Raw genomic sequence first — 144,179 nt, 5'->3', positions numbered from 1 at the left:
TTGAGGCAATTGGATTTCATCCAGAAGGTCACTTCTGTCATGCATGTTGTGAACTTGGTCCTGGTTTGGGGTGTTTGGTCAGAGAGGACAGTATTAGCTGTGTGTCAGCGTAAAAGGATGTCTAAGTTGTTAGCTTGTATGACGTTGGCCAGCGGCGTCAAACAGATGTTGAAGAGTGTTGGGCTGAGTGAGGAGCCCATGTGAGACTCCCCATTAAGATATCATGATTCAGAGTTTTGTGCTTTAGGTTTAAGAAAATCCATTGAAAGGTCGCCACTTCAGAAGCAAGCATCCCTGGCAGTCAATTTTTTATGGATTCTCTTAAAGCATAGGGAACGTCATTTAAAGATAGCTGCATAGGCACATACACACAGCAGCTAGCTAGCAACAAAAAAAAACACGAATAACAGCAAAGTCAACAGGTTTCATAGGTGAAATCTATTCGTTTTTCTTCAGATTTTGTTGAGGGGGCCAATTAGCCCAGTGAAAATTGGATGTTATGGTATATTTATTCTAAAATGTGGAGATTCCACCTTTGAGCACTCAATTTCAACATACTATTTATTCACCACAATTGTTGCAAAATGTATCTCTTCTTTATTTTCCTCTCATTGAAAGTATTCTAGCTGCTGGAGGTAGCTTAACTAGTTAACATGGAGAAAAAAAATGTAATTAACAGAATTAAATGCACACATCTCTTCACCAACTCACATCGGCCGTTCAGCAGTTTTGTATTCTGAAATGTGCCTTGGAGTTATAGCTGTTTATATACCACTATTTTGCATTGTGTCAAATTATTCCTCACTATAGTTTGTTTCGTTTTGTAATGGGCATTGTCTTTTCTCTGCTATGAAGAGTGTTTGAGGGTGATACTATGATTGATAGGTGAATACTAAGAAGTAAATGGCCCACCATATAAAAAGGGGCATTGCATGGTGTTGGCAATCCCATGTATAAGAGCATTCATTAGTTATAATGGATTAACTCCAAAATGCCAACATCTACAGCAGGCATTTACCTATACAAGGGGTATGACTGATCCCTCTCTTTATTGTGGAACCCTCCATAATAAAAGTTATGTGCTGCATGAGTGAGCATAGGCGTACATTATTGTACTTACACCCCTTTACAAGTGAATACAAAATAAATATATGTTGCTGCCTAGGACAGACTCTGAAAAGATCATCCTTTGAAATATTCTCCCACTGCCACCCTTGTTGGAGTTCAAATGGCCTGCAAACAAAAGATGACCCATAGCATTCCATCCATGTGGACAGTAGAAGTATATAGAAACGTGATTGAATATTTATTTTACATAACACCTGCTTGCATAGAGCAGGTAATAGCACCCCGGGTGTTGTTTTTGATTAATTAGGACCTCTACACTTTACATTTGCTTTGTGACTTCGTTTTTAATGTTCATATTTGTATGCTGAACTGTTCCTAGCCGATGAATGCAGGCAGGACTTTATTTAATCATTTAATCAGTTTGGACAGGACACGCTGGCAGTTTTCCCACGGAGTGTGAGTGTATCTCTTTCTCACTACCGTCCTTCTATAACTTTGCTAAAATGATTGCCCTGAATTATTTAATTGGGCTGCTCAGCACTACACCTTGCAGGTGTTGGTGCCGCTCTCTAGACTTTGGAGCCTCTGTGCCCGATTCTCTTACTTCGTAGCCCTCATTGCAGGGTTCAATATGATAAATACACGGACCTCTTTGGTCTTAGTATTGGTTGTAACTTCTTTTTCCTCTCGTTTGTATTACAAATAGTGTTTTATTTTAATCCTAGGTGTCGTTCCCCTATCACAGTCCTGAGGAAGACCCCCGTGTAAGGTGTTAATTGACCTATAATAAATCTTGGGGTCAAAACGTCGACACTCTTTCCTTTGAGCAAGCCCCCAGAAAAAAACAGAGATTGCTCGACTGTGTTTCATTTTGTGTGGTCTGGCTATTGAAAACCATGAACAATGAACAATCCATGTACTATTGGCGAAATAATTCTGCCATAAATAATTGTTTTGTCATTTGAACTTGGCATTATTTGCTTGCACGATTTCCATATTCCCTTCACACTCTTCTATCCTCTCGAAAATCACCCCCACACCCCCCTTTATCTCTTTTCCCCTGTCCTTTTGGGCACTTTTTGTTTATGAATTGAATTTTGATATGTATATGTATTCATTTAACAAAGCAGTGTGATTAAATAACACTGGCTACTCATCATCTGTATGTACTTGTGTTAATTTGGTGTGATTAGATGTTTTATGTATTGTCTGGCTAAATACTGTTTACTTGGATCACTCTATATTGTACTGTATGTTGTCATCACAGAGTTGTGAAGAATATCTAAGACAATGTGGCCCTTACATTAAATTAAATGACTAAAAGCTATCATTGCAGATTTTGGGGGAGGTTCCAATACAATGTAGTCCTCAGTCAAATTTGATCATATTCCCAAATCTCTCAAAGGTCAGTCAGCAGATTTGAATAGAATGTTGCAAGGGTAGTAAAAATTGATAAAGGGATGTTTAAAACTTACCTATTCAAAAATGCCTCATCTTGGTGACTAAATCTAATTAGAGCAAGGACAAAATCATAATGTCATAAATTGTCCTAGAACTCTGATCTACAGAATAAAACACAGTACAAATCCCATCTTTATAATAGAAATTAAAAGTTCTTCAAACCTTGTCCACAATATCAATATTTGCTTTTCACAGAAAATACACTCAATCCACTTTGAACTTCTTTTCAAAACTAGGAGCCCGTGGGTGCTAGTGGTACACCACCGCCATACTCCTGCTGCACCAAAGCCATGCTCGGGGTGCCTGCCAGATTAGGAGTGGGCTGTTTTTGGCATTCCCTAAGCGATGCCTCAAAAAATGGGCACCGCAATGTGATTGTCAAAAACAGTTCCTGCACGGCATAGACTTTAAAGTCCATGCCGTGCAGGAACTGGGGTGCATGCATAGCCCCCTGCTTGCATCCACATAGTGTGAGGCCCTGTAGGTCCCCCTTTGTTTTCTCTGCCACAGTTTTGATGATGGTGAAACTGCCATGAAAATCGTGGCGGAGAAGAAACTCGTAATATGCTTGACCACTGCGCCACTGCCAGGGAACAGCAGTTCCACTATGGAGGCTGTCCCAGTGAGGTCCTACCACCCCAGTCACAGTGGGATGGTTGGACCACCAGTGCGTCAGTGGCTGGACCGCCATTGCAGTGCCACCACAAGTCTCATAATTAGTGCCTAGGTTTTCTTTAACACATGGGATCCCTAAAAGAACCGCCCTGCCACCAAATAGTCTGTGTTTCAGAAACCTACCTTCAAACATTCTTGAAATTTATTCACTAATCCAGTCCATCTCCATACTCCAGATTTTGAAAAAACAAAAATTGTCTTCAAGATATATCCTCTCTCCTTCTCAAAAAGGTCAATTCCACTCTTGATGTAGGCATCTTTCCTATATCTCTAAAACACAGGCAAATTACCATGCTTCTCAAAAATTTCAATTTGGATCCAAACAACTTTCAGACTTTTGAGACGAGTGACTAAACTGCCATCCCTGATTAAACAAATCGAGAAAGCTTTTGCAACCTAACGACAAAGTAAAACAAAAAAGGGAAACCCAGTATGCCATTAGGAACCTGTTTACTATATATATGCACAACAATGGTTCTCTGTGGTCTCATTTACACATAATTCAATACAATTATGAGCAAAGAAAATGTGAGCCAACACAATTAACGTGGCTAAAATAATTTGCAGAACAAACCTATAAACACAAATATTTAAGAACCAAAGAATGTAGTTGAATGCAAGAAGTGCTCAGCGTTCCAAGTTATCAAACAGTGAAGAACGAAGAAAGGTGAATATGAGTGTCTAAATACAGTCCAACGATTAACGTCACTCAATTCAATCTGCATCTGTCATTGTAAATTACCCATCTACATTTCTCAACCCTGAATATAGACAAAACAGAGGTTCTCCCCCGTAGCTCGCTCTATCTTCCTCCTTTTATTCTTGAGTCAGTGTTTAGTTGGCAATCAAAATACATTAAAAACTTAGGAATTTGGTTCTGCAACAATGTTTTTGACTCAGTTGCTTATAATGAACAACAAACCATTATTAAAATCTAGGATTTTTTATCATCATACTCTCCAAAAACATTTCTTGGTGGGGCAGATTGGATACACTGTCTTTCCAGCATGCTCCCCATTTGCTTTTCTCAGCTATTCTTGTCTTTGCTCAACAAAATAGTCTCCAAATTCCTATGGTGCAACAAAAGAGCCAGAATATCATTGAAGAAACTCAAGATTATCGAGATGGCGATGTACATTTCCAAACTGTTTTAACCACCAGAAAGTATGTATCGCTACACAGGGAGCCTGTTGGTTCTCTGATGACCAAACAAAGCAACACCCATGGTTTCAGATCAGATAGGACCACCGCTTCCCTTTCCTTTCCCTGCAATTTTAGACATGAACCAATATAATGTAATCCATTCTAAGCAGATTATACTAGACACATCCAAAGCACTTAAACTTGTACATAAATCTTGTCCCATACACAAATCTGATCTAGTATTTGTATGGTATAATAATAAAATGATTATTATTTCATCATCTGTGGGACCATATTGTAAAAAGAAAGTTATATAGTTGTTAAAGACTTGTATGAGATTTCCAAGCCCTTGACCTTTGGCTACTTAAAGGCCAACCACTCACTATCTTCTGAGAAATTGGGTTGTTGGTTGAAGGGGATATGATTCTCCCTTCTTCAACAATAGCCACAATCCTTTTCAGGTTGCACCACAAAAAGTCACTAAACTTACTTGTGCTTAACCTGTGCTTAATCCTCTGGTAGCTTGGCATAAAAGCATTCAGGCTTAACTTAGAGGAAATGTGCAAGACGGGGCATCTGAAGCTTAAAGATCCTGTTGGGTGTCGTGGATGGCTGTGCTAGAGATTTACGTTTGTGGTCACCGTGGACTGTCAATGGTGTAGTGTGAAGTCCAGACCTCATGATGCCGGTCATCACTGGGGATCACTGTAGTGCGAAGAGTTGGGTGCACCAGAGCTTTGCATTGGTGGTCGGCGTGGACTGCAAGATATTGGTGCAAATGGACCCATTCACAAAGAACCCAAAACTTTATAATGTATCCTTTTCTTCAAAAAGGAGGTGAACTGATGCCACACCAGGGGGTCAGTTGCAGGAAAGCCTCTGGATGTTGTTGTAAATTGTAAAATTGTAAAATTATAAATTGATACTTGTATAGCGCACTACTCACCCACAAGGGTCTCAAGGCGCTTGTACGAATACCTCTGTGGAACCCATCCTGGCTTTCCCTGTGAGGCGTCCACTTCTGGGCACCCCCAAGGTGGAGGCCAGGCATCCTTAGCGTTGTGGGGGCCGTTGTGGAGATTAAGCAATCTATTGCCCAGAGTTGCAGAGTGTGACTCCATGATTGGAATAGGCACCGAGGCGAGAATTATCAGGTCCGTGGAATTTTGAACCCAAGACCCGCCGAGGCGGGGAATTGAACCCTGGTCCCGGGCCAGACCTCTGCATCAGAGTCTGCCGCTCTAACCATTGAGCCACACTTCTCCACTATTGTGTCCCAGTAGCACAGAACAGGAGGCCTGCGATCTAACCCTTGGAGTCACTCAGGTACCTCGGATAAAGGAGGAGGACCAGCAGTGCAGGCCTCAAGCAGTAGGGTGGTCCTTCTTCTGTGGTGCCCACAGGTCCAACAGTATACTGAAGAGGGTGTTTAGAGGTCCCACTTTTATACCAGATGCTTTGAAGTGGGAGAAACCTCAGAAATGTTCCCCACACAGAAGTGTTTGAAATTTCTTCCTTCCTTGCTCTGGTCCCAAGCTGTTTGGAGTCGCACTGGGCTTGTGTAAAATTCTTTGCGTGTGTGCTGAGGCAGTCTCTTTGAGGTGCAAGTATGACAGGTGACAGATCCACCCCTCTTATCAAGCCAGGATGGCCACTGCTGCCAACACCTAGTCCATCTATTCTGTGACTCTCTCAGAGGAACACACAAAGGCCAACTACATCTAGTCATGTGACCCAGGAACTGCTACAGGCACCAAATGGATAAGAAAAGATAATGCCAACTTTCTAAAGTGGCATTTTCAGAATTGTGACTTAAAATCCGACTTTAACATTAAAGAGGATTTTATATTACAGTTCCTTAAATTCCAAACATGATATTTCTACCAGTTCCCAAACAAACGTTATCACTTATTAAATATAATAGGGTAACCCAAGATGTAGGCCTTTGCAATAGTGAAAAACAAATTTGAGAGATTTTCACTGCCAGGACACATAAACCTTGACAGTACATGTTCACTTTTTAAATACAATGCACCCTGTTCTATGGGCATTTAGGGTCTCTAGGGGTGACATATGTAATAAAAAAGAAGGTTTAGGCCTGGCAAAAAGTTTATTTTGCCAGGTCGAAATGGCAGTTTGAAAACTACACACAGAGGCTGCAATGGCAGGCCTGAGACATGTTTATTTAAGTTCACTTCTGTAGGTGGCACAATATGTACTGCAGGCCCACTAACATCATTTAACTTAGAGGCTCTGGGTACCTGTAGTACCATTTACTAGGGACCTATAAGTAAATTAAATGTGCCAAGTGCACGTAAGACAATTTTACCAAGCACTTTAGCCTTGGTTAGCAGAGGTAAAGTGTGCAGAGCCATGAAGCCAACAAAAACAATTTGAGCACAACAGGATGGCTGACGGCAAATGATATGGGGGACTATCATTCATCTGGTGCAGGGCCCCATGTTGATAGTTGGGTCATGGGCAGCTGCTCACACTGCCCATGTCTAGCTCCAGCCCTGAAGAGTGGATAAAAAGAAAAGGCTAAAAGTGAAGGGGAAAAAGAGAGCGACAAAGGGCGTTGTTATTTTCTATGTCACTACCAGTGTAATTGAGGGTAATTGATTTGATACTTTCACTCTCATTAGCATAGGAGGCATTCTCATAGTACAAGAGACATTCTTCTAAACTCACTGTCACAATGACACTGTGCAGCTGCGGTTATTGTAGCTTTGAACACTTAAAGAAAGCCATGGTGGTTGTGTGTCTAGTGGTCTAGTCTGCTAGTGTTCATTTGCTTCATGTTACAGATTCAGTTTATGTTCTAGTCTTTTTCCTCTGCTTTTCGAAGTAGGTTGTTGTAATGCTTTTTCAGTGCTGTTTAGTAAAAATGCTTTCATGTTAGCACAGAATGCTTCCTTGACTCTCCTTTTTTTAGGTCGGGCCTAGTGGCAGCACACATGCACTACTCCCTCTCTGAGATTGCTGTAGTAGAGTATGGGAGAGAGGCTTCGCCCACTCACCGTCCATATTTTTCCATTGGCTTGTGTCATTGTCTTTCGTAAATGCTGCCTTCAAATTAGTTTATAGGCTTGTTAATCCCTCCTTAATATGGTCTTGTCTTCATTTGTAACCTCTCATGGCTAGTGGCCTCTTTACTTCGATTGCTACAGAGGACCCGTTATTTAGTCTGTAAGCTCTATTTACTTTATTGAGTTTCTCTTACTGCAGGCCGGACATGCACTGCTTCAGCAGAAACTGCTTGTGTTTTTGAAAGCAGCACAGCCGCCTGTAACACGGGCGCCTGCTTTCAATCCCTTTAACCTGGCATTATCTCATGTGGGTTTCAACCACCCAAGTAAAATGGATTTTGAAATGATTCGCGAATTAAAGTGATGTGAAATCCAGGTAGCACATAATCCTGTGATAATGGGCTGAAGCTCACAACAGCACATATGTGTTACATGTCATCTGTACTATAGCCACCTGACAGGTTGTTTGCTAAAGCCTCTTTATTAACAACAACAGCACCGCCAATACCACCACCGCCACCAATGCCAACTCCTCCACCAATGCCACCACCAACAATACCACCACCATCAATACCACCAAAACCAATACCACCACCAATACATCTACTAATATCACTACCACCACCAATACCACCACCACGAATATCACCAATACCACCATCACCAATCCCACCAATACCACCACCACCATACCACCACCACCAATGCCATCAATACCACCACCAAAACCACCAATACCACCACCACCAATACCACCACTAGCAATACCACCACCACCAATACCAGTACCACCACCACCACCACCAATACCACCTCCAATATCATTACCACCAATACCATTACCGCCACCACCAATACCGCCACCAATACCCACACCACCAATACCACAAATGCCACCACCAATACCACCACCACCACCCATACCACCACCATCAGTACTACCAATACCAGCACCACCAATTCCAGCCCCACCAATTCCACCATCACCAATACCACCACCACCACCAATACTACCACCACCACCAATACTACGACCATCACCAATACCAATACCCCCACCACAGATACCAATACCACCACCAATACCACTACCACCACCTCAGCACCTCTCGCTCACTAGTAATAGCAGGGGCAGTGTACGAAGCCGGAGCTGCAGCCGAGACCATACCTCCCTCCCTCCCTCCATGCGTGCCATATAACACAGCCCACCCTGAACCAGGAGGTGAAGCCAGGGCCCTACTACAGCTGGAGTGTTTTTTATTAGCCAAAAATAGCAATGACTTTACGCAATGCCGCACTGCACACTCAAAATAAGGAGAGGGCAGGAAATAGCCCCCTCCCGCTCTTCCTCCTGAGCTGTGACAGTGTAATCACAGACCGAAAGGTGTTGGAGCGCTTTGTTAGTGTTTAAAGCTCAGATCAAATGTAACTCTCACATCACACTTTGTGTCTGTGTAATTTATACCACTTATACATCTTCACAGCACTATTTATAAAAACTTTGAAGACGCCACTGCCCGGTCTCTTCCTCTGATATTTACAATCTAACAAGGGGTCGAGAAGGCCCTTTATTGCAATGCAATAGTTTTTGCATTTGCGAGAGCTTAAGCTATTAATATTGTAAATGACAATGCCTTTTATTTGTTTTAAAACCCAAAACATAAATAAAAGGCATTGTCATTTACAATGCCAATAGCTCAAACTCATGGGACTGCGATATCTATTGCATTGCAAATACTTGTTTGTATTGTGGTTACAACCTGACTTAAGGGTTTCTCAATGGGAATTGGAAGCAGTATTGGAGTTCCCTTACTCTTTTGGTAATACAAACCTTAGTTTTCATATGTGTAAGTCCAATAAGTTGAGTTCGTGTGAATCAAGACTACAAATGTAAGAGCAGAAAGCAAGAGCTGTTTCGAGACGATCATTGGACTAGTGCCTGTGGTTTCTGGGGTCACTTAACATAAGGTGATTGAACTCATCCATGGGTGCCAAGAGGCCCTCTGTTCTATACAATTCATTAAGACACTCCGGATTTTACCTATCATCACTCTGCATGTATTGTCTCAAAACTGCTAGCATGCAAAGTTCAATTTATCCATTTATGTATGTTTGTATATAGGTTTATATAGCTGAAAGACATCAAAGTTCTTCACATTGGTATAATGGACACAGTAAAATTGAGGTGTGACGGGGCTGTCAATGGTGCAAGAGGCATGGGGGGAGGAGATGTCACAGTACACAACAGGTGATGAAGTCGGAATGGCGGGAGGCTGGAGGCGGTCAGCATGTGGCAAGAGGGATTGGCAGGGGCTAGCCAAGGGCAGGATGGATATGGGTGAACTATAAAAAGAGCAGCCGCTGGGGGTGCCCGTCTGCCATTGGCAGCATGGACCTGGGGTGGATCAGTAGAAAGGGAGTGTCAAAGCAGAAATGAAAATCTAGACTGTGGAGGGTAATCCTGGACCAAACTACAAGCCCTATAATATGACATACGTAAAGGCGGGACTCTATAGAACTGTCACACATAATAAGAGGCCACATTTTAACGATGCTGATCAGGGACATCTTAAGGATTTGCGGGCCCTTGGCCAAATATATTTTGGGGCCCCTGTTTGGAACAGCTTTGAATTTCTGATCTGATTTTAACTCTTTCATGCCCTCTGTGTCCAGGTCACTGACAGTCCACAGACACACAAGTCCAAATTCTTAATGCGTTTACATCTAATATACAGGGATGGTGAAGTGTTTTCAATATTGTAACACAGCAGAAGCTGCATAATATTACTGCAAATAATCTCTGTGACATCCTCCCATTTCTCATTTGTGAGATCCTGTTTTGATATAAAAAAACTTTTTTATGGATGTTGCTTGAAACATAAACACATTTTTCTGCAAATAATCTGTAAATAGATTCTCACACCTCCCCCACATAAAAAATAAACGAAAGGGAAATGGTATTTAAAACGTCCTGTTTAAAAATTATTCAAGGTCATCAGGGCAAGACTCTCTGCTACCAGGGAGCCCTTAAAAGCTGAAGCCCTGGGCTAGAGCCCACTTTCCCATGCCGTAAAACATATTTCAAATAAGAAACTAATGAAGCACCTGTTATTTATTACCTAACATACTAGGATTTATTGTTTCTAACTTGCTGTTCAATACGCCAATAATGTATTCAGTGTGCTCTGTAAGTATTGGCTTTGGCACCAAAACAGTGCCTTCTGACTCCTTTGTGTAAATGAGTCTAGTAGAAGCAGCAGCATTCATCAATGTTCCATGTCAGGTGTGGGTGTCATCTTTATTTGCTTTCTGCCAATTGTGGTGGGGAGTGATTGCAGGACTAGAAGTGCCATTAGGCATAGAAAACAACATGAACAGGTGAACACCTGAAAGTAGATGGGGTTATAAGAAAGACGCAACAATACACGTATTGGTATTAGAAACTGGTGATAAGAAAGGAATGCATCTGTTTGTGTTTTCTTGCAGTTAGGAACTACAGGACTAGAGGAGCAGTACCAGGGTGCGTGTGTACCATGCAGCTTTCACTAGAAAAGTGAACCTTCGCAAATGTTAAGATCAGCACTGCATTGAGGACACTGGGGGGAAATGGGCACTTAAGTGTATATAAAGCACTGCAGCACCTGGTGGAATGTGTGTCTTTCCCAACCCCTCGAGTGTCTTTGTTTCCCAGCTCATTGCTTCCCTAGTCCGAGAATGTTAAATGTAATCAGTACAGGGTGACCAACTGGCATGGGTGCAAATTCAGGACGGAGGGTGTAAAAATTCAGGACAAAGGGTCAAAATTCAGGACAAAAAATAAAAATTCAGTCCAAAAAGGTAGGGTTTACAGACACATCAGAGGAGGTTATGCTATAGTAAGTAAATAAGTAGACAACCAACATAAGTACAAGTCAAAATAAGTTTATATTAGCTTGAGATAATCCGGCACTTCACGTTTTTTTTTCAGTATGCGTGCAGCTTTGAGCAACTGTGCATGTCATTTTGTGGTATTTCACATGATCATAATCTATTTATATTGTTACTGCCCTAGGATGTCTTGTCTGATATTTTGTTTACTGTTCATGGCCCTGAGTAGGCATGTTTGGTGAGAGAAGTGCTCAGGAAGATCTAGACATTGTTATTAGTAAACTAGAAACACTGATTCCAATAAAATTAAATCCCTCCGTTCATAGACGATGGCCTCCTACCAACCATCCCACAATCAGCTGTTGAAGTGTTTTTACCTCATGGCCTGGGACATTGCACAGGCTACAAGAATGCAAGCTATGCCCCTGATAAGGCTGGCTTTAGTGCAAGTGCCAGATGGTGTGAGAATATTTGTTGTGCCCCACCCACCCAAAGATCAACTTCTCCAAGGATTCAAACAATAATACCCTCCAATGGTGCCCCTCATCTCTACATAAGTAAAAGGAACAAATAATTAACCGAATGCTGAATAATGAAAACATTCACCCCCCAGTCACAAAGATCTGGGTTTAATCCATCAATCTTTTGTTCACCACGCTACCCGAGTTTGGACGCAGCCATATGCAAATCAATCGTGACCCTGCTCCTTATTGGAACCGTCCAGCCCGAACTGCCAAGCCAGGTCCTCCTGGAGCAGAAACAAGCATCCTGGGACTGGTTTCGGGGTATCACCCCTCATCATCCAGGCTAGCTTGAATCCTCCCTCTCACATATTCTTGCAGGATCATCATGATACATATGGCATTTTATCCAGTACCTGAAATAAATCATTTAAAAATGATAAAAAATCAATACAAGAAATAAGGTATCTAACCTCCCTGTCTGAAATAAGACCGCGTTGTTGCCACACTGTAAGTTTTGATTCTATAAGTGTAGCAATTATTTTAAGCGGATTAGTAGACAATTTAATGCTCGCTAGTCCCGTAATTGTCTATCAATTTCCTCTATATAGTCATTCTCTTGCATTAGCACAATGTTCCCTCTGCTTCTTTCAAAATCAAATTAGAATTGGTAGATAGTGCTTTTAGAGCTAGATGGTCTTTGTTGGACTTGGCCTTCTCCCCTGAAATTTTTCGCTTTTGACACCCTTGACTAGGATGTCTCCCCCATGGTAGTAAACCTGTATAGGCCATGTGTGGTAGGAGTTACCCTGTTTTAAAAATGTAATGTCATGTAAGGGTGTGAGCACTTGTAAATTTCTCCATATTAGAACTGCACCTGACTAAAAGGTATTGTGTGTAAAAGGGATGCCATGGCCATGGGTTTTGCCACCGGACTGCCATAGGTCAGCAGTCTAGATAATATTACCCAGCCACCCCTAGCTTTTGGAGGGAAAGCCTGGCACCCAGGGTGCTCACCCCCTCCCCTTGAGCCAGTTTAGGCCAGCTTTGCCAACATTCTAGAAGGTTCTGGCACTGCCTGGGAGGAGGGTATAAGTAAGGGGGATGTGCCACCAGAGAGTCAGTCAGCGCTGGGACAAGAGAGAGAGGGGACCTGCTGCGAGGTGCCACCGCCACATGGGCCTGTGAGCTGGGCCCTGCACCCCTGAAATCCCCCTACTCTGCTGTCCCCTGGGCCCCTAACAAGGGAGGGCCCCTACCCAGGTCCCTGACACTGTGGGGACCGGGAATTATGCCAGCGCTGCGAGGAAGAAGCGCCCAGGAGGTGAGGAGTGGGACTGTCTACCCCCCTTTGAGAAGCTGTGGCCCCTCTGAAGCACCGTATGGGGAAGATTGTGCCCCCAAAAGAACTGTTGCTGGCTGAGGTGCTGTGAGGCCCTGTGGAGGCGCTGGGCCCTGGGACTGTTGTGGCCCCCTAGTGCTGTAAATCCTGCCTGTCAAGCGCTATAATCTGGAAGCTCTATAATTGAGCAGCGCGTTGTGAATAGCGCCGGGTGGCCTGAAGGAACTGAGAGGGTAATAGCGCCGGGGAGCCTACCCCTCGTTTTGGCGCGCTTTCCGAAATATAAGTACTTAATAAAAGGGAGCCTACCCCTGATGGTTGTCGTCATCACGGCCACGGCCCGGTGCGTTGGCAAGCAGCCCCCCTGCTGCTGTGGTTGCTGTTGCGGCGGCCCCCGGTGCCGGGGGAGGGCCGCCGAGGTGTGGAGGGGGCCGTGCTAGGCCCTGAAGCTGCTCTCACCCTCATCACATGACTCGGGAGGGAGAACGCGTCATCAGCCGCGCCCCCGAGGGTCGCGCCGCGATTGGTAGCGTGGCGGGCAGCCTGAAGAGGCCAGAAGAAGCTTCGGCGTAGTTGCGGGGCTCCTGTGGTGAAGAGGGAGCCCTGATTGGGCCGGAAGAGAGAAGCCTGCAGCCTTGAAGTTCTGGGCCGGGCGAAGCTGAAGCCGGCCGGAGTACTGCCCCGCCTGGCCGTGCTCCCGCGAGGAGGGGCAGCCCATGAGGAAGCCCCTGGTCCCCGTGGGAGAGAGAAGGACCCGGGTGAGGAGCTAAGCTGTGGTGGGCTCCCACGAGGGAGAGGGAAGCCCCGCTGTGCCACCGCTATGGACTGAGAGGGAGGACGATGGGTGGTGACTCTGCCCAAGGAGTGCTTAGCCCTGGCCTGATGAAAAGGTGGACGGTTGAGAAAATGTTCTACATCTGATGAAATGCTTTACATTGACCGAAATGTCATTTCCTCATGTAATTCACTGCTTATTCCTGCTGAAGGAAGTGTTTTTCCCTGGCAAAAGTAGATTTATTCCGGCCTGGTATGTTCCGGTTACCTGTCCAGGTGCGATGCGCTTCTGCGCCTGGTGTTTCTTGTAGGCGGATTATCCTACTAAGGTGTGCCGAATGTTAAATGCATTGGGGCTGTTGTGATATAACCTCAGAGATGACGGAGTAGACCAGTTGGTGCCCTTTATTGCAGGTGTGCCCCGAGGCTGGCCTGACATGCTGTTCCAGGCCCCAAGTCACATTCCCTGTTAAGAAGCAAGCCTTGCTGATTTGTTACAGGTGCTCCTGTCTAGTATGTGCTAAGATGCCCTAATGTTTTCCCTTACAGGGGTCGGGATGGAGTAATGCAGGTTATGTATGTATGCTAATGTTGGCTCTTACAATTTCAGCCTACCACTAAGGATGAGAGCCTGAGTAGGCCCGCCAAATTGGCCCCAGGTTCAATGTTAATTGAGTGACATTTTTATATTTCAGATGGACTTACAGATTCAGCCCCTACTTCCCATGTAAATAATCCCCCCTTGATACACTTGGCTCTGGTGCCAGTTGGCGCCATGTTATGATACCACTGTTTTGCATTTTTGCCTTGCAGGTTGGAGATACTAAACTTCTTAATTTTCCAACTCAAACTGGTGTCCTGCCTCTTTTGTGGTGTGCCTGGTGTGTCGTCCATGGGTACTGCGTGAATGCTTCACATGTCCTCCGAAGTTTGGCCTTCCCGCTTGGTTCCATGCTACCCCCTTGGAGATTTGGGTAACCCCATTTCTTACAGTCTTCTTTAGTAAGGTTATATTTGTATGGCCTATGAGTGCTTCACAGATTGTCCTCCAAGATGTGGAGGTCCTCTGTCACAGCTCTGTGAAACGCATCTATCATATTGTCCGATTGAAGGTTAGGGACAAATCTAGACTTTTCCTTCAAACCACTGTTGTTAGAAATGGGATTTCGGGTTGGCTGAGACTTGCGCCAAAGCCAGGCAGAAATCACCACTCTAGTCAGGGTAAGGTGGAAACACACACTGTTGGTAACCCCTGCTCACCCCCTTAGTAGCTTGGCGCGAGCAGACAGGCTTATCCTCAAGGCAATGTGTAAAGTATTTGCATCAACACTCACAGCAACCCAGTGAACACCGCAAATGGACATTACACCAGTGATTATAAAAATATAAATATCTTTATATAGCTTAGGTTAAATCACAAACGCCTAAAAATGCACATACATAAATTACCCCTTCCTCAGTAATGGTCTTTTGAAAAACGTTCACTTTGGCAATGTTCTTTTAGTATTCTTACGCCTCTTCAATCAGTTCCTTGTTATGTTTCTAGCCAAAAGAAAGGCTCACTTCAGTAATGCTCCCTGTGCTCACCCAGTTCCTCTTGGTAATGCTCTTTGTGCTCACACAGTTCAATTCAAACTTGGGGAACAGATGCCACAAATCAACCCCGGGCTGAACAGGCACACGGGAGCCGTGATACTACAAATTTGGGTTGCCAGCATGGGGAAAATCACTTCCCCACAAGGTACCTGACTAAGCAGTAATCGCTGGTACGATTCCTTCCCTTTGCAACTGGTGTTCCCTTCTCACCGCTGCCCCCGCTGTCTCCTGCACGCCTGCCGAACTACAGTAGCGCCACCTCTGAGCAATTTCCTCCGGGGCCGGCTGGTTATGCTGATGCGGCCGATGACCTGACTTGCAGGGCCGAGCACCTTGCGTTGATCTCTGGCTCTCTTCTTCGCTGCACGAGCGTGAGGTCGCCCCGGTTGCTAGGGGATGCCTCGCGCTCCAAACAACGTGACGCAGCTCTTCCTGGACAAGCCCCTCAATTGCTAGGAGACGCTTGGAGTGGGAACCAATCCCAGCGCGTCTTGCTCATGAGGATTCCCCTGACTCCGGGTCACTGGGAGGCTCGCACCGCGGGAACCAATCCCAGCGCGGCCTTGGTGGTGATGCTGCGGAGCCGGAACCAATCCCTGCACAGCCTTAGAGTGACGTGGGGATTCCCAGCCAATGACGCTCCCGGGCCGGCAGTGGTGATTTATTCAGGCTGGCGGCAGTGATCGGGATGTTTGGTAATTCGGGGCAGAGCAGTCCCCGCGCAGGCTGTTGTGTGTAGGCTGGGTCATTTTACACGGTACAAACACGCTCCGATGAGGTCATGCTTGAGGCAATGCAAAACCTCGCGGCAGGAGTCAGCTGTGTGCCGATGCGCATGCCGAGTTGACCCAATGGCAGGATTCCGCTGTGTGCCGATGAGCACACTGAGTCCACCCCACGGCTGGCAGTGATTAGCAAAGCAAACGTTGTGAGTAGAGACGTGCACACTGAGCTCTAGACAATGGTATTCTTGGGGACTTTTGTAGCCCTGTGTCCCAGAAACAGGAGGCCAGCTCTTCTCAGGCCCTTGGAGACTCTTAGGACACAGCACACATCAAAGTCCTATCTTTTGAAGCAGGGGGGGGACACAGCACACAGCAAAGTCATTTGGCCTCATCCTCAGTAGAATCAGTGAACTGTAGGCCAGCCCCAGCCCCAGAACACACAGCAAGGGCAGTACTTCTTCTCAGTTTCTTCCGGTGATCTTCTTGGGCAGAGGTTCTTCCTTGGTTCCAAAGTAGTCTAAATTACAGGGGTTTCAGGTCTTACTATTATACCCCAAAAGTCTTTGTTCTTCATGTGTGAGGGGTCCAGGATCCACTTCCAACCAGTTCTGGGTGCCCTCTGCCAGGGCAGGTCTCCTTCCTTTGTGAGTGTGGGCCAGGGCTATTAGACGCACCGCAAGAGGTGGAGCCAGCATTGTGGAAGGCAGGCACAGTCCTATTCAGGCCCAGGTGCAACTCCTCCCACCACTCGAAGTGTAGATAGGTCTATTCAGCCTAGGGCTGACCCCCCAGCCTCCTGCAGCCACCCCAGCCCCTGTCACTCACAACCCAGACATTCAATACACAAACAGACAGAGGCACACACTAAGGTTGAACAGGAAAAAAGCCACTTTCTAAAAGTGCTATTTTCAAACACGGAACTTAAAACCCATGTTTCCTAAAAGATGTGTTATCAAAATCTGAGTTCAGGGATACCAGACTTCAGCTTCCCATCTTGCTCCTATAGGGAGATATGCAGTTACACATGGGACAGAGCATTCCCCATTCTATCCTATGGGCAAGATGGCCGTTCAATAGTGAAAAACTAAATTGGCAGTATTTCACTATCAGGACATGTCACCCACACTAGTACATGTCCTACCTTTCACATACACTGCACCCTCAAAAACTAAGGCCCTTAGTTAGTACTCTTTCATCACATTTGGTAAGATCATAGGTGGATACATTCACAATATTGACATAGTTAGAAGAGGCAACAGTAGTGCCATCGGTATTTAGTTCAGTGTGAGACATCTGGCTCAGTTCTTTGCATTGCGGGACAGGGACCTTGAGATGGTGGCTTCTTCCGTCCTGCCTGTTGTGCCTCCCACCCCTTCTTGTTTTTTTGCGGGGGCCCGGTTGTAGGTATGTCTTGAACCCTTGCGGAAGCGGTTTATCTCCTCCAAAAAAGAGGACATTGTAGGGTCTGAAGTAGCACCTGGGACAATTTAGTTCTGGTTCGGTCATGACACTGTTTTCACTTCCGACACTGGAGAGATCAGATTCACTGGTGGATGCAGTGATTATTGGGAGGTTATTTGCCGTATTTTTCTCAACCTGTCGTGGTCTCTCTTCATCAAATTTTTGGGCTATTGTAATGTAAATCCAGTGGTTCACTGAGCACGGGACGCACGTCTGGGCATGCCCTTCTAACTTAGGGTGACAAAAGGAAAAGGAACAAATGATGGACGGAATGCTCAACAATGCAAACATTCACCCACAGTGACAAAGATCTGAGTTTAATCCATCGTTCTTTAGCTTTCTTGCCGTATGTGGGAAGGTATGCCAAGACACAAAACCTTCTATTTTTTTCTACTTCCAATTCCAGAGCTGCCTACTTTGAAATTGCAGATCCACGTTCGAGTCTCGGTGTTGGCTCAACCTCCTGTGATTTTGGGAAAATCCCAGAATCTCCCCTGCCTAAAATGAATGTGACCTTGTGTAAATTAACTGCCTGGCACTCATGTAAAGTGATGCAAGAGGGAGAGTGCTGTACTGTTCCTATGTAGAATAGAGGAAGGTTTAGCTGGCATGACCAAAGGTGTAAAAGTGGCACCTTGGGGCATCCATTATGTTGGATGTATTTGCCTCACACACCCCGAGGGATGTCATGCTTCATCATCGGCGTTTGCTCCTCGTCGGGGAGGCGGTGCAATCCCCGACGGGCTCACCTCAAGAGGGGCTCTTTGGCGGAGATCTTTTATCCAACAGCCTTATGGTGAAGTGGGGGTGTGTGGGCAGGATGGTGTATGGTGATAAGATGAGAGCTAAAATGTAGCTGGGGGTACCGGAATTTACTTTATTCTGGGGGTCCCCTGGCTACAGTTAAAACGTGGAACTAGCTTACTAGGTGTCAACACAGTTAGGTTGAGTGACGCTAGTGAAGTCTAGAGGTCATAAGTGGTCGACATGTTTCTCGCAGTGGGACAAGTTACCCGCGATTCTTCAGGACCATATAACAAGTGAAGAGAGTGTAAAAAGAGAGGGGAACATGCTCATGTCATGTATGTAGTGTGTGTTACCTCTGTGGGGTATCCTATGCCTAGACATAGAGAAAAGGAACAACACTGATTAGTACATTTTGCAAAAGTCAATAATGAGTATCATGTCAATGCCAGAAGGTGGGGAATAAGTGGCATGCTGGCGATATTGTGAACTATTGAGCACAACAACTGCATGCCTGAAGACATTGAGTGAGCAACGTGCATGTGCCGGGCACACTCAAAGACTGTGTGAAAAGGGAGAAAGTGGTGTATCAGGGTGATGTTTAAAAACAGTGATTAAAACAGCAAAAATTAGGAGGGATGTAATACCCATTCAGACTTAATTCATATTGTAGGCACCCTTGAAAACAAGTGAGTGCTGTATAACATTGCTTATGGCGAGAACCAGACAGGAAATCATGCTCCAAGTCAAAAGCACACACTGGTATCTGACAAGCGCTGTACAAGCAAAGGATGCACTCCCTACTCACCATTAGGTTGGGGACTACATGCCACATGAGGGTCGGCGGGAAAAGATATCAGGGAGGGCCCTTAGTTGAGGCTAGAGAAAAATATTAATAAGTAAATAAAGCGGTGGCGCCGCTGTAACAGAAGCGCTATTTAGTTTGCACCGCCTCGTTCAGTTAATGCTAATGCGGAGACTGTGCTCGTCCCGCTCATTGATTTCACTCACCTCATCCTGCCTGTATCCTTGTTGCGTGACCTACCCGTCCCCGCCGAGCTCGAGTAGATGAAAGAGCTCGGCGGGCGGGATCATTTAAACAAACGCGGCGACCGGCGTGTGTTACGCGTCATCGCCCAGGGGTAGGATCACGTGATAACCGCCGAGAAGGTGGCGGCCATTTTGTAATGGTCATGTACTGTTGTGGCGCTAATAGAGAGTAAGCATCTATTGGCTCATGTAGTCTCTTAACAGTAAAAGAACGCTGGTTATTCGTGAGAAATATGATGAAAACAGACACACTTTGCAGAGCTGGTGTACTATATACTATATGTGTGTTAAAAGGAGCCAATGGTTCTTAGACTGGTTTAGATCATGGTGGCCATGATATAATAGGCAGAAGGTGGCTGATGGAGACAATTGCACAAGACCCCAAGAGTTATAGTTAACACATAGGTGAATCTTGGAGGATGAGATCATATGTTCTCCTAAGGTGTATTGCCCATAAGGGATGGTGTTAACAAGGGGAGCGTCAGGTAAACAATATACGGTACACTTTTTGTCAGGTGTTTGACTCAGGTATATCTGTGGTAATAGACTGATATTAAAGTGAATGCCAGGGAATTTCTTCATTGAGGCCATATTTGTCAGAGGACAAACGGTGTACCCATCTCTGCTCTTTACGGAACAGGGCGTTTTTAGGGCAGTTAGGGCTAGATTCTAGTACCACCCATTTCATAGAGTCTTCATTGTGGTTGGAGTCCACAAAATGTTTGCACATTTTCGTATGGGTTTTCTTGCAGCGAAAATTGCTGCGGTGTTCGGTAATGCGGACTTTGATAGCCCGGGTAGTCATACCGATGTATTGCAGGCCACATGGGCAGGTTATCATGTATATGCAATTGGATGTGTTGCAATTGGTGTGGTGTCTGAGCTCCCAATTAAAGGTCTCAGAAAGCTGGATGGTTTTAAGTGTCAGGGTGTATTTACAGACCCCACACATACCACAGGGGTAGTGGCCTGTCACAGGAGGTAGATGCCATAGGGTTTGTTGGGTTTCTTTTCTAACCACCTTCGGCCTGGTGCTGATTAGAATGTCCTTTAAGTTCTGGGATCTTTTGAAGGCGAATCTCGGTTCTTCTAGTGTCAAGTCGCCTGTGTTCAGAATGCCCCAGTGATGTTTGATCGTATTCCTGATCTGGTTGGAGAGTGGGGTAAAGGTGGTTACGCAGGTGATTGGTTGATTTTCGGCCGGTACTCTTTCCTGTCGTTCCAGGAGGGCGTCTCTGTTGTTATTCCTGGCCCGTTTTCTAGCTGGGTGAACCAACTGAACCCTTACCTAAACTTCACCATGGCCTCTTCACCAAACGAGATCTCTTTCCTTGATTTAACAATAAAACTAGAAACAGGGTCCATCAGCACAACTATGTACAGGAAACCCACTGACAGGAACAGCCTCCTACAATACAAGAGCCACCACCCAAGGGCCTTACGTAACAACTTGCCCTTTGGCCAATTCCTACGGATTAGACGCAATTGTAGTGCCATAACTGACTACAAGAAGGAGTCCACAGTCCTATCGAGGAACTTACTAGATAGAGGTTACCCCAAAAGTGAGGTTTTTAAAGCTAGAAAACGGGCCAGGAATAACAACAGAGACGCCCTCCTGGAACGACAGGAAAGAGTACCGGCCGAAAATCAACCAATCACCTGCGTAACCACCTTTACCCCACTCTCCAACCAGATCAGGAATACGATCAAACATCACTGGGGCATTCTGAACACAGGCGACTTGACACTAGAAGAACCGAGATTCGCCTTCAAAAGATCCCAGAACTTAAAGGACATTCTAATCAGCACCAGGCCAAAGGTGGTTAGAAAAGAAACCCAACAAACCCTATGGCATCTACCTCCTGTGACAGGCCACTACCCCTGTGGTATGTGTGGGGTCTGTAAATACACCCTGACACTTAAAACCATCCAGCTTTCTGAGACCTTTAATTGGGAGCTCAGACACCACACCAATTGCAACACATCCAATTGCATATACATGATAACCTGCCCATGTGGCCTGCAATACATCGGTATGACTACCCGGGCTATCAAAGTCCGCATTACCGAACACCGCAGCAATTTTCGCTGCAAGAAAACCCATACGAAAATGTGCAAACATTTTGTGGACTCCAACCACAATGAAGACTCTATGAAATGGGTGGTACTAGAATCTAGCCCTAACTGCCCTAAAAACGCCCTGTTCCGTAAAGAGCAGAGATGGGTACACCGTTTGTCCTCTGACAAATATGGCCTCAATGAAGAAATTCCCTGGCATTCACTTTAATATTAGTCTATTACCACAGATATACCTGAGTCAAACACCTGACAAAAAGTGTACCGTATATTGTTTACCTGACGCTCCCCTTGTTAACACCATCCCTTATGGGCAATACACCTTAGGAGAACATATGATCTCATCCTCCAAGATTCACCTATGTGTTAACTATAACTCTTGGGGTCTTGTGCAATTGTCTCCATCAGCCACCTTCTGCCTATTATATCATGGCCACCATGATCTTAACCAGTCCAAGAACCATTGGCTCCTTTTAACACACATATAGTATATAGTACACCAGCTCTGCAAAGTGTGTCTGTTTTCATCATATTTCTCACGAATAACCAGCGTTCTTTTACTGTTAAGAGACTACATGAGCCAATAGATGCTTACTCTCTATTAGCGCCACAACAGTACATGACCATTACAAAATGGCCGCCACCTTCTCGGCGGTTATCACGTGATCCTACCCCTGGGCGATGACGCGTAACACACGCCGGTCGCCGCGTTTGTTTAAATGATCCCGCACGCCGAGCTCTTTCATCTACTCGAGCTCGGCGGGGACGGGTAGGTCACGCAACAAGGATACAGGCAGGATGAGGTGAGTGAAATCAACGAGCGGGACGAGCACAGTCTCCGCATTAGCATTAACTGAACAAGGCGGTGCAAACTAAATAGCGCTTCTGTTACAGCGGCGCCACCGCTTTATTTACTTATTAATATTTTTCTCTAGCCTCAACTAAGGGCCCTCCCTGATATCTTTTCCCGCCGACCCTCAGGTGGCATGTAGTCCCCAACCTAATGGTGAGTAGGGAGTGCATCCTTTGCTTGTACCGCGCTTGTCAGATACCAGTGTGTGCTTTTGACTTGGAGCATGATTTCCTGTCTGGTTCTCGCCATAAGCAATGTTATACAGCACTCACTTGTTTTCAAGGGTGCCTACAATATGAATTAAGTCTGAATGGGTATTACATCCCTCCTAATTTTTGCTGTTTTAATCACTGTTTTTAAACATCACCCTGATACACCACTTTCTCCCTTTTCACACAGTCTTTGAGTGTGCCCGGCACATGCACGTTGCTCACTCAATGTCTTCAGGCATGCAGTTGTTGTGCTCAATAGTTCACAATATCGCCAGCATGCCACTTATTCCCCACCTTCTGGCATTGACATGATACTCATTATTGACTTTTGCAAAATGTACTAATCAGTGTTGTTCCTTTTCTCTATGTCTAGGCATAGGATACCCCACAGAGGTAACACACACTACATACATGACATGAGCATGTTCCCCTCTCTTTTTACACTCTCTTCACTTGTTATATGGTCCTGAAGAATCGCGGGTAACTTGTCCCACTGCGAGAAACATGTCGACCACTTATGACCTCTAGTCTTCACTAGCGTCACTCAACCTAACTGTGTTGACACCTAGTAAGCTAGTTCCACGTTTTAACTGTAGCCAGGGGACCCCCAGAATAAAGTAAATTCCGGTACCCCCAGCTACATTTTAGCTCTCATCTTATCACCATACACCATCCTGCCCACACACCCCCACTTCACCATAAGGCTGTTGGATAAAAGATCTCCGCCAAAGAGCCCCTCTTGAGGTGAGCCCGTCGGGGATTGCACCGCCTCCCCGACGAGGAGCAAACGCCGATGATGAAGCATGACATCCCTCGGGGTGTGTGAGGCAAATACATCCAACATAATGGATGCCCCAAGGTGCCACTTTTACACCTTTGGTCATGCCAGCTAAACCTTCCTCTATTCTACATAGGAACAGTACAGCACTCTCCCTCTTGCATTCCTTGTACTAGATACGGACACAAGCTGTTACTGGACCTTCCACCACCCTGAGTGGTAATTGGTGTCCGTTGATCAAATGATCAATCTTCCTCCCTCTTTCTTGATAAATACTTCAGCACGGTGCCACACTGTGGGAGTTCCAGTCTGGCGGGTTAGTTTTTCAAATCCCCCACCATCCAAGCCCAAACCATTGTACTGGGCTACACTGTGTCCACACCTGACTTAGGTTTAGGACAATCTTCCCCCCTTCCCCCTTCTTCCTTCCCTGCCTTCTGTGAAGGACCCTTCTCACCAGGACCACTCCCCCTGGCCACACCACCATGGAGGGCCATGGTCTGAGTTTTGGCGAGGAGGATGCAGCAGCAATTATGAGGACACCCTCCCTGTTTGGTATTAACATCGAACCTGCAACAGGTAGTAATACAACCGAGTGGCAATCCCTATCCGACCTCAAACGAGAATGGATAAGGGTAACTATCCACGGGACCATGATGGCAGAATATTTTAAAGCCAAGATTGCACCTAATGGCCTAATTGTGAAAAATTTCCCCAGAATCTTTTGGGAGGATGGACAATTTAAAATCGAATGGTCGCAAGTGACATGGAAGTGCACCCACGACCTCCTCATCCTCATCGTCAATACAGCCAAACGTTTAGCAGATGCTCTTCTAGTTAAGATCCAAGCAGCAGAGGCTGCCTTGAAGACCGCAGTACAAAACCCGGGCTTTAAAACAAAACTGGCTGAACTTAATAAAGAAATGGCGGAACATCAAGAATATCTAATGGAGCAGAAGGTAGCTAAACTTCAAAAAGATATAAAGAAGTTTTCAAAGGAAAAGGTCTATCCCTATCTAAGGGATGACTACACCCCCCCTGGCACGAGCTACAATTCTGACTCGAGCACGACCTCATCTAGGAGGGGTTCCAACAGTGGATCAGATAGTAGCGGGGAAAACAATCCTGCTCAGGTGCCACCTAGGGCCAAAAGAGGCAGGGGACGAGGACAATATAACTTCCCGAACTACCCCAACCAGGGGCAACCAGTTGGTCCCCCTTTCTGGCAATACCCACAATTCCCCCACTTTCAACCACCCTTTGTCCAACAATATCCTCCACTCTACAACCCCCCCCCCCCAAACCCTACACACCCTCCTTTTTTAGGCAGAGGTTGGGGCAGAGGGCGAGGGCGAAAAAGAGGGAACGGGCCAGAGAAGAGGGTACAATGGAAGGATACACACCCCCAAGGAATGAACACCAGGAGTACCAACCGATCAGGACCAAAATAAGCCTGGTGGTCAATCTATCTGACCGGCTCCTCACAGAGAGAGAGGAGGATGTACTGCAAAAAGGTCTAGGCTTTGTTCCTACCCCCAGGATTGATTCGTTCCAACAAACCAGGGAACTCAAATCATTCTTCAGGAAAATACGGCTCAAAACCTTCTTTGAAGGCAAGCCTTGTGAACCAACGACAGACTCAGGGTTACACAATCCTTCAACCTTCACACCCCATAATGGAATGGTCCCAAATGAAGTGTTGAGTTTTGAGCAAGCCGTCCTAAAAGACATCAACAAACTTGAGCGAAGATCCCCACACTCCAATATCTCCAAGAATGAGTTGGATATATTGAGATCACTAGCAGAAGACCCATTGTTAACCATCAAACAAGCAGACAAATGGGGCGCCACGGTCCTAATGAATACTGTGGATTATGAGCTAGAATGCAATAGACAACTGAATGACCAAAGATACTACACACCCATTCCGAATGACCCTACCAGACGCTTACAGACCACGATCTCTAGCTTGGTCACCAATGCAGAATGTGAGCAATGGATCACCAGAAAGGAGGCAGATTTTCTAATGAAAAAGGACCCGAGGGTACCATATTTTTATATACTGCCCAAGATCCATAAAGCCACCAGACCTGTACCAGGGAGACCTATTGTTTCAGGGATAGACTCCGTATTGGAGCCTCTGTCACAATTTTGTGACCATTTTTTACAACCACTTGTGAAGGCCATACCCTCCTACATCCAAGACACCACGTATGTACTACGGATTCTTGACACCATCCAGGACATAGGAGAAATAGATCTCTTGATGACCCTTGACGTAGAAGCCCTCTACACGAACATTCCTCAGAGGGCTACTCTTGAGGTCATCGAGGAAAGACTAAGCCTGGAATCCTGGAACTCAAGCACCCCACAGACCTTTGTCATGGAATGCGCCACACTGGCTCTGACTGAGAATTATTTTGACTACAGAGGCAAGTACTATCACCAGACCCAGGGGACCTCAATGGGCAGTACCTTTGCCCCTTCAGTAGCCTGTCTGTACATGGCGGACTTCGAGGGTACACATATACATCATGAGTCGAATCCTTTCCGAGAAAACATCAAACTTTGGAAACGCTTCATTGATGACATCATAATTCTATGGAAAGGCTCCACAGCCACTCAAGAAGCGTTCCTTGTTTGGGTGAACCAACTGAACCCTTACCTAAACTTCACCATGGCCTCTTCACCAAACGAGATCTCTTTCCTTGATTTAACAATAAAACTAGAAACAGGGTCCATCAGCACAACTATGTACAGGAAACCCACTGACAGGAACAGCCTCCTACACTACAAGAGCCACCACCCAAGGGCCTTACGTAACAACTTGCCCTTTGGCCAATTCCTACGGATTAGACGCAATTGTAGTGCCATAACTGACTACAAGAAGGAGTCCACAGTCCTATCGAGGAACTTACTAGATAGAGGTTACCCCAAAAGTGAGGTTTTTAAAGCTAGAAAACGGGCCAGGAATAACAACAGAGACGCCCTCCTGGAACGACAGGAAAGAGTACCGGCCGAAAATCAACCAATCACCTGCGTAACCACCTTTACCCCACTCTCCAACCAGATCAGGAATACGATCAAACATCACTGGGGCATTCTGAACACAGGCGACTTGACACTAGAAGAACCGAGATTCGCCTTCAAAAGATCCCAGAACTTAAAGGACATTCTAATCAGCACCAGGCCGAAGGTGGTTAGAAAAGAAACCCAACAAACCCTATGGCATCTACCTCCTGTGACAGGCCACTACCCCTGTGGTATGTGTGGGGTCTGTAAATACACCCTGACACTTAAAACCATCCAGCTTTCTGAGACCTTTAATTGGGAGCTCAGACACCACACCAATTGCAACACATCCAATTGCATATACATGATAACCTGCCCATGTGGCCTGCAATACATCGGTATGACTACCCGGGCTATCAAAGTCCGCATTACCGAACACCGCAGCAATTTTCGCTGCAGGAAAACCCATACGAAAATGTGCAAACATTTTGTGGACTCCAACCACAATGAAGACTCTATGAAATGGGTGGTACTAGAATCTAGCCCTAACTGCCCTAAAAACGCCCTGTTCGGGGGCGTGGCCAAGATGGCGGGGTGAGCGGACGCTTCCTCCCGTAGCTCCTCCGGCCCGGCTCAGCTCGAGCCCCGATTTCTGCGCTTCTCTCCCCCGCGGCTGCTTTGCAGGCGAGAGGACTGTGCCGGAGTTCCTGGGACACATTTTGATACTACTCTGACTCCCATCGCCCTGGAGGAAGTGCCCTGAAAGTTTATTCAAAGATCGGACTACGGAGCAGAGCCTGGATCGGACCACGGAGAGGGGCCTGGGAGGCGGAGCGTATTGCAGCGCTGTCCGAGCGCCTCGGCTGGGCCGAGTGCTGAAAGCTGGTGATCCCGAGGGATCGGACCCGACGTGCTCCGCAGAGTGCGGGTGCCCTCCGGCTGGAGCCTACGTGACCAGAGTCACCGCTGCACAGCGGACCCTGGACCCTCGCTGGCGCCCTGCCCCTTCACTACCGATGTCGGTATATGATACGACGTGGACCCCGAACCTGGAGGCGGGAGACGGAGGCGTTTGAACGGCGGCCGATCTGGGTGTACCCGCCGGTACAACTGTGAGACACTGGCTTTGAACTTTCCTGGCCCATTGCAGCCCGAGGGTCGCCGGCGGTCTTGCCGGCCTGGGCCGCCCTCTCGGGTTCCGCCCTGCCGCCATCTTGTCACTGAGGAGCTGGAGCTGGCGACCTTCACCCGCGCCCCTGCCGAACGGGAGCCTACTTTCACCCTGGCTCCTGCACTACCTTCCCTGGGAGTGACCTACTGGAAGACCCTGACTTTGGCTCTGTTTGCCACCCTGGTCGATTCTATGATCGTCTCGCCCCACCTGAGCCGCCATTTTGTCGCCTGTGACGCATCACCCTTGTCCCCGGCGGGGCCTTCATATCTGGTGCCCTCGAGCGACTGGACGCATCTACAGCGGCCAGCCCTGAGCTTTGCCCACTGCTGAGGCCAAGATGACTGGGAGAGGAGGCGCGAAAAGGGGAGACCGCACTCTACCAGACATGCTCAGCAGGGCCCAGCAGCTGCGGGACAGGACACAACCGTCCCCGGGGTCCTCTCGGGCCTCGGCAGACGCCACTGGAGGCGAGCCACCGGTCACGAGGTCCTTCATGGAGGAATTATTCAGCTCCCTCAAAGAGGACTTCCAGACGCTCAAGACCGAGGTGGCCAGTGAGGTCCGAGAAGTACGCAGAGAGGTCGAGGGCCTTGGCGAACGTGTGGACACGGTGGAAACGGCAGCCCAGCGCCGCGATGAGGAGATAGTCCATCTCCAGCAGGACGTTCTCCGCCTACGGGAGCAGTGTGTCGAGCTCCAGGCCCACTCTGAGGACCTCGAGAACAGGTCCAGGCGGAACAATATCCGGGTGCGGGGTGTCCCATCCGCGGATGAGGGGACGGACCTGGTGGCTTATTTGCAGGACTTGTTCCGGGAGATTTTGGGAGAAGACACGGACTTTCCGGTCCGCATAGACAGAGCGCACAGAGTGGGCCGACAGCGCCAGTCATCGGCACCCCCCCTGATATTCTGGCGTTCCTGCCGGATTTCCCTTTGAAGGAGCGCATTATGACAGAGGCCCGCAGGAAGCAGCCTTTAACTTTCAGAGAGCGGCCCGTGGCGCTCTACCAGGACCTGTCCGCCATCACGCTGCAGAAGCGTAGGTCCTTCCGGATCGCTACGGACTTTCTGCGGGAACATGAGACGCCCTACTCCTGGGGTCACCCCTTCCGTCTAATCTTCCGATGGAATGGGGTGTTACATCAGCTGCGCTCCCTCCAGGACGTCTGCGGGGTGTTGGGACTCACAGCCACGGAAGAAGACGGAGCGACGCCCGCATGGAGACGTCCGGAGAGACGGAGCCGGCGAAGATCGAGGAGGCGACAATCGCCGGCGACTGCGAGCCGCCCTGACTCCCCTACCATCAGGGCGGATATGGCGGAGGCCCTGAGAACGGCGGCCAGGACCTTGCTTGAATCCAACGGCGTGGCCATGACGGCCTAACTTCACTCCGGGGGGAGAGATTCTTAGCCTCTACGATGCTGGGTTGGGGCTGGGGGTTGGGAGGGGACGGTTGGAGGTGAGTGGCTGAACGTCCACTTGTTTGATTTCTGCAGCCTTGCCTGTTCGGGCTGGACTGAGACAATGGGGTGTTTTTCTTTTTCTATGGTTTTGGCTAGTTGCCATGGGATGGTTCTGGGAGGGCTTAGGAGTTGGTTTGTTGTTGGTGGGGTCCCGTCCGATACTGCCCATGCACACGAGAGGCCGGTTCTGGCCTTCCCTGCGCCCCTGCCCCGCGCGCCCCCTCCGCTGATCCCTCGCTTGCTGCATAGCGCTTCGATCCCCTGGGAGCGATGCCGTCCCTGAAGGTGGTGACCCTTAATGTTAAGGGTCTGAACAACCCTGTGAAGCGTAGGGCGATCCTTTCCCTGTTAGAGGGGATGCAAGCGGACATCTGCCTTTTGCAGGAAACTCATTTACTTTCCAAAGATTGTCACAGGTTGCGCTCTGCCAAGTTCCCCACCCAATTCTTCTCTTCGGCGACGACCAAGACTGCGGGTGTAGCCATTCTTTTAGCCAGCTCCTTCAGGGGCGAGGTATTTGTACAAATATGCCGAGCAGAAGGGGAGGCTCCTAGTGTATCGCATGCGGCTTGGGGGTATCGCCTTCATGGTTGGCTCCGTTTACAGCCCGAATGACCATCAGGATCGTTTCCTGGAATCAGTGTTGGTGGACGTCACTGCCTCGCCTGATCGCCATGTTGTCTTGGGGGGAGACCTAAATATGGTCTTCGACTCAGCTATGGATAGGTCTGCCCAACGCTTCCCGCAGACGGGGGAGCTTTCCCGAGCGGTGCAGGACCGGATTGTGGAGATGGATCTGCATGACCTCTGGCGCACTATGCACCCCACCGGTAGGGACTATTCATACTTCTCCCACGCGCACCGCACTTATTCGCGGTTGGACTACCTCTTGGTGAGCGGACCGCTTCGCTCGGCCGCCACGGCGGCAGACATCGGGGTTTTATCCCTGTCCGATCATGCACCGGTTTCCGGAGTCTTTGCTTGGCCGGCAGCCCCCCCCTCCAGAGGGATGTGGCGGCTTCGGGATACTCTTCTGCATAGGAAGTCGGTGGTGAAGCGAGTGGAGGAGGTCATTCAGGAGTATCTGGTCCACAATAGCAACTCCGACACATCTCTAGCGACGCAGTGGGCAGCCTTGAAGGCGGTCCTCAGGGGGGAATTTATTTCCATTTCCTCGGCGGAGAACAGAGAGCGGCAATGTAAGAGGGACGAACTGACGGCGCGAGTCAGAGAACTTGAGCAGGTTCACCGCCGAACGGGGGCTCCTCGAGTTTGGAGGCAGCTGAAAGCAGCGAGGAAACTCCTCTCTGCGCTAGATCTGGATCGGGCTGAATATGCAGCGTTGCGTCTGAAGCATGCCTTTTATACGGGCGGAGACAGATGCGGTAAGCTCCTGGCCCATCGGCTCAGGGCTGCGCAGCAACGCAATGTGGTGAAGGAGCTAGTGGGTGCAGATGGGGTTCCGGTTTCCGGTGACGCGGATGTGGCGGATTCCTTCCGCAGCTTTTACGAGGCGCTATACGCCGCGGAACCCTCCCCACCGGGAGAAGCTGAGGCCTATCTGGAGTCTATGACCCTCCCGGCTCTGGAGCCCGCCCAGGCGGACCACCTGGAGAGGGACATCCATGTGGAGGAAGTCATCTCCGCTATCGCACGATTGAAGCACGGTAAGGCCCCGGGCCCGGATGGCTACACGGCCTTGTTCTACAAGACCTTCTGCCCCACTGTGGCGCCTATCCTGGCTCGCCTGTTCAACTCCTTCTCTGAGCCGGGGGCTATCCCGCCGGACCTTCTTTCCGTGACGGTGTCGGTTATTCCGAAACCCGGGAAGGATCGGACCCTGTGCGGTTCATATCGGCCTATTTCGCTTCTGAATGTGGACCTTAAGCTCTACACAGGGATCCTGGCGGCCAGACTGGGACTGCACCTACCAGGCCTGGTGGAGGCGGACCAGGCTGGTTTTGTGCCCGGTAGGCAGACAGTAGACAACACCAAGAGGGTGACGCACGTGTTAGAAAAGGCCTCACGCGTCCCAGGGGAACGGATGTTACTGTCGGTCGATGCGGAGAAGGCCTTTGATAGGGTTCATTGGCCGTACCTTGAGCTGGTTCTCGGGAAACTGGGGATCGGCGAGAAGTTCCGCACCATGGTCTTCAATTGTTATAAGAGACCGTCAGCATCGGTGCGAGTCAACGGACACAGCTCTAGTAGTTTTGCCATTGAGCGTGGTACGAGACAGGGCTGCCCCCTCTCACCGCTCTTGTTCGCCCTCTATATGGAGCCGTTCGCCCAGAGGATTCGCGACAATCCGGACGCTGTTGGGGTTAAGATGGGTCAATATACCCATACTGTTAGCCTATATGCGGACGATGTCCTGCTGACCCTGGATGACCCCAGGCGGTCACTCCCTGCTTGCGTCCAGGAACTGAACGCCTTTGCACGTGTGGCCGGCTTTAAAATGAACATGTCCAAATCGGCTGCCCTGGATGTGTCGCTCTCCGCGGACACCAGGCGAGACCTCCAGCGTCTTTTCCCTATGCAGTGGTCCTCTTCCACGGTGCCGTACCTGGGGATCCTGCTTGCTCCTTCGCTGCCTGAAATGGTCAAAGCCAACTATTCTTCCCTTAGCAAGAAGATTAAGGAGGAACTCGGCCGATGGGGCAAGGGCCTGCTCTCGTGGCTGGGCAGTATCGCAGCGGTGAAGATGACGGTACTGCCTCAGATCTTGTATCTTTTTCGCGCTCTACCTCTCCAGCCCCCTGTGGGTTGGATACAGCAAGCGCAGGCTGACATCTCCCGTTTCGTGTGGCAGGGCCGCAAGCCTCGGATGAAGAGGGTTCTTTCCACGCTTGCCCCGGAGGCGGGGGGTCTCGGTGTTCCGGACCTCCGGAAGTATTTTCAAGCGGCGCAACTCCGGTACTTGGTGGAATGGAGCAGGTGGGAATCGGACAAGCACTGGCTCTTTCAAGATCAGGCGGTTGCAGGTCGCACCCTTCAAGAGGTTCCATTCCTGAGGCGCGCACATCGCCCGGCTAATCTCTACGCCTCCTTTGTCACCCGGGCTCCACTGCGAGTGTGGGATGCGGTTTGTGAGCTCCGCGAGCTAACTACTTTCCCATCGCCGTTTACACCCATAGTTGGTAACCCAGACTTTACTCCGGGCCTAGAACCGGGAGCTTTTTCTCACTGGGTGAGTGCGGGTTGCAGGGTGCTCTTTCAGATTTACGGGCCGGAGGGCGTGCTCCCTTTCCAACAACTCCGACAGGAATTTGGTCTGACGGAGGTGGACAGACTGCGTTATATGCAGGTCCGTCACTGGGCTCTCCAACCCCAAGTGCGCGACGTCGCAGCCCGTCAAATCACACCTTACGAGCGGTGGCTGGTGACCCGGACCTCGGATGCCAAGCTTATCACCGATCTGTACAAATTTCTCCAACCCCCGCCGTTTCATTACCACAACCCGGGGAGAGAGCGCTGGCACAGGGAGTTGGGCAGAACCCTGAGCCACAAGGAGTGGGACAAGATCGCATATCGGGCGAGGCACTCTGCGTACCACACTGGACTGACGGAGACCTTTACCAAGGTGTCCACCTACTGGTATTACACCCCGGAGAGGCTCTACGAGATGCACAAACTCACCGACAAGGGTTGCTGGCGAGGCTGCGGACAGGAGGGTACTCTATCGCACATTCTCTGGGGGTGCCCGGTACTGTCTGCTTATTGGAAGGAGGTCTTAGATGAGGTGGACAGGCACTTTGAGGTTGAACTCCCGCGCTTCCCGGCATACGTCCTGCTAGGCCTTCCCAACGATTTGATGTACCAGCTGAAGTCCCGCAGGGGTAGGCAGATTGCTATTGCGCTAGGCTCAGCGGTTCAAAATATCCTTGTACACTGGCGCACCCCCACTGCCCCCTCTATCACTGGCTGGTTGCATAGACTCTGGCAGGTACTGGGTATGGAGAAGATGTCGCTCACTGTGGCTGGGAGTGTAGACCAGTTCGAGGAGCTCTGGCACCCTTACTTGGCACTGCTGTCCACGGAATTTCGCAAGCTCACATGTCCGAGGTACCTACGCCTTCTTAGGCTGACGCCGCCGGCGGCTCTAGCGGATTAGGCGGGATGGGATCAGGGGGACTGGGAGTTGAGGGTAGGCGGCTTGGGGTGAATGTTTCTATAACGGGCTATTGGACGGGGATGTTCGGGTATTGTTTTCTTCTTTTTCCTTTTCTGGGGACGGGGGGCTTGGAGGGACTGTGTTGTTTTCGCTGTGTTGTGGGACGCTACTCGTGCTTAGCCTTGATTGGGAGGTCGGGGACTATTGGAGGGTTACTCGCACTGCCTTATTGCCTTACAGCATATGCCTTTTTCCCCTCCGGGACTACCGACCTCCCCGCTTTCCACCAGAATTGCTGCAACATGTCTCGTTTTGTACTGTATGTAAACTTAACCTCCTACTTCCCTTCCCCATGTTTTTTATGTTTAATAAAATGCTTTAAACCTAAAAACGCCCTGTTCCGTAAAGAGCAGAGATGGGTACACCGTTTGTCCTCTGACAAATATGGCCTCAATGAAGAAATTCCCTGGCATTCACTTTAATATCAGTCTATTACCACAGATATACCTGAGTCAAACACCTGACAAAAAGTGTACCGTATATTGTTTACCTGACGCTCCCCATGTTAACACCATCCCTTATGGGCAATACACCTTAGGAGAACATATGATCTCATCCTCCAAGATTCACCTATGTGTTAACTATAACTCTTGGGGTATTGTGCAATTGTCTCCATCAGCCACCTTCTGCCTATTATATCATGGCCACCATGATCTTAACCAGTCTAAGAACCATTGGCTCCTTTTAACACACATATAGTATATAGTACACCAGCTCTGCAAAGTGTGTCTGTTTTCATCATATTTCTCACGAATAACCAGCGTTCTTTTACTGTTAAGAGACTACATGAGCCAATAGATGCTTACTCTCTATTAGCGCCACAACAGTACATGACCATTACAAAATGGCCGCCACCTTCTCGGCGGTTATCACGTGATCCTACCCCTGGGCGATGACGCGTAACACTCGCCGCGTTTGTTTAAATGATCCCGCCCGCCGAGCTCTTTCATCTACTCGAGCTCGGCGGGGACGGGTAGGTCACGCAACAAGGATACAGGCAGGATGAGGTGAGTGAAATCAACGAGCAGGACGAGCACAGTCTCCGCATTAGCATTAACTGAACGAGGCGGTGCAAACTAAATAGCGCTTCTGTTACAGCGGCGCCACCGCTTTATTTACTTATTAATATTTTTCTCTAGCCTCAACTAAGGGCCCTCCCTGATATCTTTTCCCGCCGACCCTCATGTGGCATGTAGTCCCCAACCTAATGGTGAGTAGGGAGTGCATCCTTTGCTTGTACAGCGCTTGTCAGATACCAGTGTGTGCTTTTGACTTGGAGCATGATTTCCTGTCTGGTTCTCGCCATAAGCAATGTTATACAGCACTCACTTGTTTTCAAGGGTGCCTACAATATGAATTAAGTCTGAATGGGTATTACATCCCTCCTAATTTTTTCTGTTTTAATCACTGTTTTTAAACATCACCCTGATACACCACTTTCTCCCTTTTCACACAGTCTTTGAGTGTGCCCGGCACATGCACGTTGCTCACTCAATGTCTTCAGGCATGCAGTTGTTGTGCTCAATAGTTCACAATATCGCCAGCATGCCACTTATTCCCCACCTTCTGGCATTGACATGATACTCATTATTGACTTTTGCAAAATGTACTAATCAGTGTTGTTCCTTTTCTCTATGTCTAGGCATAGGATACCCCACAGAGGTAACACACACTACATACATGACATGAGCATGTTCCCCTCTCTTTTTACACTCTCTTCACTTGTTATATGGTCCTGAAGAATCGCGGGTAACTTGTCCCACTGCGAGAAACATGTCAACCACTTATGACCTCTAGTCTTCACTAGCGTCACTCAACCTAACTGTGTTGACACCTAGTAAGCTAGTTCCACGTTTTAACTGTAGCCAGGGGACCCCCAGAATAAAGTAAATTCCGGTACCCCCAGCTACATTTTAGCTCTCATCTTATCACCATACACCATCCTGCCCACACACCCCCACTTCACCATAAGGCTGTTGGATAAAAGATCTCCGCCAAAGAGCCCCTCTTGAGGTGAGCCCGTCGGGGATTGCACCGCCTCCCCGACGAGGAGCAAACGCCGATGATGAAGCATGACATCCCTCGGGGTGTGTGAGGCAAATACATCCAACATAATGGATGCCCCAAGGTGCCACTTTTACACCTTTGGTCATGCCAGCTAAACCTTCCTCTATTCTACATAGGAACAGTACAGCACTCTCCCTCTTGCATTCCTTGTACTAGATACGGACACAAGCTGTTACTGGACCTTCCACCACCCTGAGTGGTAATTGGTGTCCGTTGATCAAATGATCAATCTTCCTCCCTCTTTCTTGATAAATACTCATGTAAAGTGCCAGGTCCCGTTCCTTAAACTGAAAATAGGTACTCTCAGGGTTATGGCACGCTTCTGAACTGTTCAGCGCAGAGTAATACCTGGCTATCTGCTGCATTTGCCACTCACCCAAACAGTATTAAGGGCATCACCGGGTTAGCTAGACAGGAAGTGATAATTCTTTTTTTAGCCTTAAGAGTGCCACTTATGAATATGCCTTGTGAATTTATTTATTTTGATTGAGCTCTAATCCGCATATAGTTGTCTGGGTATCAGGTGATTATCGATATCCAGAAAGTTTTCTGATTTCTTTATATTTTCTCATAGCAGTATAACGCACACAATGATTTGTTAATACACGTTCAAGTGTATCACAACTCATTTGACTTTGTGTTTTTGGAGTGAACTGGCATATCTAAAATTAAAACACATCATATAAAATTGCTCGTCATTCCCATTAAATGGTAGAAGGGAGTAAGGTAATAAAAGTGTATGCTGGATACGACCGATACAGCAAACACAGACTTGGATGATAGTCCCCTAGGAAGATACTTATAGTCCATGTTGTTTCTCGTCAGCTGGATGGTTTTGAGCACTCACTGGCCAGTGCCATGCCGTGACAGTAGCCACCCTCCTCCATTTTGGGTAATTCCTGCACACAATTCTCTCTTCTTCATTTTCAGCCAAAGCCCCCTGACTCCGTCCCCGTCCTTGGCCCTGGGGAGGGGCAGGTGGGGCAGGAGGAGCAGAGAGAGCAGAAAGAGTGACACTAGTTTGCACCTTTCTTTCGGTGAAAATGAGATTTCTGATTGGAGCGAACTCCTGCTGGCTTCCTCATTGACCGAGAGACAGTGTGTTTGATTCCACGCCAGTGAGAATGTGAGCGGTGGGAAGGAGAGTCAATTGGAAGCAGAGGACAGGGGAATGGGGGAAGGGGCGGCAGAGGCAGGTGTCCGCGACGAGGGAGCGAGAAAGAAAATATAATTAAGAGAATCAAGATGGAATGGACTAAGACATCTTTGTTAAAATGGTATCTGAGTGAGTTGGTAAGAAGGTGATAGATAGCAAATTACCGACAAATTATAATTTGGAGCTGCTCGACAAGCCACAAAATTCGCGTTCAAAGAGTTCATATTTGAAAATGCCTCAGAATGCAACCATTCCTTTATCCGATTAGCGAAGAGAGAACTGAGCAGGCGTCTAGAAGCACTGTCTGTCGAAGAGCACATTTTGTTTTTTCAAGTTTCCGAGTCATATTTATTTCCTTCATAAAACGCATTGTTATGCAGAAATGTTTCCCGCAAGCCTTGAAGTTGTGATAATTGTATCCGATTGCAGACTTCATAAATCCAATTAAAGAGTGTTGACTCATGCGCAGGGCCGCGCCCCCCGCCGAGAACAAGGTATTGGTTCTAAACCTCAATACAAGGCGTCTGCTGCTTCAAGCAAGGCGCCGGAGTGTAAATAATCGTCGGGGGTGTTTTTTTTCTGAGAGCTGCAGCAGTGAAGAAGTTCAAATAACTTTATGATGCATTACACCGATAGACTTACCTGGGGTGTGAAGGGGACTCACAATGTCGTCATGTCTCACTTACCTTATTTATCAATTATTGTATGCACCACATAAACTGTTCAGATTTGCCACTTTCGGATAAGTCCTCCACCGAAATACGGGGCATATTAACAACAACTAGCGATAATTTTTGTCTCTAACTTGTTTAGAGACAAAAATTATCGCCGCACATCGGCGATTTTTATCGCAGATAAACCTTGCTATTAGCAAGGTTTATCGCAAATGCGATAAAAAACGGCCGCAATGCGTGAATATCGCTGAAAAGTCAGCGATATTCATGCATTATCGAGCAAATGCTCTTAGCCATGTTATCCACCTCCCATTGGATAACATGGCTAAGAACTGCTCAGGGCAGGTGTTAGCTTTTGGAGATATTCGCGCTTAGCGTGAATATCTCCAAAAGTTGGTAATAGGAGATAGCGATGTTAGGGACTGTTTCCAGTCTCTAACATCTTGGCACGCCCACTTTGCATGTCATTAGTGATAAATATCACTGACATGCAAAGCGGGGCCCAAGATGGTCGCTATCTCCTTTTAGCTGTCACTAACTGGTGTTAGCGACAGCTTGATAATAGGGAGATAATTTTAGCTCCACTTTCTTGGCTTTTAAAGCCAAAAAAGCGGAGATAAACCCCCTTGATAATATGCCCCTACGTCTCTTCATTTGAGTGGCTGTGTTTCGGAGCTTTTTGCTTGCCTGACTAGTTGAGGGATAATTAAGGGATAATTGTTGCTACAAAACAATTCTCATTTGAAGTTGAAATTCTGAATCCAAGAGAGATGAGTTTGCACAAGACAATATAATTTGCTGTGTTATTCATGAACGCCATTAGGTTCACACTGATCCCCCATGGACCGATGCCCTTCACATTTGTGGGATTTTTGAATGCGTTGCATACACAGTGGTTAGCCTGAAAACGTACATATTTTGACACTTTTGGCCAATAACTAGTTGCCTCACATTCGAGACCATCACTCAAAGGAATAGATTTGGGAAAGTTTTTGGTGGGTGCTCACGAGGGGCAACGTGATGGCCTATTTACTACGGGGAACAACCTTTACAACAAAGGTTTTACAACGCGGTACTGTTACCACGCAACTTTTACAATGCAAGTCGTTACAATGACTTGCGCTGGGGGGTGCTCCAGGATAGTAAATAGTTTAATTTACTATCCAACTCCTTCCCTACTATCCACGGGGACTGGAGTTGGAATAGTAAATTAAAATATTTACTATCCAGCACCCCTCAACGCAAGTCTTTGTAACGACTTGCGTTGTAAAAGTTGCGTAGTAAAGACACGCATTGTAAAAGTACGCGTTGTAACGTCGTACATCCATTTACTACACCTTATAAAGGCTGCCGAGTGCAGCATAACATTGTGTTGAGCTGATCTGTATGAACAGCTGTCCAACAATTCAGTTTTTATTGACATTAGAACATCCTATTGACTCAGCATTACATGAAATAAATGATATGATTGATTTCACCCACAAATGTTAAGAATAATTATTAAGTTAAAATATCCTAATCCTAAGCTCAGTTTTGCATTGTGGTTCATGCTCTGAAAAGGAAGGACCTATTCGGACAACTCTCAAAGATGATGGGGAGCTCGTCAAAATGTATTTGATATGAGCTACCTTATAATTCAAACAGACAAATCCTATGGGTGCCTTGTCAGATCGCTTCACCATAAGGTACCCTGGTGAGTGTGTGAAGCAATGAAGCCAGGCTCAGAATGCTGATTGATACATTTGTACAAGGAGCAACTCTTGAGAAAGTGTACAGGAATGTGTCCATGATAAATCAACCAATGTAACAATGCAGTATGGAACAAACTAATTCAATGTCCATTAACAGTTTAAGGAAAACAATACAGATTTACTACATGAAATAGAGACAATATCGAGAAAATGGATAAGGATTTCAAAATGCATCACAAAAAGAAAGACAATAAGAATAAAACACTCCATGGCAAATGTCACTGCATTATTCATTAATGGAAAACAAAAAATAATGAAAAGCACCATTGCTAAAAATAACTGCATGGAAATATATCGAAACAAGAAATAGTGAAAATGTCTCCAACAAAGCGAAATAGTAAAACTGTGACCTGAAGAATCAGGAGTAAACCACCCATCCAAAGTCAAACATATGTCCACTGAAAACTGGCCTGGAAACCTTTTGCAGGATCACTAGGTCAGATGTGGACATACTGTTGAAAAACATTTAAGTGGGGCAAAATTAGTTCGCACAACGGTGTATAAAACAGCCACATCCTTGTTTGAAGTAAGGTTTTCTAGCATTAATTTTATCTTGGGATGAATGCAGTTTCTGTTACCACAAACCTTGAAGTCTCCAAAACATGTCTCTTTTGACTCTACCCACTTTTCAAAAAACTTACAAGGGTGTTGCAAACAGAGAAGATTTACTCCACACAGTTTGTTCCAGTGCACTTCAGGATTTCCCCAATCTAGTTAATTGGCAATCCTACCTAGACCAGTATCTTCTTTTGGAACCAAAGGACCCCCTCAGCTACACCATCCAGTGTAAATGTTGACAGAAAGGAAATAATCATTGTACAGTGGAAGCAGGTCTCAATATTGTAGACCATGTTCAGGATTCTAGTTGCATCAGTAGAATTCAAGTGGGAAATGAATGCATGAATCTTACTCAACAGTTCTTTCATTCTTTATTGGGGCTCGAAGGCACTAATGCACTTTGTGGTGCCTTTGAGAATTGCCTACTGGTAATCCTTTCAAATAGATTGAGAGATTTGGAAAGGAAGATACTGACTTGTATGTATTAATTATGTATGTATTTATTTGTAATTATTGTAATGCTTGTGAACATTAGGTCAAGGATCACAGACACACCGCCTTACCCCTATGAATATTAGAATGAATGCATAACCTTGCCTGTGTACCTTGTTATCCATCGGTATTCACAAACATGTGTGTGCAAATGGCATGTGAAGGCATTATACAATAAGTCAAATGACTTACGGATCAACATGGGCAAGACCAAAATTGTCATTTTTGGCAAATACCCCCTCAAAAAAGAAGTTTCATGGTCTCTGGGGGAGCACCGTATCGTCACTGCCCCATAATAATAATAATAATAATAATAAAGGGGCTTATAAAGCGCACTGGTGACGCCATCCCGGCGTGTCCCCGTGCTGTGAAGAGAGTGACGGAGCGGCAGAAAGCAAGGCTTACTGAATGAACAAGTGAGTTTTTAGCAGCTTCCTAAATACAGTTTCGGACTTGGCCTGCCTGATTTCATAGGGCAGAGTGTTCCATTGGTTGGCTGCCAGCACTCTGAAGGATCGGCCACCCATTCTGGCCTTTTTAATGCGGGGAACTTTTAGAAGGTCCATGCCCGTGGAGCGAAGAGCTCTGTTGGGTTGATAGGGGATAGCTAAGTCCTTCAAATATTCAGGAGCTATAGAAGCGGTAATCCTGTAGCAGATTAGGAGTGCCTTAAATAGGATCCTCTTTTTTATAGGAAGCCAGTGAAGGGCAGAGAGAGTGGGTTTAGATGGCGTTCTTTTGGGTAGTTTGAGAACTAACCGGGCTGCAGTATTTTGCAGCACCTGGAGCCGCCTCAGGTTTTTCTCAGTGGTCCCCAGTAGCAGGACATTCGCATAATCTATGCGGGAGGTGACTAAAGCTTGGGTCATGGTCTTTCTAGCCTCCAAGGGCAGAAGGTCCAAGGTGCGATTTAGGGTCTTCATTATTCCAAAGCACTTCCCTGTAACCTTGTTGACATGGCTGTCAAAAGACAGTTTCGGGTCCACCCATACTCCCAGATTCTTTGCCTCCCTGCCAGGGATAGGTGTTGGGCCGAGGCAAGGGGGCCACCAATCCTGAGTCCAGCTGGTATCCTTTCCCCCGATCACTAGGACCTCAGTTTTGGAGCCGTTAAGCTTCAGGCAGTGTTGGTCCATCCAGCCAGCAAGCGCCTGCATGCAGGTTTTGAAGTTGGCCGCTGCTAGCGTGGGTGCCTGAGAGAGGGAAATGAGCAGTTGAGTATCATCGGCATAGGATACCAATTCTATGCCGTATGATTGGACCACCTCTGCTAATGGAGCCATATAGAGGTTGAACAGGGTGGGGCTCAGGGCAGAGCCCTGAGGCACCCCCTGTTGTAAGGCTATGCTGTCAGAAAGAAACAGGCCACTCTGGACCTGAAAACTGCGGTCAGAGAGGAAGGCCCTGAGCCAGCCCCAAGCCGCCTTGGTGACCCCAGCACTGCTCAGACACTGTAGTAAGATGGGATGAGCCACAGTGTCAAACGCAGCGCTGAGGTCCAGCATAATGAGAGCCATAGTGTGCCCTTCATCTGCCCCCATCCGCAGAGTTTCGGTCGCTCGTAGGAGGGCCGTCTCGGTCGAGTAGTTCTTCCGAAAACCCGATTGGGAGCTGTGAAGAGCTTTAGTTGCCTCTAGGTGCTCCATAAGCTGTATATTAGCTAGTTTTTCAGTCACTTTAGCGAGGAAGGGCAGGAGGGAAATGGGTCTTAGGTTCTCTAGAGTGTCCTGACTAACATTTGGTTTCTTTTTTATAGGCAGCACTATCGCCTTCTTCCAGTCACTCGGGAGAGAGGCAGACAAGAACGAGAGTTGAATGATGTGCCTGAAGTGGGGCTCGAGTACTTCCAAACTAGCAGTCAGGACTTTAGGAGGGGCAGGATCTCAGGGAGAGCCCGATTTGACACTTTGGCAAACCTTTACCAATATTTCAGGTAGAGGAACCAGGAAGCTACAACTATCTGGGCACCTGGGTCTCCGAGAATGCCTCTGCAGCCAAACATCTGAAGGAGCTTAAACCTAAAATTGACAAAACCATTCTGTCGCTAAGACGCTTATGCCACCGCTTGGACAGTCCCTCAGCAGAACCAATGTTGACAGTGCTCCGGGCAAAACTGATCCCTACCATTGCTTATGGGCACATAGCCTACCCTGGTGCATTTGACAAAGTGGTCAACGCGGCCCAGGCGAAAGCCTATAAGTTGGTGCTACAGGCCCCTAGATACGCAAGGAACACTAGATTAAGGCTAGAAATAGGCCTTAAGCGACCGGAGCTGGTAATATTGGGGGACCTTTTAAAACTCTATATTAGAGTACTGAAAGCACCAGAACATTCGCTAAAGCACTCCCTAAGATCAATCTTTGATGAGGTGGGCTCCCCCTGGTACTTAAAGGTAGGACAAGCTATTGCAGCATTGAAAATCGAAAGAAAGAGTTTGCCCCTGCACGAAATTCCTTTCTCAGCCTGGGCCCAAGCTGTTAAGCGCCAAGTCCGGATCATCTCCTTTGGACTTGACCTTGCATCTCTTCGGCAAAATCCACTAACTCAGGCCCTGGACAAATCATATATTCCAGGTAAACCCCAACCTTACCTGCAAGATTCAGTATCCACTTACGCGAGAAAGAAAATGTTGTACTTTCGACTTTTGGCCCTCAGGATCATGGACTTCAACCCCAAATGGGCCCGTACGGATGGCACCTTGGCCTGTCGTCTATGCAATTACCGTAGGGAATTCTGGCTACACTTGCTATGCTGCTGCCCAAAGCTGGCCAATGACCGCCATCGCTTGCTGCTTCCGATTTTACGGAACAAGGTCTATAGAACTTGTAGAGAGGCCTCGGACTGGTGCCTCTCAGTCTCCACGACCTGTTTGATAGCCAGAGTTGGGAAATTTATACACCAGGTAAAAATGGCACTCGACTCCCACTTAACGGCATTGTCTGCAAAGTAACCGAAAGCCTTCTGCCCCAGTTATCTAACCTGGGCTGGTATAAAGATCCACGAAGAATCCATCTTTCGTCAACAGCCCTTGGTACATGAATTGACTCTACCGAACTTTCATGTGCCCCCTTTTATCAGCTGGGAAACACTTGTACAACCTATGTATCACTCCTTTTAAAAGAACCCTGTTTTGGACAGCTAATCAGGACTAATATGTTAGTATTTTAACTTAAAGTCACTCTCACCTTTATGTTTGGATGGGACATGAGAGTGGGGGAGTCGGGACGTTCATAAAGCTTTTTATTCTTTTTTTTTTTTTTCATTTTTATACTGTAAAGATTTTAAGTAATCATGCAGTTTATTAATAAAATTGTCAAATTGGCATGTGAAGGGTGGAAGATAGATTATGTCTGTAGAGGAAAACCCACGACTTAGTTCTTCCTCTCTGTTCTTCTTCTTTGTAAAACTTGCTTCCAAAGCATTCTACTGAGAGGCTTTTCCACTTCCAAGATTCTTCTCCGAGGATGAGAACTCAGTCACATAATTGTATATTTGATCTTGTGCAGTGCACTGGACTTAGATTGACACTGTTAGCATATCCAGGTTATGATTCTGCAGGCTTGCCTTGATTGGGACTAAGCCTGCTGAAGCACCTCTGGCCTGCGCTGCAGCTACTACTGCTGCTTTTGCCAAATAAGCCATCTCTGAGTCTTGAAGGTTGCTCACCAAAGTTGAGAGACAGACTACCTAACTAAATACTTTTCCCAACTAGAGATGCCCAAGAACACTCACCAAAGCCCCTCAAACTCGTCACAAAAGATACGAGAGATCAACTGCTACATGTTGCATCAAAAGCGGGGCAATACAATTATAGTTCTCTGGCTTCTACTTCACTCTCCTTATAATATTTAAAGCTATACTTGGTTGGTAACCTTGCTGGTAAGGGCGCTCAATATATTGCCAGGGTATAGTATTAAATAAGCACGCTAGATTCCGAAAGGAGGTTGCCTCATAATACTTAGATCATAACAGATATATGACTGAGATCGAGTTAAGACTACACAAAACTTATTTCATCACACAATATTGTGATAGGCCAATAGAAGTCTTAGATCGAGTAAAGACTACTATAGTCCGTTCATTTGTACGATATATATATATTATGATATGTCAACATAACATAAGGATCTGACTTGGTTATTATTATTTCATGTGCAGCCAGGGGAACTATATTACTTTGGAACATTTGGCTTTTGAGAAGACCCGATTATATATATTTAGTTTCGAGGACAGGATGGCAGTATCATTAATTTAGAAGATGAGAAGAATCTTCTATGACGCTATCTATATTTTTGAGCCCTGACGAAGTCACAGACCATCATATTGGGTCAGACGAAACACGTGTTGGCTGTGATTGATCTGTATGGGATTGTGATACACCAATCAACGAAAACTTTAAAGAATAAAGAAGAATACTACAATCAAATACACACATTGTTGACATTGATTTTGAAATTTGAGTTTGGACATAGTGAAATTCCGGAACAGGATTGGAGGAATGATTACTGCCTAATTTTGACTGAGTCACTTTTGGTCATAACAAGATTGTTTTATACAGGAGCTTTCTGTTACAATTGTGTGGTTATAGATTTATTGTGGGTTCAACCTATTTCAAGTTTACTTTAACTTAGATATTTGGAGCGCAGGTGAGATCACCCATTGCATACCTTATAAAATTTGATGGAGTAATTTCTGGGTGTCAGCAGTGTGGGATAAGGTATTGAAAGGTCTATTTGGAATATGGTCACCATGGGTCGTGGTTACTCTCTAAGCATCATTTCACATTTATATCTAGGACCTGTGTCCAGGCTTCAACATTAATCAAGATATAGTCGAATAGACTGGCCCTATTTCTGCACTTAAAAGGTTCGTTGTCAAGTGTCTCATTCTGGGACAATGTTCTTTCTAGCTTGGTTTTCCCTGTGGAGTTCAAGTCTGCCAGGAGCCATACTGATGTCAGTCTCACATCGTGCTCCATTGTAGGATCTCTTAACCACTCTTTATTCATTTCTCTTTGTTACAATCAGGTTCTTTCCTTCCTTTATTGTATTGCCTGATAGCACGAAAAACTAGACAATCAATATAGTGTGGGATTGTCATGTTTATTAGGAATGTCATAGTTAAAATTGGTGTGAGCTAAATTATGGGTCGAATGAGCTGGTTCAGTGTGTCTACACACATTAACCACAGGATCACATTAATAACCACAATGTAAACTTGATCTATATTATCAGTGATACATTTACATATGCTGTGTGATTTGAATTCCACCTCCGTAATCCCGCCAAATGTTTAACTTTTTTTATATTATGAGAATCTATCAATCTCAGGCAGGGGTTTGCACAGAATATACTAAGCAGCTGTAATCTTTTGAAATGAGACGATACGATGCAAAGGAGAAAGAAAAGAGTTTCCAGTGCTGCAATAGAATTTTTCTCTGGTAGGGATACCTTTCACTGGGCAATACTTGAAGGGATCCATAACATGGCTGCAGTTCATTTTTTAACCATGGCAGGTGTGTCCATGTCAATAGATAATTCACTAGTCGTGCTGTTTGTAGCAACAATCTATTGCTATCTTTTGAATCTGTATGCCTTTTTATGTTGTTTGTTCCAATTTCGTTCTATTTTTAGACCTTTTTAGGTTTCGTCTGAACCAGTGGCGGCTGGTGGATTTTCAAAGTGTTGTGTCGAATTTTTTTGTAGGCGAGTATAATGAGCGAGCCAGAAGTGTAAAAGGAGGGTGTGGGGGTTGGGGAGGAGTGGGTGTGTTCTCTCTTGCAAGAGATTTTTGTAAAAAAATTATTCCAATGGTGGCTTTTATACTACATATTTACTACACATTCTGGTCCAATTAATTAAGGGGGTGGCTCAAACTTTAAGTTAAAAATCTGATCTTAGCATAGTGTACCAGCCGACTATTTTGCTGTCTCTTTCTGTTATTGCATCCCGATATGTATAACATAACAACTGACATTACACCTAAAACAAGCAAGGGACTACCTTCGCCACAGCTACCGTGTCACCAGCCCTACTTCCACCCTAAGGTGAATTTCTTCTAGTCTTACTGCTGACGGCCACAAGGCTTCCAAAAGTCACCCTGATGCTACGATGGACTGTAGACAAAATGTAATAAGACTCCACCCCACTCCCCTTCATCCAAAGATGGCACAGCGCAGCTGCAGGTCTTGATGTCTGCCTAGAGTGGAGGTTAGTTTATATATTTGATGGGTTTCCAATCAAATAAACACTCCTCTCTTTGTGTGCTGCTTGAAGCCAGGAGGAAACCCCCCACCCCAACTGGACTCGCCCGAGCTTTGACACCATTGCCTGAATCTGATAATACTCATTCTGTGCTCTCTGTCCCCACACTGTGCGGAGTTTACCACATCTACAGCCCCTGGCTTGCTCATACATGACACCCCAGTAATTCTCGTTAGAGCTCTGGAAGGGGTGAAACAAGCCGGGTGGGTAAACAAAGACAGCGCAGCGGACTGTGGTGGGCGTCCATGCCAATAGCAAGAGGAGGAAGAGGAAAAGCAAGGTGTACCAGAGCAAGAGGCGGAAGAGGTGCCAGTAGAGGAGAGACAAGAGAGAGCAACACAGAGCAAGTGGGATACAAACAAAAATTCTCCAAGAAACAACTATGATGGATGATGCTACGGCAAACCAAACCACCATTGATCTTTCTCCCAGGCCCATAAGCAATAAAGACAAATTAACCCTGTGCTTAGGCATCTCATTCTGCCCAGCAGTACCCATGAATTATGTTGACAGTAGAATTGATATCTTTAAGTACTGTAGAAAATTGAAATTGAAAAAGTGACACAAATTGAAACTTGGCAAAAGCACATAACATCATCATACAGATCGTCCCACACAGGATGAGGAATTAACTATAGGTGACATTGATACCCTTGTGGCACTACATGAATTACAGGGAAATCCAGAGGGGGTATGTGTCAGCATGGACGCCCACCGTATTTTTGACGAAATGGAAATCAGGCATGACATAGCAGCATGCACCAGCTTTACACCCAAATCAACATTATTATTGACTATGACCGATGACAATATAGACACCTTCCAAGAACAGGTTGGCAGTGAACTACTCGATTTCAGACAAAACAATTGGGTGAAAAAAATGAAAAAGTTTAAGTTTAAACATAACTTAACTTTTGCTCAGAAAAAGGCTATGAGAGATTTGACAGCAGATAACAGTATTGTAATCAGGCCAGCGGACAAATGGGCAATATTGTTATTCTTACCAGGGATATGTATGATGAGGAAGCCTCACGCCAACTACAAGACACTGATACCTATACCACGACTACCAAAGCAGAGTACAACAGTAGCATTACCTGTATTTGGGAAAGTACGTAAATGGGATTATAGGTAACACTATACCCGCAAGACCCATGATCACATACAGAAGGGGACGCAACCTGAGAGACCTTTTAGTGCAAAGCGACCTGAAAGATACCACGACAACAAGGAGAATGGAGTTACAGGGCTTTTTCTCATGTGACCATTGCAAGGCATGTGGCAACAGCCGTTTTATTAAAGAGTTCTGGAACACCAGCACCAAGAGCATGATAAGCGTTAAACAGTTCCTTACTTGTAGAATCACTTTCGTAGTGTATGTACTGGAGTGCCCATGCAAATTGAGATACGTAGGCAGCACCACACACATGGCGAGAAAGAGAATACTTGAACATATGATGGCATCACTAACAGGGACAAACAGTACCCGATTGCACAGCACTTTGAGACACACCACTTTTCAGACAGTGCCAAACTATCATATTATGCAATAGAACAGGTGATGTGAAACAAAAGAGGGGGCAATCGCAGCCTTAGACTCAGACAACGAGAATCCAGGCACATCATAGGGATGGCTACCCTCTATCCCAATGGGCACAACTTGGATGAAGAGATGGCAATACATCTGCAAGAAGACTAGAAGACTCCCTCCTCTCTTCCCTTCCGCCTCCCACCACCCCAACAAAGGACCCCACCCCTCCCCTCTTCCCCCCCTTTTTCCAAACTTTTTTCTTTCCTTTCCTTTCACCCCCTTTTCTTTCTTGTTTCTTCTCCTTCAGCATAACAGTTTTCGTCATTCCATGCAGATACACAAGATGTACTTTACAGGCCTTGTTCCTAGTGGCAGGGCAGCCCAGTGACATTGCCTTATGCATCCTATAGAAAATGTCTGACAATCCATGCTTGATAGTTTAAAAAATGTATTTATTGTTTCAACATTGTATACAGTATATGTTTCTGACTCTCTTCCCTCTTCTTAACATCTTTTGTAGGAGGAAAGGAAGGAACCATGTCTCGTGCCTGTGACAACTGGATCCATACCCTTTTCTTCGTGACACCATTTTGCTGTGACCCACTCTACAGATAAGACCATTTGCACTATATTATTTTCTATTTTCAATTTTACGGTACAGTGTGCACTTAATAGGTGACGTAGAGGGCATTGGATTTTGGCAGGTTGCATCAGTTGCTGAGTTTTACCTCTTCTACATGTGCCACAAGCAATGTTTCACATCAACGTTCATTTTTGCTCTTGGGGAGAACATTCAGATTAATGACTACAATAGGTTGAGCCATGCTACTTGGTAGATTACCAGCCTATTATTCCCACTAATCAGGGGAAGATAGCAGTTTCACTGCATACCAGGGCCTACCAGAACTAGCAGAGCATTCGCTACACAAGACCAGCAAGGTATTCTCACCACAACACTAATTTAGCGACAGAATGTGCAGCAGGGAGCGTCACATCACTATTGACTTACTACATGCACCCACATCACTCAAGGGATAGGGATTCCACTGTTGTACTACTACAATTACCAGCATGCACCAGTGCGGACTCTCATCTGCAAAGCTATACAGATCGCACATCGCACACACTTGCTGTATTTTGTTGTTATCATATACAGGATTGGTAGGATACCGTACCTGCACACTCATGCCACGTTATTCAGTAGCACTTGTGAACTGTTTGTTGACTGTATTAAGATGGTGATCATCTATTAAGTTGTATACATTGAGACTTATGTTTAAGTCCATTGTTTATGTTTACATTACAACAGGAAGAGTATGTAAAAAACTGTAACCTGCCACTCCGTTGTGTGATCAAGACCTCTTGAGGTTAAAACGCGGCACGGCGGGTTTATGATGTGCCTAAACCCCCTTGTTTGACTTTGGTACACTGGTTGGTTTTTTCAAGACATGAGAGCGCGATTGGGACTCCGTTCTGTTATTATATTGATACAACCGGTTTTCTCCACTGGCATCGCGCCACCCCTCCACGGGCCCAGGATCTTTGGAGGGAGTAACTCAGTTGGTGATATATATATATATATATATATATATATATATATATATATATATATATATATATATATATATATATATATATATATATATATATATATTTATATATATATATATATATATATATCACAAAGAAGAGACCAGACTTGGGAGGCCACGCACTTGGTAGGACTCTTTACTCCAATGAGGCAACAAAGCTCGAACACTGTAAAGGCACAAATGTTTGTCTTGCCGGTGAGTTTTTCCTTACGCGTTTCGGGCGTCCCTGCGCCCTTGATCACAGGACTCTGGCAAAGTGGAGGGCAGAATGCCGTTCCTCCAGCTAAGCAGTTTTCTACCCCTCCCAGGGGCGTGGCTGCAGTTTGCATGCTGGTAGTTGGAGTTCTACTGGTAGTATAGTACTTGCATCAAACGGCTGCTTGCTCCACAGTAAATTAGTACATTCACCTTGGTAGGTATTTGATGATTATACAGTTGTGGCAATGTTCGTAATCCCGGAGGCAAGAGGGATCCAGCCAAGCTCCATGATGCGCTGTAAGGTGAGGCGCTGGACACCGCTGTATGCGCGGGGGGGCCTCCCGCGACCCTGGTAGGCCGCCATTAATATCACAAAGAAGAGACCAGACTTGGGAGGCCACGCACTTGGTAGGACTCTTTACTCCAATGAGGCAACAAAGCTCGAACACTGTAAAGGCACAAATGTTTGTCTTGCCGGTGAGTTTTTCCTTACGCGTTTCGGGCGTCCCTGCGCCCTTGATCACAGGACTCTGGCAAAGTGGAGGGCAGAATGCCGTTCCTCCAGCTAATCAGTTTTCTACCCCGCCCAGGGGCGTGGCTGCAGTTTGCATGCTGGTAGTTGGAGTTCTACTGGTAGTATAGTACTTGCATCAAACGGCTGCTTGCTCCACAGTAAATTAGTACATTCACCTTGGTAGGTATTTGATGATTATACAGTTGTGGCAATGTTCGTAATCCCGGAGGCAAGAGGGATCCAGCCAAGCTCCATGATGCGCTGTAAGGTGAGGCGCTGGACACCGCTGTATGCGCGGGGGGGCCTCCCGCGACCCTGGTAGGCCGCCATTAATATCACAAAGAAGAGACCAGACTTGGGAGGCCACGCACTTGGTAGGACTCTTTACTCCAATGAGGCAACAAAGCTCAAACACTGTAAAGGCACAAATGTTTGTCTTGCCGGTGAGTTTTTCCTTACGCGTTTCGGGCGTCCCTGCGCCCTTGATCACAGGACTCTGGCAAAGTGGAGGGCAGAATGCCGTTCCTCCAGCTAATCAGTTTTCTACCCCGCCCAGGGGCGTGGCTGCAGTTTGCATGCTGGTAGTTGGAGTTCTACTGGTAGTATAGTACTTGCATCAAACGGCTGCTTGCTCCACAGTAAATTAGTACATTCACCTTTGGTAGGTATTTGATGATTATACAGTTGTGGCAATGTTCGTAATCCCGGAGGCAAGAGGGATCCAGCCAAGCTCCATGATGCGCTGTAAGGTGAGGCGCTGGACACCGCTGTATGCGCGGGGGGCCTCCCGCGACCCTGGTAGGCCGCCATTAATATCACAAAGAAGAGACCAGACTTGGGAGGCCACGCACTTGGTAGGACTCTTTACTCCAATGAGGCAACAAAGCTCGAACACTGTAAAGGCACAAATGTTTGTCTTGCCGGTGAGTTTTTCCTTACGCGTTTCGGGCGTCCCTGCGCCCTTGATCACAGGACTCTGGCAAAGTGAAGGGCAGAATGCCGTTCCTCCAGCTAATCAGTTTTCTACCCCGCCCAGGGGCGTGGCTGCAGTTTGCATGCTGGTAGTTGGAGTTCTACTGGTAGTATAGTACTTGCATCAAACGGCTGCTTGCTCCACAGTAAATTAGTACATTCACCTTGGTAGGTATTTGATGATTATACAGTTGTGGCAATGTTCGTAATCCCGGAGGCAAGAGGGATCCAGCCAAGCTCCATGATGCGCTGTAAGGTGAGGCGCTGGACACCGCTGTATGCGCGGGGGGGCCTCCCGCGACCCTAGTAGGCCGCCATTAATATCACAAAGAAGAGACCAGACTTGGGAGGCCACGCACTTGGTAGGACTCTTTACTCCTATATATATATTTCTTAGACTCTTCTCGCTTCAACTTTCAAAAGTTGAAGTCACGGCACAGTAAGCAGGTAAGACTTTACAAAAGTTCTTTATTTACACACCATGTGCAAATTAACGTGCATTGAATTGGACGGCCTACGCGTTTTGGCTACTGCTAGCCTTCCACTGGACCATAGAGTCCCTGGAGTTTAGACCATTTTTAAAGTGCTCTAGACTGTCAACCTTGCTTGCAGTTAATGGCATAATAGTGCTCGCCATTTTCTAGGTGTTTTTTAGTTCATTATGTTTATAAAAAACATATACTGAATTAACAGTAAAGTACTCATTGTAAATAGTTTACAGTGTGTGTAATCTACACCTATATATTTACAAACTATATACATTTTCCGTCAGAGGGGAGATGGTATATTCCCAACTGGAGGTTGTCTTGTTACAGTGAAGTACTCGTAATTCATGACCCTCCTTCAATATGATGCCTTTTACAAGTACAATTACACTTGCTCTATACATTATTTACAGTGACTCTCATATCCACAGGATTTCCCTTCTCGTATTGTCATTGCAATTGGCCATGGTGAGATTGTACACTTCAAAGTAAGTATTTACAATTCAATATTCCCAAGGACTTTGCATCTTCAATCTGTGAAGCACATCTATATACAATACAGGTTCCTGGGTCAGAATAGACTCTGTCTTGTAGTCCATCATACTGGCTTCATCATCAGTATGTTATATTTCTCAGTTCATTCTCGGAGTTGTATATAGTAAAAAAGGATTTTCCACTCTCATGGTGAGTCTTCTTCCCAAGATTATCACACTATTTACATTTATTTACATTGATCGATTTCAGAAGGATTTGTAGATAAACAGTTAATCTTTTGGTCAAATGGAAGCTTTACAGATGTTCGAACAGTTCGGCATCAAGGTTGTGTACAAATGGGTGTTCTGTGCCCATTGCCAGGATCATTCTTGATTCAAGTTTGCGTAGTTGTAGCGTCCGATCACCCTCTCTCTCAGATGGTTTACTTAGTTTTATTCCAGCATATTTTAGCAAATTGGGGTTCGATTGATGGTATTTCGCAAAGTTTATGGCCATAGGTTAGCTTGGGTCCTCATTCCTAATTGCTCTTAGGTGTTGGAGGATTCTTAATTTTAGCTCATTGATTGTACTTCCTATGTAGAATTTTCTGCATGGGCACATGAGTCTGTATACCACACATTTTGATTCACATGTTATGTGGTCCCTTATTTTCTCAGTCCGCCCACATTGTAGTTTGTAATCTTTAATATTTGGGCCATGCTCACAGGCCTTGCATTTGGAACATTTCCAGAACCCTGGAGTTGTCAACCATGATGATTTCATTGGGTCTTTCAGCTGTAAATGACTTCTTGTTAAAATGTCACGTAGTGATGAAGTTTTCCTATAAATGATACTCGGGTAGGATGTCAGATTTTCTTTAAGAGTGTCATCAAGAAGTAAGATTTTCCAATTTCTTTTTTTTTGCCTTTTTAAGTTCATCACTCTGGTTATTGTTATCGACAATCAGGCGTGTCACGTTCTTCTTGTTGTCTGGTTCATTCCTCATTCCATCACTCTTGCTATCTTCTGGCAAAAGGAGGTCTGCTCTACTTTTCAGGTTCATCCTTTTCCATGCATTTGTGATCACTTCATCAGGGTAACCTCGTTCCTGAAATCGCTTACTCATCCCCTCAATTTCCTTTTCAAGATCATCTAGTTCTGAGCAATTCCTTTTGGCTCGCAACATTTGTCCATACGGAATGCTCCATTTCAATTTCACTAGGTGCCCACTATTCGCATGAAGGATGCTGTTACACAACGTAGGTTTTCTGTGAATTTTGGTGCACAGGGTTCCTCTTTTCACGAAAACTTCTACGTATAAGAAGATCAAGTTGGTTGCACTGATCAACGAAGTGAAGTGGAGGTTGAGATCATTTCTCTCCAGTGAGTCAATAAATATTTGGAGATCGTTGCTTTTTCCGTCCCAGATGATAAATAGATTGTCAATAAAACGACACCAGAGTTTAATTCTTGATTTGTGCTTTTTTTTCTTCTTCAATCATTCCAGTCTCCCACATGGCTATCAGAAGGTTCGTATATGTGGGCGCACATGATGTCCCCATTGCGGTTCCTTGTTTCTGCAGGTACAAGTTCCCCAGAAACAAAAATGCATTATGTGTTAGACAATAGGTAAGCATTTCTATTAACATTGCTGAATGTTCCAAATAACTGATAGATCTTACTTCCAAAGCTTTTTTAATGGCCTTAATCACATCCTCATGGCGTATTGACCTATAGAGTGATGTTACATCTATACTTGCCATTAAATAATTTGCTTCCCATTTGATTCCTGAGATTTTGTTAAGGAATCCATTGCGTCCCTTAGGAACGAGGATAGTATGGTTACATAATTCATTAGGAAAATGTCAATAAATCTGGATGTTGTTTCAAGTAATGATCCTATTGAGCTCACAATTGGTCTGCCCAGAGGTTTCACAAGGGCTTTGTGTACTTTTGGTAAAAAGTAAATTGTGGCTGTGATGGGATTGTCCGTTTTTAAATAGGAATATTCTTCGAAGTCAATCAGATGATTGTTCTTCCATGCTAACAATGAATATTGGTATTCCTCCTTACATTCTTCCAATGGGTTACTCTTTAGTGGCTCGTAATGATCTCGGTTTTCTAATTGTCTGTTTGCTTTGGCAATATAATCAGTTACATTCTGCACAACAATGTTTCCACACTTATCAGATGACTTTATTATAATTGTGGAATCATTTTTTAACTCTGATATTGCTTGATATTCCTGGGGCGATAGATTGTTCTTATTACCTCTATCCTTTTTCTGGTTGGACGATTTCCCTGAGAATTTTGCTATTTCCTCTATCATTACCTCATGAAAAAGGTCAACTTTATTCCCAGGCGGGAGTTGTGGGCAGAATCTAGATTGCCTTTTCAGACCACTTTCTCCACCCATATTCGTTGGTGTGCCTAGTTGTTTCCAAAATTCAATGTCAGTTTGAAATGAGCTTGTGGTCTCTTTTTGACTTAATGATGGTGTTTCTTTGATTGATGCCAGTGTCATCATACCGGTAATCCTTTTGTACTGTGGGAGAAACTTCCTCAATATGTGTTATGTTAACATGTTTCTTGGCCTTTTTCTCAGTGAAATAATTTCTGAGTTTTACCTTCCGACAGAATTTATACATATCAATTCTTATATTGGGTACATCAATGTTATTGTTTGGGCAGTAAGATAGTCCTTTATTCAATAGTTTCATTTGTATATCTGATAATTTTTTACTCGATAGATTGATCACAAGATTATCAGATATTGTCGATTTCTTTGTCACTATCTTTACTTACCTTGCCTCTCTTTTGCTTTATTCCGCCTTCCGCCCCTTCTGATTGTACTTTTGTTGGCGGTTTCGTTAGAGGTTTTAACTGCCCTCTTCCCCATGTATTTGCTCTTCCTCTTCCTCTCTGTTGCGTGACCATTTGGGCCAACTGCATCTCCCCGCGAAAATCCAATGGCATGTTGGTTATCTCTTCATCATTAGAGCTAATCTCTGGACTGTCCACAACATCTGTATCTTCTGTTCCCGCACTCTTATCCATTACTACATGGCCTCTTAGGGTGTCGTACTTACGAGCGAATGTATAAATTCGCCCATTCGCATAGTCCAGTCTGTCTCTGGTGAACTTATTGGCTTTGCATTTTTCCACCTCCATTTCATGTTTTGCCACTTTTTTCTCCATATTTTCAATGGATTCCTTATTCTCCTCAGTTGCAGGTATATCTGCCAGTTCTAGTTCCAGCGCTTCAATCACGCTTGTTATCTTTTCCAATTTCCGTTCTGCATGTATGATAAGGGTTCTCATCAACTTGAAAGAGCACTCATTAGTGTCTGTTTGCCATAATTTGATGAGGTCTGGGTCCAGGTCGTTGAGGGTGGGCATGATGAGTATCCTAAGGCCCCGTGGGACCCTCTTATACTCTATATATTTCTCCAGAGTTGCTTTTTCCCACCATTTGTTAACTTCCATGATTTCCTGTTGTTGTAATTCTCTTAGTATGGTTAACACTGTTCTGGTGTCTTTCTCAGCTCCCCCCCATTTTCTTTTTGGCCTTTGTGCTTGTCGCAGGGGTGCTGTCATCATTGAGCAGTTCACTTGCCCTTATCTGGCAATTTCTTGATTTGTCTGCCATATTCCGGTTTGCAAGGTTGAACAATTTTTTACTTTTTCAATGAAACGTTTCTTTGCTTGGTGTGTTGTTTTATAAATCTCAATGGCGGGTTGTCAGGCTCCTGCTCCTCAGGTTTGTCAGACTTCCCCCCTTGTATCCTGCTGCTCCTCGAGAGCACTCCATGCTCTTTTGGCTCAAGAAATGCTGCACTGCCCCTTTAAGGATTTACTGGGTTTTGAATTCCTCCTGGAACACTTTCCCCGATGCTTCTCATGGGCTGTCACTCGTGCTGCAGTGCGCATTCCTGATTTTGGACCTAAGCGTGGGATTATTTTATGGTGTTACAATTTCAATAGTGTTCTCATTCTTCCAAGAACTGCTATGCCCTCACGCCTTGGCTACTTTCCGCAAGCGGCTTGTTTGCAGGCGGGGTCAGCCGCCCCTACTCCACTCGCACACCACCTCCGCAGTGTTCACGAGCGATGCAGTGAACGCCCCCTTCCCTAGCCCACGCACTCACCGCTGGGTCTTCGCCACCCGGTCCGTCTGCGATTGTTTCCTCGGCGCTGACGATCAAGCGTCTTCCACAGCGGAGAGTCAGGAATTGCAGCAGAGGTGTCGGTCGCACTTTTACTCTTCTTGGTTTGACTGGAGTTCAATCTCGAGCGCTCCCCCTCGACCTTGAGTGCCTGTGATACACGTCCCAGTCCACGTGTCAATATTTCTTAGACTCTTCTCGCTTCAACCTTCAAAAGTAGAAGTCACGGCACAGCAAGCATGTAAGACTTTTCAAAAGTTCTTTATTTACACACCATGTGCAAATTAACGTGCATTGAATTGGACGGCCTACGCGTTTCGGCTACTGCTAGCCTTCCACTGGACCATAGAGTCCCTGGCCTCTAGACCATTTTTAAAGTGCTCAGTGCGGTAAAAAAAACTTTTCCATTTCCATTATAAGTCTAGACTGTCAACCTTGCTTGCAGTTATTGGCATATTAGTGCTCGCCATTTTCTAGGTGTTTTTTAGTTCATTATGTTTAAAAAAAACATATACTGAATTCACAGTAAAGTACTCATTGTAAATAGTTTACAGTGTGTGTAATCTACACGTAAATATATACAAACTATATACATTTTCCGTCAGAGGGGAGATGGTATATTCCCAACTGTAGGTTGACTTGTTACAGTAAAGTACTCGTAATTCATGACCCTCTTTCAATATGATGCCTTTTACAAGTACAATTACACTTGCTCTATACATTATTTACAGTGACTCTCATATCCACAGGAATTCTCTTCTCGTATTGTCATTGCAATTGGCCATGGTGAGATTGTACACTTCAAAGTTAGTATTTACAATTCAATATTCCCAATTGGAACTCCGTTCTGTTATTATATTGACACAACCAGTTTTCTACACCGCCATCGCGCCATCCCTCCACGGGCCCAGGATCTTCAGAGGGAGTAACTCAGTTGGTGATAAATACATATATACATATATATATATATATATGAAAATATATATATATTACACCAAAACAAATAGAGAAGAATACCAACAGAGCATAACAACGTACCATGATCTTCTGAACAAGTGGCGCAACAGATTAATGTTGGACCTGAAAGAAATCCAGAGCCTGTGACACCAACTTTTTACCAACTACCAAAGGTGCACAAAGAACTCCAAATACCACCAGGGAGACCTAACGTCTCCTCAATAGGAGTACTCACTGAGAATCTCTCTATTTATATTGACTCCTTTCTATCACAATTTGTTGTGAAGTTGAAATCGTATGTGAGAGATACAAAAGACTTCATAGCACAAGTTGAAACTATTGAATGGGACACTGCATATGTATTATTAACTCTTGACATCACGAGCCTCTATACGTGTATCTGACATGCCCAAGGAATTGAGGCAGTAAAATACTTTCTAGAGAAAAGAGCTGTAAAGTATATGGAACATTGTGTTATGCTAATTGAGTTACTGGAATTCTGCTTGACACACAACATATTTATGTTTCAGAATGATCTCTTTAAGCAGGTCTCTGGAACCGCGATGGGCACCTGCTTCGCCCCCAGCTACGTGAATTTATTCGTAGGCTGGTGGGAGGAGCAGGTGGCCCTCGCAGGCGACAATGCTAAATGGGCAGCATACATAGTTGTGTGGCGTCGTTACATTGATGACCTTTTTCTTGTATGGAGGGGCTCCTTCAAACAGGCAGAAGAATTCATTAATGATCTAAACAGAAATAACTTAAATCTCAAATTCACTTGTGAAATGAGTAGAAATGAGGTACATTACTTAGATTTGAGGGTCTTTGTGAACGAGGGAACGCTGGAAACGGCACTGTACAGGAAGCCCACAGCGGGCAACAGTATATTGCATGCCAAGAGTAGTCATCCCCCTAATTTAATCCGTAGTATACCGTATGGTGAACTAGTTAGACTTCGACAGAACTGCTCAAGAGATTCTGATTTCATAATTGCAGCAAAAGAATCCATGATGAGATTCAAAACTAGAGGTTATGAATCCACCCTTTTAGATAAAACCTTCAACAGAGTTTTAAAAATCCCCAGAAAGGACCTGTTGAATAAGAAAGAGAAAATTGAGCAGCCAGAAATTACCAATAAGTTCAGGATGATAACGACTTTCTCAGATGAGGCCAATCACCTTAGAAAGCTACTCTCCAGAAATTGCATATACTACGAACAGATCCAACAATAGGTAAAGATGTTCCCCCACGACCCTTAATTACTTTTCGCAAATTAAATTCTATCAAAAATAAATTAGTACCGAGTCATCTCATGCCTCCCAAACCAGAAATCAGTGGAACTCTGAAAAACATGAACGGGTTCTTCCCCTGCGGCAAATGCAGAGCTTGCGAGAATAGCAAACGGGTACTATCATATAGAATTCCCGGCCTGCAAACTGCCAAATCCATCAACAAGTTCATTACATGTCTGACCCCATATGTTGTTTGTTGCCTGACCTGTCCATGTGGTCTTAAGTACATCGGCAGTACTATTAACAGTGTGAAAATGCGAATTTTGGAACACCAGTGGGCCATCACTAACAAATACATAACTAATCCAGTGGCCCGGCACTTTGCCAAAGAACATCAAAGTAATAGGAACCTATTACAATATTTTGGCATAGACTATGTCCCTGTCAACCCTAGGGGTGGTGATAGACTGATGAGATTATGCAGGCTGGAGTCACGTTATATTATTGACATGCAAACAAAAAGTCCACAGGGGATAAGTAGTGGAGAAGAACTTATGGTACATTTAGGCAAATGAAGAACAGACAATGAATAGAATCTGATGTACTACTCTTGTGCCGACTTTGATACTCTTTATTTTAACCTACTTTTGATCTTTGTCCTTCTCCTTGCTCTCTCTCTCTCACTGTCTTCTATCAGGAACTGTCACGATTTAAAAAGTTATCATGAATATGCTTAACAAGTAATGTGCTATAATGTTCATTACGGTTATCTAAATTGAAATATGCGCAATGCCAATGCAAGCTGGTGACATGCCGATACACAGCAAGATAGTCTTAGACACCGGCTTTAGTGGCATACATGCCGATACACGGCCATATTGTGAAAGATGTATTTGTTGAGTGAACATGCTTGAGATACATGCTAAATGTCATATCTACATTGATAATTAATCATGGCCGCCACATTTGCAAGCGCGACAATGTGATTTTCTAACCATTTTCGCTGTAAATGGGAATAAGATGATGACGCATTTAAAAGTAGCCGTCTCACATTGTTAGATGTAAACACTGATGAAGGACTTGTGTCCGAAACGCGTGTGTTTCACACTGCTAACAGCGAAATAAAGAAACTTTGCCTTTCACCCACGGAGTGCTGTACTTTGTTCTACGATTGGGGACGGAGTTTGAGCCTTGATATATATATATATATATATAGCAATCTGCATTCTAGACTGAGTGGATGCATAAGTGTCTGAATGCGGATTTAGTAGCAATGAGATTGACTGTCTATGTGACTAATTTAAAGTGTCTCAATAAATATTTGGGATAGTGATTAAACTGTGTGAATACCTGTATCCCTCTATCTTTTGTTGTGTAAACTACTACATAAGTTGGTTACTAGCTATGTGAAAGTCTATATTAGTTAATAATTAGTTTAATGAGTATTTGTCTGAGATAGTGAATATGTGCGGGGTTGGGTGGGAGGTGTGTGACTGTCCAAAGATGTATAAATAGTTGATTTAGTAAGTATATGAGGTTAAGACTGTATGTGGAAACTGTTGTTTGGGTGAGTGAATCTCTTTATGGGTTTGGTGATGAGTAAATATATTTCTCAATGATACATGTCAAACAAAGTAGAAATATAAAAGGCAGTGTATGTGACAGTTGCTGTATATAAATGAGTATACATAAGACTCAGTGATTGTATGAGGGACTGTATTGAAAACTGTATACTTGTAATAGTGATTTTATAACACACTAAGTATGAGTTGCTATCTTTATGAATACATGGTGGTGTTTGTATAAATATGTAGCTTAGTAAATATAAGTATGATCAATTGTTGCATAAGTGAGTAGGATGACTGCATAAGTGAATTCGATGTGTGGTGTGTGTAATGTCGATGTAGGTGTATAAGCATTTTTAATCGTGTTCTATTGATCTTTGTTAGCATGCAGAGTGGGTTTTTAGAAACTTGTATGGTGTGTCAATGGTTTCAAATATGATACTCCATATTTTATAATGAGTGTTGAAAGGTTATCCTAGTGTATGATGAGATGTATCAGATGGTCACATGGATGATTTCATCAGTGATGTCATCAGTAATGTCATGTGAGATGTCATCAGTGATGTCACTGACCATGTCATGAATGATGTAATCTGTGACATCATCAGCAGTGGATTGCAGGCGCGTGAGTTATACTTAGTACAACTAACTATAATGGAGGAATTTCAATGGTTTTGTACGATAACACCCCTAAAACCTATGCTTTTTTCAGTAAATTTCCAAGGTTTTTTAAATGCTTATTCCTAACTATAACATGTCTGAAACCTATGGTTTTTTCAGTGAATTTCAAAGGTTTTTTAAATGCTAATTCCTAACTATAACATGTCTGAAACCTATGGTTTTTTTCAGTGAATTTCAAAGGTTTTTTAAATGACAATGTTTAAATGTATTAATTGTTATATTTATTTGTTTGATACTGATTTACTATTTTTTTTTAAACTATTTATTTTTAGATATTATAATTTTTAAATACATTATAATTACATTATACATTACATTACAAAATATACTTTCTCAGAATGAATTGCTTTAGTTTAAATACTTTGGAAATAGGCAATAGACTTTTAAGTACAGTAGTTACAGTTAACAAAGATACTGGGCACACATTTTGGAATAAACAGTATAGATACAGGGAAAATAATCATAAGAAAATTTGACACCGCTGGTTCAAAGTGAGTTGTTTATGCAGATGGTAATATGTTTAGAAGTGAAAAACAACACCAGCCAACACGTGTTTTGTCATCAGGACAAAGCCTGTAACTCTTCAGGGCTGTAAATCATATAAGTAAAAGGGAAGAAATAAAACAAAAAAATACTTATACAAGTAAATACACAGTCATAATATTTTACATGTTCGTGTCATGTTATGATAGACATTAAAGGTGAAAAAACATATTACACCCTAATAGATAGTGGAAAACTTAGTAACTAAAAGGCCAGATAGTGGTGAAGGTGTGAGGTGGCTGCAACTGCAAAACAACCCTGAATTGCAAATGGTGAGCAGACAAACAGGTCGGGAACAAGTGTATGGGCCTGGAGGCGGTGCATCATTTATCATAGAGAAAAAAAAATACTACAATATCTGTGAGTACATGCGACTATTGATACTGAAATGCCGCTGATTCTAAGGAGTATCTGAGAATAGGAGTGCAGTTTCTTTACCCAAAAATAGCAGACAGTCATTAGAGCTAATGTGAATATAGGCTTATGACAATCGGATGGTAACAAACCTAGTCATACCTCTCTAGACAATGGTGCAGTCAAAGATTGTCTTCTTGTGAGCCAGAGTCAGAATCAAGTATTAATGGTAAGATCCGACATGTTGCTACGTATGCCAACAAGTGTTGGTAACGACCGTTACGAAAGGGTTGCAAACAGGTAGAGCGAAAATATTCTGTACGTGGTATATTTAGTCAAGACGGTAACGCGTTTGTCATAATTAATGAGAAAAAGCAGGCAACGGGGTTCACATATATCATGCATTAGGTGATACCAAGCTCTACATGGTTGGAGGCCAACTAAATAAAACATGATCCTGTCCGGCGCAGAGAAAGATTTGCGTGAAATGAGTGTTTAAAGGAAATCAGTAGAAGATGTACGTGAAACGAGAGTTAAAGGAAATTAATTAAAACATGCAAGCCAAGGTGGTGAGAAACGGCCAATGTTTATGTCAGAAAAAGTTACCTGAAATGGCATGGTGCGCGAATCTGCAAGGGAGAGAGAATGGGACGGGGGGCCATGATAAGTGACCGAGTACATATGATTAACCGGCAAAAGTTGAAAAAGTCAGAGTTACTAGTGAGAAGGAACTCACCGATTTACCAGTGATAATTCCGACCAGGTTGACGGGTAAAAGGAAGGCCGCGGGTGGGGCAGGTATAGAAAACAGGTGGAACACGAGCGGTTAGGGCAGTGTTCGTCCAAGACCTGTGAAGAAAGCAATTGCGAGGGTAAACGTAGGGAGAGGTGGTGCTCTGCGGCCAGCATATGGAGAAAAAGTGAACAAGGGAAATACCTCTGAGTGCCAGGTCCTGGCAGTGCTCTTCTTGCCTTGGAGAGTGGGAGGCCGAGTGCGGGCTGGATAACTGATATATGTAGTGGCGTGGATAGCCAGGTCGTCAACCGGGAGCGGATCGGAGCGATAGATTGGGGCGTGACTGAGACACTAGAATGTAAACTGACTAGGTGCAGGAAATGAGTCAAAGGGCTGATAGCGAGAAAGTATGGGAGATGTGAATCGATGGATAGGGATACAGGGGGCCCCGGGAAGGAAGGAAAGAATGATATGAAATAAAAGAAAACGAGGACACAGGATCATGTTTGTACAGCGGTGAACTTTCCTGAGAGTGATGTACAAGCTTAAATACCGGTGTACTGATTGTAATAACAACTTGCTAGAGGAACATACAAATACAGGATGAATACGTATGAATCCACAAGAGAATTGACAAAGAGTTTGGTAAAAACACAATTGTAGTAAATGAGTGGCACAATGAGTATCACTTGGGATCACATTCAAGGTAGATGCAAACAAAGTAATGGAATATAAACGCATTGCAGAACTGGTGACATGCACATGAGTGACTATCAATTAAATCAGGGCTAATCGTGGAGACAATAAGTGGTATTGTCACATGGGGGCAGTTAACACAGGAAATGGTGGTGCACAATGAGGGACTTAAACATAGTTCAGAAATTACGGTGTACAGATAAGTCATTCACATAAGGATCTATAGAGACAAATGTAAAAGGAGGTATTGTCTGGGCATTGTGAGATGTGTCTACAATAACCAGGAAGAAGTCAGGTGCCCAGGAAGTATTGCAGTTCGTGGTCAATGTTCTGACCGTATTTCACAGTGTGCAAGCGCATGATCCAGGCCGCCTCGAAACGTCGGAGTCTGAGCTCAAAGTTGCCCCCCCTCACATCGGATTTGGCAATTTCTATTCCAAAGAAGGATAATCTTTTGTGGGTTCCCTGAGAGGGACGTTGCCATATGTAGAGCCATAGGATAGCGGGGGTCCTGTTGGTGCATGGCTCTTGCGTGTTCACTGATTCCATCCTTGAGGGCCTTGATGGAGCTGCCCACATATTGGCTGTGGCAGCTGCATTCAAGTATATACCCTACAAATGTATTGTTGCAGTTTATGTTGACATCAATCTCGTAGTTGCGTTTGTGGTGACTAGTGAAAGTTCTGACACCGTTGCGTGCCCATTTACACACCCCACAGCATCCACATTTGTGGAACCCCTTGATGTGTGGGGTGAGCCAGAAGGTGGTCTTGGTGGAATGTGGCACAGTGGGATTTAATCTGGAAGGTAGAGTTCTTCCACGTATACAGGTGATGAGTGGTCTTGGGCTGATGTTAGTGCTGAGAGTTTTGTCTGCTCAGAGGATGTTCTAATGTCTATTGATGCTTTTTCTAATGACTGTGCTCAGGTCATTGTAGTCAATTATTAGTCTGGTTAGCGTGGTGCCTGATTTTGTTTGACTTTTGGGTCAATTTACCGTACTGATCCTTTAGGCTGCTTTGTTGATAATTCTAGAGTTATAGCCTCGTTTGTGAAATCTGTCTTTCATATCATAGATACATTTGGCAAATTCAGTGTCATCACTACAATTTCTGCTTGCTCTATCTAGTTCACCATACAGGACAGCTTCAATTTGGTGAATCGGGTGAGAACTGTCTGCTCATAGTATAGCATTGCTGGATGTCTCCTTGCGGTACAATCTGCTATGAAGAGTATTGTCTTTAACATAAAGTTCCAGATCTAGGAAAGTGATCAGAAGTGTGCTGTAGTTACATGTGAACTTCATGTCCATGTTGTTGGTGTTGAGTTGACCACAGAAAGCTTCTAGTTCTGCCTGTATGCCGGCCCAGAGGAGTAAACAGTCGTCTATATAGCGACCCCAGTAAATAATGGAGTCTATCCAGCGTGCTCCTTGTTTGCCTCAGACCCAAGTTTCTTTCAGCGAACCCATGTAAAGGTTTGCAAATGAAGGAGAGAACCTTGAGCCCATTGCCACTCCTTTCTTTTGCTTGTACCATTTTCTGTCATACATGAAATAGTTATTTTTGAGAATGATGTCCATCATGGATAGTAGCATGTTTGCATGTTGCCACAATGTGGCTTGACTCTTGTCTAGATATTTGGTGACTGCCTCTAGACCTGTGTCAGGTTTGATAGAAGTGTATAGGGACACCACATCGAGAGTTGCCATGATCATTCCCGGTTGCCATTGAATGTCGTTGAGGATGCTGATAATGTGCTTTGTGTCTTGGGTAAATGATAGAAGGTTTTTGACCATAGGGTTAAGAAAGAGGTCCACATATTCAGCCAGTCTCTCAATGGGTCCCCCTATACCTGACACAATAGGTCTTCCAGGGGGGAAGGGAGATGGTTTGTGGATTTTCAGGAGTGTGTATAGCCATGGTGCGGTCGGTCTGTCTACTTTCATATAGAGTACCTCTTCGTCATTTTATAGTCCTGCTGTATGCCAGTCTTTCAGGTGGTTGTTTATCAGATTGGTTAAAGAGTCAGTGGGGTTGTTACCAATGTGTATATTGCATGTGGGATCATTGAGTTGAGATAGGATCTCATTGTGGTAATCTATTCTGTCCATAATGACAACATTTCCGCCTTTGTCTGCCTCTCTTATTATTATGTTGTGATCGGAGGAAAGAGTTCGAAGGGCCATACATTCATTTCTGGTAAGATTGTTCCTGCCCCTGTGTTGATGTTTATCCAGTCTAATTTCATGTTTGTCAATGTCTTCCAGTACCAAGTTTTAAAAGGTGTCAACAGGATTTCCACCTGGTAAAGTGGGAGTCCATCTGGATTTGCATTTGAGATTACTGGCCATCGTGGTGTCACCATCAATCTCTAGTTCGTGTAGAGGTTGTTTGGCCGAGTAAGGTTGGTCATCCATGTCACTGAGTGTCATGAGTAAATGTGTGTCTTTGATCTCTCTTAAGGTTTGTACATTCAGTGGAGAAGTAATGTTGGTATCTCTAATGGTGGTGTTATCTCTGGAGATGTTGCAAAATGTTTCTTGAGTTTTAAACCTCTAATAAATTTAAACAGGTCAATTTTGATTCTGCAGAGGTCACCTCTCTCGCGTGGGTTAAAATTGAGACCCTTACTAAGTAAGGAGATCATTTCTTCACTCAATGATTTGGATGAGAGGTTGACAACCTGTACCTCTTTAGGATCATCGTTTATTTCCTTGTGTCCCCTGATCTTAACTTTTTCTTGTACTCCTCCTTTCCCTGATCTTTTCCCTCTACGGGTTTTCTTTCTAGTGTGTTCTGTTTCTGCTGTGTTCTGTTCTCACGTCTGATTGTTTGGACCTCGCGTAAAAAAATAGAGGTAATGGTGATTCTCTGGGGTTCGGATTCGCTATCACTGGGGAGTGTGTTGAGGGATGACAAGCTTAAGGAAATGGAGGACGTGTCTACTATTTCTGGTATGTTGCTTTGTTTGGTGGTGCAGACTAGTTGGTCGTATTTCCTCGCGAATGTGAACATGCGTCCCTCTTTGTAGTCCGCCTTGTCTCTTTTAAATTGTCTTCTCTTTCTATCTTTAATATCGTTCTGATGTTTGCTCAACACCTCATTCAGAATGATGTCGTTTTTTTCAGTAGCCTCCTTGAGATCTAGATCCTTAATCTCAGTTTCCAATTGTGCAATGTCTGTTTGTAATTTACTCACTTTTCGTTCGGCGTTCTCGATAAGGATATGGATGAGCGTGTTTGAGTTGATTGTTAGTGCCTTTTCCCATTTGCCTAGCAGATCATCGTCCAGGTCATCGAATGTAGGGAAAATCTAAGAGCGCAGTCCCCTTTGGACTCTAATCTAAGATACTGTTTCAGGGTAGCACTATCCCAGCATCTAGCGTTTTCAGTCTTTTTAAGCCTTTCTAATTTAATGAATTTTTCTTTGAGAGATTCTCTACATGGGGGGTTTCCACTTGTTGCAGGAGCTGCTGTTTGGATTCCTTTCTCTAAGTTCTCGAACAGTTCCGATGCCACTTTATCCCTATCCATAACAGGACAAATTATCAACTTAAGTAAGTATCCTCAGTGGCAGCCTGTCCTGCAAGAGTCAGAAGTGGACGCCTGCAAAGGGTTTGAGAGGGAGAAGGACAATGGCGCTCGAGCAGATGAACAGTGACAGTGCAGCAGCACCGTTAAAAAATGTGTCAAATCTACCACTACTCAGTCACTGTTCACTGTGTGAAGTGCAAAAAACTAATATGCTTCGAAGAGCAGTCGGTGTATGCAGTTTGTGCTGCGCAACGCAATCATCGTTGTTAATTTTTTGTTTTCTTTTATTTTTTGGAATGATGAATAATTCCAGACGTTTCCTGTTTCATTCGTTCTTTCTTTTTTTTGTGATTTTTTTGAAAAAAACACCAAAAAAATCAAAATTGTTCAAAATAATAAAAGAAAAATTTAAAAGAAAAAAAGTTCTTATCAGAACTACCTTATCTGGTTAAAGAAAGAACTATAATTGCATTATAATGTGTGAAAGTTTGGTTAAATATATATGTGTAGAGCATGATTGGCTGAAAGAATGTATTAGTAGTGTATGGTGAATTTATAGGTGAAGATTTATGAGGAAGTACTGCAGCGTGACAGTGCAAGCTTTTTAGCTGCATTGCGCTGTGGCACTTCCGAAAGCACAGGGATGTGAGAAATGTACATAAATATGTTGCAACTCTATGCTTCCCTCTGCACTGCTGCACAAAGTGCAGCCATGTGGTGACATCGGCATCCTTGCAACATGGTGCAAGGATGCCTGTGTCATGGGGAGATTGTTTTTTGTGCAGGAAGGGACACTCTCCTGCACAAAAACAATCAGTAAAGGCATTTTCCTCTTTCAATGTATGCTGTGGAATGCAGCATGCATTGAAAGAGAAAAAAATGAGAAGAAATTAAAACAATTCTCCTCGTTGTGCCTTGCTACACTAATGCTAGGATGCCACAGGATTCACACACATCTCCAGATTTATGATTTCTCATAAATCTGGAGATGTGTCTTGTTCTATGAGTGTTCCGTTGGAACATCCACACCAACACTTATGGAACAACCCTTCAATGCAAAGTGCTGTCTATGAAGGGATTGTACTTACAAGGAGAAGAAAAGTTACGCAAGGTGGCTTTTCCTCTCTTTTCAAATATAAAGGAGTGCCTTGTGTCATCACTATGTTACAAAAAGTGTCGTACTGGTGCTGCAGGGTGCTTGTAAATCTGCCCCATAAGTGCTTAGGTATTGGCAGACTGATACAATAAGAACACAGTACTGGTTGGGTGATTGAAGAATTGCATGAGAATGACAGGATGTGTCCTACATTGCATGGGTACTACTTCAGTATTTAATGGAGTGAACCAATACTATGTATCTACTTAGAAATTTGGAGGAATTTTGCACTCTATATTGTATGTGTACTTCTGTTGGTGCCTAAGTCATTTTATAAGAATACTACTAGTAACTGGAATGTTGACAGTGCTGCAAACAGAGTGAACACTTAATTTATAAGTGCTTACATATTGATGGAGTGATAGGTTAAGTAGATACTGGTAGATAAGTGATTAAAGAAGTGCATGGGACAGACTGGACGATTCCTACACTGTATAAGTACTAACTGGATATTTAGAAGAGTGTATCAATAATATCTAGCTAGTTAGTTATAGGTCTGCTTGGATTGTGCACAAAATATTATAGCTGTATTTGTGTTAAGGGCAGGATGATTGTTGGAGTGGACACAGACTCACAGTGCGATTTCAGACAAGCATGACTATTCCCTGGACTTTTGCAGAACTGAGTCAGTAGTCTGGAAGGGGTTAGGGGACCGCATACATTGTGCGCATTTGACTGTACCACTGCTTTTCTGAATGCCTGGCTCATTCTCCAAGAGCATAGACAGTGACTGGGTTCTCAGACTGCTTGTAGTTGACAGCAGGAAATGTTTTTAAGCCCTTATATGTCAACAGAGAGATTATATAAGGATATGCTTCTGACAGGATGATTTTAGGAGTGGACACAGACTCACAGTGTGATTCAAAACAAGCATGACTATTCCCTGGACTTTTGCAAGACTGACTTAGTAGTCTGCAAGGGGGTAGGGGACCGCATACATTTTGCACATTTGACTGTAGCACTGCTTGTCTGAATGCCTTACTCATTCTCCAAGAGCATAGACAGTGACTGGGTTCTCAGACTGCTAATAGTTGACAGCAAGAAAAGTTTATAAGTGCTTATATTTCAGCAGAGAGATTACATAAGAACATGCTTCTGACAGGATGATTTTAGGAGTGGCCACAGACTCACAGTGTGATTCAAGAAAAACATGACTATTCCCTGGACTTTTGCAAGACTGACTCAGTAGTCTGCAAGGGGTTAGGGGACCGCATACATTCTGCACATTTGACTGTAACACTGCTTTTTGAATGCCTTACTCATTCTCCAACAGCATAGACAGTGACTGGGTTCTCAGACTGCAAGTAGTTGACAGCAGGAAAACGTTTTAAGCGCTTATATGTCAGCAGAGACAAGCTTCTGACAGGATGATTTTAGGAGTGAACACAGACTCACAGTGTGATTCAAGACAAGCATGACTATTCCCTGGACATTTGCAGGACTGACTCAGTAGTCTGCAAGGGGTTAGGGGACCACATACATTCTGAACATTTGACTGTAGCACTGCTTGTCTGAATGCCTGACTCATTCTCCAACAGCATAGACAGTGACTGGGTTCTCAGACTGCTAGTAGTTGACAGCAGGAAAAGTTTTTAAGCACTTATATGTCAGCAGAGAGATTAAATAAGGATATGCTTCTGACAGGATGATTTTAGGAGTGGACATAGACTCACAGTGTGATTCGAGACAAGCATGACTATTCCCTGGACTTTTGCAAGACTGACTCAGTAGTCTGCATGGGGTTAGGGGACCGATACATTGTGCACATTTGACTGTACCACTGCTTGTCTGAATGCCTGGCTCATTCTGCAAGTGCATAGCCAGTGACTGGGTTCTCAGTAACCCTGGGCGAAGCACTATGCTACGCTGGCATATTTTGCAAAGTTTGCGCAACTTCGCACTAAGCGAGCTGCACGTAGCACAGTGCGAACACGCGTAGTGCGGCGTAGCGTAGTGCAGCGGTCATTTTTTGCTTGTTCGCGCTCCTCAACGTCATGTTCTTGATCGTGTTCATGCAAAATTACATCCTGGCGAGATTCTCAACGCGGGGAGGTCAGGTTTCTCATTGCGAGTGGTTGCGCATGCTCGCGACCGCTCGCAATGAGAAACTACTTGTTCGCGTTGAGAAAGCTGCAGCTCAAGTAAAAATCTACTCGAGCAGCAGAAAACTACATCTCACACTGTGCAAGATGCTGTTTTCAATGAATGCACAGTACCGGTTGCTTGTCCGCACTGTGCAATCATTGAAAACGTATCTTGCACAGTAAGAACATGCTACTACGCAGCTCGCGTAGTGCTATGTGAAGTTCGCGTTTTGCGAAGTGCACTTCGCGTAGCTTCGCTTAGCGCTTCTTCGCGAACTACGCCCACCCTTAGTTCTCACACTGCTAGTAGTTGACAGCAGTATAAGTTTATAAGCACTTATGTGTCAGCAGAGAGATTAAAAAAGGATATGCTTCTGTCAGGATGATTGTAGGAGTGGACACAGACTCACAGTGTGATTCCAGACAGGCATGACTATTCCCTGGACTTTTGCAAGACTGACTCAGTAGTCTAAAAGGGAAGGGGTTAGGGGAGTGCATACATTGTGCACATTTGACTGTACACAAACATAGTGCATAGAGAATTTTTAAGTACATAGGTATTACTACTCTGAATGAATTAGTATATGGTGCTCAATGGGTGATTGGAGGAGTGTTTCACTACTAACAAGGCAATAACTGCTTAGCAAACAAACTCTTTATAGAATAAAACTGCTGCATAAATCTCTACTGCTACATTACCTTTCTAAGACTACATTTTTATATAACATGTAACTAAATACAAATCAGAAACTCTCACCATATCACTGAAAAACATAAATGAGTATGTTTATACAGAACTCTTTCTACACCACATAAATTCACAATACAAGCTTCAATTTGAAACCAAACACCAAAAATGATGTCACATATTTTAACTATACCTCTGTAGACACTTATAGAAACTACTGTCATCACTAATACCTTAACTCGACATATACATTTCCAATTTCAAATTAACACCTAAAACTATGCACTATAATACCAATGTACATATGCATAGATTAAAACAATCAGTCATAATCAGCAATCCCTATTGCAAAACACACATAATAATACACAAATTGTATATTAGGCAACATTTAAACACATTACAAAAAAATGTAATACATGTTTCTTCATTAGAAAATATATCACTAACTCTAAATTGAATTACATTTTATGATTAAAAACAAAGGAACTACATAGAACACCTCACAAATGAATAACTTACCTTTCAAATTGATTTTTAGATTATGAAGTATCTGAATCACACACCAGACTTTCTTATGCACACAATAAATGTGGTGCACTGCTCTTAGAAAAACCAAAAAATGGCAAACTTTCCCTCTCATTCTGCACACATTTACATGTAAATATCAAATCACATTGCTTCTCAGATTAATTCAAAGTCTAACACACACTTCTATTGGTTACACATATCAACACTAGCCAAACTGACCTCTAACTGAACCAAAATTGGTTCTGGAATTTTTTTGGAGTCGTGCCTGGTCCGTGCACCTTAAGTGATGGAACTGCGGATCCAGACGAGACTTCAAAAGTATGTGACAAATAGTTGTACCATTTGTTTTTTCATAACACACTACTTTAAACTATACCCGTCACTTGGGAAATCTCACTGCAATTACATATTACTGTAAGATTAATAAGAAATACACATTTTAATGCCACACATAACATCCAACCCCACCCCCATTCTGCTTAATGCCTGTTACCATAGTAACAGTTCATGGAACACTCAACTGAACACACAGGACACAGGTTCAGCACACAATGTTGCACATTGAGACAGCAAGTGTGCTTGACTTTCGAAAGACAAGCTTATCTTATCTAATGTACTTTTCAAACAGTTTTTACTAACTAATTAGAAACATGATTTTTAAACACAGAAACATGCACCCTATTTTTCAGTTCGACCCGAACGTCACAGCCCGACGCTTCAGACAATGGATCGACGACTGCGCCAACACCCTCGCTCTGCTTAAGAAGCCCCCCAACACCCACACCAGCAAGGGAGTCAGCTGGTTCACCAAAGACCTCCAGGCCTCCAAGCGAAACTGTAGAAAACTAGAAAAATCCTGGACTCGCGTAAGAACACCGAAAAACTACACAGCCCACAGGAACGCCACCCGCCGTCACCACCACCTCATCAGATATGCCAAAAGGACCGCCTTCAGAGACCGCCTAGACAACATCGCACACAACAGCAAAAAGCTCTTCAGCATCGTAAAGGAACTCTCCAACCCCAGCTCCAACACCAACGACATCCCACCATCACAAGACCTATGCGACTCGCTGGCCACCTTCTTCTATCACAAGATCGCAGACATCCACAACAGCTTCGACGCCGTCACCACCCCGGCAACCACTGATACCCACGCTCCCACGACTATCACCCGCATCAACTGCCTGCCTGCCAGGACCAACATTAATGATGACGACACCATCAAGATCATGAACACCGTCCACTCCGGACCCCCGGAATACCCCTGACCACACCACAACTTCAACAAAGCCAGCAGCACCATCGCACCCCACCTCTGGAAAACCATCAACATCTTCTTCGAGACAGCCACCTTCCCAGAGAGCTGGAAGCACGCAGAGATCAACGCCTTACTCAAGAAACCCAAGGCGGACCCCAAGGACCTCAAAAACATCTGACCCATCTCCCTGGTCCTGGCGAAGGTAATTGAAAAGGCCGTCAACAAACAACTGACCAGCTTCCTCGAAGAGAACAACATCCTGGACACGTCCCAGTCCGGGTTTGGCAGCAACCACAGCACTGAAACTGCCCTCATTGCCGCCACCTATGACATCAGGACCCTGCTCAACAACGGAAAAACCACAGCCCTCATCCTCCTGGACTTGTCAGCCGCTTTTGACACAGTCTGCCACCGCACACTAGGAGCACGCCTACACAACGCCAGAATCCAAGAGAAGGCCCTGGACAGGACAACCTCCTTCCTCTCCGGTAGAACTCAGAGCGTCTGCCCCCCCCCTTCCGCTCTGAAGCAACCAAGATCATCTGCGGGGTACCCCAAGGCTCATCCCTCAGCCCAACGCTTTTCAACTTCTACATGGCAACGCTCACCCACGTCGCCGACGGTACTACCTTAACATCATCTCGTACGCCGACAACATCCACTGAAACTAGGAGGATGTCACCCAGGCCCTCGTCAGCAGTAGATTGGACTACGGCAATGCACTCTATGCAGGAGCTCAGGCCAGACTCCTGAAACAGCTCCAACGCACGCAGAAGACCTCCGCAAGCCTGATCCTCGACATCCCCCGCTGCAGCCACATCACACCCCACCTGAGAGACCTACAGTGGCTCCCCATCAACAAGAGGATAACCTTCAAACTCCTCACCCACACACACAAGGCACTCCCAAATTTTTTTTTGCTTGGAGTCATGCACCCGTCGCATTCACACCAGGGGGCCACACTTGGAGACTCGCATTCAGCACGTTCACACCAGGGGGCGGCGCTAAGTGTCGTGCTGGAGTCGCAACTCCCAATTTTTCCTCAAAAAAGCCTGGCTCCGACCACTCATTTCTATTTGCCCCGGGGACCCCATCCCCTGGGACCTATGCACTTCAATGGGGACCATGGGGGGAGCCCCAATGCCCCCACGGTCCCGCCGGCTCCCTGCGTCCTCCAGGAGCCGGCATTGCTTTTCCACATGGGGAGCTGCTAACATGCAGCTCCCCGTGTGGAAAAGCAATCGGCTTTGGTTTTTGGAAGAGAGAGCAGGTTTACCCGCTCTCTCTTCCAAAAACCAAACCCCATTTTGCTATGACATGGCGGGAGTCGCATGGCCGCATGACCGCACGGCCCCCCTCCCAACATTTACAAAGCTGCGGGGGGTGGTGATCCCCCAATTTTAATAATTAGAGCCCCGGGGAGGTGGCGGTCCCCGGAGCATGTGGGGGGGCTCGAGCCCCCTCACACAGGAATCATTTTTAGAATAAAAGCCCCGGGGGTGGTGATCCCCGGGGCAGCGGGGGCCGTGTGCCCCTGCAAATGTATTAATAAAAGCCCTGGGGGTAGCGGTCCCTGGGGCTTGGAGGGGTTTGGATGCCCCCCATGTTATAAATCAAAGCCCCGGGGGTTAGCGGTCCCCGGGGTTGCAGAAAGCCGTGTGCCCCCCAAATCTTTCTGCAAAGACCCCGGGGAGTGGCCTTCCCTGGGGTAGTGTGGGGGGGATTGAGGCCCCCCCACACTTTTGTTTTTCTGTCCCCGGGACCTGGCCCATCCAGGTGCTTTATTTGAACAAAGCGCGGGAGACCGCGCTTCGTTTTTTTCATTTTCGCGGCTGGATCCGCGCACCCAGCGCGCATATCAGTGTTTTTTTTATTAAAAAAAGCTTTTATTGGCCCTGGAGGTCCTCCTGGACCCCCTAAGCAGGCCTAGGGGGTAAGGGTGTTTCAACCCTGCCCCCTTTTCTTGTTTTGTGCCTTTATTTTACTGTTTTCTTGTGCCTTGCTTCTACCGAGGCACAAGATGGCTGCCAACAGTTCCTGCTTTGGAGTGTTGACAGCCAATTAGAATGCAGCTCGTGATCTGCAGGGTGGGCAGATCCTAATGTGCAGTGTGTGCGGTTCCTGCACGCCTCTAGATATCGATATTTTTTTAATTTTGATTTTCACAGCAACTACTGAACGGATTTACACCATTTAACAAACTTTTCAGCAGTTCGGGCTGTAGCCACGGCTAAAGTTTCCTATGGGAAATTGCATGTCGAAAACACGGTTTTGGACCCCCTTTTTTCTCAGCCCCTGCTTGCCGAATCACCCCAAAAATTTCAAGATAGGAGCGGACCGGAGCTGGCCATAAGTTTTGAAACTTTCGCGAACATTCGTAAATCGGCGCCAAAGTCATTGGGAATAGAATGTTGTGATTTTCCTATGGTTACTAGGTCCTAACTATAACTACCTACTGGCGACCGCCAGTAGGTAATATATATATATATATATATATTAAAGCTCCATTTTACCAGTGATCCCGGGGCACTCGTTGGCGGGTGCTTAAGCGCGCTGGTAGTCGCGAAATGTATGAAGGCTCGGTAATCAGTTTCGATTCTTGAAAGAGATTCAAAGCACTCCGGGTAGGTGGCAAAGATTTTATTTTACCAGCAAAAACAGTGATGCAGACAAACACGTTTCAGACAAAGTCCTTCTTCAGTGTCAACGTTATGCTGCGCGTGGCTCTTTTTGTGTGCGTCCTCACTCAGTGAAGTGAAGACAGACTATACTCTACTATATTTACTTTGTGTTAAGCAGCGCTGGTAAAACGTGGCGGAGAATCAAAACTGATTACCGAGCCTTCATATATATATATATATATATATATATATATATATATATATATATATATATATTATAGATAATAATACAGGAAATCTTTCTGATACTTGACAAAAGTAATTTGTTTTTCCATATACCAATCACAAATCCACTAGTATGAATATATATTTATTTTTTCGGAAAAAAAAACAAAGGTTACAGGACCATTATAGAGAGGCTCTATCGGTCTTTGCAATGAACTTCTTATGACCTCACATATCACATCACTCATGACATCACTGATGACATCATCAAGTGAGTTTAAGTGCTTTTAAGAGTAAACATATATACTAACCTACTACAAAAGTTAGATTAGTATACTAGTTGCACTACTATGGAGTGATACTATCTCTCACATGTGTGATCTGCATGGGTGTGTTACTGTATGTATGTGTGAGTGGCTGTATGAGTGTGTGAGTGCATGCATGAGTGACTGTATAGGTGAGTGAGTGGATATCTGACTAGGTCTGCAGGTGAGTGAGTGGTTGTGTCATTGGTTGCATTGGTATGTGAGTGGGTATGTCAGTGGTTATATGGGTGTGTGAGTAATTGTGTGGGTGTGTGAGTGACTGTATGGGTGTATAAGTAGATAGATGAGTAGCTGTGTGGGTGAGTGAGTGGGTATGTGAGTGAGTGACTATGTTGCTGAGTGAGTGGGTATATCAGTGGGTGTATAGGTGAGTGAGTGGGTGACCCTATGTGTGAGGAAGCAGATATGAGAGTGCTTGGATGAATGCATGAATGGGTATGTACATGGTTGTGTGGGTATGTGAGTGAGCGTGGGAGTGCTTGTATGGGCGAGTGTCTGTGTTCAGAGGTTATATGGGTGAGTGAGTGGTTGTGTGAATGACTGTAGGTAAAGAAGTGGGTGCATGAGTAGACATATTGGTGAGTGTGTGGCTATGTAACTGGCTGTACGGGTGAGTGAGGGGTTGTATGAGTGGCTATATGGGTGAATGAATGGTTGTGTGAGTGGCTGTATGAGTAGGCAAGTGTGTAGGTGAATAAGTGGCTTAATGGAGGAGTAAGTGGATATGTGAGTACTAGTATGGGCATGTGAGTGGTTGTGTGGGTATGTGAGTGAATGTATGAGTGGTTGTATGGGGTATGAGTGGGTGTGTGAGTGGTTCTGTGGATGATGTCATGAGTGATGTAATTTGAGATATCCCAACCAATGTCATCAGTGATGTCACCGACCATGTCATGAGTGATGTAATATGTAAGGTAATAAGCAGTGCATTGTGGGATGTAAGTTATATTTAGCTCAGGTAACTATAACTGCTAAATTTCACTGGTTTTGTACAACAGAAATCTAAGCCTTACTATAATGCTCCTGTAACCTTTTGGTTTTTAGAGTGAATAAAGTTGTTCAAATTCTGTTTCCTAGCTATAACATCCCTGTAACATTTGTTTTTTAAATTAATTTCCAAGGTGACCAGATCTAGGTAATCCTGCAGTGTGGGACTTATTGGAGGTAGTAGTCGGGTTTATTGGCCCTCAAGGACCCTTAGCCTCCAAGAGGACTTCATACCCTAACCAGTAGTGCACCAGTAGGTACATTTGCAGCGGGTAGTGAAAGGGGGTGGAATATCCGATCAGGTCACAGCAATCATGCTGTGTGAGACTTACTGGAGGTATCAGGAGGGGTTCTTGGCCCCCAAGGGCTCTTAGAGCAGCCAAGGGAACTTCCTCTCCCAACAAGTAGTGCACCAGGAGGTATGTTGAAAAGTTGTGGTGAAAGGGAGAGGCGCCTCTGATGACCTCTCAGCAATCCCAATGTGCACAACTTACTGGATGTAACAGGAAGGCTTGTTAGCCCCGAGGATCCCCAGCATGAAAGGTGATTTCATCCCTCAACTAGTGGTGTTTTAGGAGTGGTGGTGAAAGCGGGTTGTGCCTCCGCCAGCTTGCCAGGCTGGCATTTTTTTTAATGTGTTTTATTAAGGAGGGGGGTCAAGCGATGCCCCTTTCCTGGGCTGATTTTATCCCCGGGGACCCCATCCCTCCGAGTCCAGGACTTTTTGAAATAGGGATGGGGCCACGTGCCTCCCAGGCAGATTTTTGCCGCAGTGGTCCCATCTCCTGGGATCCGGACCCTATTTTGGGTGTCCTAGTCCCAGCCAGGGCACCCATTTTTGGGGACCACGGGGAGACTGAATGCCCATGCCATCCGTGCCAACTCCCTGCCTCCTGCGGCAGCTGCAATTGATTTTACACACAGGGAGATGCTGGAAATGCAGCTCCCTGTGTGTGAAAGCAGCAGTGCAGTCCCCCCTTTGTAATTTGTAGGGCCTGCCCTGGGAAGGAGTAGGTCCTCAATAGCCCCCTCTCAATTTTTTATAAAGAAGATAGGTCTGAGGAGGTGGTGGTTTCTGTAACCAGTGGGAGGGCCAGAGAGGCCCCCATACCAATGAATTTCCCAAGAGGAGGTGGCGGGCTCCGGGGCACAGGTGGTCTAAGTGGACCCCCTCAATTTGATTTTGGCATGTGGCTCCGGGGAGGTGGTGGTACCCATGGCCTGGGGGGCAGATAGGCCCCCCTTTTTTTTATAAATAAGCCTCAGGAGGTAGTAGTTCCCTGGGCAATAATTGTCCCCAAGAGGGTACCCGTGCACCCACTCCTTCATTATAAAATTCCCCCAGGACCTGGTCCACCCAGGGGCAGATTACCAATGAAGCATGGGAGCCTACACTGATTTTCCTTTCACATTTTCCTCAGGAGCTGTGGATCCAGTGTAACTCCAGATGATTTTTTAAACTGCTTTTTTGGCCTTCCAGGATTCCTGCGGAACCACCCCAAGAGGCCTAGTGGATCAGTGTATTTCTTCCCCGCCCCTTCTCCTTTTTTTAAAAACTTTTTTTATGGGACTCAGCTCAAGCTGCATCCCAAGATGTCTGCAAACACGTCCTGGTATGAAGTGTTGGCAGGCAATCAGATTTGAGCACGGGGACTGTCGGATCCTCTGAGGATCCTCATGCCTATCTGTAAAAATTGAGATTTTCCTTAATATTTCCAAAACTACTAAATGGATTTATGCCAATTTACAAAAAAAAGGGCTTTTTGGACCAACAGCTAAATTTCTGCCAAATTTAGAGTAATTTAGAGTAATTCCATTCAGAGGTTTGGGCTGTAGCTGTCTAAAGTTACTATTGGAATTAACATTGGAAACACATATTTTGACCCCCTTTTTTTTCATCCCTTGTTTGATGGATTACCCCTAAACTTTCCATGCACAAGAATTGCCGGGGCACTTTTTTGGGAACATTTTGTGAAGATTTATCAAACAACGGCAAAGATATTGGTAAGTCAAAAAATGTTTTTCTATGGAAACTACATCCTAACTAGTAGTACCTACTGGCAACAGCTATATACCCATACAGCTACTCACACAACAATTCAATCACCCATACAGCACCTCACATACCCACTCTCCAACCCATAAAGTCACTTTGACACCAACTTACAGACTGATACAGACATTCGGACAACCTAGTCAATGACCTATACATTCACTGATACACCAAATCCCTCACTTATACAGCCAGTAACACACCTTCTGAAGCATCGATACAGGCACTCATACACCCATTGATTCATAAAAAAACCTTGGTATATATATTAAACAATCATAAACATTTTAAAAACACTCACAGTAACTGGATGATGTCATCAGTGATGTCATCAGTTATGTCATTTGAGATGTCATGAGTGATGTTATCAATGATGTCACTGACCATGTCATGAGTGATGTAATATGTGACATCATCAGCAGTGCATTGCGGGGGCATGAGTTATAGTTAGCTCAGCTATTTAAAATGGCTGTATTTACATATGTCTATGTATTCTCTGATAAAACCAAAGGTCACAGGGACGTTATAGTTAAGCTGAAATTATACTTCTATAAAACCTGAGAGGTGTGTTTATGAATGTTGTACAAATGGTCATGGCCTCTGACAACCTCTCTGCAATCCCACTGTCTGGGCTTACAGGAAGTACCTGATGGGCTAGTTGGCCCCTAAGAACCCTCAGCAGCGATGGGTACTTCATCCCCCAAAGAACAGCGCAAAAAGGAGGCACATTTACAAAGTAATGGAGAAAGGGGTCAGGCCTCCAGCGAGTTGCTGGCTTCCTTTTATTTTTTTATTTTAGGAAGAGAGGCTGTGTGGCCAAAGTTCTCTTGGCCCTTTTGGGCCCAGGGGATCCCATCCCCGGGGCCTGAGCCATGTTTTATTTTAAATAAAAATAAAAACAGGGAGAGGGGTGCGTAGCACCCTACCGAGGCTGATTTCGACCCCAGGGACCACATCCCTGGGACTAGGCCTTTGTTAATTTTTTACAGGGGAGGGGGCTGTGCGGCACCCCTCCCCAGGTCCATTTCAGCGCAGGCACCACATCACCTGGGGCCCAGTCATTTCTTTATCATTAAAATTATTTTAAGGTGACAGGCTGATTTTTGCCCCCAGGACACCATCCCCTGGGGCCCGGCCATTCCATTTTTTTGTTAAAGGTAAAGGTGGCTTGTTAGACCTGTCAGCCCTTTGGGTGGTCCCTCCTTATTTTTCTCCCCTTTTTGCCTATCTGAATTTTTGTCCACTACATTTTTTTGGTGTTGACCCTAGGTCTCTGGGCACTCCATTGTTACTAATTAACAATGAAGCGCAGATGCCCCTCTAAAATGGAGTAAGTGGAGTAGGACATCTACAAAATGGTGGCTTAGTTAAGTTTCTAAGATGGTTGCCCTGTCAGGGGTTACCTCAGAGCTCTGGCCCATAGGATAGTATTGGAGGGATCTAGAACTTTACGTTCCACTCACGTGACCTGGGCCCAGGCTATATAAGGGAGGACACTGGGCGGCCATTTTGAGCATTGTGGGGCTGGCTGGAGTACAGGCTGTGGTGTCAGGGGGATAGGGCACTGAGAGGGTTGACTACTCCTGAGGGTTGCTTCCTTGCTGCTGTCATCGCCCCTCTACCCATAGACCTGGCCCTGCCTAGGTATTAATCAGATTAACCTTGCCCCAGTGTCTCCACGCAAAGGAAGGAGCCGTCACTTTCACTGGATTGTCCCAGAGCAACTGTTTGGGCTTGTGCTGATTAAAAAGTACTGCCCCTTTGACCTGTGGGGGTGAGAGCTGCCCTGAGGGCACTGGATAGCTACAGGTGTAAAGAAGGGACTGTGAGAACTTGCCCCACCTCTCTAGCGACATCGCTCCTGCGGGGTCGTAAATTGCGTATGCCTGCCCCAACTTACCTGTGCTGAGGAGCGCTGGGAAGAGTCACCACCCCTGACCCCCCTTTGGACGATTTTGCTGGGGCTCTGCTGTGGTGTAGAGGTTGCCTAACCTGCGACATCGGGCAGGGAGCTCAGTGAGGCTTTGGTGGGGTAGTGAGACTAGGAGTGCCCTCCTAGGGCAACGTGACTCCCTCCCAGGGTGAGGAACCGGTAATTGATGCGACGCCTGTGCAGCTGCCTCTTGCTGAGGAGATCTTCGCTGAGGGGGCGGCGCAGCATTGAAGCGTCCTTTCACTCGCGCATGCCCAGTGGTGTGCTTGTCAGCTTCGCTGAGGGGCGGCGCGGCATTGAGGCGTCCTTTCCTTCGCGCAGGCCTAGTGGAGGGCTTGTCAGCTTCGCTGAGGGAGCGGCACTGCATTGAAGACACCTCTCTACTGCGCGGCCCAATGGAGGGCTTGACTTCTTCGGGAGGAAGCACGGCTGCTCGGAGGAGAAGAGTGGCTGCCTGTAGAGGTGGCTGAGCAACGGCAGTCTTGACCGGGCATTATAACGGAAGCGTCCTCTCTCCAGCGCAGGCCCAGTGTGTAGGCCGGCCGTGCCTGAGAGGGAGCAGACACTTCACCAGGAGACTGTCTGTGAGTGGGTAGGCTTCCTAAGCTGCCTGTGATGGCTAGAACTGCCCATAAACACTTCAAGACCACAAGTAAGCAGGGATTTGGGGCTGGTATGGGACACAGACCCAGAGAAATCCCTACTGGGACTAGTGATTGGCCTTCTTTCCTGATCCTTGGTGGTAGAGGTTCTGTGAGCCAGGGGAGGGGGTTTAAACCAGAAAAACCACCCTACTGGATTTAGAGTCCTGCCATTCATAGTACTGCTGCTGATCCATTTCTACAGCTAAACAGACACCAGGGGTTTGCAGGTTACCAGAACAGCTGAATGTTTACTCACTGACAATTAATGCACATACTGGTCCCAGGGAGAATATAATTCCGGCTCCTGCTATATTAACGCATATCCCCGCTTTACCATGAAGAGATATGTAATATTGTTTCCTTACTGAAGTAATGCACAATCTTGTTTCACTGTATAGATGCATTTTTCGTGCTGCTTGTCTTATCCAAACTGAAAAGTAGCTATCTGAAAATTGGAGAAAAGGTACTTTAGCTGAATACAATGTTGTGCTATAATTGATGCAGATAATCATATGGAGAAGTGCTGTTGAAAATTACCTTGCTAACGGAGTAAGCTAATTGAAGGAATTTGATAAAGCATTCCATTCATTACTAACAAGGTGTGGTGTCATTTTTCAAGTGGAGGGGCGCTGGGTTACTGAGTGAGTGTGACACAAGTATAACACAATTGCCTTGGAGTTAGGCCTTCCCACTTGTGCCAAGCTACCCTAGGTGGAGCGGTGATCCCGGGTCCAACATATTGGTGGCAGCTAAGCTCATGGAGAAACCGGTATACCTAAGGTAGCTTGGCACAAGTGGGAAGGCTTTTTTTTAAATCGCAGGATGTACGTAGGATCCGTGCATCCTAGCGATATAAAAAAAAAAGAAACGCAGTCTCCAGCGGTAAATATTTTCATTTGCCCCCGGGGGGGCCAAATCCCGGGGGCATTATTAAAAACAAAAGTGTGGGGGGTTCCAATCCCCCCACACTAATTTAATATATGCGGGAGGGCTCATGGGGCTCCCCTCAGCCCCGGGTACCGCCACCCCTGGGGCTTCTAACAAATGGGTGGGGGGGCTCTCAGGCCCCCCCAGCCCCGGGGACCACGACCCCCTGGAGCTTAGTAAAATTGGGTGGGGGGCTCTCAGGTCTCCCATCCCTGGGGACGGCCACCCCCCAGGGCTTCTTAAAAATGTGGGAGGGGGGCTGCGTGGCCCCCCTCCTGGAGCCCTCGATGGCCCTGGGGACCGCCACCCCCAGGGCCGGCTCCTGTAGTGTCCTGGGGTACCCACCCCGAGACATTGCTGTTTGCAATGGCAGGGCGGAAGCCTCGCGGCGCCCGCCCTGCCATTGCAAACTGCTTTGCTAAAATGAAGCAAAGCAGATTGCTTTTCCATATGGGGAGCAGCATGTTAGCTGCTCCCCATATGGAAAAGCAATGCTGGCTCCCGCAGGAGGCGGGGAGCTGGGGGGACCATGGGGGGATTGGGGACTTCCCCACGGTGCCCAACTGTGAGGGCCAGCCCCGGGGGATGGGGTCCCCGGGGCTACCAGTGGCCCAGGTGGGGGGCCACGCTGCCCCATCCCCCGGGGCCTTGAAGTGGCCTGAGGAGAGGGGGCTATGCAGCCCCCTCCATAAAAAGGAGAAAAAGATCAAATTAATTGGCCATGCCCCGGGGATGGGTTCCCTGGGGCCCGGAATTGGCCACGGGAGGGGGGCCACATGGCCCCCTTCCCATAAAAAAATATATATTTCTGGGTCAGGTCCTGGGGAACGGGGTCCCAGGGACCAAATAAAGTAGAAGGAAGGGGGGGCCAAGCAGGCCCCCTTTCAAATTTTTTTTTTAAAGACGCGATCGTCCCAAGGCCCCGCCTCCTCACAAACACACTCTGCAAACGCGCCCTGTGGTGCATTTTAAATTGGGGAATTAATTCCCCTGCAATACTGGGGGTCCCTGGGGGTCAACTATCCCACCAGGTACCTCCAGTAAGCGCCACAGGGCTGCGTTGCAGAGAGGTGCTCCAGGCCATGCCCCTTTTTACACCTCTCTGCAATGCAGACTTGTGGCGCTTACTGGAGGTACCTGGTGGGCTAGTTGGACCCCAGGGACCTCCAGTATTGAAGGGGAATTAATTCCCCAACTTAAAAAGCGACACGGGGTGCGTTTGCACAGTGGTGAAGGGAGGGGGCAGCGCCTGAGTTCACATGTGTGCAAACACGCCCTATAGCGCAGTTTAAGTTGGGGAATTAATTCCTTGTCAATACTGAGGGTCCCTGGAGGCCAGCTAGCCCACCAGGTACCTCTAGTAAGTGCCACAGAGCTGCCTCTAAACACCTCTCTGCAACGCAGCCCCCTGGCGCATACTAGAGGTACCTGGTGGGCTAGTTGGCCCCCAGAGACCTCAGGATCAAGGGCACTTAATCCTGCAACCTAAAACGTGCCACATCGCGTGTTTGCACACATGTCACCTCAGGTCCCGCCCCCTTCCTTCACCATTGTACAAATATTCCTATAAAATTAGCCGAACTACAAATTCCCATTTACTCACCTGTTATCAGGAGAGAACCCAGTGCGGCATCTTTTAGCCCAGCACTGACCCTGAAAAGTAATTCTAAGCATACTTACAGTAACTTGTATTTCCTTCCATAGGAATCCATTGTGTGGTTTTCAGCAGAAAAGTTTCTAAGGGTTGATTTTTGAAACATACAAATATTCCTCCAAAATCAGCCGAACTGAGAATTCCGATTTACTCACCTGTTATCAGGAGAGAACCCAGTGCGGCATCTTTTAGCCCAGCACTGACCCTGAAAAGTAATTCTAAGCGTACTTACACTAACTTGTATTTCCTTCCATAGGAATCCATTTGTGGTTTTCAGCAGAAAAGTTTCTAAGTGTTGATTTTTGAAACGTACAAATATTCCTCTAAAATCAGCTGAACTACAAATTCAGATTTACTCACCTGTTATCAGGAGAGACGTCAGTGCTGCATCTTTGAGCCCAGTACCGATCATGAAAAGTAATTCTAACTGTATGTACCAGTTACTTGAAATTCCTTCCATAGGCTAACATTGATTGGTTTCACTTGGAAATTCTTCTAAGTGTGGAGTTTTTGAACTTTAAAAAATTCCTATAAAATCAGCAGAACTATGAATTCTGATTCACTCACCTGTAGTCAGGAGTGACCTCACTGCTGCTTCTTTGAGCCCAGTACTGATCCTGCAAAGTAATTCTAACCGTACTTGCCAGTAACTTGTATTTCCTTCCATAGGAATCCATTGTCTGATTCTCACCAGAAAAGTTTCTAAGGGGCCTATTAGGATGTCGGGCGGATTGCCACTGCCATGCGGGCAGTGGCGATCCGCCCGACATACTTTGCCGCCCGCCACCCATTTCCCCCGTCATATTAGTATGGCGGGGGGACCGTGGAAGACGGGAAGACCGTCCGCCGCTTTTCCGCCCGGTCGTCTTGGAGCAGGGCGGAAAATGTTTAATATTGTGGCGGTGTCTATTAGACACTGCCATCCATATTATGATGGGCTTTGGGGAATGCCTTTCCCATGCGGAGACTCCCTGCGGTGGCCAGTTGCGGGCCCCCTGGGACTCCGGGATGTGGGGGGTGCATATAGGGGGTACCTATGGTACCCCCCCCTGCATTTCAAAGTGCAACATGGCAGGCACCGTGCGGTGCCTGTCATGTTGTGCTTTGAAATGCACAACGAGCATTTTTACCATTGCGGCAGGCAGTGCTTTCAGCACTGCCCGCTGCAATGGTAAAAACACAGGATGCGCCCACCAGTGTGGCGGGTGCATCCTAATGTCCAAGGCGAGACCGCCGCTCCGATGGCGGGCGGTCCCATTTTGCACGGGGGTGGCGGGCGGGCAAAGTCCACCCGCCATCCTATCATGTCAGGTGCCTGTCATGTTGTGCTTTGAAATGCACAACGTGCATTTTTACCATTGCGGCGGGCCCGCTTTCAGCACTGCCCACCGCAATGGTAAAAATACAGGATGCGCCCGCCAGTGTGGCGGGTGCATCCTAATGTCCAAGGCGGGACCGCCGCTCTGATGGCGGGCAGTCCCGTTTTGCACGGGGATGGCGGGCGGCAAAGTCCGCCCGCCAACCTAATGGACCCCTAAGAGTCTATTTTCACAAACTAAAAATATTCCTTAAAAATTGCCTGTATGACTTAAACGCATTCTTTCGACTGTTTACAGGAGATGCACCCGTGCTGGAACCAGGATCCACCACTGAGTAAGAAAAAGTAACGGTAACACTACTTACCTGATAAGTGAATTTCCTCCCTTAGGATAACATTGGTGATTCTATGAGAAAAAGTTTGTCATCTTTTAAAATACAATAATATTCCTTAAATATCACTACTGTAACCAAAACGATTTTACTCAACTGCTTACAGGTGATGTCTCAGGACTGAATTGAGGATCCATTCCTGTGGTTAGAAAAGTAATCCAAAAAGTAATTAATTGCATTTAACCCTTTTGATGCTGATGACGAGCTCAGCTCGTCATGATGCACGGTTGAGCTGTGCTGATGACGAGCTGAGCTCGTCATGAACAATGGGAAAGTGGAGCCTGCAGCACAGGAGGGGAAAACACCTAGCAGCGAAGGTGTTAACTAGAAATTCACATTGACCTTATTGTTGCATTGTGTTTGAAATGGAGTTGCCCATTGCAACAACTGTAACTACTGTACCTCAAAGTCTATTGCCTATTTGCAAAGTATTTAAACTAAAGTAATTCATTCTGAGAAAGTATATTTTGTAATGTAATGTATAATGAAATTATAATGTAATTTAAAAAATAAAATATCTAAAAACAAACTGTTTAAAAAAATGTAGAAAATCAGTGTAAAAAAAATGACTATAAATACATTTGGAAATAGAAATGCAAATGGATGTGAATTTATAAAGCGCGAATTGCTGCCCAGAGGCTTCCAAGCGCTAAGATAACCAGGTACCTACTGCAGAGGCTAGCTGAGGTTAATGATACAGGTTAAAAAGGAAGGTTTTTAGCTGTTTGCGAAACGCAGAGAGGTTGGGGTTCGCTCTAAGGTGCAGGGGAAGGGAGTTCCAGGTCTTAGATGCATTGTAGGAGAACGTCCTGCCGCCAGTTCTGGTTCTTTTTATCTTTGGGGCCATAGCCAAAAACGTCTGGCTAGACCGGAGGTTTCTACTGGGACAGTAGTGGGTGACTAAGTCACGGGTAATCCTGGGACCTGTGTCCCAGAAGGCCTGATGGGCAATACACATGGCCTTGAAAAGAATTCTCTGGCGCACTGGTAGCCAGTGAAGGCTAACCAGCCCAGCCCTCACTGATTGTCTGCGGGGTAGCTCGAGCAGTAAGCGGGCTGCGCAGCTCTGCACTGTCTGTAGTCAGCGTAGAGTGTACTCTGGGGCACCGAGGTAGAGCACGTTGTTAAAGTCTAGGCGTGACTGAATTAGCCCCTGTATAGCCACCTGTTTGGCTTCGATGGGAATGAGAGGGAAGATTTTCTTTAGAATCCTCATGAGGCCAAAACAGGTGGCTGAGAGTTTTGTGGCCTGGACATTGAACGAGAGGGATCTATCCAGCCAAACCCCGAGACTCTTGATATTGTTTTTAGGGGTTGGAGGGGGGCCTAGACAAGGGGGCCACAGGGAGTTAGAGAGGCAGAGATCGGGGGGACCTAGGAGCATGAGCTCCGTTTTGTCCCCATTCAGTTTGAGGGATGATGAGGACATCCAACTCTTTACTTCTGCTAGGCATTCTCTAAGCCCGTCTGACGCAGGCGTGTTAGCCTCCTGCGCCAGTGAGACAACCAGCTGCGTGTCGTCCGCATAAGAGATGATCTTAACCTCAAATGGGCGGACGACCTCGGCCAGTGGCCTCATATACATGTTGAAGAGTGCGGGGCTTAGGGAAGAGCCCTGGGGGACTCCACACTTTAAAGGTTTGCTGGTGTGCACGGACTCACCTTCGAAGACTCGAAAAGATCTGTCCTCTAGAAAGGACTTAAACCACAGCCAGGCTTTGTCCTTGATCCCAGCGCTAGACATACGGTACAGCAAGGTGTCGTGGCTGACCTTGTCAAATGCCGCGCTGAGGTCAAGGAGGATCACTGCCACTGATCCTCCTTGATGGAGGATTTTTCTGGATTCCTCAGTAACCATAAGGAGGGCGGTCTCGGTCCCGTGTTTAGGTCTAAAGCCCGTCTGGGTGGGGTCTAGTAAATGGTGATCTTCTAAGACGTTTACCAGTTGAAGATTTATATATTTTTCCAGAATCTTACTCACCCATGGGAGCAGGGAGATGGGTCGATAATTACCAAGGTCAGTCGGATCTAAATTGGGATTCTTAAATAATGATCTGACCATAGCCTGCTTCCAGACAGTCGGGACAGTGCCGGAGGTGATGGATGCATTTAATACATCCCTAATAGTGGGCAGAGTGATCTGGGAGGCTGCCATTACAATGTGTGGCGGGCTGGGTCGTCAGGGGATCCGGATTTCACTTTCCGTGCTACAGATTCAAGGGTTGCCAGGTCTAGGGGGGGAAGTGAGTCAGAATGGGTTGGGGCTGAGGGGGGAGGGAAACTGTGACTTGATTGAGTTGGGCTGGAGCAGAGATGTCCCTAGGGGGGAAAGCTGAGTAGATAGTGTTCACTTTTTGATGGAAGAACTCAGCGACATTATTGCAGTGGGTAGTGGATTTTGTGACCTGCAGGCGGGGGGGAGGCTTTGTTAGTTTTTTCATGATTTGAAAAATTTCTTTCGGTTTTGACTTGGCAAGAAGAATTCTATTGGAGAAGTATGTAGCTTGGGCAGCTTTGACCTGTGTTTTATATTCGCTGATTGATTTTCGGTAAAGAGTTTTATTTTCTACTGAGTAGTCCGAACGCTATTGTCTTTCCGTTTTCCTACATTGGCGTTTCTTGTCTCTGAGGGCTTCCGTATACCAAGGGGCAGTTTTGTGAGACGCTTCAGCGTGATTTTTCTTTTTGGGAGTGTGGCATCGAGGGTTTGTGTAATCCAGTCAACATAAGCCTGGTTAGCTAGTCCAGGGTCCTCGTGATCGAGGGGTTGATTGTTGGCGAGTTTAATAGACCAGTCATCAGCTGAGAGGCGGGACCAAGCTCGCATAAACCTAGTAGTGGGTCTAGTAGGCGGGGGTTTAAGCGATGTCCAACTGATGGGAACCAGTGAGTGATCTGTCCATGGCAGTGGAATTGGCGGACCAGCCACAAGGTCTGTACAGTTGCTGGTCCCACAAGTGGCCCTTGACAAGTGTGGAAGTCTTAACATGTTGGATGAGTTGCAGGGCTGCTAGGTCGTCTGCCAAGGTAGTGGCTGTATGATCTAGTAAAGAATCAAAATGAAGATTAAAATCGCCTAGTAAGGTGAAGTTGGATGTTGAGCTGACGCGTTCAGCAACGCTCGAAGGTAGGCACTCATGGAACTGCTTTGAGGGACCAGGGGGGCGATAAATAGGAGTACCTGAGAAGCAACTATTAGGTGAGAGATCGATGTTGAAAGCGAGGCTCTCGCAGCCGGGGATTGTTTCGGAGGTGACTCGGCAGAAAAACTGTTCCTTATGAATAATTGCCAGGCCTCCTCCTCTTCCTTTAGGTCGATCTTGCCGCATGATTTGGAAGCCTGGAGGGAGGGCGTCTACTAGGGCAGGCTCGGACTCGGGGGTGAGCCAGGTTTCCGTCAGGAACAATATGTCTGGCGTATGTTCCTCGATTAAAAGTGCGATTTCGGCCCTGTGTTTCGGCAGGGAGCGGCAGTTCAATAAGAACATACGAAAGTCGTAAGTGAGATCAGCGGGGGGTTTGGGTTTCAGGGAAGACTTGCATTTGGGGCAGGCTTGTGGCATCAGGTCAGCGGGATAGAGGTGCCGAGTGCAAAAGGTGGCGGGGGGCATTTAAAATTTTTTATTTACCAAACCTTTGAAATTCACTGAAAAAACCATAGGTTTCAGATAAGTTATAGTTAGGAATTACCATTTAAAAAAACCTTAGAAATTCACAGAAAAAACACAGATTTTAGGGGTGTTATCGTTAGTTGGACATTTTACTTGTATAAAACCATTGAAATTCCCCCGTTATAGTTAGTTGTACTAACTATAACTCGCGTGCCCTCAATCCACTGCTGATGATGTCACATATTACATCGTTCATGACATGGTCAGTGACAACACTGATGACATCACTGATGACATCTTAAATGACATCACTGATGACATCACTGATGACATCATCCATGTTACAATCTGATACATCTCATCATACACTAGGATAACCTTTCAACACTCATTATAAAATATGAAGTACCATATTTGAAACCATTGACACACCAATACAAGTTTCTAAAAACCCACTCAGTGATTTCTACATCTACACACACATCTAAACACCCACCTATAGATTTGCTCATACATGCTAACAAAGATCAATATTTATTTATTCATATAGTTAGAAAGTCATACTTAGTGTGTTATAAAATCACTTTTACAAGTATACAGTTATCCATACAGTCACTCATACAATCACTGAGTCTTAGGTATACCTATTTATATACAACAACTGTCACATACACTGCCTTTTATATTTCTAGTTTGTTGGATATATATCATTCAGAAATAATTGTACTCATCACTACACCCATAAAGAGATTCACTCACTCAAGCATCTGTTTCCACATACACTCTTAACCTCATATACCTACTAAATAAACTTTTTACACATCTTTCGACAGTCATACACGTCCCATCCAACCACACACACATTCATTCACTATCCCAAAAAAATACTCACTTAACTAATTAATAACTAATATAGACTTTCATATAGCTAGTAACCAATGTATGTAGTTATTTGCACAACAAGAGATAGAGTGATACAGGTATTCACACAGTTTAATCACTATCCCCTATAACGTGTCTGTTGCTGTTGTGCGTGTTTGTGGTCAATAAAAGACTCAAACGACCCCCGTGAGTGCTTTATCTTCATGGGCGAAATACCCGGATATATGAAGAAGTGAAGCAGAAATTGATATGTGGTTGCACCCCCGCATTTGAAGCACCTGCCTGAGAGTGCCCCACTCTGGTGCTGTTGGAGCTAATATATATATATATATATCTTTATATGTATATATAGATATATATATATATATATATATGGAAAGAAAGAGTTGCGGCTAGGTGGGGATGCACTTACAGGTAGGAATCGATGCCAGCGCAAGGGCGCAAGGGCGCGAGCTGCGAACAGAGTCCCTTTCCTGCCAGACTCGTTTCGGGCCAACGCCCTCTTCAGTGGCAGCACATGTGACATGACGGCAAGCTGCAGGCACCAGTAAATACCCTCAGTAATTATGCACAGGTGTAAAACCTGAAGCAATGCTCTCTGGGACTGGTGGTTCCGTAAAACCCAAGTGGGTCGCCCCCGCCATTCGCATGCAAAAAAAGTATTAAAGGGATTGCCAATGTCGCTGCAAGCACCCCGCAAGTAAAGGCACCTTTCTGTACCACAAAAAGCTGCCCAAGTATGGCAGCTGTGGACCCGCAGTTGTAAGCGGTAGTGCAACCCTGCGACCGGGCAGGCCGCAAAAAATGGAAAAAAAGAGTTGCCGCTAGGTGGGGATGCACTTACAGGTAGGAATTGAAGCCAGCGCAAGGGCGATCTGCGAACAGAGTCCCTTTCCTGCCAGACGCGTTTCGGGCCAACGCCCTCTTCAGTGGCAGCACATGTGACATGACGGCAAGCTGCAGGCACCAGTAAATACCCTCAGTAATTATGCACAAGTGTAAAACCTGAAGCAATGCTCTCTGGGACTGGTGGTTCCGTAAAACCCAAGTGGGTCGCCGCCGCCATTCGCATGCAAAAAAAGTATTAAAGGGATTGCCAATGTCCCCGCAAGCACCCCGCAAGTAAAGGCACCTCCTGTACCACAAAAAGCTGCCCAAGTAAGGCAGCCATGGACCCGCAGTTGTAAGCGGTAGTGCAACCCCGCGACCGGGCAGGCCGCAAAAAATGGAAAGAATGAGTTGCCGCTAGGTGGGGATGCACTTACAGGTAGGAATCGATGCCAGCGCAAGGGAGCGAGCTGCGAACAGAGTCCCTTTCCTGCCAGGTGCGTTTCGAGCCAACGCACTCTTCAGTGGCAGCACATGTGACATATATATATTCACTGAAAAAACCATAGGTTAGGGACGTTATAGTTAGCTCGATATTGAACTCGTACAAAACCAGAGAAATTCTAACGTTATAGTTAGTAGAGCTAACTATAACTCGCGCCCCCGCAATGCACTGCTGATGACGTCACATATTACATCACTTATGACATGGTCAGTGACATCACTGATGACATCACTGATGACATCTCAAATGACATCACTGATGTCATCACTGATGACATCATCCAGTGAATGTGTGCTTCTGTAAAGTTTAAATATATTTTACATATATTAAACGCAAGGTGTATTGAAAAATGAGTTGGTGTATGAGTGTGTGGGTGGAGGATTTAATAGGTGTGTAAGTTAGTGATTAAATGTGTCTTACTGAAAGCATGGGTTAGTGACTAAACTGTGTGAATGTCTGTAACGGTCTCTCTGTTGTTGTGTATGCTGTTGCATGGGTTGATTATTAGGTACATGACTGTCTATATGGGTTACTTATTGGCTGCATTAGTATCTGTATGGCTGCCTTAGTGCTTGTGTGTGTGGGTGGGTGGGCGGTGGGTGACTTTCTGCCTATGTGTGTGAGTGGATAATTTATCAGGTGTATGGGTTCAATAGCGCATGTGGAAATAGCTGTATAGGTGAGTGAGTGTGTGCATCAGTGTGTTAGTAAGTGGGTGTATGTCTCACTGGTATATGTGTGAGTAACTACATATGTGAAAGGCCGTATATGTGAGTGTTGGAGTATATAAATGACTATATGTGAGAGTGAGTAATTGTGAGATTGGCAGTATAAATGAATGTGTGCTTGTATCAGGTATTGTATAAGAGAGTAGGTATATGTTAGTATCTGTATGAATAGGTTCGATAGTTAATTTATAACTGTATAAGTGAGTAAATGGCAGTGTTATTGATTCTTTACATGTCTAGTTAGGTGTGTCAATAACTCTGGATGAGTGACAGTGTATGAGTGTTTGTATAGGTGTAGGAGTACATATAATACTGCTGTATTGATGAGTGACTGCATGTATGAGTAACTGTATGGGTGAATGAATGAATGTGTGTGCATACCTAATAATTAGTCAGTGGGTATATAGTAACTGCTATTATTTTTGTCTATGGTTTCGAAAATGATAGTCTGTATTTTAGAGTGGGTGTCTCAAAGGTTATATTAGGGTGTGAGGAGGTGCATCAGATTATCACGTGGATGATGTCATCAGTGATGTCACTGACCATGTCATGGGTTATGTGATATGTGATGTCATCAGCAGTGCTTTGCGGGGGCGTGAGTTATAGTTAGCTCTACTAACTATAACGTTCGAATGTATCAGGTTTTGTACGAGTGAAATGTCCAACTAAATAACGTCCTTGAAACCTATATTTTTTCAGTGAATTTCAAAGGTTTTTTAAATGCAAATTTCTAACTATAACGTCCCTGAAACCTATGGTTTTATCAGTGAATTTCAAAGGTTTTTTAAATACTAATTTCTAATTATAATGTTCATTAAACTTATAGTTTTTTCAGTGATTTTAAATTATCATTCCATTCTCATCCTAGTGAAACAGCCGATATCTCGTTTTCCAGCAATAGCTTCTGCAAAAAAAAAAATAGCCACAAATGAGAGCAACAATGAACGCTAACAATATGCAACGTAGGTGTTCCAGTGCAAAAATAACAAGAGAACACCAGTTCCCGATATTTTCAATGAGCAGCCAAATATGCGGTGCGATCCAACAACAGGCGATAAGCTGCGTTAGTCGTAGGAATGTAACATCTGCCTTTTACTAGTGTAAAGTAGGATGACTACTTACAGTGTGAAAAGGAGTCCAGCCCACAATCACATCTGAAGATCAACACATTTCATAGAGCTACTGATCATCCACCTCTGACCCCCAAGAAGGCCACAAAACCCACTGCCACCACCCTCAGGACCTCCCCCCGACCACCCCCCCACAATACCACTGAGGCAGTGCACAACAAGACAGCGGAATTTCCAATAACAGCATAGCCCCTCCGCCACACAATAGCTGAATGTTGCGAGATGTGGCAACCAAGCATGAGTCATGAGTGATGTCACTGACCATGATGTAATATGTGACGTCATCAGCAGTGCATTGCAGGCGCGCAAGTTATAGTGAGTCCAACTAACTATAACATGGGAATTTCAATGGTTTTATGTCAGTAAAATTTCCAGCTAACTATAACTGGTGTCAAACCTATGGTTTTTTCAGCGAATTTAATAGGTTTTTTAAATGCTAACTCCTAACTATAACTGGTGTGAAACCTATGGTTTTTTCAGTGAATTTCAAAGGTTTTTTAAATGCTAATTCATAACTATAACGATTGTGAAACCCTTGGTTTTTTCACAGAATTTCAAAGGTTTTTTAAAAGCTAATTCCTTTCTATATCGAGATTCTAACCTACGATTTTTTTTAATTTGCTGTTTTGTGTAAGTATTACATTTTTTATTTTTTTTATGATAATATTTTTAAATTTTTTATTTTTTTTAATCATTTTTTCCTGGGGCGCTCTTGGTACGCGCACCGGTAAGCTCTCCGGAAAGCGCACCCAAAGCGCTACTTGCGTTCGTGTAAAAAAATATGAATGAAAAGTAAATAATAACGCAAGACATTTAGTACCATACATATAAAAGCAGTATTTTTGAATAAGGAAATGAAAATGATTTTGCATTTCCGTGAAACTATCAAAACGTCACTTAGGCGTGCTCCGTAAGCGCCCCCGGAAGCGCCTTTGTTCGCTATGCGTATGCGCCCCCAGAAGCGCCTGTGTTCGTGCCGCGTTAGCGCCCCCGGAAGTGCTTCAGTGTGCGCAGCTTAAGCGCGTCAAGTCATGTGACCTTAAAATAACACTTTTCATTGGTTGCTAACAGTTTTTTTTACAAAGAATGAAATCCCCACCCATTTCCTTCACTTCTTCTTTCACTTTTGTGACTGAAAGACCTGCCTTTTTGCTCTCCTTCTTTGATGGATATCTTGGATTATCATGGCTGCCAGACCATCCAGCAGCCAAAAGTCAAAGAACATTTCATCTGGAATTTTTTTTCCATACCTGTTGACCAGAAGAAGGTAAATGCTCCAAAAGTGGAGTGCAGGATCTGTCACACAGTCCTGTCACGGGGTGACCCCACTAAAAAATATTCTTTTGGGAACTCCACAATGATTCGCCATGTGGAGAGGAAGCACCCCCAGAATTTTGCCCGGGAAAGTGTCAGGGCTATGGCACAAGAGGTTCCCAGTGATGGGGCCTCTACATCAACCGGAGGACCAACAACATCGGTGAGGGGGAGATCACAAGAGCTGGTTCCGAACATTCAGCCTGCATTTAACAAAGGCGTCCTTAAATGCAGAGACTGTGATCAGCTACTTTGCTATGGGGAGCAAAGTGTTCTGCTCATGGTTCGAGCATTGGAGAACCATCGCAGCCGTTCCCAGCCCTAATTTATTTATTTATTTTGCTCCTGTTGAGCAGTTTCCATTCCCTGTTTTTGTTTTTATTCTAAAAAAAGAAAAAAGAAGAAAAAAAAAGTTCTTTTCAGAACTACCTCCAATTCTCATCAAAGAGCTATCAGCCAGATTCATGAGGCTAAATTGCGATCGCAATAGCTGCGAAAAAGCTATTGCGATCGCAATTGTTAAAAACGGTATTCAAGAAAAAAATATGCGAATTCGCTAGGACATAATAGCGAATTCGCATTAGAATTCGCAGAATCCCGGTAGTAGCCCAAAAGCGAATCAGGAATTGCGAGAAACCACGGATTCTGCGAATAAATATGCGAAATCGCAATACAATCGCAATCGCTATTCAAGAAAAATCGCAATTTGCGAAAAACCCGAAAATCGCTTTTTGCGAGGCGCAATTTAAGGACAACCCAAAGCAGGTGGTAACCATCAAAGTAAAATAAAAAAATATTTGAAAAACCGTTTCCCAATCAGTAACATGTGCTGGCCTGACCAAACACACTTAAGGAGATGCAGCTGCAGCATTAGGAGTCTCACAATGCCAGGACTCTACATGGTGGTCAGGCGGCGAAGGCTACAGCGAGCTGCACGGAACAGACGTAGGATCCAGGAGAGGATATTCCGCCAGCGGGTCACCCTGCTGGGCCAAACCAGAGAGCAAATATACGCTAAGTACCGCCTGAATGGGCCAATGATCATCAAGCTAATTCAGGACCTTGACCCCCTGATGCAGCACCCAACAAGGCGGACCAATGCCATGCCCACACATGTCCAGGTATTGTGCAGCCTGCACCTTCTGGCCTCCAGAAGCTTCCAGGGGACAGTTGCCGCTGCTGGGGGGATATCCCAGCCCACCATGTCCCGCTGCCTAAGGAGTTTCCTAGATGCAATGCTGACCCAGCTACACCACCACATAAAATTTCCCACCAGCCAACAGGACTTGGATGAGACCAAGCATCAAATCTACAATGTTGCGCAATTTCCACATGTGATAGGATGCATTGACTGTACCCACATCCACACATGCCCACCAGCAGAAACGGAATACATGTACCGCAACCGCAAGTCCTACCACTCCCTCAACATCCAGACGGTGTGCAATGCTAAGACATACATCACGGACATAGCGGCACAGTACCCGGGGAGCACACATGACTCCTTCATATTTCGGTACTGCGGCCTCCACACACGACTGGCCAGGGGAGACTTTGGTGAAGGACACCTACTTGGTAAGTACACTTGCCCCACAATGTTACACTGTGATGAAGTACAGGCACTCACCCTCATTTCCTCTCATTCAGGTGACAGTGGCTACGCTCTCCGTGAATACCTCCTCACCCCATACCTCAACCCTGCTACACCACAGTAACGGCGTTACAATGTAGCACACATACGCACAAGGAATTGCATAGAGAGGACATTTGGGCTACTGAAGAGCAGATTCTGCATACTGCACAAGACTGGTGGGGCCATGTACTACAGTCCTGATATCTGCTGCTGCATTGTGGCTGTGTGTGCAATACTACACAACATTGCTACCAAGCGCCGGATTCCTGTAGAGATCTCTGGCAGTGAGCCGGAAGGGGACGACCGGCCACCTGCACATGTGCAACATGCTCGCGGGGAACATCCTGCTGAAGGACACAGACGGCGCAACCACATCACAATGAACTGTTTCTAGTGCACCCACTCCCCTCACCCAACAATTCACAAATGCATGACAGTGGAAATAATGACAGGAGTCCGATGTTCAATGCTTGAATAAATATTATTGTTGATTGCACAATAATAAGGAATAATTGTTATGAATTACATGTGAGTAGTATTGCGCCATACTGCTCAATGTCATAAACACGACATGCTTCTGTCATCAGCATGTCCCTGCCCATGGATTGAAATGTTATGTGCGCCTCCGGCGCGCTGCACCCAGTTGCCTCTCAGGCTCCTCCTCCTGCAGGTCATGTGAACTCGCACTGGGCCTGCTGCTGCGGCGTAGGACACCGACCTGTGTGGCATACAGGCTGCTGACACTCGATGTCCCCTCGCTTGTGTCATCCCCACCAGCATTGGCTGGGCCAGTTGGTTGAAGTGCCAGTACAGCACTGGTCACCTGCTCAAGTACACGTGCCACGTCCTCGCAGCATTGTACCATCTGCAGCTGCATTGCCAGAGACCGACGTGACAGCTGGGAGGTGGCATTTCCTATCACGTAGTTGGAAAGCGTGTAGGCAGAGAGGCGCGTGAGTAGCTGGCGGTGGCGGTGGCGGGTGATGTTGCGCTGGCTGATGATGGCCGCTGTGTTTGCCTCCATGGCAGTTGTCATCCGGTCAATTCGATCCGACACATTGGCAACATTTCTGCTATGTTGTGCAGCTGCAGTTGTATAGCACCTTGGCGTCGTGCCTGCAATTGGTGCACGCGCAGCATGCGGCGCACAATACTGAGCCCTGGCACACGCACAGCCATCGCCCTCCTGCCGGTGCGTGCTGTGCTCTGCTGCGGCTCCCTGACATGCCTGCTATGCTGGCTGGGCACAGTGGGTGTGCGCTGTGTCGCAGGTCTAGCAGCACCAGATGTTGATGGTGCAACTGGAATGGTTCTAGCAGCTGGCAATGGTGCTGTGCCTAATGTCGCTGGCATTGCTGGTGGTGGTCTGCATGGTGGCAATGGTGCTGTGCCTGATGGAGCTGGCGTTGCTGGTGGTGGTCTGCATGGTGGCACTGGTGCTGGGCCAGATGGAGCTGGTTGTGTGGATGTTTAGTCCTCCTCACCCTCAGGCTCCTCTGGTGCTTCATCTATCTGCAGCCTCTCGCTGTCACTGCTGGTGTTATCTGCGCCACCTGTGATGGAAACTGGACGTAGATTAATTGCATGTATCTTTCACATGTGCAGTTGCTACATGCATGCTGGCTACCATTCCCTGACTGGCTGCTGCATTGCGTACATTGGGACATGTCTGGCTGCATTGGAGTTTTTGTACATTGTGGGCAGACTGCATGTCACACAATGCAATTGGGCATGTCCTGATGTGCATGGGCTGCATGACTGGGGTTGATTATGGGAGGCTATAGGGTCATGGCCATTGTTAGGGGACAGGGTCGCAGTCGCATGCCACTTACCTTGGCTGTCTTGGGTGAGTCGGGATGAGTCCAGAGGGATGACCCCAACACATGCCTCACGCTGCAGTGTGTCCTCCACACGATCCTCTAGGGGGGTGTTGGGAGAGACTGTTGGATTTCCCCCTCCAGTTGCAAGGCTCTCATCCAGCCTCTCAGCCACCCTCTCCTTGGCACGACCTCAGAGGTCGTACCACCTCTTTTTGAGGTCGTCTATGGACCTCTGTGTTACTCCCACTGCGTTAACTCTGGAGAGGATCCCCAGCCACAGTCGCCGTTTCTCGGCCTCAGGCACCCTCCTGGAGTCCTTGCCGAAAAGTTTGGTGTGGTCTTGGCAGACTCTATCGATTGGATGCTCCAGCTCCTGCTCTGAGAATTTTAGCTTGCGCTTGCGCCCAGTGTCACTGGGCCCTGCTGCTGCATCCTCTGGCATTGCTGCAGTCTCAAATATCCAAATTATCCAAGTCTGGAGGTGTTCTGAGAGGAGCTCTGAGTGGTGCTGCTTCAATCTCTGCCTCAGTGTTCTCAATTGGGGAGGGAACAGCCTGCTTCCTGGTTGTGATGTCATCACTGTGCTCGAAATGCGACTTCCCGTTTTTGCGATCTCGCTATTAGCGAGATTGCAATTTGCGATCTCGCTAATTGCGAGATCGCTATTCCTACACGGAATTGGACGGATTTAGCGATTTTTCTGCGATTTTGAACAATCGCTATCGCCTTTTGCGGCCGGTTGCGATTCGCTTTATTTTCTCGCAGTTTTTGATGAATCCCGTTCTGCGAATTATAAATTGCGATTCGGTATTAATCGCTATTTAGAATTAACAGATTTCGGTTTTCATGAATCATGCTGCATATTCTTAAAAAAATGAAAAAGAGTAAGTGAAGTGGAGTGCTTTGATAAAGGAAAGGAAAATGAGTAAGAAAGAACAGAAAGGTATGAGAGGAGAAAGGAAGTGAAGTAGGGGGACTGAAAGAAGGTGAGTGTTGGGAAGGAAAGTAAGGAGAAGGAGAGTGAACATGGGGAATGTGGATATTCAAAGAAAATGTAGAAAAGGAACGGGGTGTGGAAGGGTAAGAAAAGATGCATTGCTGGAGTTGCATCATTTTTGTGACACACTCCAGCAATGCATCACTTTTGCGCTTACAGATACGTCTGAAATACTGACGTATCTGTAAGTACTTGCGACATAATACGTCATATATTTAATATGACGCATGACTAGAAGACTGAAGGCCTCATTTATGAGGCCATGCGTCACTTTTACGCCACCGGTGCGTCACTTTTTGTGACGCACCAGTGCTGTAAAAAATGCACCTTATTCAGTCATATATACAAAGTGACGCATCTAGGTAGATGCGTCACTTTGTAAACCCCTGTGCCACATTATACCTACGTCAGGTGTAATGTATGCAAAAGGGACGTATTGACGCAAGAAAGGGTCGTAGAGGTGACGCAGTGAAATCTATGAGGTATCACTGCGTCACTTTTATGACGCTGTTGCGTCCAAATCTTGCGCCTGTTTCACAGCAGGCGTAAGACTGATGCAGGCCCTTTCACATGGGCCTGGCCCTATGTGAAAGGATGCATTGCTGGAGTTGCATCATTTTTGTGACGCACTCCAGCAATGCATCACTTTTGCGCGTACAGATACATCTGAAATACTGACGTATCTGTAAGTACGTGCGACATAATACGTCATATATTTAATATGAGGCATGACTAGAAGACTGAAGGCCTCATTTATGAGGCCATGCGTCACTTTTACGCCACCGGTGCGTCACTTTTTGTGACGCACCAGTGCTGACAAAATGCACCTTATTCAGCCATATTTACAAAGTGGCGCATCTAGGTAGATGCGTCACTTTGTAAACCCCTGCACCACATTATACCTACGTCAGGTGTAATGTATGCAAAAGGGAAGAATTGACGCAAGAAAGGGTCGGAGAGGTGACGCAGTGAAATCTATGAGATATCACTGCGTCACTTTTATGACGCTGTTGCGTCCAAATCTTGCACCTGTTTCACAGCAGGCGTAAGACTGATGCAGGCCCTTTCACATGACCCCATGACTTTTCACTAGGAGATCTTGGAGAGAGGTGTTCTTTTTATAAGTTATTGATGGTTGTTTGCCTACAAGTTCTCCTATGTCCGGGTCTCCTGATATGAGATGCCAATATGTTTTCCTCTTATTGGCGATGATTCAGCTCTCTTTATTGTATGTAGTTACAAATCTTGGAGGATCATTCTCAATATTTATTTTGGGTTTTTCTACCAAAATTTCTACTCTTGTTTTTTTGTCTGCCTTCTTTTTGCATTTCTCTAGGACACGGTCTTCGTATCCCCTTGAAGCGAATCTTGCCTTGCTTTCTCCCATTTTGACTTCTGCATCTTCAGCTTTAGAACAATTTCTTTTTAGTCTTATAAATTCTCCATATGGTATACTTTTAAGTAGAGCTTTAGGGTGGAAACTGGTACCATGTAGCACACTGTTGGTGGATGTTTTTTTGCGAAACAAGGTGGATCCAATTTTTCCTTCTGAGATGTAAATCTTGGTGTCTAGAAAGTCAATTTGTTTTTTACTTGTAGAGCATGTAAATTGTAGACCGACATTGTTGTTGTTCAATATGGAAAAGTATTTTTGAAATTGCAGGTCTGATCCATTCCATATTATAAACAAATCGTAGCGTACCCATAGAATTATTCAATCCAAGTCTTGTTGGTTGTTAGTGTTCCATGCAATTGTCTTTTCCCACCAGCCCATGGTAGTATTTGCATAGTTTGAGGAAAAAGATATCCCCATGGCAGTTCCACATTCCTGCTTGTATAGCTCCTTATTAAACAGGAAAACATTGTTTGTTAAACACATATGAATCATTTTTAAAAGCATGTTTGTCTGTTCCAATGTTGTAATGCTACGTTGTTTCAAGAAATACTGGCAGGCTTCTATTCCCACATCATGTCTTATCGATGTGTATAACGATACTACATCTATTGTGACTAGTAGATATTCTGCATTCCATGTTATATCCACAAGGGTTCTCAAAAAGTCTCCGGTGTCCTTGATGTAGGAGGGCATGCTTTGGGCAATAGGAGCAAGAAAAGTGTCCACATACTTTGAGACATTCTCATATAGGGAACTGCATGAGGAGACAATTGGTCTCCCTGGCGGGTTTATTAAAGTCTTATGTATTTTAGGTAAGAAATATATGCAGTGCATCGTTGGAAAATCAATATTTAGAAATGTCTTCTCGTCCTCATTAAGCAATCCTTTCGTATACCATTCATTTAGGTGTTCTTTCAGTTCATTTAACATTCTAATGCTCGGGTTGTTAGTGAGTTTAGAATAGTTTTGTTGTACATTTAACTGTCTCATGGCTTCATTAACATAGTCAGATGTCTCCATTATTACAATATTACCCCTTTTAACAGCGGGTTTGATTGTGATTTTTGCATTGTCCATGAGGGATTTGATTGCTTTTCGTTCTTCTGATGTTAGATTTTCCCTGCTGTTATTTCTTACTTTTGTTAGTTTGTCCAGCTCTTCACTCATTGCATCTGAGAAGAGATCAATTTTATTGCCAGGTGACAGAAAGGGATAGTAGCGGTACTTTCTTTTTAATCCCGTGTTTGGTTTTTCACTGGTTCTGATGTCCATTTGTTCCAACATTTGAGTGTCTGACAGGGTTGTGCCCTCTTGATCAAATAGCACTTCAAAGGTTCGTCTCAAATCAGGTAACTGTTCAATAGTAGTGATTGTCTCACCTTCTTCATTGATGTCATTAGCAGACTGACCACCTTGAGTAGAAGATTTATTGGCATGTATTTTTGTCAATTTGAGTTTTCTGATGAATTTGTATAGATCAATTTTTGTTTGTGTGTAGTCAAAATGTGACTCTGGGCAAAATGATAGTCCTTTATTTAATACCATCTTCTCTTTTTCAGTTGGCTGGTAATTTGAGAGGTTCACGATCAGGTTGATTATTTCCTGTTGCGGAGGGGGTATTGTCTTCTTGCGTTGCTTTGATCTGCGGGTTTTTCGGGTACTGGCATATAAGTTTGTGAGTTCCTCTTGGTTTGACTCCTTTTGTAATATTTCTTCTGATTCTTTAATTTTCCTAGTCAGTTCATCAATGTCAATTTTAGCATGTTTAATCAAAATGCGCATCATGTTTAATGAGCATACTGTGTTATTCTCCATCCACTCATTTAATAGCTCCTCTTTTGTATCCGGATGTGTAGGCATAGTGAAAGTCCTCAGACCTCGTGGGACACATAATTTTCGAGTGCTATTACTTCCCGGCTTTTGTTTATTTCCTTTTTGTTCTTCCTCTTCCGCTTCTTTGATATGGTCTTCTTCCCCTTCCTCCGCCTCGTGTGATGCTCTTTTCCAGATTCATCAGTGTTACTTTGTCTAAAACAGACAAGTTTTTTGTCTGATACACCTCCCGTATTGCTCCATTGTCACGTATGTCAGATTCACTTGCACTAGACGCTGGTTTGTGCAATGGATAATTTTTTTTCAAGTTGTCATAGCGTTTAGCAAACGTTAAGATCCTACCATATAGATAATCTTGTTTGTCACGTTTTAATTTTCGTTCTTTTCTTTCCTCAATTTCCTTCTCATAGTGGTGCAATCTGGCTTCCATTTCTTGTCTGAGTTTAGTGAGTTCATCTTGGTTTGACTCCTTTTGTAATATTTCTTCTGATTCTTTAATTTTCCTAGTCAGTTCATCAATGTCAATTTTAGCGTGTTTAATCAAAATGCGCATCATGTTTAATGAGCATACTGTGTTATTCTCCATCCACTCATTTAATAGCTCCTCTTTTGTATCCGGATGTGTAGGCATAGTGAAAGTCCTCAGACCTCGTGGGATACGTTTCACTTCCACATAATTTTCGAGTGCTATTACTTCCCAGCTTTTGTTTATTTCCTTTTTATAAAGTCGCTCTAGTAAATTATTTTGTTGTTTGAGCGTTACGTTATCTTTCTCTGGTGTTTTAGTATTATGGCTTGTGTCAGCCATTACTGCCCCAGCTTTAAACATAGTAGACGCTTTGGAGGCGCGTTTTGCCACTCGCGCTTCCATTCTGTTCTTTTGTGGGTCTTTCACACCATTCACTTAAAGGGTGAAAATATCAGCGCTATTCCTATAAGGCTTTTTGTAAATCCGGTCCGGGTTGCAGATGTCCGCCACCCGTTTGGTAAATGTACGTGGCTTCTCTAAACAAGTGCAAACGCGGCCACTTCAATTTCCGCGACTGTAACAAACAGTTCATTCAGCTCACTCACCTCGTCACAGGTATTTCATCAGCAGTGCCGCACGGCTCTCCTGCCCGTCAGACCGAGGGTGGTGTGTGTTTCAGGAAGTAGTCTCCTCTACTCGCGGTAAATCGGGCGCTTCTCTCTGCTTTAATCTGTTCGCCACAATGTGATCCTGCAGTTCTTGAGTGCGCTCCGCAGTGTGTGCTCAGCCCAGGGGTCGGATCCTGACCCAAAAATTTATTTTTGTCACAAAGGAGGCGGCACAACCAGATACTTTACTGAAGCCTTTTGATCAGCACTTCACCCCACCAACGCGGTTCAAGCACACAAGGCTTTGGTCACGGTCAGTAAGTCCTTTTACCATTTCCATTTAAATACTAGCCCATTTTAGCCTTAGGTGGCATTATGGGATACGTAGTTTGGAACATAAATTCATTTTAAAATTACAAGAAAGAAAGACCGGTGTGATTTAAACATTTGCAATGTCATTAGTACATTTTGCTACATGTTAATTCACATCGGCAGAATTACTAATTAGTATTCAGTATCAGATTAACAGAGTATCAGATGAATTAATCTGATACTGAATACTAATTAAAAATTCTGCCCATGTGAATCAACATGTAGCAATATATATATATAAGTGAGCTAAAGAATGATGATGAATTCAACCCAGATCTGTGACTGGGGGTGAGTGTTTGAAAAGTTTCAGCAATCCATCCATCATCTCCTTGTGTTTGCAACTTTTATATTATTGACTTCAAAAATGAAAATCTCAAATATATATATATATATATATATATATATATATATATATATATATATATATATATATTACATCCAATCCCACTCCCGAAAAAATGGGTCCCAGTCCACTCGCATGACAGGGGATGATGTTTATTGCCAAGTAAAAGTGCAGACAAAGGAGTTGGTAATGTCCTTGAAAATTACATAAGAGGGGATTACTGTGCCCAGGAACCACTGGACAGGGCAGACGCGTTTCAGCCTTTCTGCTTTCTTCAGTGCCCGTTTCTCCCCAGCAGCGATGACACACCTGAGGGCCTGTTTAAATCGTAGTTCGTCCTCTTCCATTGGAGTACTGCACTGGCTCTTCCTCCTCAGCTGCTGAGTGCGCTGTTCCTGTTTCAGAATCCATGCCGGGTTTTATGTTATATATATATATATATATATGAAAATATTTCGCACATGGTTAACAAACAATTTCATGTGCCTGTATTCAATACAAAATTAGTACTATTGTTGTTATACAAAGATGGTGCAGTTCTATTTCCCCATACCACAAAGGCTCAGAGGAATCTGGTGGTTGCTTTTAATAATTTTAAGCTTGGCACAAATTTTTCAAAGTCTCCTTTAAATGTGCGTACTTTTGTCTTTGGTAACAATAGGATTGAGAAGGAAGTAAAATATATTAATTTGGGGAAGATTCTCAATCTTTATGGGGTAATAACATTATGACCCGATGGCCAAGCAACAGGGGCTTTGCTCGATTTAATTCCCTTTCTCTTTTTTTGTTATTTATTTATTAATTTTTATGACAGCATACAGACAGTAAAGAACAAAAGCACTTTTCGCCATAATACCATAGAACATTAGACAGTATCTTATCAGTTGCATCATATCATAAATTCTTAAAGTAACAGCATTTAGAGGACAAAAAAAAAACCCATGTACATTAAATTCACCAGACTTTTCCTTGCTAGCCCAACCAGTTAGCTAACGGGGACCATATTTTAAGCCCATGCGTTTTCTTCTTAATGCCCTTGATTTTATATAATGCTGTCTCAAGATGGTACATAGACAATAATTTAGTTTGCCATGTAATAAAATTTGTCGGATCTTCATCCAGCCATTGGGATGTGATGCAAGAACGATATGCCGACATGCAGATAAAAATGAATCCTTCCTCAAATGTAGAACCCTGATGCATCGTACCTTCATCACACCCAAAAATAACCAAAGGAGCTGTTAAAGTAATAGGAAACTCAAACTATTCCTTAAATAACACTCAATATCCGCAATAAGTTGTGATAATCTAGGACATCGATAAAACATATGAACAGCGTCCGCTGCATGTAGACTACAACAACTACAATTTGTCCCACGAGTTGAATTCCATTTAGCCAGTTTACTTGGTGTATAATATAGTTCAAAAACTGACATGAAATGTTGGCTAATCATTGATCTATTGAGTAGCACATTCCCGGCAATCACCATGCTTCTGTCTAAATTAACTTGTTCAACATTCAGCTTACTTTGCCATTTAAATGCCCTATCTTCTAGATCGTCTTTCACCTTTTCCAAAAGCAACTGATACAAAGGTCCTATTTTATGTTGTCCCTTTATGGCTTTAACTATCCGAAATTTCCCCAGCAATATCATCTGTTTTGCAAGTTTCTGACCACAAAAACTTCGTAGCTGCACATATTTAAAGAAATCGCCATGGTACACATGATACTCCTTCCTTAAATAATCAAATGAAACAAAATATTTCCCTTGAAACAAATCACCAAAATTCCGAATCCCTAGGTTATACCACCTTTGCATTACCCCGTCTCTAAATAATTGTGGGAGAAGAAGACTTTTCTGCAGTGGAGTATAAATATTTATATTTAGGTCAATTCTGAGTCTCTTTTTTATTGTCCTCCATATAACATAAGCAGTATAAATAGTCTTAAATTTAGTCTTTTGATAGTAACTAAGCTCAATAATCCGGTTTAAGCATTGCTTAGCCTCAGCGCCCAGAAGCATCTCGTAAATAGAGGGCGAGGCAAAATCCTCGACTAAATCGTCAGGGAGAATTAATACACCCATATGTTGGAGAATCACTACCCAATGACAAAATTGAAAATTCGGAATGCCCCAGCCTCCTCTTTCTCGCAATAACACGCATTTTGCGAACGCTCTCCGAGCCCGATGATATCCCCAAAGGAATCTGGAGCACATTCTATTTATACGGGAAAAATAGCTTGAGGAGATAATAAATGGAAGAGAGCGAAATAAATGCAAAAACTTTGGAAAAATTAACATCTTTAGTATATTGCTGCGGCCAAACAATGATAACTTTAGATTATTTAATCTTTCTAGAAGCTTGTTAGAGGAACCAATAATGGGGTCCAGATTTATAGAGATAATCTCTTCAATATTAGCTGTAATTTTAATTCCCAAATAATTGGCTTCTTTTACAATTTTAATATTCCCAGGTCGGGCAGCGTCTGAATGAATGAGCTGTGTCTTGTCTATGTTCAATTTGTATCCCGAGAAGCACCCAAACTTCTCGGCTGATTCTATAATATTTGGGAGTGCGACAGACAAGTCAGATGAGATATCATCCGCATAAGCACAGACTTTAAAATCCGGATCCATTATCTGCACGTGTTTAATTGCATTATTGTCCTCTAGGCTATTGATAAAGGGGTCTATGTACAAAGCAAACAGCAAGGGGGAGCATGGACACCCCTGCCTTGTCCCCCTTGCTATTAATACTTTCCCCGACCTCTTCCCAGAGATTCGGATAGTAGCGAACGGATAAACATATAGGGGCATATTATCAAGGGGGTTTATCTCCGCTTTTTTGGCTTTAAAAGCCAAGAAAGCGGAGATAAAATTATCTCCCTATTACCTAGCTGTCGCTAACACCAGTTAGCGACAGCTATTAGGAGATAGCGACCATCTTGGGCCCCACTTTGCATGTCAGTGATATTTATCACTAATGACATGCAAAGTGGGCGTGCCAAGATGTTAGAGACTGGAAACAGTCGCTAACATCGCTATCTCCTATTACCAACTTTTGGAGATATTCGCGCTAAGCGCAAATATCTCCAAAAGCTAACACCTGCCCTGAGCAGTTCTTAGCCATGTTATCCAATGGGAGGTGGATAACATGGCTAAGAGCATTAGCTCGGTAATGCATGAATATCGCTGACTTTTCAGCGATATTCATGCATTGCGGCCGATTTTTATCGCATTTGCGATAAACCTTGGTAATACCAAGGTTTATTTGCGATAAAAATCGCCCCAGCTTAGCGGTAAATTTTTGTCTCTAACCAAGCAATAGCGATAATTATCGCTATTGCTTGGTAATATGCCCCATAGTGTCTGAATTGCCCTTATAAACTCCACAGGGAACCCCTTCTTTTCCAGGACCAGCCACATGTAATACCAGGCGACCCTGTCGAACGCCTTCTCTGCGACCAACAGGGCCACGCCGACAGGAGAACATGAGCCCTGTGCCCAGTCCAGCAAGGATATGATTCGTCTTATATGATCAGTGGTGCCTCTATGCTTCAAAAATACGTATTGTCCGAGAGATACTAAACCTGGCATCAAATCGTTTAGTCGATTGGCTATTATTTTAGGAAAAAATTTGCTATCCGAGTTTAGTAAAGATATTGTCCGATATGATCCTATCTCCTCAGCATTTTTACCTTTTTTCTTAAAAACCACTGTCGTAGCTTCCGCCCATGAATGGGGAGCCTTCCCCAAAAAGGCTTGCTGGCAAACCTCCAATAATTCTTTTTTTAATGCGTTCCTGAAAGTTCGGTAGAATTCTAAGGGAATATTGTCAGGTCCCATCGCTTTCCCCTGGGCTAAATCTAGAATTGCTGACTCAGTTTCTTCCCACTCTGGTACTGCTATCAGTGCTATCTTTTGCAGCTCCGATAAGGTTTTCGGAATCAAATCCCTTAAATAATCCCCAACATTTATCCTATATGGATCCTCACTATATAACTGCTGATAAAACCCTTGAAAGGCCATTAGCACACCCTCCTTAGTATCTTGCAATACCCCCTGCAAGTCTTTAATCTTAGGGATATAATTATAAACCATTTTCTCTCTTGTCCTCTTTGCCCACACTTTTCCCGTTCTTTCCCCGAACTCATATGCCGTTTCTTTGTGTTGTACATAATTTGCGGCAATTTGATCAGCAATGTTGGCATAAACATTAGATCTTTTGACAGTTAGTTCCCTTTGAGCCAACTGAACTGCTTCGACCTCAGCACCGAGTCTAATAGCCTCTGCCAACTTCTCCTCTGCCTTGAGAACTTGTTCAAAATTCTGCCGATGCTTGGACCGGATTTTTTTTACTTTTAAACTTAGAGAAACTAAGGGTTTCCCCCCTTATTACCGATTTAAATGTGTCCAAGACTATTTCCTGAGAGGCCGTACCTTTGTTAACTGAAAAAATTCTTGAATTTTTTTGGGTATCATCTGGCAATACTCCTCATCCATAAGAAGCTTCCTTTCATAAGACCACTGTTGGAATTCTGCTTTCTCTTGTGATTCTAAAGCCAGCTCTGAAATAATCGGATTATGGTCTGACACCAATTTCGGGTGAATCTCGATTTGAACTTTAGTTAACAACTCATGCGTTATAAAAAAATAATCAGAACTTACAAACTTAGAATGAGGAGCAGAATAAAAGGTAAACCCCAAATCCCTTGAATATTTTGCATTCCAAACATCGTAAAGACCATGGTCCATCAACGGGTTCCTTAAAGACTTATAGACAATTTTCTTTCTTCCTGTATATACCGTATTACTTCTAATATTCATATGTGAATCAATATGGATATTAAAATCACCACACATTACCACAGGTAAGGTCCTTTGTGCTAATTTTAAATTCAGAAAATCAAAAATTTCCGCATCATCTAAATTCAGTCCATACACGTTACAGAGTAAAAACTTTTTTGTCCGACCTTAAGTTCACAAATAGCCCATCTACCCCATTTATCCCCCCTCAGCCCTTACACATTCTCAAACACCCCTTTTCTTAAGTATCGCCACTCCTCTTTTAATTCCGGTTTGCTTGAAACAAACAACTAATTCCCTTCCCAAGTTTTTAAAATAATCTCTGTTGGTTCATGCTACATGCGTTTCCTGTAAACACAATACAGCTACCTGTATTATCTGTATAATTTTAGCTAGAATTTGACGTTTCTTAGAGTCATTTAGGCTGCATATATTTAAAGTGCAAATCCTTATTTTTCTATCCATTTTCTATTCTTAAACTAACCTTTTAGCATGACTATTCATGTTCTGTTCCAGGCAAACGAGGGCCTTTGCCCCCATTTTTCCCCTGATCATATTTGTTTTTTTTCCATTCTCTTATGTCTCCTCTTCTTCATTCTGCCTTTCATCTGAATTTTACCGGGCTGTTCAAAATTCTTACTGTCTGTTGCTGTCTTTTTCACCCCCCCCACACCACCATCCCAAACACTCCCTCACCCCTTCCACCTCCCCCCACCACCCCACCCATCCTTCCCAACCTATGAGGCCCAAGGACCATTAGTCCCTGAAAGAAGTGGCTCCCCCCCTAGCCTGAAACCCAATAGCTAAACTGATATCAATTCCTAGGGAGAAAAAAAAACTCTTCAAAGCCCCCCCCCTACTTCCTTCCAGGCTTGTATATTTTACACCATAGTATTACATTACTTATAAAGTGTCCAGAAACTCTTTCGCCTGTATCTCAGACCAAACAAATTTAGTCTGGCCTTTAAACATAACTTTCAGTTTAGCGGGATTCTGTAAATATGCCACTTCTCCTTTTTTTTGAAAGTCTGGCATCAGCTGACGTAGATGCCACCTCTTTGAAACTGTGGCCTTACAAAAATCCGGTCTGACAAAGAAGCTGCACCCCTGCGATGTAGCTTTCCTGTCGGGTCTAGCCCGAGTATATATATCCTCTCGAGCCAAAAAGTTGTTTAAGCACACTAATATTGCTCTAGGTAAGTTCTCTTTTCCTTGTCGAGGCCTTCTTGTTGTAAACGGAAAGCGATGTGCCCGCTGTATTTCCCTAGACCAGTCCAAAGTTGTTAACTCCGGAAAAGCTTCTTTTAACAGCTCTGCAACAAACATCCGTGCGTCCGCGCCTTCCTTTTTCTCGGTACCCCTAAGAAGCGTAAGTTGTTCCTACAGGACTGGTTTTCAAGTTCAGATAACTTGTAACTCAGATCATTACGTTGGGCCTTTACATGTTCCAGTTCCTCTTTTTGCACCGCAACATGGTCTTCAATGGCAGAAATTCGTGCCTCCGCTTCCGTGACTCTGTCTGCCGTTTCAGCCCCTAATTTAATTGCCCGCCTGACTGCGTTCTTGACCTTACTACAGGTAGCCTGCAATTTAGAATTTTCGGCTTTACTTTCCGCTCTGTGACCCATCATAGTTTCATATATGGTGACTAAAGTAATCTCCTGGGGCATTAATAATCCTGAAGATCCTTGATCGCCTCTCTCCTCGACATGGCCGGTTGTATTTGGTGGTTGAGTTTCATTGATATTCGGGGCATTTTCTGGTGTGATTTGTCATGACCCTTTTTTCCTCCTCCTTTGAACAGTAGTAACACTACAATCAGGGAATATTATACTTTCTCTTAGTTCTGCATCCGGACTACTGCCTTCACTATAGTCCACCCAATCCTTGCTCATACTTGATCCCTCATCTAAGGACGCTTCGGAAAGTGAGTAGAACTTTTCGCCAGAGTCCAATGCTCCTGCCCCCCCTTGCGGGGCCTTATTATCCCTAGCTGCACCTGTCTCAGTCTCAGTACCTGAGTGATCCACGTTTAAACCTTGTAGCATGTCGGAAATTTCCAAAACTGTTTGGACCACAATAATACTGCTTTCATTTCCCGTCTGCCCTCTGCTGTGACACTCTTCAGTTAGATTTGTGCTAATTGATTCTGGGGAGGATAACATGTCTGCAGATGCCCCATCTAACTGTGTCTGATCACTAATGTCTGAATCCTAGACACTAATGGCCTCAGCAGGGGTGGCCGCACAACTTCCCCCACTCTGTCCCACAGCAGGTTCAGTATTCCTAGCGTTACGTCGCTCAAACATTGCAGGGAGAGTCTGGCTATGGGATCCTTGCTTAGGTGTGCGTTGCTGCATGCAGCTTTTCCCTTTGTTCTCACTGCCCTTTTTAACATTTCCTTTAACCCCAAGGGCTCGCTCACCTTCTTCACTGCAATCCACCAAGGCACTCCCACCCTTTTCTCCTACCTCGGCTTCTCAGGCTTGATCCTTAGCTTTCCCGCTGCGGGTAATCACTTTCACCCCCTCGTTTGGCTTTAACGGGGCTTTCAGCGGCATCTTCCTCTTTGACGTAGCACGACCTCGGCCACGATACACTTCGCAGCGGTAACCAGTGAGGAACAGTGCAGGAAATCTCTGTATCAGGGCTCTGCGCCGAAACACCAACAAATCACCCAGCATCGATAGTCGTTTTCCTTAGCCTGCGTTTAATAAGTTTATAGCAGAGGCAGGTTTTCCACGGGTTTCACGATACCTGCAGCTCGGCAGCGTCCTGACTTCTCCCGTGCCTATGAAAGGGCTTTCACTCCCGCTGCCGCTGCAGTTACTGCTCGACTACGACTGCTTCCTAGCTTCCTCTGCTATCGGCGCCACACCTGAAAGTCACCCCGCCTCCTCCTCGGCTCCTGGGCTCTCTCGAGAATCCTCGGTATTCCCACCGCCTCCGCAGCAGTCATATATCAAAGGTGCCAAAGGTACGGAAAAAGGAAATCTTGAAAGCTGATGCTTTTCTCTGTCGCTACATGCAATCTTAATAGGTAGCAAAAATTAAGGTGTTTTTCTCCCGTTTCGCGTCCTTTCTCGGGTCCAGTACCAGGGAAGAGGGACTGGGCTGTCTACACTGCCCACGCCATGGCCGCCATCTTGATCTCAGTGGTAAACCTATTACCCCAGTGTTAGAAATTTACTAGATTCAATGAGTCCCTATTGTGACATATGTCATTTCTTTTTCTCCATGAACCCCACATTACATTTGCCATGAGGAACTTGAGCGTATGCATCTAGAGAACATTACTAAGCTTGGTCCCTTTATGCTGTGGTTAACTATTTGGATAAATTCCCATGCTTGTATCTTTTGACAATTGCATAACAATTCCCTGTTAGCTGTATGTTAGACAAATTAGGGAGTTTGAGCACACCTTCTCTGTTTAACAACTCGTTTGTTTGTATATAGGACTGTAAATGTAAATGTAAATGTAGGTGTACTTATATAGCGCAACCTGTCACCCAAAGGGCATCCTGTCGCTTGCTTAGGGAACCCGTCCTGGTGTTCCCCTGTGAGAGGCCCCGGCAGGGTGTCCACAAGGTGAAAGCCAGGCATCCCGCCGCGAGGGGCCGTTGTGGAGATTAAGCAAGCTATTGCCCAGAGTTGCAGAGTGAGACCCCGTGAGTCGAGTAGGCACCGGAGCGAGAATTGTCGAGGCCGTGGAATTTTGAGCCCGAGACCCGCTGAGGCGGGGAATCGAACCCTGGTCCACGGTCGATCCCAGCATCCGGGTCTGCCGCCTCTAACCACTGAGCCACACTTCTCCACTAAGTGGGTCAAGCAAGCAATTTTGCAGATTAGAAGTCTTACCAGGTAACAGTTATGAACTATCTAAGCTGTACATGAGATGATTTTCTGTTGTGCAAACTACTTCTGGTATAGAGGCCTATATGCAATTGGTATCTCAACACTGGGAAAGACCCATTTGTTTAAGTTTAAATCAGGTATGATAATTGGGACTCGATTCACTGAGGGACTTAAGACTTGTAAAGTTATGAGTGCAGATTCTCTGAACTTGGGGCAGACTCTCTGCACTGCAGTGTTCAGTTTGGAGATTCTGCCGTGAGTGCGGTGACACTCGTAAATGCAGGTCCGACTTTAGCGCTGGTGGCGCCCGGTGTGACAATGTTTGTTGGCATCCCCAATTACCTCTTTCTCCATGGATTCCCTTATTACCACCCTTTAACAGTGCCTTTTAACTCTCCATAACTACTCTGTCATGAATTTCTTTTGTTTTATAGCACCACTCATACCATTGAACGTGTCAGAGCACTTTACATCACATACACATTACACAGAAACAATGAATCATAAATGCGTAATCAGTGTATAGGAAATGTTACTTCAGACAGGGGACTACAAGGTATAGGAGTCACAAGTCATCCCTACTGGTAGTCAATACAGTTTAAGAGTGTTTGGTCTAGAGAAGCATAAACTCAAAATCTAAAATGTATGGTTAGGGGTTGGCTTTACTAACAAGAATTGATTTTTATCAGTTGGACCTGGCCCTCTTGGCAGGGTCATCCCTAAACTTTTTGCCTTCCTCCAATACTCTCTCTGACCTGTTTTTGTTGGTTTAATGACTCTGGGCACTTTACCACTGCTGACCAGTGCTAAAGTGCATATGCTCTCCCAGTATAAAATGTAACTGTGTTTGGTATACCTGATTGGTTCATTGGATTTACTGTCAGTCCCCAGTAAAGTGCACCAGGAGTGCCAGGGCTTGTAAATGCCAATACTGCTAGTGGGCCTGCAGCGCTGGTTGCGCCACCCACACAAGCAGCCTTTTAAAATGTGTCTAGGGTCTGCCATTGCAGAACCTGTGTGCAGTCTGGTACTGTCATGCTGCCAGGGCAAGTGCACACACTTGCCAGCCCCTAAACCTTCCCTTAACTTCCTATTAGTCACCCCTATGGTAGGCCCTAGGGCAGGGTGCATTGTAAGTGTAAGGTAGGACATGCTCTGATGAGTGTGGCATGTCCTAATAGTGAATTGCAGCCAAATTCTTTTTCACTATTGTAAGGCTACCTGCTCCCTTTTAGGCCAGATGGGCTGCTGGAATTATTACACTCTATAATCCCAGCAGGCTCAGGGAGCATGGTAGAAAATAATGTTTAGTATGCCTGAACTCAGAATAATAAAATACTTCTTTTAGTAAAGTTTATTTTAATATCCTGTGTTTGCAAATGCTACTTTTAGAAAGATAGCCTTTGCTTGCCTCACCATTTCAGCCCGCCTCTGCAGTATGTGTATCTGACTGTCGGGGATGTGTGAGTGACAGGGCTGGGGGATGACAGGTGGTGAATGCAAGGATTACACCTTAGTGGGAGGTAGGAGTGCCCCTTGACTCTTAATCTGGCTGTGCTCTGCCACCACAATGCTGGCTCCGCCCCCCTGGGGAGCGACTGATGACTCAGCCTGCACCTGGCCCAGGAAGGGCGAAGCCCCATCATCAAGGTACTCCTGGCTGCCCCTGTCCACACAATGCTGGCTCCACCTCCTGTGGAGCGTCTGATGTGCCTGCCCTCACACTGAAAGCAGAAGCCAGAAGTACACCCAACAAGTGCTCAGAGACTGAAAGCAGTTATGCAAAGGCCCCCTTGGCCTGTAAGAACAAAAGAAATGCAGTATAAAGGTAGGAGCTCTGCTCCTAAGAAATCAGAATCCTGTTTTACCACAAAGGACCTCTGCCCGACTAGAAGGAGAAGAGACGCTGGAAGGACTGGCCTGCTGCTTGCCTTGCTGAGAAAGGAGAGGAAAAGACTTGATGAGAAAAGACTTTGCTGCTTTGTGCTCTAAACATTCTCCAAGGGCTTGATTGAACTTGCCCCCTGAACTGAACCCCAGGACCAGTGGGTTCTCCTGTGCTTTGGCTCGTCCCCTGCCTGAGGCCGAGTATTTCCTCCCGCCCGAGGTGAAGTCTGCCCCTTCTCGCCCCCTCCGAGGGCCGTGGTACTCGGGAGACAGCCTGCCCTCTTGCCGTTGAGAGCCTCGCTCCACTCGGAGTCGCTCTCTGCCCCAGGGCTAAGGCTGGCCGCTCCTCTACCTCTGCCTGCTTCACGGAGCCCTTGAGTGAGACTTCAGCCCCTCCCGCCGGAATCCCGGGGACACGAGCAGCCTGTGCCCGTGCATCTGATTGCACCCTGCTGCCCTGCCTTGCTCTGCCCGCCCAGGAGAGGCCGCACTGCACTGTGAAGGGTGCCCCCCTCTGTGGCTCCTGTTCTGTGCCTTGCCTCCCGGAGATCCTCCACTTTGAGAAGGGACCCCTCTGCACTGACAATTCCTGAAAGAAGGGAGCATTCCTGAAGACGACATCAGTCTTCCCTGTGCCTTGGCCCCAGAGGCTCCTCTCACCCCTCCCTGCTCCTCACTGCAGCTGAGAGCCCCCACCTCTGGAAAAGGCCCGGGGTTCCTCTCATCGCCTGCTTGCTGCTGTGCTCCGCAGCTCAGCCCCCACCTCTGGAAAAGGCCCAGGGTTTTTCGAGGCTCTCTGTTGTCTCCATTCAAAGCCTACCGCGAGATGCGTGAGCATTGTTAGGGCCCGGGCTTTTCTTCTGTGTGGAGCAGAGAGGAGCGCTGAGAAGTCCACAGAGGCGCTTGGGAGCGCAATACCTTCCAGGAACAGGGCAAGAGGCCCCATTATTGCATAACTAGAACTGAGAGAACTGAGTTAGAAGGGATTTTACAAGGAAATCCACATTTGAACTTGAAACTAAAGAAAAGCTTGCCTATTTACAATCTGTGGCCTCCCCAAAAACGTTATTGATGGTCTCGTGATAAATCTGATATATATATATTTTTACATAAAGGAACGTATTTTTATATATTTCCAGCCTGGTGTCCATTTGTGGGGGGATTGGTACATTTTACTGTGTGTGTTATTACAAATGCTTAACTCCATAGCGCCTGAAGAATAGCCTTGGCTGCTCACGCCACGCACCTAGAGGGTGAGCAAGGGTAATTCTAAGGGGTCATCCTTCGCCCTGACTTAGAGGAGAGGGTCCCTGCTTGTCACAAGTGCATACTTGCGCCAACCATAGACCCCCAATTCTAACATTGGACGCAGCGGTGAGGATTTGCGGATTTGCATTTGTGATTGACATACAGTGAATTGCTGATCACCACATAGTGAGAGCAGACCGATAACGCAGCCACAGATTTCCATTTTGTTTAATTTTGCTGGGAGATCTCCATGTGCTGGTGAAACGTCATGCCTGGTTCAGTGAGGATGGAAAAGGCAGCAACCAGATGCCTGTCGCCAGAGGAGTTGGCAGACAGGGCAGCAACCAGGGCACATGAAATGGAGATGGCGAGATTAAAAGGACAATTGGAAATGGAGAAGCAAAAATTGGCAATGGAAAGCCAAAAGTTAGCCATGGAGGCGCAAAAACGCCAAAGAGCTCACTACTTGAGGATGAGAGAACTTGATTTGGAGCTTGAAGCCAGGAGGGCTTCAGCCCAACATCCAGAGATGTGTGTAGCTCGCAGATGGAGCTTTGCTGAGTTGGAGGTGGAGTCCAGCTCAGCTGGTGGCAGCAACATTCAGGTATCTAGTGCTGACAGCATAGTGCGCGCACCTAGAGATATGGCACCTGACTTGGAGGGGGTTAACTTACACCAGGAGGTTCAAGGGCATGAGGTAGCTCCAGTAGTGCGCAGCGTCCCTGAAGGGAATAGGGTGGCTGGCGTAGGAGTTCATGGTCCTATTGGTGGGAGGGATTCCCCCATGGTTGAGGTCCTGGTGGGTGAGTGTAAGGACCGCCCAGAAGAGTGTGGGTTGTGTGACAGAGACAGTCCGCTACTGTCTGGCCAGTCTCAGAAGAATGGTGTGGAGTATGTGTGTGAGGCGCTGGATGGAGAGGTGAAGGATAGTTTAGTTAACCCTGCTAGGGGGCTGTGTGATCCAATTCTGGGAGAGCATACTTTAAGTCCCAGTTTTCCAGAGCTAAGCCAACACCTGTTCGAGAGTGAGTTCTCTGACCCCAGGGAGCTCACATTGGAGGCAGACCTTGTGGTGGATTCCAGAGGGTCTGGAGAGGCATTGGGGTGTGATCCTGTGGGGAGTGGCTCAGGTATCTTCCAGCCCAGAGTGGTGGAAGTGGCGCAGAGTAGCCCAGCTAGGTCCTGTAGTAGTGAGAGGGGTGTAGGGCCTCACGTCCTGTCCTTGAGGGGAAGGAGTGAGAATGGGTTTTGTCCCGGTAGTGCCCAACCTCAGTCTCAGAGCCTGGATGGTTCTTTAAGGGAACACCAGGTGGGGAGCCTAGGCTGTCCGGAGGAGTCACCCTCTGTGGGGGATCCCCCAGTGGCTAGAGAACGGGGAGGCTCTGTAAACAGAGGTCCAGTAGTTCTGGTATTTGGCAGTACCGCTCCAGTTGGGAGGGTGCAGAGGTCCAGATGGAGGGGCGAGAGGGGGAAAGAGTCCCCAGTGGAAGAACCAGTGGGTCAGGGGCCAGCCAGCAGGGCTGCGTCCCCAGTGAATGACCATGGGGACACCACTTCTGTCCTGGGGGATCTTCCCACACTGTCAGAGGGACAGAGGCTGGGAGATCTGCGCCAGGCAGACTGTCGCACGGCACATGAGCTATGTGCCACCCTCAGGGGGGGCATGCGTGCTCCCCGGGAAGTCCTGGTGCGCCAGGCAAGTGTTCAACTGCAGGGTTGGGTCCCTGAGTTGGAGAGCCAGGTTCAGGTGTTGTCTGACCTGGAGGGTGGGACCACTGTAATCAGTGTCCTGACCCATGTCACTTCTAGGGGTACCACTCCAGTGGGGAGTGGGCAGTACTCTGGAAGGGGGTGCAGAGGGAGGGAGTCCTTGCCTCTGACCCCGGTGTAGTTTGAGGGTTTAGACCCTAGGATAGAGGGCCAGGTGCAGGGTATCCCCCCTGACCTGGTGCCCCAGTTGCAGGATAGCACCCCTGAACTGGTGGGCGAATTGTGCAGGTCACCTGCCTCAGGTGCCCTGACAATTCTGGAAGGGGGTACCACTCCAGGTGGGAGGGTACAGAGCCCCAAGGAGGAGGACCGAGTGTGGGAGAGGCCACCCCCGTGTGTGGTCCAGCCACTAGGAACAGGCCTGGGGCTGGTGGGTCAGTGCCAGGATGACATACCTGACCTGACCGGAGGAAGAGTGGACAAAGGGTGCCAAGCACCTGGGGCTACTGCCCCCCGCTCTCCGAGGCCACAGAGGTTTGAGAGCCCTGAGAGGCATGAGGCCTGGGTCTCAGCCATGACTACTGTCAGTGGCCACTGTGATTTTATGATTGCCTGTTGGGACACACCTGTGAGCAAGTTAAGGTTAGAGGCTGCACAGGTGGTGTCCACAGAGGAAGAAAAGGGTGCCCCATGGATTAGCTGGGTGAACCCTGAGAGTATGGACAGAGGATTTGAAATAGGTTCAGATTGGCGTAGAACTGGAATGTGCCCCTGCTGTTGGGGGCCAGGTCCAGGTTCTATCGCCCAAAGCAGGGAAGCCCATCACAGTGGTGATTGGTCTACCCTGCGTTTTGGCTGGAAGGGGGTTGTGTTGGACCTGGCCCTCTTGGCAGGGTCATCCCTAAACTTTTTGCCTTCCTCCAATACTCTCTCTGACCTGTTTTTGTTGGTTTAATGACTCTGGGCACTTTACCACTGCTGACCAGTGCTAAAGTGCATATGCTCTCCCTGTATAAAATGTAACTGTGTTTGGTATACTTGATTGGTTCATTGGATTTAATGTCAGTCCCCAGTAAAGTGCACCAGGAGTGCCAGGGCTTGTAAATGCCAATACTGCTAGTGGGCCTGCAGCGCTGGTTGCGCCACCCACACAAGCAGCCTTTTAAAATGTGTCTAGGGTCTGCCATTGCAGAACCTGTGTGCAGTCTGGTACTGTCATGCTGGCAGGGCAAGTGCACACACTTGCCAGCCCCTAAACCTTCCCTTAACTTCCTATTAGTCACCCCTATGGTAGGCCCTAGGGCAGGGTGCATTGTAAGTGTAAGGTAGGACATGCTCTGATGAGTGTGGCATGTCCTAATAGTGAATTACAGCCAAATTCGTTTTCACTATTGTAAGGCTACCTGCTCCCTTTTAGGCCAGATGGGCTGCTGGAATTATTACAATCTATAATCCCAGCAGGCTCAGGGAGCATGGTAGAAAATAATGTTTAGTATGCCTGAACTCAGAATAATAAAATACTTCTTTTAGTAAAGTTTATTTTAATATCCTGTGTTTGCAAATGCTACTTTTAGAAAGATAGCCTTTGCTTGCCTAACCATTTCAGCCCGCCTCTGCAGTATAGGTATCTGACTGTCTGGGATGTGTGAGTGACAGGGCTGGGGGATGACAGGTGGTGAATGCAAGGATTACACCTTAGTGGGAGGTAGGAGTGCCCATTGACTCTTAATCTGGCTGTGCTCTGCCACCACAATGCTGGCTCCGCCCCCCTGGGGAGCGACTGATGACTCAGCCTGCACCTGGCCCAGGAAGGGCGAAGCCCCATCATCAAGGTACTCCTGGCTGCCCCTGTCCACACAATGCTGGCTCCACCTCCTGTGGAGCGTCTGATGTGCCTGCCCTCACACTGAAAGCAGAAGCCCGAAGTACACCCAACAAGTGCTCAGAGACTGAAAGCAGTTATGCAAAGGCCCCCCTGGCCTGTAAGAACAAAAGAAATGCAGTATAAAGGTAGGAGCTCTGCTCCTAAGAAATCAGAATCCTGTTTTACCACAAAGGACCTCTGCACGACTAGAAGGAGAAGAGACGCTGGAAGGACTGGCCTGCTGCTTGCCTTGCTGAGAAAGGAGAGGAAAAGACTTGATGAGAAAAGACTTTGCTGCTTTGTGCTCTAAACATTCTCCAAGGGCTTGATTGAGCTTGCCCCCTGAACTGAACCCCAGGACCAGTGGGTTCTCCTGTGCTTTGGCTCGTCCCCTGCCTGAGGCCGAGTATTTCCTCCCGCCGGAGGTGAAGTCTGCCCCCTCTCGCCCCCTCCGAGGGCCGTGGTACTCGGGAGCCAGCCTGCCCTCTTGCCCTTGAGAGCCTCGCTCCACTCGGAGTCGCTCTCTGCCCCAGGGCTAAGGCCGGCCGCTCCTCTACCTCTGCCTGCTTCACGGAGCCCTTGAGTGACACTTCAGCCCCTCCCGCTGGAATCCCGGGGACACGAGCAGCCTGTGCCCGTGCATCTGATTGCACCCTGCTGCCCTGCCTTGCTCTGCCCCCCCCAGGAGAGGCCGCACCGCACTGTGAAGGGAGCCCCCCTCTTTGGCTCCTGTGCTGTGCCTTGCCTCCCGGAGATCCTCCGCTTTGAGAAGGGACCCCTCTGCACTGACAATTCCTGAAAGAAGGGAGCATTCCTGAAGACGACATCAGCCTTCCCTGTGCCTTGGCCCCAGAGGCTCCTCTCACCCCTCCCTGCTCCTCACTGCAGCTGAGAGCCCCCACCTCTGGAAAAGGCCCGGGGTTCCTCTCATCGCCTGATTGCTGCTGTGCTCCGCAGCTCAGCCCCCACCTCTGGAAAAGGCCCAGGGTTTTTCGAGGCTCTCTGTTGTCTCCATTCAAAGCCTACCGCGAGATGCGTGAGCATTGGTAGGGCCCGGGCTTTTCTTCTGTGTGGAGCAGAGAGGAGCGCTGGGAAGCCCACAGAGGCGCTTGGGAGCGCCATACCCTCCAGGAACAGGGCAAGAGGCCCCATTATTGCATAACTGGAACTGAGAGAACTGAGTTAGAAGGGATTTTACAAGGAAATCCACATTTGAACTTGAAACTAAAGAAAAGCTTGCCTATTTACAATCTGTGGCCTCCCCAAAAACGTTATTGATGGTCTTGTGATAAGTCTGATCTGATATATATATTTTTACATAAAGGAACGTATTTTTATATATTTCCAGCCTGGTGTCCATTTGTGGGGGGATTGGTACATTTTACTGTGTGTGTTATTACAAATGCTTAACTCCATAGCGCCTGAAGAATAGCCTTGGCTGCTCACGCCACGCACCTAGAGGGTGAGCAAGGGTAATTCTAAGGGGTCATCCTTCGCCCTGACTTAGAGGAGAGGGTCCCTGCTTGTCATAAGTGCATACTTGCGCCAACCAGAGACCCCCAATTCTAACACTATCCAAGTGAACCTTTGCAACGTTACGATAATGAAAGGCTGGGGAAAAGTCATAACGCTCTAATCTATACCTTGCAGTATGTATGCAGTTCTTTGATGATACTTAATAGCTCACTGTTCTATATTAGGATTAAAGTTATAAACTGCAAACAATCAAATGGGCTCTCTGACAGAAGCAGTAAGGCACTCAAGTATTTATATTGTATGCACATTGTGGTCTGCATGGTACAGGTGCTTTTCAGCAGGCATTTTAAACACCAGCACTACTTTTTGATGAGTCAAAACTTCCACTTGACAAAACCAGATCTCTCTGCAGCAGGTCCATCAATCACCAGAGTTATTTTGACATTTTTATGGTTGCTTGAAAATTGCTGAAGGCAAGAAACGCTGCAGCAGGTGCCTTTAAACTCATATTGTACTTGAAAACAGGGTGCCCCCTAAAGTCAGAGCCAGTGCAGTGGCACCTATCGCACCCTGTAGAGCCGGCCCTTACTTTATGAATCGAAAGTCTTTATGTGAATCGGGTTGTAATCTGTTATTCTTATGGTAGTTTAGCAGTTCAAATTTGGGAATCTTTCCATGTGACTACACCTCAGAACAGTCACTTCTGCACGTTATACTTTTATGGAAGTATTATGAAGTTTACAGTAGAAGGTTTTTATTGACTTTGCTAAGAAACTACGGTCGGTTCTGTTTGTCGGAAGTCAATGCTTTTTTACCAGTTTGTATATTTTTAAAGACTGTACTTCAAGATTATCTGTGCTTTCGAAATAAGGTTTCTTGACTGGCTGACATCAGAATATGCTAAAAAAATATGACTTTCCTGCAATTGGGGATGATGAAATTGCTGAACCTCCATGATGTTATTTTGTTAGAAGATTCATGCCTGGCTTCTATTATTTTACTCCTATTTTGTGCTCCATTGCTTCTAGTTCAATTTAGTTTTTTCCTTGTTTCTTTAAAATTATTTTTATAGCTTGGACATCTTTTCTTTCCTCTCTCCAGTGCTCACTTATTTTATCAGTGTTTCACGTATTGGTATTCCTTGCATAAGGTATTTTAAAAGACATCTAATTGTATCCTCAGCTAAATTAATTTTCCCTATTTAGAGGCAATATATTATTCTTGACAGCTAATCTTGCAACGTTTATTTCTGCTTCTCTCTAAATAAAAATAAAATCCTTCAACGGAAAAAATGGAAATGTGATACAAAACATGTACTTCTGAGACTTAACTCTCTCAAAGAGAAGGGAAGCACGATGACAAACAGGTGTTTTTGGAGCTGGAGGGAGAAACTATTTATTTATTTATTTATTTATTTATTTATTTTTAGTCCTCATTTTGCGACATATATGTTTAAGGTTTTACTCAGGAACCCATTACATCCAAACATTTTATACCTCTCGACCCCTTATTGGTCTATCGGAGGAGGGGTGTTTCTCACATCCGTTGTTTTTAGGATTTGGGAGCTCCTGTGACCTTTACCATAATCAATAATTCTGGTTACGTGAGAATGAGCTAGCCTTCCTGGCTACTCGACGGGAATGATTCCAGTCTGAATTATTGTCTCCGCTTTAATCATAGGACTTTGTTTTTCGAGACCACATTCGCTCATTAAGAGTCCTGCTCCAAATTATAAAAGTTTTCCCAGATTTCCCAAAAATTAAACTTTTTACCCGGTTTCCCTTGTCTGTCATTTCTATTAGTTTTTATTACTGAGTTTAGCCAATCCCCATGCTGAGGCGGTGTTAGTTTAATCCAATTTATACAAATTTGACGTCTAGCCAGAAGTATCAGTACAAACAATAGGCTTTCTTGGTTTTTAGTTAACTTAACCAATTCATTATTCAAGTCAATCCCAAAAATAATAAGAGTTATACTTACATTTACTTGTTTTCCCAGAGCCAATGATATCATCTAACCCACTTCTTTCCAGTAGGTGTCTATCATGGGGCAGTCTATAAACATATGTAGATCATTTGCCCTTTCCAGTCCGCATTTTGGGCAAGCTTTGACGGTGGCACCTTTGAATTTAGATAATTTTTTAGGGGTCCAATATGCCCTATGTATTGTAAAAAGATGATTTCTCTTCAGCGCGGCTGGTTTTATGTGAGACCAACACTTTTCCAACGATTTTGTCCAAATGTTATATACATCTACATCTGGTATGTCATTTCTCTCTCTCTGGAAAAATAAGATGCACAACATCAGAGACCCCAGAGAGGTAGAAACCTTTATTGAGCAAATAAAAGATCAACTACGAACTGAAACAGAACCCCAAGCAAGATGAATATCACAAAATCTAGGCGAAGCAACGAGCTCGAATAGGGCGAAGAATACCGCCCCAAAAGAAGAAGGGAGGCTTCCTCAGGGTGGGAAACAATGAACCCCACAAAAAAACGCAAATATCTCATAAAAAGAATGCACGGGTGGGGAGCAAAATAGGGAAAAAAATTGAAAAAATGTCCTCAGCGCTCACAGTAAAAGGAATTATTGGGACCCATAGAACACGGAAAAAACAAGATGCTCATAACAGGAATGGCGACAAAATATAAACAATTCAAGGTACTCTCTTGGAATGTTAATGGACTCAGGACACCTAGCAGAAGGAGAAGGATTCTTGAATATCTGAAGGAAGTAGACAGCGAGATAATTATCCTACAAGAGACGCACCTCCTAAGTACGGAATGGGAACAAATAATGAAGAATCTGAAATGGGTTGATACCTATGTTTGCACAAATCAAGAATGCAATATCAAAGGCATAATAATAATTCTTAAAAAAACACTTAAAGCCAAAATTGAGCACAAATCAGTTGATAACAAGGGAAGATGGGCTTTTATTAAGGTAAGAATATACGAAAATGCATATACCTTGGCAGGGTATTATGGCCCAAATATGGATGACCCAACCCCCCTACAAAAACTGTACACAGAACTACTGTCAACAACTGCCCCGATAATATTAGGTGGAGATTACAATATTTTAATAGATCCGAGCCTAGACAGACATCCCCCAGGGAAACAGTCAAATCTCCCAAAAATGAGAGAATGGCTAGGTAATTATAAAAATGACCTGGGTTTGCTGGATATGTGGAGAGAGAAAGGAGACAAAAAATATCCCTACACTTTTAACAATAAAAAACTTGGTCATAGATCACGAATTGACTACTTCTTAATAAATGGTACATTGTGAGACAAAGTCAAGAACATAGAACATTTACCAGAACATCTATCTGATCACTCGGCGGTACAACTAACCATGCAAATAACAAAAAATAATGTACAATCAAGATGGACGGTAGACCGCACAATATTACTAGATCCACAGGCAGCAGAAGAACTGGAGATAACAACAGCCAATTTTTTTAAGGAAAACCAAACTGGTACATCCAAACAAAATATCTGGGACACATATAAAGCGGTTATTAGAGGCAAATTATTAAGTTTGGGTTCACACAGAGCCAGGACTGCAAAATTGGAAATTGGAGGTATGGAAAGTGATATTAAAGAACTTGATCTCAAGATAATGGTGGACGCTACTCCAGATGTAAAAGAATCGATAGAGAAACAAAGGCAAGAACTAAAGGAAAGACTGGTAAATCTCCTGGAAAATAAAGTAAAGACTAGATGGGAAGCCAGTAAGTTATCCAATCATGAATATGGAGAAGGATGTGGAAAACTGTTGGCCTGGAAGACGAAAAAAGAGCAAACTAGAAACAAAATAATCTGCATTCAACGAAATAATATAAACAAAACTGAGGACTCCATAATAATGCAGGAATTTGTGAAGTTTTTCTCTAATTTATATAAGGAGGATGTAAATCCCACAGAGGAACAGATCCAGAAGTACCTAGAACATATACCACTTCCACAACTAACCGAAATGGAAAAAGAAGAGCTAAATAAAGATATCACAGTAGAAGAGGTTAGAACCATCATAAAAGGTAAAAGGCCTAAAAAAAGGTAAAGCAGCTGGCCCGGACACCTTACCAAATGAGTTCTACCAGATTTTAAGAGACTCTCTGGCGTCACCATTAACAGATTTACTAAATCTAACATATAAAAAAAAAGAAAAAATCCCAGATTCCTGGAACGACGCAACAATTAGCATTATTTTAAAGCCAGGAAAAAACCCAGCAATATGTGAGTCATACAGACCCATCTCACTGCTTAATTGTGATTACAAAATGTATATGCAGGTCATGGCGAAAAGACTAGCAGTGATAATGACTAAACTGATAAATCCTGATCAAAAAGGCTTCATAAAGGGTAGGCAAATACAAGAAATCACACACGAACTTTTTGCCGCAATAGATATAGCCATCGCAGAAAAAGTACCACTAACCATAATCACTTTCGACGCTGCCAAAGCGTTTGACAGAGTAAACTGGTCATTCCTTAACAAAGTCATCAATAAATATAATCTAGGAGAAAATTTCGGCAACATGGTGGCAGAGATATATACCAAACCAAGGGCTAAAATATTAGTCAACGGGAACCTCACAAACAACATTGACATACAAAGAGGGACAAGGCAAGGATGCCCACTGTCACCCCTGCTTTTCAATTTATATATTGAAGCCCTTGCAGTCTCGCTAAGAAATCATGCCACAATAACCCCATTTCAGCATCAGGATTGGTAGAAAAAAGTGGCACTATATGCCGACGACTTGATGATTTTTACAAATGACTATAATAGCTCTTCGGTTGCAATAGAGTCCACAATAACCAAGTTCGGAACAGTATCAGGATACCTTACAAATCAAGAAAAAAACGAGGCTATGAGCTGGAACACAACTGTCAACAATCCATATACAAAAGAAAAAATAAAATATTTAGGTATCACATTAGTGAAAGACATAGAAAAAATACCACAGATAAATCTGAATAGAATCGCCATTGAAACCACAAAATTACTCAAAGTATGGGATGGGCTACCTCTTAGTTTCCTGGGGAGATCAAATATAGTTAAAACGTCTATTGTGCCTAAATTCACCTATCTATTTAATACAATCCCACTGGAATTCAAGAGAGATGCCTTGAAGAAGATACACGGAAAAATCACAAGTTTTATTTGGTCATCAAAAGGAGCAAGGATATCTTGGAAAAAACTAAGGAGAGGAAAATTTGAAGGGGGAATAGCAAGTCCTGATCTTATTGAATACTGTAAGGCATTCCAATTTAAAAATATGAGACCACTTCTTAAGACCTCCCAGTTTCTCCCTGAATATATGCAAATCATGACTGACAGATGTGATCATTTCCTATATAAATTTGGACACCCAAAATTCTTCAAGAAAATAAAACTGAAGATATTAATTAATGCAGCAAAAATATGGTACCAAGTTAGAAGCACCTTAAACATACCATACTATAGCTCACATGCCCCTATCTGGGATTCGCCAGGCACTCCAGAATGTTTAAAAGACTCCTTGGCCCTCCCTTTAAAGGAAAATGGAATTGTGAAATGGGGTAAACTGATGACAGGAAGTATCATAATCCCCTGGAACCAGTTAGCTATAAATACAAACGAAACAGTGTCCAAATTTAAGTACTATCAATTGACAAGCTGGGCAAAATCGACCACAGATAAAAAAGAAGGAAATGAAAACATGGAGAAAGAAATGCTGAAATCCTCCCCAATAAAAAAGGAAATATCTAGGTGGTACTGGGCTTTAATCACAGCAGGAGAAGAAGATGTACAGATTCCAGATACATTATGGAGAAACTATTTATGGCCCTGACAGCTACAATGAAGTTTTAAAAGATGGGCTCCGACTGTAAAATGTCTCAACTCCGCAGTAAACGGTTTGAAACCTATTAAATAGCCGTGCACCTGAATAAAAAATAAATCCTATATTATTCATAAAAATGACACAATGCCATCAAAAGTCCTTTATGACTTGCTGACCACGTTTCAATTGACAACTTTAGTTTTGGTATTGCGATATAGAGATACTTTGCAGTTTGCGCAAGCTTGGAACAGGTGTAAAAGGTTCCATGAGTCCTAATGCCAGAAGCAGAAGGGCCCCTGACCCCTGTTTAGGTAGTCATACTTTGGGTGCTGAGGGCCCCTTCAACCCCTGTGCCCTGGCGCACTCCACCTGCTGCACTAGTAAGAGAAGCGGCGCTGAGAAAAACGACAGTGTAATTGGCTGAATTTATAGCAATTTTGTTGAACAAAAAAAACTAAACATCTAAGCACTAGACATTTTTAATATTCCAGCTTGCTTAACAACATATCAGAGAAGCGTGGTGCCAACGTATCCTTGCAGGCTACTGGTCGTTTTTTTTTTTAATTAAATGTTTTCCACAGCCTTCATCTGCCGAGGAGAGGTGTGAAAATGTCTTGCGGTGAACAATGTTGTTGCTATTACTCACATTTTTCAGCCATCTTCTAAATGTGGCGGAAATTGATGACTGTAGTGGTAAAAATGATACACCCATTTGATGGTCCTACGCATGCGTATTCTTGTCTTAACACCTGCATATATTTACATACACATCAGTTGCGTTTGCGAAAATGATGGTTGTATTTCAAGACGGCGGCCACCCTCTTGCCTTGCTCTTAACCTCTCTATATGCACAATGCCTGCCACCGCAGTGATGTGCTTTATATGACATCATTTGTAATGCCGTGCTGCTTTTCCCAATACACAAAGCATAATGCACACTAGCCCTAGCTTGAGTTAATTGAGAGATGTTTAGCGCTAAAGGAGGAGGTAATACGTCTTTTTCCATTGGCCCAGGTTATCTAGTCAGGTGTGAAATCAAATAATCCACTAGAGGGCCCCTGGTTTCCATGTGACTATTTTACAAGGTCAAACTGATTTGACAAACATAATTGCAAAGAAAATCTGACAAAAGCAACCTTCTGGATACATGCATTTTTTTCGCTTTTTATCAGTGTCTGATAGATAATAGCTTGTTTTGAGAGAAATGAATGGGTTGAAGAGTCTTTGGAGTCAGGCATTTCAAACCATGGAATATTTTTTTTGTAGCTGTCATGGAAAACCCTAATGTAAGTAATTACATTGAAGGTTTATGTAAAGACATTTCTATTTATGTATTATTTGAAATTAAAGATGTACACATGTATTTTCATCTACTTTTAGTCGTATGGCCATGAGAGAAAATGTTAAACCTGGTCTGTGGTTAGAACCAATATGGTGAAGAACATTTGTATTCAGTGATCCGCGAAAAGAAATTGGAATATGAGATATGATGGTACACTCTTAAAATGGCTACATGAAAAGGCTAACAAGTATTTAAATCAGCAACTGTTGAATGGAAATCTAATAAATTAGAACAATTGTTGCCGTTACTATTAAAATAAAGGCAAGTGATGAGAAGGGTAAACAAAGTAATACCTGTGGTTATTCTCAGATCTCGATTTCTGCTAAAGGTCAGCCTGTTCTGCTCGGGAGGGAGTTGGCCATATGCGAACTGTTGGTGGAAGTGTGCGAGTGGCAAGGGAGGAGTCTGGTTGTGGTTGTAGGTATTGCTTAAATTGTGATGGTGGTGGCATGAAATTTTTACTTAGCACTCATCTTTGCACTCATTTTTACGGACCAGGATTTGCTTTCCATCATCAGACATAAACCCAGAGCAAAAGAGAGAAAGGCAGAAAAGGGAGAAAGGAAGAACAAGCATTTGCAATGCAATCGGTCTTGCATGTGTGGAAGTTAGAACTCTTGGCATTGAAAATGACGTTTTGTACTTTTGTTTTTTTGTATGCAATGGAGTCACGATATTTGCATAGCGCTATTGTCATTTGTATGACCTCGCAGCGCTGGAGAACCAGGTAATAGGAAATACCTTATGAGGGTGGAAAGACAAGAGTAATATGAAGGCAGAAAAAAATAAAGGTACAAAATCCTGGAAAAAGCAAACCCTCCTAGGGGATTCAAGTAAATCATGTGCAAGGTAAACATGGTTACCTTAACGCTTTTACACATTATTTAGAAGTCAATGACTGTTTTTACCTGAAAAGGTAAGGACATTTCTATAGGGATCCGTTTCAATGTCCATGGCTTATATCCTTACAAAACATAAGCAGTATGGTTTAAAAAGACGACATCCCTGAACACAGAGCCGTGATGCACATTTTATAAACTAAAGTATGGAAACCGGCTGATAAGGATCACATTAAACGTTTTCCACTCTACGCATCAACCTGGAAAACAGTGTTGTTCAAAGGAAGACAAGCATATGAAAGTAGCACTTCACTGGCAAACTCTGTAAAGTTGCAGTAATGTGTGTGGTTTTGTTCAGGCGGGCAACTAGAGCCAAATTTCGAGGGGGGGCAGAAAAATATTTCGGTGGGGGGGCTAATTCTTCCAACCACAGACAGAGTTGCTGTAAGAAGGGGTGAACACACAACAAAAGCCTCATTTGCAAGTAAATGGTCTTTTAAAGAACTGTTAAGTACTCGGGTGCGGCTGCAATGAGATGCTCGACAGCCCGCGAAGCTGTCTCCGCGCGGGCTGACACACTCAACGGGAGGGGCTGAAGCCCCGTGAGCCCAATGGGTGTTGCGCGCCTGGTTTTGTTATAACCTACTTGTTGTTTAGTGCATCCTCCCTATTCTTGTTCTCTGCCTTGCTGCTCAGCCAATGGAATGTTGAGTGTGTTTGTGCTGCTTGAGGAGAATTTAGTTGGAGCGGATGGGCTGAGCAGCAAGGAGGCTGCTCCTGGTGGGGCATATTATGGATCTTACTATCATCCTGTAACTTATATTTGAACCTGTAACCTAATGAATAAACCTACAACTTGTTTTCTACATGACCTGTCTATGAGACATTCTTTCAATTTAACAGGTTGTGAATAAAACCAATCTGGCCCCTTTGCGACCCCTCTGACTTTCTTTATTTCATTTTTTTGTAATTGGTATTTTTAACCTTTTTTTTTTCTTTCCATCCTGAGACTGTTCTTTGGAATAGAAAAATGTCAGAAAAAGAGGACATTTACAGCCAAAGACTTTGTTTCTTTTTTGGATCCATTTTATGGGGGAACAAATAAAGGAAAGAGAGGGTAAGAGCCATTTGTTGGAGTCATGTTTTTTTAGCAAGTGAGGAACTGAGGAGGAGCGAGACAGAGACAGAAAGCGAGGGAATAAGAGGAAGAAAGAGAGAAGGGGCAGCTACTAACAGCAGAGCAGGAGATGTGAACACTGCAGGGAGGTGGGTGGTGTGAGATGAGCGTGGTGAGGGGGAGGGATTCATTGTAATCAGGAGGGTGCCCCTACACCTTAGTGAGGCAGATAAATCCATGCGATCAGTTGGATTTATTGTGAGTGGCTCAAAGATGAGCCAAGGAGCAAAATTAAGTGTTTTTTGCTGAATGCATCAACCAGGAATTGCAGTACCTCCTGGAATGGTGCACTTCTCCACCCAGGGAAAACAATGTTGTGTAAAGAAAAACGAGAAAATGAAAGTAGCGCTTCACTTGCGAACTCTGTACAGTGGTGCAAATGTGTGTGGTTGTAAATAAAACCAAAGTGGCCGCTTTGCTACCACTCTGTCCTCCTTTATTCATTTTTTTATCTCTCTGTTCCAAGGGTGCACTTTAGAATAGGAAAATGTCAGAAAATTATGACATTTGCAGCCAAAGTGTTTCTTTCGTTTTTGGCTCCATTTCACAGGGAAAAAAATAAAGGAAAGGAGAGAAATGAGAGAGTCAGAGCCATTTGTTGAAGTCATGGTTTTCAGCAATTGAGGAGGAGAGAGACAGTGACAGAAAGAGAGAGAATAAGAGGAAGAGGAAGAGAGGAGGGCAGCTGCCAGCTGCCAGCGGCCGAGCCTGAGAAGTTAACACTGTAGGGAGGTGGGTGGTGGGTGGTGTGAGATGAGTGTAGGGAGGAGAGAGGGGGTGGGGTTCATCATATTCAGAAGGGGCCTCCTACTCCATGGGGAGGCAGATAATCTATGCGATTGTTTAGATTTATTGCAAGTGGACCAAAGACGAGCCGAGGCGCAAACTTAGATACTTTCCACTGTACTCATTAACCAGGTATTGCAGTACCTTCAGGTATAATGCACTTTCCCATCCGGGAAAAGCAATGTTGGTCAATTAAAGACGAGACAATGAAAGTAGCGCTTCACTGCACTGGCAAACTCGGTAAAGTGACACTATTATGTGTGGTTGTGAATAAACCCAATCAGGCCACATTGTGATCAGTGTCTTCCTTTATTTAGGCTTTTAAAACACTTTTTGTATTTTGAACCATTTTTTTCTTTTCATTCCGAGGCTGCACTTTGGACTAGAAAAATGTCAGAAAAAGACGACATTTGCAGCCAAAGTGTTTCTTCTTTTTTGGATCCATTTCACAGGGGAAGAAATATAGGAAAGGAGAGGAAAGAGAGTGTAAGAGCTATTTGGTGAACTTATGATTTTCAGAAAGTGAGGAGCAGTGAGACAGAAAGAGAGGGAACAAGAGGAAGAGGAAGAAAGAGAGAGAGGGCAGGGCAGCTACCAGCGGCAGTGCAGGAGACGTGAACACTGTAGGGAGAAGGGCAGTGTGAGATGATTGTGGGGAGTGGGGGTTCATCATAATCAGAAGGGGGCCCCTATACCATGGTGAGGCAGATAAATCCATACGATCGGTTAGATTTATTGTGAGTGGACCAAAGACGAGCTTAGGAGCAAATCTAATGCAATCAGATAAGCACGGAATTTTGCTACCATCCAAAACATGAAGTGCGGCGTCTGTGAAGAGAGTGCTGTGCTGATATAAGAGCTGAGGAGCAAACCTAATGCCATCAGCAAAGCACAGGATCACATTACAATCCAAAACATGAAGCGCACCGTCCCTGAAGCGGGCGCTGTGCTGATACACTAGCCGAGGGAAAGCAAAAAAAAAAGTGTGCGCATGAAGGAACATACATAAAAAAAAGAGTAAGATCACATGTAACAGGGGCAGTCTTCTGGGAGAATCTGAAACACCAAAAGACGGGACTAATTACTCATATCCACCAAACAAACGCAGGCATTTAGGAAGGGCATTAACAGGAGCCAATACAAAATATGGGAGGTGCTTTAAACACATGTTCTGGATACATCATGCCTCGCAGAGCAGCGCATGTGCTGCCTAAGCTCAACCTAAAAAGAGAAATGCTGGAAACTATTGACAATGGGAGAAAGCCGACATGAATAAGTACCTGCAAGAGTAACATAAAGTCTTAAAAGGTGTAGGGTAGTAGAAGAAGGAGATATGGGATGCAATCAAGATTAAATGGCCTTGATTTTCTGTAACTCTCATTCTAAAGAGCATAGCAGGATTATAAGAATATCACTGGGCCCCTTGCATTTATTGATTGATCTTTAAACAAATTAAGCATTGGTTCTGGCCCTTCAAGGTGAATGTGTAGGAGAAGTTAGAACGGAATGCACAAGCATTTGGCAAAGAGAAATATGCAAAAAGAAAAATAGTTCCCTGACTTTAGCAGTGGAAAGAGACACTCAATCAATCAAAAGCCAGATGATGCCTAAAATCTTCAGGGGTGGGACAAACAGAGGACATTACATCAGAAGCAGGGAACTAAAATAAATTAGAATGATGTCCAAGGGCAAGGGACAGACACAAATTCTGGTCTAATGATAGTTAAACTATTGATTACAATGCTGTGTAAAACATATATGGCTGTCTGTAGCTAGACTGCAAAAATGGCCAGAGAACAGTGAGGCCCAGGTAGTGGCAGTAAAATTTGCAGGTAAACAGAATGGTACTTTTCAGCAATAATTATTGAGAATTAAGGAATAAGATTGTAAGTGTTATTCAGCTCTTCATGAATTTCACTGTGTTTCAAATAAATACATACACAATTGAAAAAAAACCAGTGAATTGTGTTTTTCTAATGTATTGTTTTTAACTTTTGGGTATATTTCACGCTAAATTTGCCTTTTCTCTAATAGTACGAGTGTTATATCTCTATTATTATAACCAGTATATTGTAAAGTATATACTATATTGCAGTGCACATGATACCATCTATATTAGGCTTGCTCTGTTTTCTGCTGCTCTTACTCTGAGCCTGCATTGGTCACAATTTGTACTTTTCAAAGTAAATTCCACTCTGCTACTTTGCAAGTGCTTTTGCATCTTAGATTGCTTTTTCATTTGTTACTTTGATGTGATGATATGTCTTTGATGTGCATGTTAATCGATAGATGTCAAATTCCTTTAAATAGCTACAAGCTAGGTCAAGCGATACAGTAATTGTTTCTTTAGGCACTCATTCTTGTAGTTAGTATCAGGACTCTCCCCTTATTCTAGCACAGTGTTGGTTGACGAAGCTACTCCCCAGTGCCCAAGATGTGAATCAAGGTGATGTCATCCTGGTATCGTAGTGAAGCTGAATTATTGGACACATTATAACTTCTTATCTCAGATACATTACTGTCACACTGAGAACCGCCCAAGTCCTATTGGCTGTCTCATCCGGTTGATGATTCATGTATCACTATTTGGGTTCCTTGCTTCTTTCCACACTAGCCCAACTATTGGAAGAGGGGTAGTAACAATTCTCAACCTAATGTGTCTCTAAAGCCGGAGTCTCTGCCTCTTGCTGTGCTCTGGATGGCATATCTCTGTGCTGATCAGATCAATGAGAGCATTTTACGTTCATTAGGCTGGCATTAGGTCAACCATTCCACGCAATGCTACATTTTTCTCTCTATGAATGTACCACACATCCAAGCGATAACATGTCCACTCTGAGCATGTCTACTCTGAGCATGGATCTTATCAGCTTTGCATATCAATGACAGTCATAAATGCAACCATATAATGTTGGAACGGCTAAACATCATATGCACGCTTTGCATTTGAAGTCACTAATGACACAGCTTACAAGCATTTGCAATGCAATAGGTCCTGCATTTGCAAGAGTTTGAACTATTGGCATTGTACATAACAATGCCTTTTATTTATCTGTTTTGAAAATTAACACATAAATAAAATACATTGTCATTTAAAAGACATTGTCATTTACAATGCAAATAGCTTAAACTCTTGTAAATGCAAGACCTATTTAATTTCAAAGAAGCACCCGCCATTGTCCCAGGCTGCTTGGGAAGAGAATGTGTGCATGTTGCGCTGAATGCTGCAGGAAAGCATGTTGTGCCTGCAGTAGGAGAAAGTTATTAAAGAAAATAGTGCATACAGACTAAATAAGGCATACTGTGTAAGTAAAAAGGCCAGTCCTCATGGGAGTTTACAAATGAATACAAGGCGGTACTAAGGAGGTAATACCAAGCCTATTAACAAATCTGAAGCCAACATTTAAAAAGGACAATGACACAGGCCAATGAAAAATATAGGAGGAGAGTGGGTGTAGCTTAAAGTCCATACTCAAATACAGCATACCTCGCAGAGCAGCACAGCTACCCAGGCTCGACCTAAAAAGACAAGTCGGTAAGAATTTGAGACAGCAATCCCAGAGAGCTCACTTCAAAGGGAAACATTGCCAACTAACCAATATGAACCTTTCAGTCACCAGTTCTGGTGATAAATCAGTCACAGTGACCTTATTTTATGCTCAGTGATGATTCACATCCTTACACCTGTCTTCATAACTTAACAAGATTGACAGTGGTGCGTGAAAGGGCACCTGCAGGGCACCTTAAAATGTACATAAAACCCTGTAACTTTTTAATAGTGGTTAAATGATAATTTGACCAGCCATACATGGTCATGCTGCTCTACATATGATATGGAGCGATACCCAGAATCCATTCCCAGAATGCTTGTTTCTGGTCAATGGAGGACCTGAGCTGATAGTTCAGACTGGACTGTTCACATGGGGGCAGGTTCTACACTGATTTGCATATGGCTGGCTCTAGACTGTGGTGGAACGGTGAGCAAAAGAACAATGGGTTTAAACCAGATATCTTGACTGAGGGTGAGTGTTTGAAAGGTTCCAGCACTCCGTCCATCATCTTGTGGTGTTTGCTGGATATATTAAAGACAATAAACATGAAACAACCTATAACATGATGGTCAAAATGAGTGCTAACTCAAAAAATACAGCGTGCAGAGCAAAGGTCAAAATCAAGGCACAATGAAAGAATATAATACTGTACATATTTAAGCCTTATTGCACTTGATCAGATTCTCAACAATGGTTAATATCCTCTTCCAAGTGCATTAGCCACCACTAACTGCACATCCGCATGAATGGCCTGAGCAGAAAGTCCAAGTACAAAAGGAGGGGAAGGCCAATTAGCTGCTGTTAACGCCAACAGCATGTGGGCAGGAAGGCTAGTAGCACCAGCCCCAGTACATGGGCAAACAGCCCAGCCCTCCCTGACTTCCATATAATCAGTTCAGTTCAGTTCAGAAAACTTTATTTCCGTCATTACGACCTTAAAAAGTACAGCTCTAAAAACATATACAGCAGCATAATTAATCTCAAATATCAAAATGGGGAATTTGGGAAGAGGGAGTCAACACCAATTATATTAAAGCCTCAAATACCAGATACAATACAGAAGCTATGATACGGACAGGTGATCTATACAGTACAAATCTGGAGATGCATGATAATAGTTAAATAAATAATAAAAAGACAAGGCTAGTCTATGAAAAAGTTAAAAAACAATAGCACAGTATAAAAACGTAGTCATACTTTAGAATAGACAATTATAAAAAGGTTCCAGTAAAATCATTGCCACGTACCCTAGGCCTCATTGGATAATTTCAGTAGGGCCCTTCTAGTACACCACATGGATAACAAAAATTTAGAGACTGAAAATACAATCGGAATACTAAGGTCAGATTTCAATATCCAAAATACTTCCAGATGATTCCTGGTACCAATACATTTAAAGCGATCCTTTTGTAGCGCCCATCTGGGCCCCAGAGGAGTTTCTTAGAGTCTGTGGGGACCCTCCTGTGCTAATTCATTTACGTTGATGGGGGATTTCAGTTTTTATCTGGAAGATTCCACTGACCCCGACACCATAAAGCTGCAACAAGTAAGGGACAACAGGGACCACAAGCAGTTGGTAGCTGGTCCCACTCATGTAGCTGGACATACACTAGATGGCGTATTCTGTAATTATTCAAATCTGACCTGCACTGGGGTTCTACCACTTCCTCGGACCGATCACTTTGCCATTCTTTTTAATCTAGCAAGGCCAGTCCATCGCCAATGTACATTAAACTTGAAAGTTGAGATAGAAAGTAGGGCTTGGAAAGATATTAATGATGTAGAACTAGGGAATTTTCTAAAAAGCCACAGCTTGCAACTGTTCGCCAAGAGTTGAGGAGGCTGCGACAGCCTACATGGAATGGATAGAGGCTGCCTGTAGCAAGTTAGCACCGGTAAAAATGTGGTCTCCTTGGCGGGCCACACCATCAGCCCCTTGGTATACTGAAGAATTGAGAAAGCTAAAACTAGATTGCAAACGATTGGAACGAGTTTGGAGGAAAGGCTATATTGAGACCAATAAAGAGGAGTATAAATCAAGTTTGATGGTCTATATTGAAATCAATCCTGGAAACTAAAAGGTCATTCTTTGCGTAGCAAATTAATAAGGCCAAATCCTCCGCCAAAGAATTGTTTAAAAGCAAAGCCAAACTCACCTCCACCGTTCCACCTAAAACTCACAGCCCCCCTGAATTATGTGAAACGTTAACTAGATTTTTTAAACAACAAGTGGAAGTGATCTTTTCCTCTTTTACGGATTTATCTAAAAAGGATAATGTACCATCAGTCAGGGCCATGCCTCAGAGATGTGAAACAATTCCAACATTGGACAGTTTCACGACACTGAAGACAAAAGAGCCCATCAAACTCTTGATGTTGTTTCGCTCTGGATCCCTCTGGAGCCCTGCCCTGCTTTTGTGAGCAAATTAGCTCCAGAGATTATTGGGACTGCTCTCACCCCTTTGATTAATACTATTCTTAAATCTGGGCAGTTTGCTAAAAGATGGAAAATTGCTTCCACCCTCCCATTATTAAAAAAACAAAACCTTGATCCAAAAGACCCAATTAATTATAGGCCCATCTCACGGCTCCTTCTCCGAAAAAAGATGCTAGAAAAAGCTGTAAATACCCAATTGAGACAATTCCTTCAGACAAACAGCATACTTGACTCAATTCAATATGGGTTTCATGCTGGCCATAGCACATGAGCTGGCTTTGAATCTACAGAGGAGGTTAAAGGGGCCTTGAACCAGGGAGGTGCTGCGATACTAATTATGTTGGATCTCTCTGCAATCTTTGAAACGGTTGATCATATTGATGGACTGTATGTCAGAAGCAGGGGTTCATGTCACTACTTGGAATCTTTTAAAATCTTTTCTTACCCATCAAATTCAAACAGTCGATCTGGATAATATTAAATCTGAACCTTTTTCTCTACCATGTGGCATCCCACAAGGGTCTGCACTTAGCTCCACGCTCTTTAATGTGTACGTGTCCTCTCTGGCCAGGCTAATAAGATCTTATGGGTTTCAATTGACTTCCTATGCTGATGATACACAAATTGTGTTATCTCTTAAACTGGGCCAGGAAGTCGAAACAGGTAGTAGATGCCACAACTGCATGAAAGTCATGGCAGGGTGGATGTAATTGAAATTAAACTCAGGAAAGATGGAGGTCATTATATTTGGAAACAATATGCACCTGTGGACACCTGATTGGTGAGCTGGGTACTCTCCCAGTTCCTGTCAGGAAAGTTAAGAACTTAGGGGGTCACTGTTGATGACATACTCACATTTGGAAACCAGGTAAACGGTGTTGTTTCCGTAAGCTTTTTTTCTTCTCAGAATTCTGAGAAAAATAAAATTTCTTCTCCCAAAGGACAGCCTCAGGACAGCGGTCAAGGGGCTGATCATGTCCCGTCTGGATTATTGCAACGGCCTCTATCCAAAAGAAGTACATGAACAGGCTCCAGATAGTACAGAATGTGGCTGCTAGGTTGCTGACGGGTACTACCAGGTTTTCCTCAGTAAAAAAGGTCTTAAGCATCTCCACTGGCTACCAATAAGACAACGGGCACAGTTTAAGGCCCTTTGCAATGTCCTTAAGTCCCTTAATTCCTGCTGGCCCTGAATATTTGACCCTAAGGTTCTATTGGTACGTTATTGGAAGGATTCTACTTACCATGGAAGCCAGACAAGTGATTGTTCCTCTAATCAAAAAAGCTAGTTGGGGCGGCAGGAGTTTTACTACATGTGCCACAAAAAAATGGAACAATTTACCTTTTCACTTGAGGAATTCCACTGACCCCCTAACCTTCAGGAAAGCATTGACGACCTGGCTGTTTCTGGAGTAGTCTTTTCCCACCACATGGAACCTATTAGGCAGTACTCAGCACCAGGACAACCTAGGATGACCGTTGCGGTTTAGAAAATTCTATTAACACAACATAACATTATAGTGCATTTGTGAAAGTCAATGCTTGATTCTAAGTAATTGCAAGATACCCCTGTAGCCAAACTGACTCTCCTAGGGCCACAGCTTGTGCAGCTTCTCCCGGCATGCACCTCATCTCTGAGCGAAGGCATGATGTGTACTCCCACATACACATGACTCCGGTCAGGGGCTTGTCCTGCCGTCAAGGTGAGGAATTAATTATATCAAATGCATGTCCCCCAGCCTGCCTGCAAATAAAAGTAATGGCCTTGGGTGCAAATTTGCGCCATGAGCAACAGTGGCCTGATAAATGGAGCATGGATGCACAGCGACTGACAGCAGCATTCTGTCATTTAATCTTTAAACATCGCTCTACTGTCAGTGTTGGATAAAATGTAGCAGTGATGTTGTACATAAAAGGCCTTGTGCAGAACGGGGCGCTTGAAAGAAAAAGAAAAATAGTCCCCAAAGAAAATGATAAAGGACTACAGGGTAAGGAAACTGTAGTTGGCCAGGGCTCCTGACTTAAAACAGAAGTGATGTACCAGGAGCACCAGCGTATAAGGGGCGAGGAAATTAGAGGGATGAGATTGTGAACCAATGGGAAGCACCAGGTGTAATTGCACTATATAGAGTGATTACAGCAGGTCTTACAGAAAGCACATGTTTACTGATACTCGACCTAAAAACTACAACTAAAGCATTGTCCATATTCTGTATGGATTACAAGAGTTCTGGTGGAGAGCAAATGTTTTCTCCTGCAGGCACACTGTGGACTGGGAAGTGTGAACATGGAAATCTTGACCAGTAGGCTATATTGAATTTCTCTTTATTTGTTATAGGAATATCATCTCCCAGCCAAGCTTCCAGGAACCGTCCCTGATTGTGAGTTGTACAATACAAAGCGTTTCAATTCTGTGTGGGTCTGAAATGACCATGCTGAATTCTGCACAGACTTGCCTATTTTAAGAAGTTAAATACACATCTGAACAGAGCTGGGACTTCTGTAGGTTGTAGTGGAGGGAGTATATGAGTAGTGTGGCAAGAGGAGACTGGCGCCTGTCATCATGTCGTGGGTGAGGGTGAGGGTGAGGTAGAGACTGTGGAATGAATTTGGGCTCCAATGCAGCTCTTTTTCCAAAGCTATTTTACGAGCTGGATTTTCAGGCCACTAAAATTGGGTCTATTGTTTCTACAACTGGTAAAGTCAATGGGTCTGCCGAGTTGGATTCACCTGCTTCATTTAAGAAGTGCAGTGATATGAATAAGAATCACTATCTGAGCTAATCAAATAATATTTATCTATAGTGTTTAGTTGCCAAGATAAATACGATGGGACTGAAGGTAAATATGATGTGGTTAGATGTGAAAGGATGCTGTGCTAGAATATCATTGACAGAATAACGTTTAACATGAATATTGTGTCCTAAATGTCCTAAATATCATTTACAAAAATAATGCCCCTGTGCATTTATTGGTAGAAAACCTGCAACCAATGGAATAATATTTTTGTAAACAAGATTTAGGATACAATATTCATGTCAGACAATATTTCTGATAGAGTCTTCTTATGTTTTTGGGGCTAGGGAAAGACGTGTTATTTTTTGGGAGGGGCTGTTCTGAACATCGTTTTATTTTATTGCACCATTTCTACTGATTCCAGCCCACTGTTCGGTTTGACTAAAATCTTTACAATAGAACGCAATTGCTACTGAAGGAGCAGAAGTTTGTCGTAGCCAAGTGGCCAACACACAATCTGAAAATAAAAAGCGGTACATCAAGATGTGAAAGAATCACATGTTTCTCCATTATACAGTACTTAGATGCAGGAATTTGTCAAACAGCTTAAAACTGCAGCTGGCAAACTATACAATAGTTTAACAGTTGCTCCCCGAGACACACGCATCAGTAACTCAAAAAAGAAATCAAAAAGTATATATATTTAATGCCAAGTGGCAGTGAACACCAAGCATAATGCCTGAATCATAAGACACTTAAAAATTAAAACCTAATAGTATGACCTATACATAACTGTCACACACCTTGACAAAACAGTATAAAAAAGAGCAAACCGAAGAACAATCTTTCCAAAAATTACATTATTTGGAAGGGGCGAAATCCAGAATATGCTATTAGATCTGTCCATAGCTAACCACACTGAACAAGGGCATTTACACAGGAGACTAGAGTAATCAGATGTAGCTCCTGGGCACAACTTTTAACCATGAAGATACTCAAGTCGGAAAGCAAATATGTTATGTTATGTTATGTTACAACGCTCTTGTATAGCGCACGGCTACTCGAAAAGAGTGTCCCGGCGCTTTCCACCTGCAACTCAGAATCAAAATAACACAACACAGCAAAGAGAATAAGAAAAAGAACTGAAACTGAAACAATAAAAACAGCCTAAAGATTAAAAAGCCAGGTCTTCAGGCTCTTCCTGAACTGGAACAGATTAGCAGTGCTGCGCAGCGAAAGAGGAAGCGAGTTCCACAGCTGTGGAGCTTTGCAGCTGAAAGAGCGCCCTCCCGTGCGGGCCTTCCTCACCTGAGGGACCACCGCTTTGTAAAGGGATTCCGAGCGCAAGGAGCGGACTGGTCGATAGGAAGGATAGAGGAAAGAACCCAAACTGGTATGCCATATGGACTATGGAGAAAGTTTGCAAAAGGATATACACAGTTCAAGAGAATCTCAGCCAATGTGGACATGGAGCTCTTCATCTTCGTTCAGCCCTCCTGGGTGTTTGTTGTTGAGGCTGATAATGTATTTGACTACATTATCCTCAAAATATGCTCCCTTTTACCTCCTCTCACACTTACCATGAACCTGTCACTTCCAAAAGAGGAAATGTTATCATCATTACTGGTATGTGCCTAGTGCCAGTCCCTCGCTACAAGGTAACTTGGGTCATTGTTCTTTATGGCCCTCATATGTTCCAAAACTCTTTTCTTCACAATGTAGATGGTGCTCCCTACATATTGAAGCCCACATGGGCAACCCAAGACATACACAACAAAATCACTGTTGCAATTTATGAATCTCTTAATTTTCTTTGCCTGTGGAAACTTTTCTTTGTGTCGCGTTCCCGATGAGGTCTGGGGATATGCTTTAGCACACTCCTTCTGATTGCGCCTACTCTACTGTCTGTTGAGTTTGTTTTTGAAACGAGTCCCGGTAAATAATTTTTGCTTGTTTGCACGTATTTAAAGTGCACTTTTGTTTATACCATTCACTACTTGGCATTTGACATTTTAATTTAGTTTATTATATTTCTTACATCATTTCAACAAATGTTTGTTTTTAATTGTGGTGAATTCCATTGAATTTTTTTATTGGGCTGCATTGACATTTTTTCAATTAGACCAAGTCCTTTTACATAATATACGCATGTTTTGATGTATTTAAAGTGTGCTTTGTTTGTGGAAAAATTTCTTCAGTGCATTATTTCTCCGCTCCGCATGCATTGTTAATATTTTTGAATGCTCTAAACTTTCCTTATTTGTTGTGGAAATACATTGGACTTGTATTCCTTATAAAATAAAACATACTCATATTACCTAAAAACCAACCAATATTCGTTAAAATTATGTAAAAAATGTTATGAGCTAGGAAAAAGTGTTAAATGCAAACTAGTGATTTAAACTGCACGAATGCTACTTTGTTTGAACACAATCTCTACTTGAAACACAGACTGATGACTTTTTTATGTTTCAGACAGTAAATTACAGTGTGCACCTCTTTACCATATTGCAATTTCCAGTATTTAACACTGTTTAAAAGCAGCATTCTTATTATAGTGTGATTTGATTCACAAAAAAACCATGCGCTAATCTTGCTTTGTTTTTCATTCACCTTCTAACTATTCTCCACATAGCTACACACATTTTAAGCTGACATATCAAGTACGTATATTTTTATCATAGTACAACGCCATTTAATTAATAGCCCCACTTTAAAATAAAACCTGTAAACAGAAAGTATATTGCCTTATGCAAAAAAAAATCCTAAGACTGCCACAAGATTTACAAATCGAACAGGAACACCAATCAGAGTTCCAGTCAAAATGCATCAGCCTTTTAAATAAACTTTATAACAAAGATATCCTGGAGTACCAGCTTTCTTCTGTGTTTCATTGGAAAAGATCCCTCTTTAGGTCTCGCCTGATCCAGCGCATGCGCTGGCCTGGCCGAGACATTTAGACAGTGGCATTTTGAAGTGCCACCAAACGAAAACAAAATTTCCACTGCCACCAGTTTGCGATTATGTGCACAAGCGCGCGGGACTTGCTCCACCCCTCCATGTGCATCTCCGTCCTGTTCTCCTTCTTTGCTCCCCTCCCTCTCCCCATCCACAACCTGCCCTTTACCTTCTTTACTCCTCCCGCCTGTCTCTGTTCCCTCTCCTTTCTCTTCTTTGCTTCCGTCCATCTGTCTCCTCGTTCCCATCCCACAGTTCCTCTGTGACACTTGCGCTCTCCTTTCTCCTGTACCTTGGCTACTCCGCTCTATGCCTCCCCTTTGGCTTCTCCCGTCTTTCCCTCCTATGCCCTCCTTGCTCCCAGTTCCAGCACCGTCATACCTTGCCCTCGTGTTTCACTCGCAACGTTTCCTGTTAGTTCTTCTCACACACACTGTCTGCCGCCGTCCAGATTTCTTACTTCCAGTCTTTCATGCCTCACAGCATAATTCTTGTTTGCAAGTCTCGCAGTCTTTATCGATTGCAGAAAAGAGTTTATTATTATAAAAAGGATATATTGGTTTATGTGGAAGTTTGAAATATGCTTGCTCACATTAGATCTTTAAGCACTGTAGAGAAACAGCAAGCATTTATTGCATTAAATTTTGTTTACATTGTGCCATTAACATTAATTAATTATTTAACTGTGCTTGCAACTACTGCACAATTTACAAAGTGAAAATAACTTTACTACTATCTTTTGGGCATACAATCACACATCTGGCATGCCACTGTGTGCTTCTTCCCTGCAGGCCTTTTGGAGTCAAACCTGCTATGCGACTGTCACAGTAACAGCCTATACGCCAGACACTGTAAAGCTGAAAGGCCACTGATTATTTCCCATGCCCATCGCAACGTCTCCCCCATAACAACAAATAACTATAACAAAATAGTTTTACAACAGGTAGAAAGAAGCTGCCAGTATTGCAAAAACAAAAAATAGAGAAAGCATTTTATTAATAAAAACAACTTTTTTTACTTAGGTCATTCGGTTATACTCAGTGTCTTCTTGGTGATATAGAAAGTAACAAAAATGCTTATAACATGTCTTTTATTATAACTTATCAACATGCTGCGCAGAAGCCACAATACTCTACAACATAACTTACAATCAGCAAATCCAAGTCACAAGGAAACAGAATAAAGAGGTTACAAAACAATAAAAGGGGGCAGGGTAGAAACACCCTGACCCCTTAGGCCTGCTCAGGGGGACCCACAAGGACCCCCTGTGCTAAAAAAAGCATTTTTTTAAAATTATTTCTGCGGAAAGCGCAGTGGGGTCGCAAATCCCGCCGAAAAAAAAGCGTGTGCTCCCGCGCTTCGTTTTAAAAAATCCCCCGGGTGGGCCAGGTCCTGGGGACACTGCCAATGAATTTGCGGGGCTATGTAAATTATGGGCAGGAGGGCACATGGCCCTCCCGCAACTCCGGGGACTTCCACCTCCCCGGGGCTTGTTTTTAAGCCCCGGGGACAGCCACCCCGGGGCGCACATGGCCCACCAGCTGCCCGGGGGTCAGCAACCTCCCCTGGGCTCTTTAATTTAAATATTTTAAAAACATGTGAAGGGGGTAAGAGATCCTCTATATGCCCCAGGGACCACCACCTCTCCGGTCCACATAATCATTGCAATTTGGGGGTCCGTTACGGACACCCAGCCCCGGGGACCACCACCATCCTTTGTTAAATTGATTTTCTCATGTTGTGTTTTCAGTTTATTACTGTATGAGTGGTGCATAAATATTTTACACATTGCCTATAGGATAAGCCTGACTACTTTTGTTCCAAGCAGCTAACAGAGGGTTAAGCACCTGTTTATTTATTGACTTTTTATATTTTTATTGACATCATGAGGAAAATAAAAAGAATACAGTTTAAAGTTACATGCAAATGATCAAAAAAATTAATGAAAAACAGTTAGCAAGATTAAAATTAGAAATAACTAAGTATGGGAAAGGAATAAAAAAAAGAAAGAAAAAGAGTATATTTATGCGATTGGTCCCCAGATGTTTTCCATTTTCATCATTGATTGGATATC

This window comes from Lissotriton vulgaris, chromosome 2_1 (genome assembly GCF_964263255.1).
Source record: "Lissotriton vulgaris chromosome 2_1, aLisVul1.2, whole genome shotgun sequence".
Taxonomy (NCBI): Eukaryota; Metazoa; Chordata; class Amphibia; order Caudata; family Salamandridae; genus Lissotriton; species Lissotriton vulgaris.
The sequence above is the reverse complement of the archived record's forward strand: the minus strand, read 5'-3'. Positions refer to the sequence as shown.